General features: G+C 34.9%; 2 protein-coding genes across 5 annotated transcripts; one reads left to right on the top strand and one right to left on the bottom strand.

Moving 5' to 3' along the window:
• Window positions 1-50,814: 50,814 nt before the first annotated feature.
• LOC142233843 (low density lipoprotein receptor adapter protein 1) lies at window positions 50,815-111,570 on the top strand. Of its 4 annotated transcripts, none has more exons than XM_075304907.1 (3): window positions 50,815-50,875; window positions 106,173-106,400; window positions 106,799-111,570. In XM_075304907.1, the coding sequence occupies exons 2-3, from the start codon at window positions 106,338-106,340 to the stop codon at window positions 107,300-107,302; spliced, it is 567 nt and encodes a 188-aa protein (XP_075161022.1). In that variant the 5' UTR covers window positions 50,815-50,875; window positions 106,173-106,337; the 3' UTR covers window positions 107,303-111,570. The 4 variants fall into 4 exon arrangements, with proteins under 4 accessions (XP_075161022.1, XP_075161024.1, XP_075161021.1 ...); XM_075304909.1 differs by lacking the exon at window positions 50,815-50,875 and adding an exon at window positions 56,276-56,523; XM_075304906.1 differs by lacking the exon at window positions 50,815-50,875 and adding an exon at window positions 91,601-91,764.
• An 8,805-nt stretch (window positions 111,571-120,375) lies between these two features.
• Window positions 120,376-141,115, bottom strand: LOC142236012 (uncharacterized). Its single transcript, XM_075307262.1, has 3 exons — window positions 140,709-141,115; window positions 124,016-124,351; window positions 120,376-123,954 (listed from the first exon to the last, which is right to left on the bottom strand). The coding sequence occupies exons 1-3, from the start codon at window positions 140,778-140,780 to the stop codon at window positions 120,922-120,924; spliced, it is 3,441 nt and encodes a 1,146-aa protein (XP_075163377.1). The 5' UTR covers window positions 140,781-141,115; the 3' UTR covers window positions 120,376-120,921.
• Between the last annotated feature and the right edge of the window lie 3,064 nt (window positions 141,116-144,179).

Here is a 144,179-nt window from a genome sequence, read left to right as displayed (position 1 = left end):
TGCCGCAAATAAGCTGGGTGTATCGTCTACAACCGTGCACCGAGCCAAAAAACAAGCCGGACTATCGACTTACAAGAAGGTAGTGACTCCAAATCGCGATGATAAACAAAATACGATGGCCAAAGCGCGATCCCGGAGGCTGTACACGATGATGCTGACGAAGTTTGACTGCGTGGTAATGGACGACGAAACCTACGTCAAAGCCGACTACAAGCAGCTTCCGGGACAGGAGTTTTATACGGCAAAAGGAAGGGGAAAGGTAGCAGATATTTTCAAGCACATAAAACTGTCAAAGTTCGCAAAGAAATATCTGGTTTGGCAAGCCATCTGTACCTGTGGCTTGAAAAGCAGCATTTTCATAGCTTCCGGGACTGTCAACCAAGAAATTTACATGAAAGAGTGTTTGAATAAACGACTGCTGCCTTTCCTGAAGAAACTCGGTTGTTCCGAACTGTTTTGGCCGGATTTGGCATCTTGCCATTACGGTAAAAAGGCCATGGAGTGGTACGCCGCCAACAACGTGCAGGTGGTTCCCAAGGACAAGAACCCTCCCAACACGCCATAGCTCCGCCCAATTGAGAAATACTGGGCTATTGTCAAGCGGAACTTAACGAAGACCAAAAAAACTGCTAAGGACGAGCAGCAGTTCAAGGCAAACTGGCTTTCTGCGGCGAAGAAGGTGGACAAGATGGCTGTACAAAATCTGATGGCAGGTGTCAAGCGTGAGGCCCGGCAATTCGGATTTGGAAAAGCGAAAGCCTAACTGAATATTTTTCCTGAATTTTATACTAATTGAACTTGAAAAAGAAATTTAATTTGATTTTTTAAATAAACGATTTCACCGACTTACACGCGTTTTCCCTTGACCAAATTTTGACCGTATCACCCTTTACTATTGCAACCTTTTGGATCAATTAAATGTACAAATTCGAGAAAAACGTCCTGGCTTACAACACACAAAAATAATTTTTCATCAAGACAACGCACCAGCGCACAAGAGTGTTTTAACAATGGCTAAAATCAACGAATTAAAGTACGAGTTTCTTGACCACCCAACTTATTCTCCTGATTTAGCTCCCAGTGACTTTTACTTGTTCCCAAATCTAAAAAATGCGTTTTACCTCAAATGAAGATGCAATTACAGTTGTAAACCACTATTTTGAAGACCTTGAGGAAAACTATTTTAATCAAGGGATAGAATTGCTAGAAAAGCGTTGGACTAAGAGGATTGAAGTTTCAGGAGATTATATTGAAAAATAAAAATATTTTTGAAAAACTAACTATTCTCTTTCATTGATAGGTTAAGAAGTTTCCGAACCACCCTCGTACATACCATATTTTTTAACAAAAATGTTTACGTGTTTTTTTTTTAATAATGGTTGTATCTTAAAAAATACATTGCGCATTAGCCCTTTCACTACCGATGTCCACTTAGAAGGATATTCTAAAAAGACACCAAATTCTTTTCCCACTTAGTTTCGATTTATTACTCGATGTTATTTTAAAGTAGAGGCTTTAATATAAATAAGCTACAAATATTGTCCATATTAGTGAGGTCTAAAATATATTTTTTTTAAACTTCTTTAACAATAAAAGAAAAATACAAAAATTTGAAACAATTTTTGTACTGTATGTTTCTAGTAAATGGACATTTATACAAAAACTATAGCTGATAAATACTTTTACGGGTTCAGTTTTGTATTGTTTTTCATATTTTGAGAGATATTATAGGCCAAATAGTGCTTAGTTTCGTAAAGCCATTTGGTCACAATTCAAGAATCAAATTTTCAGAACAAGCTCATATAGCTCTTGAAGAAATTGAGGTAGGTTTTCAAAATGACATGTTTTGTTCTACATGCTATTAGTACAAGTAAAAACAGAAGAAAAACAAGTATAAACGGCCGTAAGTTCGGCCAGCCCGAATCTTATGTACCTTCCACCATGGATTGCGTAGAAACTTCTACGAAAGACTGCTATACACAATCGAATTACTTGGGTTGTGCTATCTTAAATCGTTTTCTAAATTGTGAGTTAGTCTACACGTGGTACATATTAGACAAAAAGTATGTAAGTCTACAAATAATTACGAATCGATATGGACTTTTGCACGGTACGTAGGAAGCCAGAATTGAAATAGGGGGTCGCTTATATGGGGGCTATATACAATTATGAACTTGATATGGACCAATTTTTGTGTGATTGGGGATCGATTTATCTGAGGGCTATATATAACTATAGACCGATGTGTACCTAGTTAGGCATGGTTGTTAACGGCCATATACTAGCACAATGTACCAAATTTCAACTGACTCGGATGAAATTTGCTCCTCCAAGAGGCTCCAAAACCAAATCTCGGGATCGGTTTATATGGGGGCTATCTATGATTATGGACTGATATGGACCACTTTTGGCATGGTTGTTAAATATCATATACCACCACCACGTACCAAAGTTCAACCAGATCGGATGAACTTTGCTTCTCCACAAGGCACCGGAGGTCAAATGTGGGGATCGGTTTATATGGGGGCTATATATAATTATGGACTGATATGAACCAATTCATGCATGGTTGTTGGATACCATATACTAACATCACTTACCAAATTTCAACCGAATCCGATGAATTTTGCTCTTCCAAGGGGCTCCGGAGGTCAAATCTGGGGATCGGTTTATATGGGGGCTATACCTAATTATGGACCTATTTCGACCAATTTTTGCATGGGTGTTTGAGCCCATTATTAACACCACGTACCAAATATCAACTGAATCAGATGAATCTTGGTCTTCCAAGAGGCTCCGGAGGTCAAATCTGGCGATCGGTTTATATGGAGCCAACTTTTGCATGGTCATTAGAGATCATATACTAACATCATGTACCAAATTTCAGCCGGATAGGATGAAATTTGCTTCTCTTAGAGGCTCCGCAAGCCAAATCTGGGGAGCGGTTTATATGAGGGCTATATATAATTATGGACCGATATGGACTAATTTTTGCATGGTTGTTAAAGACTATATACTAACACAATGTACCAAATTTCAGCCGGATCGGATGAAATTTGCTTCTCTTAGAGGCTCCTCAAGCCTAATCGGGGGATCGGTTTATATGGGGGCTATATATAATTATGGACCGATGTGAACCAAGTTTTGCATGGTTGTTAGAGACCATATACCAATACTATGTACCAAATTTCAGCCGGATCGGATGAACTTTGCTTCTCTTAGAGGCTCCGCAAGCCAAATCGGGGGATCGGTTTGTATGGGGGCTATATATAATTATGGACCGATGTGGACCAATTTTTGCATGGTTGTTAGAGACCATATACTAACACCATGTACCAAATTTCAGCCGGATCGGATGAAATTTGCTTCTCTTAGAGCAATCGCAAGCCAAATTTGGGGGTCCGTTTATATGGGGGCTATACGTAAAAGTGGACCGATATGGACCAATTTTTGCACGGTTGTTAGAGACCATATACTAGCACCATGTACCAAATTTCAGCCGGCTAAGATGAAATTCGCTTCTCTTAGAGGCTCCGCAAGCCAAATCGGGGGATCGGTTTATATGGGGGCTATATATAATTATGGACCGATGTGGACCAATTTTTGCATGGTTGTTAGAGACGATATACTAACACCATGTACCAAATTTCAGCCGATTCGGATGAAATTTGCTTCTCTTAGAGCAATCGCAAGCCAAATTTGGGGGTCCGTTTATATGGGGGCTATACGTAAAAGTGGACCGATATGGACCAATTTTTGCATGGTTGTTAGATACCATATACTAACACCATGTACCAAATTTCAGCCGGATCGGATGAAATTTGCTTCTCTTAGAGCAATCGCAAGCCAAATTTGGGGGTCCGTTTATATGGTGGCTATACGTAAAAGTGGACCGATATGGACCAATTTTTGCATGGTCGTTAGAGACCATATATTAACACCATGTACCAAATTTCAGCCGGATCGGATGAAATTTGCTTCTCTTCGAGCAATCTCAAGCCAAATTTGGGGGTCCGTTTATATGGGGGCTATACGTAAAAGTGGACCGATATGGCCCATTTGCAATACCATCTGACCTACATCAATAACAACTACTTGTGCCAAGTTTCAAGTCGATAGCTTGTTTCGTTCGGAAGTTAGCGTGATTTCAACAGACGGACGGACGGTCGGACATGCTCAGATCGACTCAGAATTTCACCACGACCCAGAATATATATACTTTATGGGGTCTTAGAGCAATATTTCGATGTGTTACAAACGGAATGACAAAGTTAATATACCCCCATCCTATGGTGGAGGGTATAATAAAAGTTTTTATCATTACGTTTGGGAGCCACCAGGGTTGGCCTGTCACAAACTGTGACTTTTGCGACATACATTTGCGACGGTATAATACGTATGTCGCAAAAGTCGTAAATCCACTGTAGAAAATCTAATTTTGCATAGAAGAAATTCTGAAATTTTTTAATTTAGTTTGATGGCATTCGCTGGGAGTTTCTGCAGAAAGTTGTGAAAGTTTTCTCAGGGTCAAGCCTATTTTCTTAGGTGGTATCGAAATGCCCATTGGTGAGCGTGCAAAATACCTTGGAGTTATATTGGACAGGAGCCTGAACTTAAAGCTAAGATAGGACGAGAAAAGCCACAGTTACCCTGTACTCTTGCAAAAGGCAATAGGGAAAATGTGGGGACTAAAGCCGAAAATTGTGAACATTCATAAAAATTGAAACGTCTGCGCATATACCATCGTCTTGGATATCATCAAATCTGCTGCCTAGCTGACGTGACTAAAGTATTTTGAGTTTGCGACTTTTGTTACTTTTTCTACATTTACGGCGCGTATGTGACGTTTACAACTTTGCGACAGTCGCAAACCTAAAAAAGTTTGATACAGACCATCTCTGGGAGCCACCGTGGTGCAATGGTTAGCATGCCATTGAGCTTAACATGGCATTGAGCTTAACATGGAATCGGGCAGCACTCAGTGATAAGAGAGAAGTTCACCAATGTAGTATCACAATGGACTGAATAGTCTAAGTGAGCCTTATACATCGGGCTGCCACCTAACCTAACCATCATTATGTTTATTTCGGTAGTGAAGGGGTTAAGCTAAGTTTCTAAAGGGTGATTTGTTAAGAGCTTGATAAATTTTTTAAAAAAAAAACGCATAAAATTTGCAAAATCTCATCGGTTCTTTATTTGAAACGTTAGATTGGTCCATGACATTTACTTTTTGAAGATAATTTCATTTAAATGTTGACCGCGGCTGCGTCTTAGGTGGTCCATTCGGAAAGTCCAATTTTGGGCAACTTTTTCGAGCATTTCGGCCGGAATAGCCCGAATTTCTTCGGAAATGTTGTCTTCCAAAGCTGGAATAGTTGCTGGCTTATTTCTGTAGACTTTAGACTTGACGTAGCCCCACAAAAAACAGTCTAAAGGCGTCAAATCGCATGATCTTGGTGGCCAACTTACCGGTCCATTTCTTGAGATGAATTGTTCTCCGAAGTTTTCCCTCAAAATGGCCATAGAATCGCGAGCTGTGTGGCATGTAGCGCCATCTTGTTGAAACCACATGTCAACCAAGTTCAGTTCTTCCATTTTTGGCAACAAAAAGTTTGTTAGCATCGAACGATAGCGATCGCCATTCACCGTAACGTTGCGTCCAACAGCATCTTTGAAAAAATACGGTCCAATGATTCCACCAGCGTACAAACCACACCAAACAGTGCATTTTTCGGGATGCATGGGCAGTTCTTGAACGGCTTCTGGTTGCTCTTCACTCCAAATGCGGCAATTTTGCTTATTTACGTAGCCATTCAACCAGAAATGAGCCTCATCGCTGAACAAAATTTGTCGATAAAAAAGCGTATTTTCTGCCAACTTTTCTAGGGCCCATTCACTGAAAATTCGACGTTGTGGCAGATCGTTCGGCTTCAGTTCTTGCACGAGCTGTATTTTATACGGTTTTACACCAAGATCTTTGCGTAAAATCTTCCATGTGGTCGAATAACACAAACCCAATTGCTGCGAACGGCGACGAATCGACATTTCACGGTCTTCAGCAACACTCTCAGAAACAGACGCAATATTCTCTTCTGTACGCACTGTACGCATTCGTGTGGTTGGTTTAATGTCCAATAAAGTAAACTGAGTGCGAAACTTGGTCACAATCGCATTAATTGTTTGCTCACTTGGTCGATTATGTAGACCATAAATCGGACGTAAAGCGCGAAACACATTTCGAACCGAACACTGATTTTGGTAATAAAATTCAATGATTTGCAAGCGTTGCTCGTTAGTAAGTCTATTCATGATGAAATGTCAAAGCATACTGAGCATCTTTCTCTTTGACACCATGTCTGAAATCCCACGTGATCTGTCAAATACTAATGCATGAAAATCCTAACCTCAAAAGAATCACCCTTTACTTACAAACAAACAATTCTATTTTAGTAGAGAATAAATATATATTTACACTACACACACCCAGAGAAGGAATATGATCACCTCAAACATGTTTTAAGAGCATCATGTTATTTTTGGGTGGTGACCATGTAACATGGTTTTCGCAATCATGTTATTTTCTCGGAAATCATGTATCTGATTTCGGCAAGCAGGTTATATTTGACGAGAAAATAACATTTTAGTGACAAACATGGTACATGGTCACCATACAAAAATAACATTTTGCTCTCGAAACATGTTTGAGGGGATCATATTCCTTCTCTGCGTGCAGTTTTTTACCAACATTACTTTCATCTCTGGTAAACTTTTTTGTTTTTTTTTTGATTTTTTTTTTGTCAAAATTAGATTTTCAATTTTGACTGCAGTTTAGTCAGAAGTACTCCAAACTGTCCGGAAAGAAATATTTTTAAAAATAGCATTATGATGGTTTAAATGCATCAAACTTAATTTCATAGAATTCCGTCAACATCTGAAGAAAATACATTGTGCATTTAAGAGTCAATCTCTAGAAGAACTCTTTTTGGTTGAACATCAAATGCAATGACCTAGAGAGGACTTACAATTTTTTTGCTGGGAAACGTATGTGCAAACCAATAACAAGAATACGTCTGAGAAGATGTCCTTAAATTGCAAGATAATTGAGAATTTGGTTGTGCAGAATCGAAACGAACACAGGTGGTTACATTCATCCATCTTAAAGATACAATGGGCCAAGTAATAACTTCTCTTCAAAAGCAAGTGTAACTATGCCTTTGGGTACTTGGTATGCAGCAAGGCTTTTATTATGAATGTAATGTACGGCCACTGGTCACATTTGTATCATTTGGTATGTATTTAATTGAATATGTAGCCATTTTGCCTTCGTCCGTACTCATAATGAGGGGAAATTGTGTTTGTTTTCAATGTGGGCGATAGACATGGTACTAGATTCATATTTCAAACGTTCGACTTCTCACACTCTGCAAATACTAATGATGCAAGAAGGCAAAAGGATGGGAAATTAATATTCCTCATGTATCGAATATAGTCCATTATAAGTGAAATGAAATTAATTATCTATGCATGGTTGATGAAATATGGGACAAATCAGTTTAAGAAGATGACTTGATTATGGATCACAAAGACTCATTGCAATTATGAACCAAGGTATCCATGAGCTCTGCGAGATGCATATGGCAGAAAATGATGGTTTTCAGTTAGCGCTGCATTTTCTTTGTGTTTAGACGTACATTATGTCAAGTCCATCGAGTACTCTTTGCGGAAAGTGCTTTAAATCGGCAAAGACGAATTCTATTTCATGTCATATTTGCAAAACTAAATATCACTTTTTATGTGTGAAATTGGATATTGAAGAAATTGGAGATATTATCACTGAAAACGAGAATATTGTTTTCAATTGCGATTGCCTCATGGTCTCTGGTGGAATGCTGTCTTTACTCTCTTCTTTAACTCAAGAGTTGAGAGAGCTTAAGCAGAAAATGATGATTAAGTTGAGTGATGATGTTCATGAGCTGAAACTTCAAGTCGATCAACTATCAAATAGCCTTGAAAAGTCAAATTTGTCAACTACTGGTACATTGATTCACGAGCAGAGAATTGGTCGCATACGTTCTGAAGTGCCTGCTGATGTAGGTGGATTGGTGGCTGCTAGTCAAAATAATGATGATCGTATTGAGTGTGATGCTGCATCTTCAATATCACAACCAACTGCTGTGTCTGAGGTTCGTTCGAATTTGCATGTTGCTGAATGGCGAGATGTGCATAAGAAAAAACGCAAAAATCGTGTAATTGCTGTCGGCGAAAACGAGGATACAGATCTTGGTGTGGTGGTAAAGAAGAAATTTATTCATATTTCGTCATTTCAAACATGTGTGACGTCGAAACAGATTATCGAGCATATTATAAAGCATACTGAAATTCCTAAAGAACATTTAGAATGCACACAGCTGGTGAAGAAAAATGTTGATGTCAAGACACTAAAGCATGTTAATTTCATCGTTGGTGTGTCCCCGAGATTTTATGCGAACTTGATTAAATCTACACTGTGGCCTAAAGATGTAAACATTAGGCCTTTCACTTTTTTGAAAAGAGCCCAAATATCGAAAAGATGTTTCTAAGATAAAAATGTATTTTCGAAATGTAAGTGCGATGCATTCTAAATGCAAATCAAGGATGAAAATCATGAAAACTGTATAAACCCGAATAAAAAAAGTATACGTTTTTGGCTCAAATTCTACCAAATTTCACAAGTAACGGATTAGAATAATTAATATGAACATATTTGGTCAACTACCTAATAATATTAGGGATTGGAATAAGGCGATTCTTGACCTACACATATTCAATAGTGGAAATTTTTGTCTTATTAATTGAGTATTTTTTGTTTTTCATTTGAAAACATCTCCATCAAGAGTTGTCCAGGATCTGTCCGAAGTTTCGATATGACCTCAGTATAAAGACTAAGTTGAATGGAAATACTTAATAATATCGTACACATACCTTTTTATACCCTCCATCATAGGATGGGGGTATATTAACTTTGTCATTCCGTTTGTAACACATCGAAATATTGCTCTAAGACCCCATAAAGTATATATATTCTGGGTCGTGGTGAAATTCTGAGTCGATCTAAGCATGTCCGTCCGTCCGTCCGTCCGTCCGTCTGTTGAAATCACGCTAACTTCCGAACGAAACAAGCTATCGACTTGAAACTTGGCACAAGTAGTTGTTATCGATGTAGGTCGGATGGTATTGAAAATGGGCCATATCGGTCCACTTTTACGTATAGCCCCCATATAAAGGGACCCTCAGATTTGGCTTGTGGAGCCTCTAACAGAAGCATATTTCATCCGATCCGGCTGAAATTTGGTATATGGTGTTGGTATATGGTCTCTAACAACCGTGCAAAAATTTGTCCACATCGGTCCATAATTATATATAGCCCCCATATAAACCGATCTCCAGATTTGGCTTGCGGAGCCTAAAATAGAAGCAAATTTCATCCGATCTGGCTGAAATTTGGTACATGATGTTGGTATATGTTCTCTAATGACCATGCAAAAATTGGTCCATATCGGTCCATAATTATATATAGCCCCCATATAAACCGATCCCCAGATTTGGCTTGCGGAGCCTCAAAGAGAAGCAAATTTCATCCGATCCGGCTGAAATTTGATACATGGTGTGGGTATATGGTCTCTAACAACCATGCAAAAATTGGTCCATATCGGTCCATAATTATATATAGACCCCATATAAACCGATCTCCAGATTTGCCTTGCGAAGCCTCAAAGAGGGACAAATTGCATCCGATCCGGCTGAAATTTGGTACATGCTATTGGTATATGGTCTCTAACAACCGTGCAAAAATTGGTCTACATCGGTCCTTAATTATATATGGCGTCCATATAAACCGATCCCCAGATTTAGGTTGCGGAGCCTCAAATAGAAGCAAATTTCATCCGATCCGCCTGAAGTTTGGTACATGATATTGGTATGTGGTCTCTAACAACCATGCAAAAATTGGTCCACATCGGTTCATAATTATATATAGCCCCCATATAAACCGATCCCCAGATTTGGCTTGCGAAGTCTCCAAGAGAAGCAAATTTCATCCAATCCGGTTGTAATTTGGAACATGGTGTTAGTATATGATCTTTAACAACCGTGCCAGAATTGGTCCATATCGGTCCCTAATTATATATAGCCCCCATATAAAATATTCTCCAGATTTGACTTCCGGAGCCTCTTGGAGGAGCACAATTCATCCAATCCGGTTCAAATTAGGCATGTGGTGTTAGTATATGGTCGCTAACAACCATACCAAAATTGGTCCAATCACACAAAAATTGGTCCATATCGGTTCATTTCTATAGAAAATTTTGTTAAAATTTTATTTCTGTAGAAAATTTTGTCAAAATTTTATGTCCACTTTGTTAAACTGAATTATATACGTATTGGATCGATCTTTTTTGATTTAATATATACCACGTATGGACTTACATACAATTTAGAAGATGGTGTTAGGAGGTTTTAAGATACCTTTCCATCCGCAAGCGTTACCGCAACTTAAGTAATTCGATTGTGGATGACAGTGTTTAGATGAAGTTTCTACGCAATCCATGATGGAGGGTACATAAGCTTCGGCCTGGCCGAACTTACGGCCGTATATACTTGTTTTTTTAGATGGTCAATATGAGCCAATTTGGGCATATACACTGAAATCTAGATTTTAAATGGACTATTTTTATCAGTTGACTGTAATATAGTCAGTACCAATAAGATGACAGGATGACCGATATAACAGGTAGAATTCTACCGAAAATGGTAGATTTTTTAGTGTTTGGTAAATTGGTAGAATCCTTGATATTTTGGTACATTTTGCAAAATATTCCTCCTTCACAAATTTCCTCTAGAAATAAAATGTTGGCAAAATTTTCTATGGAAACAAAATGTTGTTTAGAAATAAAATTCTGAAAAAAATTTCTATAGAAATGAAATTTTGACCAAAATTTTCTTAGAAATAAATTTTCACAAAATTTTTTGTAGAAAAGAAATTTTTTATAGGAAAACAATTTTAGCAAATTTGTCTATAAAAATAAAATTTTTTACTAAATTTTGTATACAGTTATCTTTAAAATTATCTTTAAAATTTTTAATTTTGGTTTTAGGCCATACTATCAGTCTCCCTTTTCTAGAAGTAGTAACTTTCTCTTGTTGATGCAAATTTAAAATATTTAAAACTCCGACACATTTACAATTCAAGGGTTATTTATATACTCAAATAAAATGACGATATTAGAAGTGATCAAAAAATGATAAATAAATCTATATTGAAGATTTTTTTTTGTCATAAGAACCACATATATTTGTTTTGATATAAAAATTGCCGACTTTAGGTAAAGAATCTGTGAAAAGTTTTCCGGCAGACACAACAGTTGTAATGAAAATTCATACAAAGTTATACTATGTTTTATTGAAAACATTTAGAACAAAATTACCATAGTTTTATATTTTTGTTTTATTTCTTCCTAATTTAATATTTTAATTTCTGAAGACCAACAGTACCAGCAAAGGAAAGCGAAGTGAAACAACAACACTCAAAAAACAGTGAACCCTCCAAAAAGGAAAGGAAGGAGGTTAATTTTAGAAAATTATAACATAACTGTATTACAAACGCATATTTCACATGGATTTTACAAAAATAAGTAATTATTAAAAAAAAAATAAAAACGGAACAGATACATAACCACAATTAGTAATGGAAGTTGGACAAATTGGAATTTGTTTATACGTGAATAGCTTTATTAGTATATCACAAATATATGAGAATGCAAATTCGATAAATGAGATCTGTATCCTAATTTTATTGATCCTAGATTAGATAGACTAGATGCTAAAAAATTATTGGGTCGGAATCAATACCAAAATCCTTAAAGTTAATATTATAATATTATTAGACTTAATTATTTTGAACTAATACAGAATTTCATGTAAGTATGTTCAACCCATTTTATTTGAACAATAAATAAGTTTTGGTTCCATCCGCTATCGTTTCATTTGTTGGCTAGTATTGCAATTCAACAATTCTATTCTGAATAGTGTATTTTATATAGTGGCATCCATGTCTTTCTCTTTGCATTTTTGCAATACCTCCATCATGGTGTCGAATTCAGTTTTTCTGAGCTCTAGTTGGATTTTGCAATAGACTCGCAACTTCCGGATATTTTTCCTCTCTCAACACTATATTCAGCAATCCATATTTATGTCAAATAGGCTTCATTTTCTACTTTAAAAATTATTGCCGTTGAACAATGGAATGCGCCCATTAAATGTCGTCATGATTCACCAAATTTGGATATTCACAGCTGTCCGACCAATTAGAAATTTCAGCCTTTCAATTGCTGTCCCAGATTAGTCTTCCTTGCTTTATTATTATTCTTCGTTTCTCAATATTCACCTTTCGAATTCTGGGCCCATAACCAATTGAAAGACAATTTGTATGCATTGTTAATTTAACATATATATTTTTATACCCTGCGCCACACTGTGGGTATTATAAGTTAGTGCATATATTTGCAACACCCAGAATGAAACGAGATAGACATATGGTGTCTAGCCATGTCCGTCTGTCTGTGAACACATTTTTGTGATCAAAGTCTAGGTCGCTTTAAATTTTGCACAAGGAGTGCAATTAATAGCGTCGTAAAGAGCGCAGAATTTGGTTGAAATCGGTTCAGATTAGATATAGCTCCTATATATATCTTTCGCCCGATATACATTTATATGGCCCCAGAAGACAGAGTTTTATCCTGATATGCTTTAAATTTTGTGCAAGGAGTAGATTTACCGTTCTCGATTTAAATACAACTCCCATATATATATTTCGTATTATTAACATTATTGCTATGCATGCCAAATTTGGTTGAAATTGGTTCACATTTAGATATAGCTCCCATATATATCTTTCTCCCGATATGGCCCCATTAGCCAGAATTTTGCCCTGATTTGCTTTAAATTTTTGTACAGGGAATATTATTAACGTTCTGGATACGCATGTCAATTTTGGTTGAAATCAGTTCAGATTTAGATATAGCTCCCATATATATACTTCGCCCGATTTACACTAATATGACCTCAGAGGTCCAATTTGTAATCCGGTTTACGTGAAGTCTTGCACAGGGAATAGAATTAACATTTATTTTGTACATGCCGAATTTGGTTGAAATCGGGTCATATGGCTCTCATGTATATGTTTTCCTAATTTCAGCAAAATTGGCCAAAATACCCACATTTTCTTTGTAAAAACGCTACTGCTAAGTCGAAAATTTGTACAAATGACTACAATTCTCCTATAATTCTAATACAAATCTATCGACCGATAAATCATTAATAAACCTTTGCACAGTTGCCTAAAAATTGTTTCAGATTTAAATATTTCTCATATTTACTAACATTTTGTCCACCCCAGGGCATTACAGACTTAAATAGAAGTCTAACAAATTTTGTCCAGATCGAGTAAGATTTAAATATATGTATATGGGAACATAAACCTTTATATGTAGCACCCAACACATTTGACGGATTTGATATGGTAACAAAAAATTTTGGTCTACATTGTGGTGCAGAGTATAATATAGTCGGCTCCGCCCGACTTTAGACTTTCCTTACTTGTTATACCCTCCACCATAGGATGGGGGTATATTAACTTTGTCATTCCGTTTGTAACACATCAAAATATTGCTCTAAGACCCCATAAAGTATATATATTCTGGGTCGTGGTGAAATTCTGAGTCGATCTGAGCATGTCCGTCCGTTCGTCTGTTGAAATCACGCTAACTTCCGAATAAACAAGCTATCGACTTGAAACTTAGTACAAGTAGTTGTTATTGATGTAGGTCGGATGGTATTGCAAATGGGCCATATCGGTCCACTTTTACGTATAGCCCCCATATAAACGGACCCCCAAATTTGGCTTGCGATTGTTCTAAGAGAAGCAAATTTCATCCGATCCGGCTGAAATTTGGTACATGGTGTTAGTATATGGTCTCTAACAACCATGCACAAATTGGTCCATATCGGTCCACTTTTACGTATAGCCCCCATATAAACGGACCCCCAACTTTGGCTTGCGATCGCTTTAAGAGAAGCAAATTTCATCTGATCCGGCTGAAATTTGATACATGGTGTTAGTATATAGTCTCTAATATCCATGCAAAAATTGGTCCATATCGGTCCACTTTTACATATAGCCCCCATATATACACGGACCCCCAAATTAGGCTTGCGATCGCTCTAAGAGAAGTAAATTTCATCCGATCTCTCTGAAATTTGGTACATGGTGTTAGTATATGGTCTCTAACAACCATGCAAAAATTGGTCCATATCGGTCCATAATTACATATAGCCCCCATATAAACCGATCTCCCGATTTGGCTTGCGGAGCCTCTAAGAGAACCAAATTTCATCCGATCCGGCTGAAATTTGGTACATGGTGTTGTATATGGTCTCTAACAACCAGGCAAAAATTGGTCCACATCGGTCCATAATTATATATAGCCCCCATATAAACCGATCCCCCGATTTGGCTTGCGGAGCCTCTATGAAACGAAAATTTCATCCGATCCGGCTGAAATTTGGTACATGGTGTTGGTATATGTTCTCTAATGACCATGCAAAAATTGGTCCATATCGGTCCATAATTATATATAGCCCCCATATAAACCGTTCCCCAGATTTGTCCTCCGGAGCCTCTTGGAGGAGCAAGCCGATCCGATTGAAATTTGGAACATGGTGTTAGAATGTCGTCTCTAACAAACACGCAAGAATTGGTCCATATCGGCACCCTCAAAAAAAATCGCTTCTTTAACATATGTTCCAAACATATTTTGCAGGAAGCACATATATTATTGGATACTGCCGAAACATTAATATGTTTGTTTTATGTGAACATATGATATGTTTGGAAGCATTTTGAGCCCAAAAATATTATATGCTTGGAAGAATTTTTCCCAAAGATGATTGTGCTCATTCCCTAACATTATCGTAATTTTCACTTCCACGAAATTTTTAGTTCTTGGCACCTTTTTCTGTAATACAAATAATGTTGAAGAAATTATTCACTTTTATAAATTTTTTTAAATTTTACCTTTCGCCTGCACGGAGAATCGAACCGAGGACCATACTGTTTGTAAACCAACACACTATCCACTGGGCTACGTAGCTGTTATGGTCACCAGCAGATAATTATCGTTATAAGTTACATTTATATAGCATAGTTTGCAGCGCCCACGAGCCCATGCAAACATAACATTATTTAACAGAAACATACATTTGTTTGCCACGTGGAGCAGTGGTTAGCATGTCTGCCTTGCATGCAAAGGGTCGTGGGTTCAATCCCTGGTCCGACCGAACAATTTTTTTTGTTTTTTTTTTTTTAATTTACACATTTATATTTATACTATATTAAATTTTTATTATGAAACTTCGAAATGTGGGTTATTAAAGATTTATAGTCAGTAACAGTGCTTGATATAAACGAAATTGGCTGATTTTTGGATAAAATATTATTTTTTTATTGCAAAAATAACAATTTTGTAACAAAAAACTGTTTTTGGTACAAAACTTTAAAATTTGGAAGGAATTCAAAAACTCTAACAAAAGAAGAACGTGGAGTCGAGTATAAACATACATAAATAATTTTATAATATAAACATAAATTTATTTAGGCGTGAACAGTTTTTTACTAGCATTTAATACCATCGCTCTAAAATGCCTTTTATTTTTCTTTAATAATTCATTTTAAAGAAAATAAACTTTTTAAATTGTTTTAGCTGCAAAACTCGAACTTAATGCCCGCTTTTATATTTGAAGGTGTCCGTCAACTCCTCGTGGACTACTTATTAATAAAGAGGAACTAAACTTTGTTTTTATACATTTTACTGCGTAATTTTTCACTATTTCCTCCTTATTTCATTTTACTGTCCCAACTCTAAAAAGAGTATAGTGCCCTTTTTGTTATTTTTATGAAGACCACTGATTTCTTTTAACGAACCAAGAAAAAAATTGTGCCCATAATGCCAAAATGATAAACAAAACACATGTCCACACATACATAAAATGCTGCTCTCAAGGCGAAAACGTATGCTGTTTGTTTTTCAAATGTCTATTCTCTTGGTTCGGAATGTCCATTCTCTTTATTCAAATTAAATAATATTTAGACTTAAGCATATCAAATTTTTGGCCTTATCATAAAACAGTTTTCCGAAACAACATGCAAGCGGTTTCACAGAAATTGTTCTCTTTTGATTCTTTCGGTGTGTTATGTTGATATCTTTCGTCAACTCTCCCGGTTTCCATCTCTATTTCTTTCTCTATACTCTCTCTCTGTCGCTTTGAATAAAATATCACAACATATGTATGTTTAGTCGAAATTTGTAAATTCATATATGTTGGCATTCACACATATGATTTTTATGAAACATTCATGCCCCAAACATAATATATTCTAACATATTAACATAGATGTCCCAAACATTTAGTGTTAGTTTAGGAACATTACATGTTTGCACTTAAATAAATTGTGCTTAAAAATTGTGCCCGAAACACATTTTGTTTATATCGGAACATATGAAAAACATATTTTTCTAAGAGTGGGTCCATAATTATATATAGCCCCCATATAAACCGTTCCCCAGATTTGATCTCCTTGGAGGAGCAAAATTCATCCGATCCGGTTGAAATTTGCAACGTGGTGTTAGTATAAGGCCGCTAATATCCATGCCAAAATTGGTCCATATCGGTCTATAGTTATATATAGCCGATCCCCAATCACACAAAAATTGGTCCATATCGGTTCAAATTCATGTTTGCCACTCGAGCCAAAAATAATCTACCAAAATTTTATTTTTATGGAAAACATTGTCAAAATGTTATTTCTATAGGAAATTTTGTCAAAATTTTATTTCTATAGAAAATTTTGTACAAATTTTATTTCTATATAAAATTTTGTCAAAATTTTATTTCTATAGAAAATTTTGTCAAAATTGTATTACTATAGAAATTTTTTCCCAAATTTTATTTCTATAGAAAATTTTTTCCAAATTTTACTTCTATAGAAAATGTTGGCAAAAGTTTATTTTATCAAAATTTTATTTCTATAGAATCTTTAAACTTAATTATATACGTATTTAATCGGCCTTTTTTAGTTTAATATATACTACGTATGGACTACCTTGTAATTTAGAAGACGATGTTAGGAAGTTTTAAGATACCTTGCCATCGGCAAGTGTTACCGCAAACCAAGTAATTCGATTGTGGATGACAGTCTTCAGTAGAAGTTTCTACGCAATCCATGGTGGAGGGTACATAAGCTTCGGCCTGGCCGAACTTACGGCCGTATATACTTGTTTTATTTGAATTCAGAATACAAAAGGTGAGTAAAAACAAGAAATATTTTTTCAGTACAACCAAATTCCTAGGTAACTTGAACAAATTACTTATGTTGAACTCATACACCCTCAAAAAAATCGCTTCTCTGACATATGTTCCAAACATATTTTGCAGGAAGCACATATACTATTGGATACTGCCGAAACATTAATATGTTTGTTTTATGTCAACATATTAAATGTTTGGAAGCGTAAATATTATATGCTTGGAATATTTTTCCCCAAAGAAGATTGTGATGATTTTCACTTCCACGAAACTTTTTAGTTCTTGGTACGTTTTCAATTTTATAAAATTTTTTTTAAATTTTACCTTTCGCCTGGACGGAGAATCGAACCGAGGACCATACAGTTTGTAAGCTAACACACTATCCACTGGGCTACGTAACAGGTTGGCTGATAAGTCCCCGGTCTAACAAAGAAAAACACATTTTTTTGTCAAAATTCGTTTTTATTATTCAACATAGTTCCCTTCGAAGCCCAATTCATGAATTTTTGCCATCGTTCTCAATGACTTGTGGCACGGTGCGTTGTCTTGGTGGAACAACACTTTTTATACCCTTCACCACTACTGTGGTACAGGGTATAATAAGTTTGTGCATTTGTATGTAACGCCAAGAAGGAAAAGTCTGAGACCCATCGTTTAGTATACCGATTGTCTTAGAATTAAATTCTGAGTCGATTTAGCGATGTCCGTGTGTCTGTCTGTCTGTCTGTCTGTCTGTCTGTCCGTCTGTCTGTCTGTTGATGTATTTTTGTGTGCAAAGTACAGCTCGCAGTTTTAGTCCGATTGTCCTAAAATTTGGTATGGAGTCCTGTTTCGGCTCAAAGACGATCCCTATTGATTTTGGAAAAAATCGGTTCAGATTTAGATATAGCTGCCATATATATTTTTCACCGATCTGGTCATAATTGGCGTGTATATCAACCGATCTTCCTCAAATTCCGTACATCCTAATATTTTATGAGTCTCGAAAAACTTGCAATATATCATCCAAATCGGTTCAGATTTAGATATAGCTCCCATATATAGCTTTCGCCCGATTTACACTCCTTTGTCCACAGAGGCCAATTTTTTGCTCCGATTTAGTTGAAATTTTGCACAGGGAGTAGAATTAGCATTATAGCTATGCGTGTCAAATTTGGTGGAAATCGGTTCAGATTTAGATATAGCTCCCATATATAGCTTTCGCCCGATTTACACTCATATGACCACAGAGGCCAATTTTTTACTCCGATTTAATTGAAATTTTGCACAGGGAGTAGAATGAGCATTGTAGCTATGCGTGTCAAATTTGGTTGAAATCGGTTCAGATTTAGATATAGCCCTCATATATAGCTTTCGCCCGATTTACACTCATATGACCACAGAGGCTAATTTTTATACCCTTCACCACTACTGTGGTACAGGGTATAATAAGTTTGTGCATTTGTATGTAACGCCAAGAAGGAGTAATCATAGACCAACCTTTTAGTATACCGATCGGCTTAGAATTAAATTCTGAGTCGATTTAGCGATGTCCGTCTGTCTGTGTGTGTCTGTCTGTCTGTCTGTCCGTCTGTCTGTCTGTCTGTTGATGTATTTTTGTGTGCAAAGTACAGCTCGCAGTTTTAGTCCTATTGTCCTAAAATTTGGTATAGGGTCCTGTTTCGGCTCAAAGACGATCCCTATTGATTTTGGAAAAAATCGGTTGAGATTTAGATATAGCTGCCATATATATTTTTCACCGATCTGGTCATAATTGGCGTGTATATCAACCGATCTTCCTCAAATTCCGTATATCCGAATATTTTATGGGTCTCGAAATACTTGCAAAATATCAGCCAAATCGGTTCAGATTTAGATATAGCTCCCATATATAGCTTTCGCCCGATTTACACTCATTTGCCCACAGAGTCCAATTTTTAACTCCGATTTAGTTGAAATTTTGCACAGGGAGTAGAATTAGCATTGTAGCTATGCGTGCCAAATTTGGTTGAAATCGGTTCAGATTTAGACATAACTCCCATATATATGTTTTTCTGATTTCGACAAAAATGGTCAAAATACCAACAATTTCCTTGTAAAATCGCAACTGCTTAGTCGAAAAGTTGTAAAAATGACTCTAATTTTCCTAAACTTCTAACAGATATATATCGAGCGATAAATCATAAATAAACTTTTGCAAAGTTTCCTTAAAATTGCTTCAGATTTAAATGTTTCCCATATTTTTTTACTAACATTTTGTTCCACCCTAGTGCATTAGCCGACTTAAATTTTGAGTCTATAGATTTTGTACAAGTCTATCTAATTCGGTCCAGATCGAGTGATATTTAAATGTATGTATTTGGGACAAACCTTTATATATAGCCTCCAACACATTTGACGGATGTGATATGGTATCGAAAATTTAGATCTACAAAGTGGTGCAGGGTATAATATAGTCGGCCCCGCCCGACTTTAGACTTTCCTTACTTGTTTCTTCTTCATATGGGGCCGTTTTGCCGCGATTTCGACCTTCAAACGCTCCAATAACGCCATATAATAGTCACTGCTGATGGGTTTTCCCTTCTCACGATAATCGATAAAAATTATTCCATGCGCATCCCAAAAAACAGAGGCCATTACTTTGCCAGCGGACTTTTGAGTCTTTCCACGCTTCGGAGACGGTTCACCGGTCGCTGTCCACTCAGCCGACTGTCGATTGGACTCAGGAGTGTAGTGATGGAGCCATGTTTCATCCATTGTCACATATCGACGGAAAAACTCGGGTGTAATACGAGTTAACAGCTGCAAACACCGCTCAGTATCATCAACACGTTGTTGTTTTTGGTCAAATGTGAGCTCGCGCGGCACCCATTTTGCACAGAGCTTCCGCATATCCAAATATTGATGAATGATATGACCAACACGTTCCTTTGATATCTTTAAGGTCTCTGTCTGTCTGTCTCGATCAACTTCATTTTACGGTCATTCAAAACCATTTTGTGGATTTTTTGATGTTTTCGTCGGTAACCACCTCTTTCGGGCGTCCACTGCGTTCACCGTCCTCCGTGCTCATTTCACCACGCTTGAATTTTGCATACCAATCAATTATTGTTTATTTCCCTGGTGCAGAGTCCGGAAACTGATTATCAAGCCAAGTTTTTGCTTCCACCTTATTTTTTCCCTGCAGAAAACAGTATTTTATAAAAACACGAAATTCCTTTTTTTCCATTTTTTTCACAATAACAAAAGTTGCTTCACAAAAGACGCTCTATCTCACAATCTAATTGACTTACAGACGTCAAATTTTGACACAAATCACTTGAAGGTTGGTACTATATAAAAATAATATGTATTTAATACTAGCGACGCCATCTATGTGTGAGACCGGGGACTTATCAGCCAACCTGTTAGCTGTTATAATCACCAGTAGAAAATTATCGTTATACGTTACATTTATATAGCATAGTTTGCAGCGCCCACGAGCCCATGCAAACATAATATTATTTAACAGAAACATACATTTGTTGGCCACGTAGAGCAGTGGTTAGCATGTCTGCCTTGCATGCAAAGGGTCGTGGGTTCAATCCCTGCTCCGACCGAACCACTTTTTTTTTTAATTTACACATTTATATTTATACTATATTAAATTTTTAAAATGAAACTTCGAAATGTGGGTTATTAAAGATTTACAGTCAGAAAAGAACAGAGCTTGATATAAACGAAATAGAAAGCTTTTGGATAAAATATTATTTTTTATTGCAAAAATAACAATTTTGTAACAAAAAACTATTTTTGGTATAAAAGTCTGAAATTTTGGAAGGAATTTAAAAACTCTAACAAAAGAAGAACGTTGAGTCGAGTATAAACATACATTAATAATTTTATAATATACACATACATTTAGTTAGGCGTGAACAGTTTTTTACTTGCATTAAACACCATTTTAAATGCATTAAGTTGGCATTCTCGCTCTAAAATTACACTGTTTTGCCTTTTACCTTTCTTTAATAATTCATTTTAAAGAAAATAAACAAAACTCGAACTTAATGCCCGCTTTTATATTTGAAGGTGTCCGTCAACTCCTCTTGGACTACTTATTAATAAAGAGGAACTAAACTTTGTTTTTATACAATTTACTGTTTAATTTTTCACTATTTCCTCCTTTTTCATTTTACTGTCCCAACTCTAAAAAGAGTATAGTGCCCTTTCGTTATTTTTATGAAGATCCCTTTGTAATTATTGTATATATTCCACCGTTTTTTAAGTTCCTTTGCCTGAATATTTTGACTTACTCCTCGTACATTCCGATTTCTTTTAACGAACCACGAAAAAATTGTGCTCATAATGCCAAAATGATAAACAAAACACATGTCCACACCTATATAAAATGCTGCTCTCAAGGCGAAAACACGTGCTGTGTTTTTTTTTTTTTTCAAATGTCTATTCTCTTGGTTTCGAATGTCTATTCTCTTCACTCCGAATATTCATTCTAATATTCAAATTAAATAATATTTAGACTTAAGCATATCAAATTTTTGGCCTTATCATAAAACAGTTTTCCGAAACAACATACAAGCGGTTTCACAGAAATTGCTCTCTTTTCATTCTCTCACTGTGTTATGTTGATATCTTTCGTCAACCCTCCCGGTTTCCATCTCTGTTTCTTTCTCTATACTTTCTCTCTGTCGCTCTCTGAATGAAATATCACAACATATATATGTTTACTCGAAATTTGTAAATTTATATATGTTTACATTCACTCATATTATTTGTATGAAACATTCATGCCCCAAACATAATATATTCTAACATATTAACATATGTGTCCCAAACATTTAGTGTTAGTTTAGGAACATTACATGTTTGCACTTAAATATATTGTGTTTAAAAATTGTGCCCGAAACACATTTTGTTTATATCGGAACATATGAAAAACATATTTTTCTAACAGTGTATGAATTATCAATCCACATGGAGTTTCAATTGTATCATAATTAAAAGCATTTCATATTCTTGTTTTGCAGAATTCAATAAAGAATGAATATGAATGATAAAAATGATTTTTGTATACTTGGATGAATTGTAAAAATAGAAATTCCCAAATTAATTGTATTCTTAATAAATTAAATAAAGTTCTTTATTTTATGCTTTGTTTCTGTATGTCGAGAGCTTTCGTATTTCAAACGGAAGAACATTGATTATGGTTCCTCTATGTCGAAAAGCAAGTCACTTCATTTTTTGTTGTCGAATACGAAACGAACGTATACAATATGTGACAAGAAAAAAAGTTTAAAGCATTGTACAAATTTGAATGAATTCTGAGTCCAAAAATTCGAAAATACTAATTTTTAATAATCAATCATATGTTATATTCTCATACAAACGAAACGAACTTCTACCGCCTGGGATATAATTTGAAAATTTTCAGGAAACGTAGAGGATAATCATGTGTGAAAATAGGGTACCTAATTTTTTGATATCTGTATAGGTAGATGGACCTCCACCTTGTCGACTTTTTGAAAATTGGACAAAATTTTTATGATTTAGTTGAAATTTCCAGGTAAGGTCAAATTTCCATGTAAGTCAGCCAAAGATCCACTATTTTATTTTTATACCCACCTCCATGGAATGGTGATGGGGTTATAATAAGCTTGTCATTTCCTTTGTAACACATCGAAATATCGATTTCCGACTATACAAAGTATATATTCTTTATCAGGGAGAAATTCTAAGACGATATATCCATATATCCGTTTGTCTGTTGTAACAGGTAGGCTGATAAGTCCCCGGTCTAACAGAGAAAAACACATGTTTTGTCAAAATTCGTTTTTTATTATTCAACATAGTCCCCTTCAAAAGCGATACAACGATTATAACGACCTTCCAATTTTTTGATACCATTTTGGTAGTACTCCTTCAGTTTTGCCTCAAAATAGGACTCAGTTTCGGCGAGCACCTCTTCATTGCAGCCAAATTGTTTTCCCTGCGAGCATCCTTTTGAGGTCTGAGAACAAGAAAAAGTCGCTGGGGCCAGATATGGAGAATACGGTAGGTGGGGAAGCAATTCGAAGCCCAATTCATGAATTTTTGCCATCGTTCTCAATGACTTGTGGCACTGTGCGTTCTCTTGGTGGAACAACACTTTTTATACTCTCCATCATAGGATGGGCGTATATTAACTTTGTCATTCCGTTTGTAACACATCGAAATATTGCTCTAAGACCCCATAAAGTATATATATTCTGGGTCGTGGTGAAATTCTGAGTCGATCTGAGCATGTCCGTCCGTCTGTTGAAATCACAATAACTTCCGAACGAAGCAAGCTATCAACTTGAAACTTGGCACAAGTAGTTGTTATTGATGTAGGTCGGATGGTATTGTAAATGGGCCATATCAGTCCACTTTTACGTATAGCCCCCATATAAACGGACCCCCCAAATTTGGCTTGCGAGGCCTCTAAGAGAAATATTGCTCTAAGACCCCATAAAATATATATATTTATTTTATTTTTTATTTTTATTGTGTATTTTAATAACCTGCACAACAAGAATTAATTATTATAATTACAGTACAGGCATTTAGTGCCAAACAATAACATCCTTATGTTATTAATTTAAAATTATTAAATTAAAATAAAATAATTTGAACATAAACAAGTATATACGGCCGTAAGTTCGGCCAGGCCGAAGCTTATGTACCCTCCATCATGGATTGCCTAGAAACTTCATCTAAACACTGCCATCCACAATCGAATTACTTAAGTTGAGGTAACGCTTGCCGATGGCAAGGTATCTTAAAACCTCCTCTTCTAAATTGTATGTAAGTCCATACGTGGCATATATTAAATCAAAAAAGATCGATCCAATACGTATATAATTCAGTTTGACAAAGTAGACGTAAAATTTTGACAAAATTTTCTACAGAAATAAAAATTTAACAAAAAATTTCTATAGAAATGAACCGATATGGACCAATTTTTGTGTGATTGGACCAATTTTGGTATGGTTGTTAGCGACCATATACTAACACCACGTGCCTAATTTGAACCGGATTGGATAAATTGTGCTCCTCCAAGAGGCTCCGGGGGTCAAATCTGGAGAATATTTTATATGGGGCTATATATAATTAGGGACCGATATGGACCAATTCTGGCACGGTTGTTAAAGATCATATACTAACACCATGTTCCAAATTACAACCGGATTGGATGAAATTTGCTTCTCTTGGAGACTTCGCAAGCCAAATCTGGGGATCGGTTTATATGGGGGCTATATATAATTATGAACCGATGTGGACCAATTTTTGCATGGTTGTTAGAGACCACATACCAATATCATGTACCAAACTTCAGGCGGATCGGATGAAATTTGCTTCTATTTGAGGCTCCGCAACCTAAATCTGGGGATCGGTTTATATGGACGCCATATATAATTAAGGACCGATGTAGACCAATTTTTGCATGGTTGTTAGAGACCATATACCAACATCATGTACCAAATTTCAGCCAGATCGGATGAAATTTGCTTCTATTTTAGGCTCCGCAAGCCAAATCTGGAGATCGGTTTATATGGGGGCTATATATAATTATGGACCGATGTGGACAAATTTTTGCACGGTTGTTAGAGACCATATACCAACACCATATACCAAATTTCAGCCGGATCGGATGAAATATGCTTCTGTTAGAGGCTCCACGAGCCAAATCTGAGGGTCCCTTTATATGGGGGCTATACGTAAAAGTGGACCGATATGGCCCATTTTCAATACCATACGACCTACATCGATAACAACTACTTGTGCCAAGTTTCAAGTCGATAGCTTGTTTCGTTCGGAAGTTAGCGTGATTTCAACAGACGGACGGACGGACGGACATGCTTAGATCGACTCAGAATTTCACCACGACCCAGAATATATATACTTTATGGGGTCTTAGAGCAATATTTCGATGTGTTACAAACGGAATGACAAAGTTAATATACCCCCATCCTATGATGGACGGTATAAAAAACAGAAATGAACTTAACTACGGGTCGTGGTGAAATTCCGAGTCGATCTGAGCATGTCCGTCCGTCCGTCTGTTGAAATCACGCTAACTTCCGAACGAAGCAAGCTATCGACTTGAAACTTGGCACAAGTAGTTGTTATTGATGTAGGTCGGATGGTATTGCAAATGGGCCGTATCGGTCCACTTTTTCGTATTGCCCCCATATAAACGGACCCCCAAATTTGGCTTGCGAGGCCTCTAAGAGAAGCGGATGAATTTTGCTTCTCCAAAAGGCACAAGAGGTCAAATCTGGGATCGGTTTATATGGGAGCTATATATAATTATGGACTGATAGGAACCAGTTCCTGCATGGTTGTGTGATACCCTATACTAACATCACGTACCAAATTTCAACCGAATGTAAAGAATTTTGGTCTTCCAAGAGGCTCCGGAGGTCAAATCTGGTGATCGGTTTATATGGGGGATATATATAATTATGGACCTATATGGACCAATTTTTGCATGGTTGTTAGAGACCATATACTAACATCGTGTACCAAATTTCAGCCGGGTCGGATGAAAATTGTTTCTCTTAGAGGCTCAGCAAGCCAAATCGGGGGATCGGTTTATATGGGGGATATATATAATTATGGACCTATATGAAATTAAATTAAATTTACTTCTCTGAGAGACTCTGCAAGCCAAATCGGGGGATCGGTTTATATGGGAACTATATATAATTATGGACCGATATGGACCAATTTTTGCATGGTTGTTAGAGACCATATACTAACACAATGTACCAAATTTCAACTGGATCGGATGAATTTTGCTCTTCCAAGAGGCTCCGGAGGTCAAATCTGGGGATCGGTTTATATGGGGGCTATATATAATTATGGACCGATATGGACCAATTTTTGCATGGTTGTTAAAAACCGTATACTAAGACCATGTACTAAATTTCAACCAGATTGGATGAATTTTGCTCCTCCAAGAGGCTCCGGTGGTCAAATCTGGGGATCGGTTTATATGGGAGCTATATATAATTATGGACCGATATGGATCAATTTTTGCATGGTAGTTAGAGGCCGTATACTAACATCAGGTACCAAATTTCAACCGGATCGGATGAATTTTGCCCCTCCAAATATCTCCGGAGGTCAAATCTGGGGATCGGTTTATATGGGGGCTATATATAATTATGGACCGATATGGACCAATTTTTGCATGGTTGTTAGAGACCATATACTTACATCAGGTACCAAATTTTAATGAAAATTGTTTCTCTTAGAGGCTCAGCAAGCCAAATCGGGGGATCGGTTTATATGGGGGATATATATAATTATGGACCTATATGAAATTAAATTAAATTTACTTCTCTGAGAGACTCTGCAAGCCAATCGGGGGATCGGTTTATATGGGAACTATATATAATTATGGACCGATATGGACCAATTTTTGCATGGTTGTTAGAGACCATATACTAACACAATGTACCAAATTTCAACTGGATCGGATGAATTTTGCCCCTCCAAGAGGCTCCGGAGGTCAAATCTGGGGATCGGTTTATATGGGGGCTATATATAATTATGGACCGATATGGACCAATTTTTGCATGGTTGTTAGAGACCGTATACTAAGACCACGTACCAAATTTCAACCGGATCGGATGAATTTTGCTGCTCCGGGAGGCTCCCCAAGCCAAATTTGGGGATCGGTTTATATGGGGACTATACGTAAACGTGGTCCGATATGGCCCATTTTCAATACCATCCGACCTACATCAATAACAACTACTTGTGCCAAGTTTCAAGTCGATAGCTTGTTTCGTTCGGAAGTTAGCGTGATTTCCACAGACGGACGGACGGACGGACAGCCGGACAGACGGACAGACGGACGGACAGACGGACGGACGGACAGACGGACAGACGGACGGATGGACGGACATGCTTAGATCGACTCAGAATTTCACCACGACCCAGAATATATATACTTTATGGGGTCTTAGAGCAATATTTCGATGTGTTACAAACGGAATGACAAAGTTAATATACCCCCATTCTATGGTGGAGGGTATAAAAATAGGTGTGCCGAGTATCGGTCCATGTTGTACTATAGCCCCCATATAGACCGATCCCCCGATTTTAGTTTTTGGGATTCTAGAAACCGGGATTTCAATTTGCCTGAAATTGAAAATCTTTATGTTTTTAGGGCCATAAATACACTGGTAGAAAAAGTTTCGTTATATTAACGAAATGTGTCATTAAAAGTGAGCCAATGAAACAAATTCGTTAATACAACGAAAAATTTCGTTATTATTACGAATTTTCTGTTAATCAACGTAACATTTCGTACTATTAACGAATATTTTCATTGTATTAATGAAAATGTTTCGTTATATCAATGAAAATTTGTCGTTGGCTCAATTTTAATGAAATTTTCTTTGTGTGTAGGTGTATGCGAATATATTGTGTATTGGTACAGTTTTTTATCCTCCGATTTAGGTCTAAATTCTAGAACTATAATTAGATATGCTGAATGTTGTGCACACAAAGAAAATTTCATTAAAAGTTAGCCAACGAAAAATTTTCGTTGATAAAACGAAATATTTTCATTAATATAAACCTTATAAACCTGTCCTCCGATTTAGGGTCTAAATTCTAGAACTATAATTAGATATGCTGAATGTTGTGCACACAAAGAAAATTTCATTTAAAGTCAGCCAACGAAAAATTTTCGTTGATAAAACGAAACATTTTCATTAATACAATGAAAATATTCGTTTATAGCACGAAACTTTACGTTTATTTGCAGAAAATTCGTTATATTAACGAAAACATTCGTTGTATTAATGAATTTGTTTCATTGGCTGACTTTTAACGACACATTTCGTTAATGTAGCGAACCTTTTTCTATTAGTGTGTGTATCCGTCAACGTCGGCCGATCTCCCGAATTAACTCCTTGGATTTATAGAAACCATAGGTTTTATCCGATTTGCCTTAAATTTTAGATATACTGGTATTTTAGACCAACAAAAACGTGTATCGGATTTAGTTTTTATCGTGGCAACTTGGTGTAGCCTAAGATTTCATATCCTGAGGGTATAGAAGGCCCACTGATCATGAAAATTGCTTGGAACTGAGTGTAATATTTTATACTTCTCACAATCATCTAAATAATATATACACACACAAAGAAAATTTCATTAAAAGTTAGCCAACGAAAAATTTTCATTGATATAACGAAACATTTTCATTAATACAATGAAAATATTCGTTAATAGTACGAAACGTTACGTCGATTGGCAGAAAATTCGTTATATTAACGGAAAAAATTATTGTATTAACAAAATTGTTTCATTGGCTAACTTTTAACGATACATTTCGTTAATATAACGAACCTTTTTCTATTAGTGCACGGACGAAAATGACTGTTTTTCGTATGTATGGGTGTAAAAATTATATGTTTGGAACCCAAATTTTTAAACACAATATTTTTAAGTGCAAGCATATGATGTTCATAAACTAGCATAACATGTTTGGGACATATATGTTAATATGTTAGAACATATTATGTTTGGGACATAAAATGTTTGTAAATATAATATGCTTAGATGCAAACTTATATTAATTTAGAAATAGCCTATAAACATATATGTTTTTAGAGAGTATGCTGCAAGTAAAATAATGGAAGTAACTAATTGGCGCTTTAAAAATATATCCACACAAAGAAAATTTCATTAAAATTTTTTCTACCAGTGTATGCCCTAAGGTGAAACATAATATGTTTGAATAATACAAACAATATTTTGTTTGAACCAATCCTGAAAATATATATGCTTGAAGCAAACTGTGTTTGGATATATTTTACATAAGCGATTTTTTTTGAGGGTGTATATTTAAAATTTGAAATCAAGGCGTTATTTCATAATTATCTTGCACATTTACACGAGATGTTAATGATTCGTCTAAGACTCAAACAAAAATGGTTCTTAAAAGTCCAGAATCTGATCTAGTCTTCATAAGTAAAATTTTTAAGTTTATCTTCGGGAAGCGTATTGGTTGAACTGAAGTACACGCACAGAAAAAACATGTTTGGACATGGTTGCCGCATTCATTTAATGCTTATCTACACGGATGAAAAAGACTGTTTTTCATATGTTTGGCTATAAACATTATATGTTTGGAACACAAATTTTTAAACACAATATTTTTGAGTGCAAGCATATAATGTTCATAAACTAGCATAACATGTTTGGGACATATATGTTAATATGTTAGAACATATTAAGTTTGGGACATAAAATGTTTTTAAATATAATATGCTTGGATGCAAACATATATTAATTTAGAAATAGCCTATAAACATATATGTGTTTAGTAGCTTGGAGCGCTATTTGTTGCTTGTTGTTGTTTTTGCTTGTTATTACAAAATTAACATTTTATTTTCTCTTGGGCAATTGATCAGCTACACGCAAAAAAATAATTCTTTCCTCCCAAACGAAATTTTAGACAAATAAAGTTCGTTTCTCATTTGCTTTTCGCTGTAAGGAAGTGTATTTGGAAGAAAAGTATATACTTTCTGTGATAAACGTTTATTCTTTTCCAGGATGTAAAAACAATTTCATAAAGACTAGCTCAAAAAAAAAAAACATTATTTTCTTGCTAATTGCATTGTCCCTCACATCTTTCTCACATCAACGAGGATTTTTAGTTATTAACACCTTTTCCTGTAATACCAACAATGTAGAAGAAATTATACGATTTTATAAATTTTTAAAATTTGTTTTACCTTTCGCCTGGACGGAGAATCGAACCGCGGACCATGCACATTGTAAACCAACACACTAACCACTGAGCTATGTACCTGTTATGGTCATCAATAGATAAATATCCATATAAGTTATATTTATATAGTATAGCTTGCGGCGCCCACGAACCGAATAAACAAAGTTTATTTAACAGAAACAAACATTTAGTTTGGCACCGTGGAGCAGTGGTAGCTACGTCCGACTCTCATGCCAAGGGTCGTGGGTTCGATCCCTGCTTCGGCCAAAGTTTTTTTTTGCTTTTGTTTTTTTTTTACATATATTCCAGATATATTCGGAAGATTCCGAAAAAATGTTCAACATTACATTGTACTATATTAAATTTTGAACTGTAAAATGTGTCTTATTAAAGACCTAAAGTCAGAAAAGAACAGTGTTTGATATAAACGAAATGGACTGTGTTTCGTAACAAACGAATTTTTTTGGTGATAAAAGTTTAAAATTTTCGAAGCAATTCAAAAAACTCTAACAAAAGAAAAACGTTTCGGTACACGTTTTCCAAACGTTTTTTTTTCTTTGCGTGTACTTCTTTGATCCTTACAAACTGTGTGGTCCGCTGTTCGAATCCCCGTCCGGCAAAAGGTAAAATTAAAATAAAACAAGTATATACGGCCGTAAGTTCGGCCAGGCCGAAGCTTATGTACCCTCCATCATGGATTGCGTAGAGACTTCATCTAAACACTGCCATCCACAATCGAATTACTTAAGTTGCGGTAACGCTTGTCAATGGCAAGGTATCTTAAAACCTCCTAACACCATCTTCTAAATTGTATGTAAGTCCATACGTGGTAAATATTAAATCAAAACAGATCGATCCAATACGTATATAATTCAGTTTGACAAAGTAGACATAAAATTTTGACAAAATTTTCTACAGAAATAAAATTTTAACAAAATTTTCTATAGAAATAAAATTTTCACAAATTTTTCTATAGAAATAAAAATTTTGACAAAATTTTCTATAGAAAGAAAATTTTGACAAAAATTTATACAGAAATAAAATTTTAACAAAATTTTCTCTAGAAATAAACTTTTGACAAAATTTTCTATAGAAATAAAATCTTGGTAGATTATTTTTGGCTCGAGTGGCAACCATGATTATGAACCGAATAAAATTTGAACAAAATTTTCTATAGAAATAAAATTTTCACAAAATTTTCTATAGAAATAAAATTTTGATAACGATGAAAATTTTATTATGAACCGAATAAAATTTTAACAAAATTTTCTCTAGAAATAAAATTTTGACAAAATTTTCTATAGAAATAAAATTTTGGTAGATTATTTTTGGCTCTAGTGGCAACCATGATTATGAACCGATATGGACCAATTTTTGTGTGATTGGACTAATTTTGGTATGGTTGTTAGCGACCATATACTAACACCATGTTCCAAATTACAACCGGATTGGATGAAATTTGCTTCTCTCGGAGACTTCGCAAGCCAAATCTGGGGATCGGTTTATATGGGGGCTATATATAATTATGAACCGATGTGGACCAATTTTTGCATGGTTTTTAGAGACCATATACCAATATCATGTACCAATTTTCAGGCGGATCGGATGAAATTTGCTTCTCTTTGAGGCTCCGCAACCCAAATCTGGGGATCGGTTTATATGGGCGCTATATATAATTATGGACCGATGTGAACCAATTTTTGCACGGTTGTTAGAGACCATATACTAATAGCATGTACCAAATTTCTGCCGGATCGGATGCAATTTGCTCCTCTTTGAGGCTTCACAAGCCAAATCTGGGGATCGGTTTATATGGGGTCTATATATAATTATGGACCGATGTGGACCAATTTTTGCATGGTTGTTAGAGACCATATACCAACATCATGTACCAAATTTCAGCCGGATCGGATGAAATTTTCTTCTCTTTGAGGCTCCGCAAGCCAAATCTGGGGATCGGTTTATATGGGGGCTATATATAATTATTGACCGATGTGAACCAATTTTTGCATGATTGTTATAGACCATATACCAACACCATGTACCAAATTTCAGCAGGATCGGATGAAATTTGCTTCTCTTTTAGGCTCCGCAAGCCAAATCTGGAGATCGGTTTATATGGGGGCTATATATAATTATGGACCGATGTGAACCAATTTTTGCATGGTTGTTAGAGACCATATACCAACACCATATACCAAATTTCAGCCGGATCGGATGAAATATGCTTCTGTTAGAGGCTCCACAAGCCAAATCTGAGGGTCCCTTTATATGGGGGCTATACGTAAAAGTGGACCGATATGGCCCATTTTCAATACCATCCGACCTACATCGATAACAACTACTTGTGCAAAGTTTCAATTCGATAGCATGTTTCGTTCGGAAGTTAGCGTGATTTCAACAGACGGACGGACGGACGGACGGACGGACATGCTTAGATCGACTCAGAATTTCACCACGACCCAGAATATATATACTTTATGGGGTCAATATTTCGATGTGTTACAAACGGAATGACAAAGTTAATATACCCCCATCCTATGATGGAGGGTATAAAAATCATAAAATTGAATAATTTCTTCTACAATGTTTGTATTACAGAAAAAGGTGCTAAGAACTAAAAAATCTCGTGGAAGTGAGAAAGATGTGAGGGAATATACAATTAGGCAGAAACAAAATTTTGAGCATTCAGGTCGAAAACCTATGTTGTTAGCACCTATATTACCTGTTTATTTTCATAATTCATTATGATTGTAAATATATAAATAAATAAATAAAATTTTGAGCACAATATTGTTTGGGAGAATTTTTTTAAGCATATAATATTTTTGGGTGCAAAATGCTTCCAAACATATTATATGTTCACATAATAACATATTGTTTTTTGGAAGACAACATTATTGAATTTGGATGCAAAAATACAAAATGTTTGGAACTTAGACTACCCAAACATATATTGTTTAGACCAATATGCTTTCAAACATATTATATATTGGAAGAGATCAAACATATAAATGTTTGGGCAATACCCAAAAATGTATATGCTTGAAGCAAAATATGTTTGGGAGTATATGTTACAGAAGCGATTTTTTGTGAGGGTGTATAGTATGTAATTGTCGCGAAAACCATGTATTTTGTCTTTGTAAAAATAATTTTCGAGCGGAGAAAAATATATGTTGGCAATTAGCATATTTAAATAATAGAATTTGAGACCATTACATGGTCAGGAAAATCATGTACCTGCACGGATGAAAAAGACTGTTTTTCATATGTTTGGCTATAAACATTATATGTTTGGAACACAAATTTTTAAACACAATATTTTTGAGTGCAAGCATATAATGTTCATTAACTAGCATAACATGTTTGGGACATATATGTTAATATGTTAGAACTTATTATGTTTGGGACATAAAATGTTTGTAAATATAATATGCTTGGATGCAAACATATATTAATTTAGAAATAGCCTATAAACATATATGTGTTTAGTAGCTTGGAGCGCTATTTAACAGGGAGCGATATTGAATTAAGTTGGTGGTTGTTGCTTGTTATTACAAAATTAACATTTTATTTTTCCTTGGGCAATTGATCAGCTACTTCTTTGATCCTTACAAACTGTGTGGTCCGCTGTTCGAATCCCCGTCCGGCAAAAGGTAAAATTAAAATAAAAAATCATACAATTGAATAATTTCTTCTACAATGTTTGTATTATAGAAAAAGGTGCTAAGAACTAAAAAATCTCGTGGAAGTGAGAAAGATGTGGGGGAATATACAATTGGGCAGAAACAAAATTTTGAGCATTCAGGTCGAAAACCTATGTTGTTAGCACCTATATTACCTGTTTATTTTCATAATTCATTATGATTGTAAATATATAAATAAATAAATAAAATTTTGAGCACAATATAGTTTGGGAGAATTTTTTTTAAGCATATAATATTTTTGGGTGCAAAATGCTTCCAAACATATTATATGTTCACATAATAACATATTGTTTTTTGGAAGACAACATTATTGAATTTGGATGCAAAAATACAAAATGTTTGGAACTTAGACTACCCAAATATATATTGTTTAGACCAATATGCTTTCAAACATATTATATATTGGAAGAGATCAAACATATAAATGTTTGGGCAATACCCAAAAATGTATATGCTTGAAGCAAAATATGTTTGGGAGTATATGTTACAGAAGCGATTTTTTGTGAGCGTGTGACCATTCAGTTTTTTTTACTTTTTTGTAGGGAAAAAAAGATTTTTTAGGGGTTACGTATAGACAAGTCTAGAACCATTACATGGCTATAAAGACACTTTGTTTTCGTGACCATTACATTTTTATTTTTTTTTGCAGCGAAAAGAATTTTATAAAAACATTGAGGTACTCACGATTTTCGTTTTGCGCGTCGGTCGTGTGTTGATTGTTTCTTGGAATGGACGGATAATACGGCTTTACTGTGTTTTGTGTTAATTTATTTATTCAGAAGTGGCACGTGGTTTTATGTGAACACAAAAAAAGGAAAGTGTAATTGAAAAAATGTACCTGTTTTTATACCCTTCACCACTACTGTGGTACAGGGTATAATAAGTTTGTGCATTTGTATGTAACGCCAAGAAGGAAAAGTCTGAGACCCATCGTTTAGTATACCGATCGTCTTAGAATTAAATTCTGAGTCGATTTAACGATGTCCGTCTGTCTGTCTGTCCGTCTGTCTGTCTGTCTGTTGATGTATTTTTGTGTGCAAAGTACAGCTCGCAGTTTTAGTACGATTGTCCTAAAATTTGGTATAGGGTCCTGTTTCGGCTCAAAGACGATCCCTATTGATTTTGGAAAAAATCGGTTCAGATTTAGATATAGCTGCCATATATATTTTTCACCGATCTGGTCATAATTGGCGTGTATATCAACCGATCTTCCTAAAATTCCGCACATCCGAATATTTTATGTGTCCCGAAAAACTTGCAAAATATCAGCCAAATCGGTTCAGATTTAGATATAGCTCCCATATATAGCTTTCGCCCGATTTACACTCATTTGCCCACAGAGGCCAATTTTTTGCTCCGATTTAGTTGACATTTTGCACAGGGAGTAGTATTAGCATTGTAGCTATGCGTGTCAAATTTGGTTGAAATCGGTTCAGATTTGGATATAGCTCCCGTATATATGTTTTTCTGATTTCGACAAAAATGGTCAAAATACCAGCATTTTCCATGTTAAATCGCCACTGCTTAGTCGAAAAGTTGTAAAAATTACTCTAATTTTCCTAAACTTCTAGTACATATATATCGAGAGATAAATCATAAATAAACTTTTGCGAAGTTTCCTTAAAATTGCTTCAGATTTAAATGTTTCCCATATTTTTATACCCTTCACCACTACTGTGGTACAGGGTATAATAAGTTTGTGCATTTGTATGTAACGCCAAGAAATAATTGTCATAGACCCATCTTTTAGTATACCGATCGGCTTAGAATTAAATTCTGAGTCGATTTAGCGATGTCCGTCTGTCTGTCTGTCCGTCCGTCTGTCTGTATATGTAATTTTGTGCACAAAGTACAGGTCGCAGTTTAAGTCCGATCTTCCTCAAATTTGACATAACGCCTTTCTTCGGGTAGAAGACAATCGCTATTGATTTTGGAAAAAATCGGTTCAGATTTAGATATAGCTGCCATATATAGTTATCACCGATTTGATCATAATTCACGTATTTATGAACCGACGTTCTTCACATTTTGTACATCTGAATGTTTTGTCAGTCCCGTAAAAACTACCAAATATCAGCTAAATCGGTTCAGATTTATATATAGCTCCCATATATATCTTTCGTCCGATTTTGACTTATATGGCTTCAAAAGCGAGAGTTTTGCCCTGATTTGCTTCAAATTTTGCACAACGAGTACGTTTAATAGTATCGTTAATTGTGCCAAATTTAGTTGAAATCGGTTCAGATTTAGATATAGCTCCCTTATATATTATTCGCCCGATTTGGACTAATATGCCCACAGAGGCAAAAGTGTTACGTGAAATTTTGCAGAGGGAGTAGAATTGAACTTGAAACTTTGTACAGGCAGAATTAAGGTTCTGCATATGCGTGTTTATTTTGGTTGAAATCGGTTCAGATTTTGATATAGCTCCCATATATATCTTTCGCCCGATTTTCCGTCATATGACCACAGAGGTCAAAGTTGTTATCCGATTTACGTGAAATTTTGCACAGAGAGTAGATTCAACATGGTAACTATGCATGTGAAATTTGATTGCAATCGGTTCAGATTTCGATATAGATTCCATATATATGTTTTTCCTATTTAGGCAAAACTGGCCGAAATACCTACATTTTCCTTGTCAAATCGCCACTGCTAAGTCGAAAACTTATCAAAATGACTCAAATTTTCCTATTACTCTATTACACATCTATCGACCGATAAATCATAAATACACTTTTGCGAAGTTGCCTCGAAATTGGTTCATATTTAAATGTTTCCTATATTTTTTTACTAACATTGTGTTCCACCTCAGCGCATTAGCCGACTTAAATGTAAAATCTATAAGTATTGCAGAACTCTGTACAGATCTGCTCAGATATACAGAATATATGTGTATCGATTCATATAGCATCCAACACATTGGGCGGATTTGATATGGTATCGAAAATGTGGACTTACAAATTGGTGAAGGGTATAATATAGTCGGCCCCGCCCGACTTTAGACTTTCCTTACTTGTTTGTTCTGTATTTTGCTTATATATATTATGTAATTTATTTGTATTTGCAGTTGCATGATGCCAGCGTTGGTACATTTGATGGGCACTAAGTAAATATGGAATGATTACTTATTGTTGAAGTTGAAGTGTAAGAATATGTGATGTTTGCTTGCACGACATTATAAATACAAATAAACAATGAATTAGTTTATAAATAAATAAAAACAAATAAATAAAGTTAATTTTGTGTTTTCTTTTCTCAAGTGGCGTCCTCTTTTCGACGACGAAAAAAGTTTTTTCATAAAGATCAAAACATTTTAGGTTGTGACCATGTTCTTTTAACTGGAAGAAAAACATTTTTGACGAATACCGTAACATTTTAGATCGTAGTCATTGTCTTTTAATTCAAACAAAATTCTTTTTATCAATATAATAACATTTTAAATGAGGACAATTATATTTTTCTTAGAACTATGTTCACTGAACCAACATGGTTGCCCGTGAAAATATTGAATGGTAGCCGCAAAAATAGCTCCTATCATATTATATTGCTCCTCGAATATTATCGTGACAATAATGTTTCTTCTTTGAGTGTGCAACAATAGAGAGGGGCACCTCCTCATTGCCCGATTTATACCCTCCATCATAGGATTTATACCCTTCACCCCATAACGTATATATATATTCTGGGTCGTGGTGAAATTCTGAGTCGATCTAGCTATGCCCGTCCGTCCGTCTGTGGAAATCACGATAACTTCCGAACGAAACAAGCTATCGACTTGAAACTTCGCACAAGTAGTTGCTATTGATGTAGGTCTGATGGTATTACAAATGGGCCATATCGGACGTATACGTATAGCACCCATATAATCCGACCCTTAGATTTGGCTTACGGATGCTCTAGGAGGAGCAAATTTCATCAGATCTGGTTGAAACTTGGTACGTAATGTCAGTATGTGACCTCTAACACCCATGCAAAAACTAGTTCATATCGGTCTATATTTTATATATAGGCCCCATATAAACCGATCCCAGATTTTGTTTGCGGATCCTCTTGAAGGAACAAATTTCATCCGATCCGATTAAAATTTGGTACGTGGTGTTAGTATATGGTCTCTAACAACCATGCTAGTCATAGGCCCATAATTATATATAGCCCCCATATAAACCGATCCCCAGATTTGACCTCCGGAGTCCTTTGGAGGAGCAAATTTTGTCCGATTCTTTTAAAATTGTGTACCTTATATTAGTATATGTTCTCTAACAACCATTCACAAAGTGGTCCCTATCGTTCCATAATTATTTATAGCCCCCATATAAACCGATCCCCAAATTTGGCTTGGGAGCCTCTTGGAGGAGCAAATTTCGGTTGAAATTTTCTATGTTGTGTAAGTATATGGGCATTAACAACCGTGTAAAAATGTATTCATATCGGTCCACAATTATACATAGCCCCCATAAAAACCGACCCATTGATTTGGCTTGCAGATGCTCTAGGAGGAGTAAATTTAATCAGATCTGGTTGAAATTGGGTACGTGGTGTTAGTATATGACCTCCAACACCTATGCAAAAATTGGTCCATATCGGTCCATAATTATATATAGCCCCCATATAAACCGATCCCCAGAGATTGTTTGCGGATCCTCTTGGAGGAGCAAATTTCATCCGATTTTGTACGTGGTGTTATGGTCTCTAATATTCGTGCTAAAATTAGTTCATATAGGTCCATAATTATATATAAAGGGTGATTCTTTTGAGGTTAGGATTTTCATGCATTAGTATTTGACAGATCACGTGGGATTTCAGACATGGTGTCAAAGAGAAAGATGCTCAGTATGCTTTGACATTTCATCATGAATAGCCGAACGATCTGCCACATCGTCGAATTTTCAGTGAATGGGCCCTAGAAAAGTTGGCAGAAAATCCGCTTTTTTATCGACAAATTTTGTTCAGCGATGAGGCTCATTTCTGGTTGAATGGCTACGTAAATAAGCAAAATTGCCGCATTTGGAGTGAAGAGCAACCAGAAGCCGTTCAAGAACTGCCCATGCATCCCGAAAAATGCACTGTTTGGTGTGGTTTGTACGCTGGTGGAATCATTGGACCGTATTTTTTCAAAGATGCTGTTGGACGCAACGTTACGGTGAATGGCGATCGCTATCGTTCGATGCTAACAAACTTTTTGTTGCCAAAAATGGAAGAACTGAACTTGGTTGACATGTGGTTTCAACAAGATGGCGCTACATGCCACACAGCTCGCGATTCTATGGCCATTTTGAGGGAAAACTTCGGAGAACAATTCATCTCAAGAAATGGACCGGTAAGTTGGCCACCAAGATCATGCGATTTGACGCCTTTAGACTATTTTTTTGTGGGGCTACGTCAAGTCTAAAGTCTACAGAAATAAGCCAGCAACTATTCCAGCTTTGGAAGACAACATTTCCGAAGAAATTCGGGCTATTCCGGCCGAAATGCTCGAAAAAGTTGCCCAAAATTGGACTTTCCGAATGGACCACCTAAGACGCAGCCGCGGTCAACATTTAAATGAAATTATCTTCAAAAAGTAAATGTCATGGACCAATCTAACGTTTCAAATAAAGAACCGATGAGATTTTGCAAATTTTATGCGTTTTTTTAAAATAAAAAGTTATCAAGCTCTTAACAAATCACCCTTTATATATATAGCCACATATAAATCGATCTCCAAATTTGACCTCGGGAGCCTCTTGGAGGAGCAAAATTCACCCGATTCGATTGAAATTTGGTACGTGGTGTTAGTATATAGTCTCTAATACTCATGCAAAAATTGATCCATAATTATGTATAGCCATATAAAACGATCCCCAGATTTGACCTCCTGAGCCTCTGGGAGAACCAAAATTCATACGATCAGGTTGATATTTGGTACGTCGTGTCCGTATATGGTCTCTAATAACCATGCAAAAATTTATCTATATCGATTCATAATTATATAACCCCATATAAACCGATCTCCATATTTCAACTCCGGAGCCTCTTGGAGGAGCAACTTTCATCCGATCCGGTTGAAATTTGGTACTTGGTGTAAGTATGTAGCTTCTAACAACCATGCTAAACTTGGTCCATATCGGCCTATAGTTATATATGGACCCCAGATAAACCGATCCTCAGTCATACAAAAAATGATCCATACGGTTTCATAATTGTATATAGCCCCCCACATAATGCGACCCCCATATTTCAATTCTAGCTCTCTAATTACCGCGCAAAAGTTCATATCGGTTCGTAATTATTTGTAGACTTCCCTATATATATACCGGTCAAGAACTGGATTATATACGGATTCATCTGCCATTTTTCGACTAATACATACCACGTATGTAACAACTTACAATTTAGAAGATGATGTTAAGAAGTTTTAAGATACCTTGTAAGTAATTCGATTGTTGATGACAGCTTTAGTAGAAGATTCTACGCAATCCATGGTGGAGGGTACGTAAGATTCGGTCTGGCCGAACTTACGGTCATATATATTTGTTTTGTTTGTTTGTTTTTAAATTGGAGGTTTTCCGATTTTCTTGAAAAGTGTAGGGAAGGTAGAAGAAGGTCCCTGTATGGGAACTAAGTGCCTAATTTTTTGATATTTGCACGGGAGGGGAAGATCCTTCTTGCCAAAATATTCTAAATAAAAACTTTAATTTACATTTATTGACAGACAACCATTAGCGTAGCTAGACAATTTTCCTAGGGGGGGGGGGCTACAGCCCCCTAGCTGAAAATTTATAGAATCAACTTATAGGTTCAATTAATGTTTTATTTCATAAAAATGAGTAACAATATATACATCAAAATAACTCGACAATTAATTTATAATAAAGCAACTAAAAGTAGTTCCACACTTTTCCCAGTAAAAAATTGGGAGTTGTTCTAAAGGCACAACTTTAAAAGCACTTCCAAAAATGTCCTCACAAAGAAGTTAATTATTTTAACTACACAGGAAGTTTTATTACTTCATTTTTTTCATATTTTAATGCGTAATTTTTTGTTTTCTTTTAAAAAAAAAAAGTAAGAATAAATAAAATGGTACAAATTATTCAAATTTTGCCACAAAAATGCTAAATTCATTATAGCAATTTTTATAGAATTTTTGAAAATATTCGAGGGAAAACGTTTCAAACAAGCGTTAGAATGCATTAAAAATCATAAAAAAATATAAAAATTAATTATTTGGGAAAATATAACAAAATTTTTTAATTCAAAACACTGAATTCGGATCACACCTTAAGAAGTGATGCAAATTCCTTGCAACGGCTGTTGAAACGGTGGACATTCGTTCTATGAAAATTTCATATTACATTCATCGCTTCTCCGTCAATTTTGCACCACTTCCGGACCCAAAAAGAACATTTTCACTTCTTTTTTGGCTACGCTTTTTTGCAGCATTATTAAGATATTAATTTATGAAAGAATAGTCGTAAATAGGTTTTCAAATTCTGGGGGGGGCTAAAATTTTTCTGGGGGGTCTAAGCCCCCTCCCCAGAGGCCTTCCTACGCTTATGCAGACAACATAGGTAAATGAAGCACCCGACATTTTAAAATATTTCATTTCTCTCATTTATTTGACAGGAACCAAAGAGTGTTATGATGCAGTTGAAATAGTATACTACCCCTAGGTTCCACACTGGAAAAAAGCCTGACCCTTTAAAGAATGGTTTTACGAACCCTCCATGTTTGGTCGTGTTTGGATAGTCTATATATAAAATCCGAGAATTATTTTGTATGTTCCGGGCAAGCTCGGAAACAGTTCAATCATTTTAAATAAATGTACAGCATTTGTCGATATCTGGTCAGAGATGTGGACTTCACCGTTGCTCGAATTTTTGTAACTTAAGTTCTCCGATTTGCTTGAAATATTCAGGGTCTCTTTGAATATGGCCGATTCAAAATTTCTTCCTTGGTCTGAGTTTATCTCGGTCGGCACACCGTAGCGACATATCTAGTTCTTGTCGACTACATCTACAATCGTCTTCGCCTCTTGGTTAGGGATGGCATAAACTTCTGGCCACTTGCTGAAGTAGTCCATGACCACAAGGACATATCGATTTCCAGAACCACTTACTGGGAAAGGCCCTGCAACGTCCATTGCTATTCTTTCAAAAGGCGCTTCTGGCCTATACTCTTGCATTAGACCTCTACTTTTTCGTCTTGGCCCTTTCGCGTTTATGCACTTCTCACAATTTGCCACCCATTCAGCAATTGATTTCTGGCATCTAACCCAGAAGAATCGTTGCTTCACTTTCTCGTCTGTTTTGGTTATTCCTAAGCGACCTCTACTAGGTCCATTGTGGAACTGCGTCAAAACATCCTTTACCTTGGGATCTGGCACGATTATAAAGTTGCGGCTATTCTTGCCATCTTCACTTTCACACTTACGTTGTAGGATTCCGTTGACCAGACATAGACTGTCCCATTGAGCCCAGTATGATTTCATAAATGGGCTTTCGGCTGCGATGCCTTTCTTACTGGGTTTCTTATCTTCTTCCTTCGCCGAAATAATTTTGCTCAAAATGAGATCTTTACGCTGTTCTGCTGGCCAGTCCACTCCAGATTCGACGTGCAACAGCCTGATATCCACGATTTCTTCCTTATGCTCAGCTTTCGAGCAGTGTTTGCACTCGACATTACAAGGTCGACGTGACAAGGCGTCCGCGTTGCCGTGTTTGCCACCTTTTCTATGCTCGATACTGAAATCATAGCTTTGGAGTCTTTCTACCCAACGTGCCAGCTGAGCTTCCGGATTCTTGAATTGAAGCAACCATCGTAGAGCTGAATGGTCAGTTCTTAGCAAGAAATTCTGTCCATACAAGTATTTGTGGTAATGCTTTACGCTTTCTATGACAGCAAACAGCTCTCTTCTTGTTACGCAATAGTTCTTTTCGGGCTTGGATAACGTTCGGCTAAAATATCCGATGACCTTTTCTTTACCGTCAATCTGTTGAGGTAGTACACCACCAATTCCGTACGCACTAGCATCTGTATCCAAAACAAATTTTTCGTCAGGAATTGGATACGCCAGAACAGGAGTTGAACATAAAAGTTCTTTTAGATGATGAAATGGCTGTTCCTGTTCTTCACTCCACTGGAACTTCGTACCTTTTTGCGTTAATTTATGGAGGCTTGCGGCGATGCTGGCGAAGTTTGGTACGAAACGCCTGTAGTATGTGCATAAACCAAGGAAGCTGCCCAGCACGTGGAGATTCCGTGGACGTGGCCAATCTTTTACTGCTTGAATTTTGTCTTCATCGGTGGATATGCCCTCTGCTGTAACATGATGACCCAGGTACTTCTCGCTGGAAAAGCGAGCACTTCTTAGCGTTAAGTCGTAGACCAGCGGCTGACAGTCGCTGAATAACATCCTTCAAGTTTTTAAGGTGCTCGTCAAATGTCTTGCCCATAACTATGATATCGTCTAGGTATATCAAGCAGGACTTCCAATGCAACCCCTTTAGTACCCGCTCCATCAATCGCTCGAACGTAGCCGGAGCATTGCAGAGCCCGAATGGCATTACATTGAACTGCCAAAGACCGCCATTAACGCCAAAAGCTGTCTTTTCTTTGTCTTTCTCGGCGATCTCTACTTGCCAGTATCCACTCATGTTGTTCCGGCTAATGTGTCCAACGTATCATCAATGCGTGGAAGTGGATAACTGTCTTTCTTGGTGACATCATTTAACTTTCTGTAGTCCACGCAAAATCGGGTGCATCCATCTTTCTTTTTGACTAGCACCAAGGACTTGATGATGGCTCGATCACACCACTTTCCGCCATTTCCTTTACGAGCTTATGTACCTCATCTCGTTTTGCCAGTGGAACACTTCGTGGGGCCTGTTTTATTGGTCTTTGCTCTGTAGTATTTATTTCATGCTTCACAACAGATGTTCTCCCATGATTTCTCTTCTCAAAAGCAAAGGCAGAAGCGTTTTTCGATAACAATTGATTGGCCTTATTTTTCTCGGTCGGTGATAGATGACGTGTCCAAGCTTCGACAAATCCTTCAAGATGTTTCTTCGCTGTGCCATGTGCCTTCGATGAGTTGCTTTCCAAATTGACTATTGCCTCGGCTGGTGTACATTTGCCAAAGTCAGAAAATTTTACAATATGCTCTTGATTGTCGGACAAGTTCAAAACACGAACTGGTATTAGTCTCTCTTTATTCGCTGTTACCAGGGCATTTGCTATCAAGATGTTGTTGTTTTTGTTTTCTGCTGGTTCAACAACCCACAATTGGCCGACTTCACAATCTCCATTCATAGAAACCCATATAATTGCTTCGGCATTAGGTGGTATAGATTCTGACTGGCTCGTTGTCAAATGTCTGACAGGTGTATTCTCGTCGTATCCCACGTTTATCGTTATTTCGGCATCGCACCATGTCATTACACGACGCTTCATATCCAGATTGAGACCAAAAGCAATCATGAAATCCGCTCCAATTATAACTTCGTCTACTATATCGACCACAATGAAATCATAAGTAACGGATTTGTTTGCAATAGTTAATTTTACGGCGACCTTTCCATATACGGTTGCGGGTTCCCCTGTAGCCGTGCGTAGCTTGACTCCAATCAGTGGTGTAACTTTTCCTTTTACTAAATCGGATCTAATGATAGACTTTGATGCACCAGTATCCAACGTCAAAGTACGCTTGTCGCCATTAATAACACCCGCAATAGTTAAATTGTTACTTTTTCTGTTGAACTATTGCTATGGAGATGGTGGGGCTATCGTCTGTGGGAGCCAGCTCTTGCCCCGCTGAACTAGCTCGATTTAGTTTAAAGGTGACTCACTTGACTGTGGGGTCACCTTCTTATGGCTATTGTTTAATGGAGATGGTGATGTGGATCTTGACCGTTTGCGTCGTGCTTTGCATTCTCGAGCTAGATGTCCCGGCTTATCACAGTTATAGCATTTGATTCGGGATTTAGTTGCATCCTGTTTCAATTCTTGCATTACCTGCTTCATTGCCTCTTTCATCGACTCAATAACGGACTTTGATTCGTCACACTCTGCCTTTTGTGACGCATATGTTGCACAGTTTATATCTGGGTCTCGAATTCCATTGACGAAGGTTTCAATCTTGATGCGGTCCACAAGAGGATGACTCTCACCTGGGTATGTCAAAAGCACTAGCCGCTCAACTTCTGTTGCGAAATCTTGTAGGGTTTCATTCGATTTCTGGATTCTTCCTCTCAATTCCATTCTGAAGATGTCCTGCTTGTACTCTCCATCATACTTGCGTTGAAGTGCCGCTATTACTTCATTATAGTTATTTCTAGAAGCAGCGGGAATGCTTTGTATCACATCAGCAGCATTGCCCTTTAATGCCAATAGAAGTTCAATTGCTTTATCATCGTCATTCCACAAATTTCTACAAGCAACCATTTCGAGTTGGAATTTGAAGACATCAAATGACGTTGAGCCATCGAAAACAGGAGTTTTGATTTTTGAGCCCACGATTACGCGCACTGGACCACCTTTAATTTCCAGCTCTGACATTTTTTTCTCGATGTGCAGAAACTTCTCATCATGAACCATAATTTTCTCATCCACGGAAAGAACTTTCTTATCCAATTCCACAATTTGATTTTCTATATGCTCCACACGTTTCTCCATGCCTTCAGAAATTTGTTGTAGTTTTTCGTTGAGAATTCTAGAATTTTAGTCGAATTTTTCTTCCAATTTTCTAGAACTTGCTTCCATTTTTCTAGAATTTGCTTCCATTTGTAGGGCATTTTCTTTCAGCAATTTTCTAGAATTTTCTTCCATTTTTCTAGAATTTTCTTCCATTTTTCTAGAATTTTCTTCCATTTTTCTAGAATTCTCATCCATGATTTTTCTAGAGTTTTCTTCCATCATTTTGCTCAAAACATTAAGCATTGATGTGTAATCCACAACACTCGAAGCCACAGACGGAGTTTCTACACTGCTGGTATTGACGAGTATTGATTCATCAATCTCTTCCTTAAAATCAAACTCATGCGTCGCAATGTCCATATTACGCCGTTCAAACTCTTCCAGGAGATGCTTTTGAAGCTGGGCCTTATTGCCTGTTGTCGGCAGGTTAAGTCTTCCACACGAAGCTCATTAAACTTCATTGTAGATTTTTTTCCGTTATTTCACTTCCAACACCACTTGTTACATTTTTATATTGAGGCGTATTTAATTACCCGATAATTAAAACACAGTTCTTTTCTATTAACGACAATGTACAATTTATTTGTTTAACTGATTGGTTTCACTTCTTTGCTCTACGATGTGTACTGTATAGCTTACGGCTGACTTGACTGCTCTCTCCGCTAGGGGTTTATATACCGAGATATGACGATTTCGAATGTTCTCGCTAATTGGCCTACAACCATCGAGATTAAGCTACTACCTTGCAGATGTCGCACGGGCGACATTGCACATATTTATCGACTTATGTCCATTGTCTCGGCTATATAGAACTTTCTAAGGGGCGTTATTGTACAGGTGATATGGCACACATACTTTTAGGCTTATTCTTATCTTGGCTAGTGTATTCTACCATCTGTGCGGGCTAAGGGATTATGGTCATATTACCGATAATTATAACAGTAAAACAAAAGGCGTTACTTTTACAATGAACGATTGGAAAACTAAGAACACAAAAGATGTTTAGGAAAGTACTAGAAACTAAAGAAATGACTCTAACAAGTTATGACGTAATTTTATCGTTACAATTTGAAATTTAAATTATCGGAAACTAATTTAAATAAACTTAAATCTAGAAATATCAAATTCGTAACAGTATGAAATAAAACTGTGGTTTAACTTATGAATTAAGCTCCTAAATTTATGTTTAGTTTAGTAACTATAGCTCTTTTATTATACTGTTTTGTCTGATTTTTAGTCGATTTACTACTAAAACAACGCTGCAAAAACGCGTCGCCAAACAAGGAATAAAAATGTTCTTTTTTGGTCCGGAAGTGGTGCAAAATTGGCGCAGAAGAGATGAATTTAACATGGGCATGTCATAGGACGGATGTCCGCCATTTCAACAGCCGTTGAACTGAATTTGCATCACTTCTTAAGGAGTGATCCGAATATCCAAATAAACATTTTTATACCCTAAAACACATAGTGGTCAGGGTATAATAACTTTGATCTGCCAAAAAATGTGCCTACCACAAATATTGATTTTAGACCCCATAAAATATATACCGATCGACTCAGAATCACCTCCTGAGCCGATCTAGCGCTTGGTGACCGTCCGTCCGTCCATGTATTTGTTGTTCGCAGGCTTCCGGTCGTAATTATTAACGTATATATATATATATATATATATATATATATATATATATATATATATATATATATATATATATATATATATATATATATATATATATATATATATATATATATATATATATATATATATATATATATATATATATATATATATATATATATATATATATATATATATATATATATATATATATATATATATATATATATATATATATATATATATATATATATATATAAATTTAAAAAAAATTGTCCAAATCGGTTCATATTTAAATATTTGTATATGGGAAAATGAACTTTATATAGTTCCTAACAAATATGAAGATGTTAAGATGTTGGTATATATAGCGGTCAAGGGTATAATATAGTCGGTCCCGTCCGACTTTAGGCTTTCCTTACTTGTTTTCCTGTGTATATTTGATGATAGATAACCTCCCAAGCAGATCGGTTCAAATGGTATGTTTCCCGAAGTTAAATTTAAAGTTTCCGGGACTCAGATACTGACTTTATAACAGGACTTTTTTTTTTTTTTTTTTTTTTAATGTAGAGAATTTTTATATATCGCGTCTAAGCATACAAGAAAATCCGATGAAAAACGACTATCATTTTGCGCCTAGGGTATATCGATTGTCTCAAGACGGCGCTTCGCTTCGTCGAAATGGATCAGAATAACGCACGTCCACATTCGTTCGGGGATCATAATTCGGGCCAGTGGTAAATCTAAGCTGATTCTTAAATTTTATGTTACTTCGAAATTCGTTGCAAAAACTATGTCTACCTTTGCGACTGACAGAAAAGCTTCTTTATACGAAGAAGGAGAAGACGTTCAAAATTATAAAACGAGATATGCAAATAATACCATCTATTAAGCAACCATTGGTTTTATATATATCTAAATTATCTGGAATGCGCCATCTTTTGTCGAATAGCACATACTTATATTGTAGCGCCAGTGTATACGAAATTACAAGAGACCGAAACTGTGAAGTGAAACTGCGTTAGTAGGTGGCAGTCATGAGGAAAGACAAAATAAAATTTTCTAATGTCAAGGAATTGGAAATTACAACTGCCGATGCTTCTATAATCAATTTAGAAGCATCCGATTTTTTCGGAGGTTTTTATAGCTGTCACGATATTTTTATTCTAACAACATTTTAAATTAAATTTATATAATTATGGTTTGAAATTGTATACGGTTTGGCAATTGCACCATAACTGAACTTCTAACTGAAAGTCAATACCAAATTCTATGGATTTTATATACCCACTAAAAAATATTAATAAAATTGCAAGCACCTAAATTATAGTGTCCATACGGTACAGATTTACTCGACTTCTCCCACGTTTCCTGTAAATTTAAAGTAAATCAGAGAAGTTTGATTTTGCTCAATTGCTTTCAAAAACGGACGTGTTTTCCACAATCAAATTAGTGGGAATCTGGAGATTTTTCTTGAATTTTCTAAATGTCGGGCAACTCCACTCTCTGGCCAAATACCGAAAAATTAAGTAGCGGATCGTTGTCTCGACACCACTTTTAACCTTCTCTCATAATTTCAAGCAAATTTTAGGAAAAGACAAAACCTACAAAAATGTTTCTTACATCTGACATCACTGTATAGTTAAAGACGCTTTATTTACATTCATGAGAGCCACCTACTGGCCAGTAGCACATACGAGTATGTCTGTGACAGATAGCAAATAACAAAACCGTTAAACACAGGGCGCTTCGTCGGCAGAGATATAACATAATAAAGGTAATGTTTGGGATCGCACACAAGAAATGAATTGTTTTTTTAAAGCTGTAGGAAATTAAAACAATTAAAAAACATAAATTTCAGAAAAATTCATGAAATCTTCAGTTGAATCGATAATGTTTGAAGACTTTTTCATGCAAATGTTGACAGCGACTGTGCCTCAAATGGTCCATCCGCTTAGTATTTTTAGTATTTATTAATTGTATAATTTCACATACAACAAGATTTTAATTCTTATAACTACTGCTTTTGATTTACAAAGTTAGGTATTGATAATGTCTCGATTATTAAATGATGACTATAGTAACACAAAATTAGTCCAATTTTGGCACACTCTTTGCACCATTTCGGCCGGAATCTTTCAATGTTTTTGTTGTCCAGTGTGCCAATTGTCTGTATAGACATTAGATTTAACATAGCCCCACAAAAATTAGTCTAAAAACTTTTATTCACACGATCTGGGCGGCCATGTGACCATTCCCGACTGTGAAATAAAATGTTCACCGAACTTCCCCCTACCTAACTCCATTGTTACGCGTGCTGGGTAGCATATGGCACCGTATGGCTTACGAAGCAAAATATTTGTTCACGCACGATACGTGTGGTAGCCAATTACACTCACGCACATTCACGGAAAGAAAACCACGCTCACGCAAAATTCACGAGACTCAAAGGAGTGAGGGAAGGTAACAAAATTCAAAAGTAAAGGGTGGTTAAATTGTAAGGGCCAATGTTGAATGTGAACCACACCTAAACGTCTAGTTTTTTCCGAATTTTATTTGACATTGGCAGAATGGTTCCAAGAAATGGCAACAGTGGATGATCAATTTTCGAAGAAAATCATCTTCAGTGATGAGGCACATTTTCACCTCAGTGGATTCGTCAATAAACAGAATTGCCGCATTTGGGCGAATGAGAATCCAAGAGTGCTTGTTTGGTGCGGTTTATGGGCTGGCGGCATCATCGGGCCGTATTTTTTCCAAAATAAGGCCGGTCAGGCAGTTACTGTGAATGGTGTTCGCTATCGTGAGATGATAACGAACTTTTTATGGCCCGAATTGGAAGATATGGATGTGGACGATATGTGGTTTCAGCAGGACGGTGCCACTTGCCACACAGCTAACGAAAAAATGGCTCTTTTGCGCAACAAATTCAATGGCCGTGTTATCTCACGTAATGGCGATGTCAATTGGCCGTCAAGATCATGTGATTTGATACCGTTGGACTTTTTTCTTTGGGGTTATTTGAAAGAAAAGGTATACGTCGATAAGCCAGCAACAATTCAAGAGCTAAAGGATGAGATAATTCGGCACATTAACGGCATAGAACCTCCATTATGACTCAGCGTCATCGAAAATTGGGACCATCGGATGAAGGTGTGCCACCGAGGTGGCGGCGCCCATTTGGCCGATATTTTGTTCCATACATAATTGAGTAATACCAATATATCATAATAAAATAAAATTACAATAATTTCCTAAATAGTTTGTGTTTTATTCAAAATCAACATCGGCCCTTGAAATTTTAACCACCCTAGAATGTGCTTCGAGAGCTAAATTAATTTCAGTTAACATACGGGTAAGAATTAAATCTTGATTTTTTTCGTGAGTGTCATTTTGCAGAAATTTTATTCACGCACATTCACAAACCGATTTTATTACCCACGCACGACATATTTCTTTTAGTCCAATTCACAAGGGTTGAATTGGAGTTTGTTCACGCGTAAATACTTCTCCTAAAAATATGCAACACTATACTTTTCTTTGGAATATCGATACTAGCTAATATATTTCTTTAGAAAACTTTTTTTGATTATAATGTCAGAAGCTTTTAAAATCGTCCGACCCGCAATGAACCGAAATCGCCAAGTATTATGAAGTCTGTAGCAACAATTGGCCATAACAAAGGCAGTCTCGTATTTGAACTGAAGTGAACAACTACGGGTAAAAGGTGTGAGTGTGTGTAATGGATTAATAACATAAGAGTGTTTATACAAATGAGAGATTTTCTATTTAGAGTTTTGGTGGTACTCAGATCGAATGATGATTATGTTGCACATGCAGTAGTCAAATAATGCAATGAAAACAGAGAGTAAAGAGTGCATCGAGTATTTAGTATAAGTGCAAAAGCAATATCTTTTGGCATATAAAAGCAAATAAAATAATAATCGCAGTATTTTTTTTTTGAAAGTTTGATAATTTTTATAACAATTTCGCAACAAAAAAAAAGCACCATAAATGTTGGTACAAGTACAAAAGTAATTAGAACAACAAATGATCCCCTACTTCTGACGTATATGACATACACTCAAAACAATTTAACGTATTCATTTGTTTCGTGTATTTTCGAAAAATGCTAAACACTGAAAAAAAAACAACAACAATAAAATAAAAATATATCCAATTAAAACTATAATAGAAATGGGGTCAATTAATTTTTAATTCACAAAACTAATTGAAAATTATCTTTAATGCCCTATTCGTGTAATTCGTTTTAGTTTCGTATTTTTTCTATTTTTGAAAGTTCGTTTCGTTTATATGAGAATAAAAATGGCATTAACTCAATTCGTGATTTAATCGAAAAAATTGTTTCCGTGAAAGTTATTTAAAATAAGCAGAAAATATCACTAAACTATTTCCAATTAAAGAATTTGAAAAGTTGAAACTTGAAATCACCATCACCATCATCCGCAATAAAATTAATTGGGTTGCGCGAATTTTTTTAAAGCGGTTTTCGGTTTATCCAGAAATAAAATTTTTTTTAAAACCTGTAATCGGTTTTTATTTTGCCCAAAACCGGTTAAACCGATAAATAAAATAACCAGTAAGGAAACTCTAAAGTCGGGCGGGGCCGACTATATTATACCCTGCACCACTTTGTAGATCCAAATTTTCGATACCATATCACATCCGTCAAATGTGTTGGGGGCTATATATAAAGGTTTGTCCCAAATACATACATTTAAATATCACTCGATCTGGAAGAATCTGATAGACTTCTACAAAATCTATAGACTCAAAATTTAAGTCGGCTAATGCACTAGGGGGGAACACAATGTTAGTAAAAAAATATGGGAAACGTTTAAATCTGAAGCAATTTTAAGGAAACTTCGAAAAAGTTTATTTATGATTTATCGCTCGATATATATGTATTAGAAGTTTAGGAAAATTAGAGTCATTTTTACAACTTTTGGACTACGCAGTGGCGATTTTACAAGGAAAATGTTGGTATTTTGACCATTTTTGTCGAAATCAGAAAAACATATAAATGGGAGCTATATCTAAATCTGAACCAATTTCAACCAAATTTGGCACGCATAGCTACAATGCTAATTCTACTCCCTGTGCAAAATTTCAACTAAATCGGAGTTAAAAATTGGCCTCTGTGGTCATATGAGTGTAAATCGGGCGAAAGCTATATATGGGAGATATATCCAAATCTGAACCGATTTCAAGCAAATTTGGCACGCATAGTTACAACGCTAATTCTACTCCCTATGCAAAATTTCAACTAAATCGGAGCAAAAAATTGGCCTCTGTGGGCAAATGAGTGTAAATCGGGCGAAAGCTATATATGGGAGCTATATCTAAATCTGAACCGATTTTGCTGATATTTTGCAAGTTTTTCGAGACTCATAAAATATTCGGATGTACGGAATTTGAGGAAGATCGGTTGATATACACGCCAATTATGACCAGATCGGTGAAAAATATATATGGCAGCTATATATAAATCTGAACCGATTTTTTCCAAAATCAATAGGGATCGTCTTTGAGCCGAAACAGGACCCTATACCAAATTTTAGGACAATCGGACTAAAACTGCGAGCTGTACTTTGCACACAAAAATACATCAACAGACAGACAGACAGACAGACGGACAGACAGACGGACAGACAGACAGACGGACATCGCTAAATCGACTCAGAATTTAATTCTAAGCCGATCCGTATACTAAAAGGTTGGTCTATGATTACTCCTTCTTGGCGTTACATACAAATGCACAAACTTATTATACCCTGTACCACAGTAGTGGTGAAGGGTATAAATATGGGAAACGTTTAAATCTGAAGCAATTTTAAGGAAACTTCGAAAAAGTTTATTTATGATTTATCGCTCGATATATATGTATTAGAAGTTTAGGAAAATTAGAGTCATTTTTACAACTTTTGGACTACGCAGTGGCGATTTTACAAGGAAAATGTTGGTATTTTGACCATTTTTGTCGAAATCAGAAAAACATATAAAGGGTGATTTGTTAAGAGCTTGATAACTTTTTTAAAAAAAAAACGCATAAAATTTGCAAAATCTCATCGGTTCTTTATTTGAAACGTTAGATTGGTCCATGACATTTACTTTTTGAAGATAATTTCATTTAAATGTTGACCGCGGCTGCGTCTTAGGTGGTCCATTCGGAAAGTCCAATTTTGGGCAACTTTTTCGAGCATTTCGGCCGGAATAGCCCGAATTTCTTCGGAAATGTTGTCTTCCAAAGCTGGAATAGTTGCTGGCTTATTTCTGTAGACTTTAGACTTGACGTAGCCCCACAAAAAATAGTCTAAAGGCGTCAAATCGCATGATCTTGGTGGCCAACTTACCGGTCCATTTCTTGAGATGAATTGTTCTCCGAAGTTTTCCCTCAAAATGGCCATAGAATCGCGAGCTGTGTGGCATGTAGCGCCATCTTGTTGAAACCACATGTCAACCAAGTTCAGTTCTTCCATTTTTGCGGCAACAAAAAGTTTGTTAGTATCGAACGATAGCGATCGCCATTCACCGTAACGTTGCGTCCAACAGCATCTTTGAAAAAATACGGTCCAATGATTCCACCAGCGTACAAACCACACCAAACAGTGCATTTTTCGGGATGCATGGGCAGTTCTTGAACGGCTTCTGGTTGCTCTTCACTCCAAATGCGGCAATTTTGCTTATTTACGTAGCCATTCAACCAGAAATGAGCCTCATCGCTGAACAAAATTTGTCGATAAAAAAGCGGATTTTCTGCCAACTTTTCTAGGGCCCATTCACTGAAAATTCGACGTTGTGGCTCGTTAGTAAGTCTATTCATGATGAAATGTCAAAGCATACTGAGCATCTTTCTCTTTGACACCATGTCTGAAATCCCACGTGATCTGTCAAATACTAATGCATGAAAATCCTAACCTCAAAAGAATCACCCTTTATATGGGAGCTATATCTAAATCTGAACCAATATCAACCAAATTTGGCACGCATAGCTACAATGCTAATTCTACTCCCTGTGCAAAATTTCAACTAAATCGGAGTTAAAAATTGGCCTCTGTGGTCATATGAGTGTAAATCGGGCGAAAGCTATATATGGGAGATATATCCAAATCTGAACCGATTTCAAGCAAATTTGGCACGCATAGTTACAACGCTAATTCTACTCCCTATGCAAAATTTCAACTAAATCGGAGCAAAAAATTGGCCTCTGTGGGCAAATGAGTGTAAATCGGGCGAAAGCTATATATGGGAGCTATATCTAAATCTGAACCGATTTTGCTGATATTTTGCAAGTTTTTCGAGACTCATAAAATATTCGGATGTACGGAATTTGAGGAAGATCGGTTGATATACACGCCAATTATGACCAGATCGGTGAAAAATATATATGGCAGCTATATATAAATCTGAACCGATTTTTTCCAAAATCAATAGGGATCGTCTTTGAGCCGAAACAGGACCCTATACCAAATTTTAGGACAATCGGACTAAAACTGCGAGCTGTACTTTGCACACAAAAATACATCAACAGACAGACAGACAGACAGACGGACAGACAGACGGACAGACAGACAGACGGACATCGCTAAATCGACTCAGAATTTAATTCTAAGCCGATCCGTATACTAAAAGGTTGGTCTATGATTACTCCTTCTTGGCGTTACATACAAATGCACAAACTTATTATACCCTGTACCACAGTAGTGGTGAAGGGTATAAAAATCAGTGAAAATGAGTTTTAAACATTTATGTTGTTGTAAAAAAAAACACATTAAAAATTGACTAGAGAATAATTCTTACTGTACTTTAAGTGTGATATAATTTTTAATGTTGTGTTTTCTTTGAAATAATAACGAGATTTTGTATATACTTTTATGAAATTCTATACTCAGGCTATTTTCTTTTAGCACTGGATACCCTAGGTAGTCACGGACTAAAATAAAAGAGTACTCGCTTATCCACGGCATCTCCAAAAAATATGCAACACTGTCATCAGCTGTTTAAAAACAATCACAGAAAACAAGTGAAATCTTGCAATGTATGAAATGCCCAAGTAGTAATAAATATTTAATGCTGCGGTTATTTATGACATTTTGAATTTCATATTATTCGATAAATTAGTCACAAGAAAATGCTATTGTGATTCGAAAAAGCGTCACTTCAAAATGCAATTTGGCTACGCCGACGCGACTTGCACTGATGAGATATTCTGGATAGAACACCAGCGCAACGATGTTCTGGATAGCCCATGCAAATGTTGAATCCAGTGCTATAAGAAAACATCCCTACTGAAGATATGTTATATGTCGGTCATCAGTGCATTGTAAATGACACATAATTTATCGGCCTTCTTTGCAGTTTTATCAAAGAGTAACCGGTTATCTGGAATACAGATCTACCATTTCAACAGCCGTTGCACTGAATTTGAATCCCTTCTTAAGGAGTGATCCGAATTCAGTGTTTTGGATGTGTACATTTGGAACATTTTTAATGTTTGTGAATTTTGCCAAATAAATAATTTTTATAATTTTGTCTAGAACGTTTGACCTCAAATATCTTCAAAAATTCGCATTTTTTTTTCAAAAAGGTATTTTTTTTTTGCCAAAATTTAAATAATTTGTACCGATTTTGTTTTTCTTAATTCCTACTCTGTTTTTAACCTACTTGAAACTAAAAAAGTTGAAATTACACATTAAATATATGAAAAAAACTGGGTTATAAAAGATTGCATTAAGTGATTTTAAGGTAGAATTTAGCGTGGTTTCAAAAGACGAACGGACGGACATCGCTAGATTGACTCAGAGGTGGGGTTTCAACTAAATAATTGGTCTCATAATATGTAAGGAGGTTTGTTATCAAAATTCTAGATGAATTTTAGAATTTAAAAAAAAAAAAATCATTTGCAAACATTTTTAACTATTAACTATAACCCGATTCTTTGGTCTGCAGGTTAACAAAATGTATCATACACTCATATGGCTGAAACAAATTTTGACCCTGGTACTGTAGAATGCTGCTTGATATACTTTAAAAAAATTGTTTCTGAAGTGCACGGGACTTCACATGTTATATTTATCAGAGTATTTCATACGCTGCTATAGTTGTTGTTGAATTTCAACTTTTGTATATTGCCCAATGATAAGATACTGTGTAACTTATATTGTTGGCATAATACTACCTACGATAAACGTTCGAGCTCACTATTTAAAAGAGGGCAGTGGAGAAGTGAAAGTGTGGAAATGTCAACAATAATGATCGTTAGAATTTCAAATATTACTGCTATCTAATTAACGCAATAAAAACTACGACAAATACAAACAAAAGAAATGGAGTAAATAAGATACACAAAAATTGTGGTAAGTACGGCCTGGCCGAAACTTATACACCCCCTTTCAGTCGGATCTTCTGACAAAAATGGGGTATAATATGATACCCTTCACCACTTTGTAGATCCACATTTTCGATACCATATCAAATCCGTCAAATGTGTTGCGTGCTATATAAATATAAAGGTTTTTGTCCCAAATACATACATTTAAATCTGACTCGATCTGAACGAAATTTGTTAGATTTCTATCAAATCTATAAACTTAAAATTTAAGTCGGCTAATGCCCTGGGGTGAAACACTATGTTAGTAAAAAAATATAGGAAACATCTAAATCTGAAGCAATTTTTAGGCAACAGTGTATTTATGATTTAAGAGGGCAGTTCGGAAACTTCTTAGCCTAGCACAAAAAGCGCGGTATAAACAGAAAAAAGTTAAGTGTATTGGAAACTTCCATCTCTGTTATGAACACATGTTAAATTTTGTTTCGATCTGGCAACTCCTTCATTATAGAAACAGGTGTTCAAAAAAGACGCATTCGCAATTTATTTACAATGGAAAAATTAGAAATGCGCGCTGTTATTAAATATTTACATAAAAAAGGTTTATCGGGACAAGAAATTCATAATGATATGGTGAATGTGTTAAGTGAAAGTGCTCCTTCATATGCAACAGTAAAAAATTGGGTTGCTGAATTTTAACGTGGTCGTACAAGCATTGAAGATGAACCACGTAGTGGACGACCAAAAACAGCAACAACAACAGAAATTGTAGCCAAAGTGATATGGTATTAAATGATCGATGAATAAAAGTGCGTGAAATTGCTAATATCATGGGCATCTCAAATGATCGAGTCCATTTAATTTTGCATGAAGAACTACAGATGAAAAAGCTTTCTGCAAAATGGGTGCCGCATTTGTTAACAGTCGATCAAGAATGAACATTTCTCAAGCTTGTTTGGATCGTTTTAAGCGAAATAAAATGATTTTTAGGCGTCGTTTCATAACTGTTGATGAGACATGGATCCACCACTATACTCCAGAGACAAAAGAACAATCCAAACAATGGACTGAAGCTGGAGGAATTGCCCCAAAGAAGGCAAAAACAATTCAATCGGCTGGTAAGGTTATGGCAACGGTTTTTTGGGACTTCAAAGGTATTTTATTGATTGACTATCTGCAAAAGGGTAAAACAATAAATTCAGAGTACTATTGCAACCTTTTGGATCAATTAAATGAACAAATTCGTGAAAAACGTCCTGGCTTACAATACAAAAAAATAATTTTTCATCAAGACAACGCACCAGCGCACAAGAGTGTTTTACAATGGCTAAAATCAACGAATTAAAGTACAAGTTGCTTGACCGCCCACCTTATTCTCCTGATTTAGCTCACAGTGACTTAATTGTTCCCAAATCTAAAAAAATTCCTTGCTGGCAAGATGCAATTACAGTTGTAAACCACTATTTTGAAGACCTTGAGGAAAACTATTTTAATCAAGGGATAGAATTGCTAGAAAAGCGTTGGACTAAGTGTATTGAAGTTTAAGGAGATTGAAAAATATTGAAAAATAAAAATATTTTTGAAAAACTAACTATTCTGTTTCATTGGTAGGATAAGAAGTTTCCGAACCGCCCTAGTATAGATCGATAGAGATGTATTAGAAATAAAGGAAAATTTAAGTCATTTTTGAAAGTTTTCGACTTAGCAGTTGGTATTTTGGCCATTTGTGCCGAAATAAGAAAAACAAATATATGGGAGATATATGTAAATCTGAACCGATGTATGGCATGTATAGTTACACTGTTAATTCTACTCACTGTGCAAAATTTCACGTAAATATCACTACAACTCTGGCCTCGGTGGTTATATGAGTGTAAATCGGGCGAAGAATATATATTGGAGTTATATCTAAATCTGAACCGATTTCAACCAAATTGTCATGTATATCCAGAACGTTAATTCTACTCCCTATACAAAATTTAAAGCAAATCAGGGCAAAACTCTGGCTTCTGGGGCCATATAAGTGCATATCGGGCGAAAGATATATATGGGAGCTATATCTAAATCTGAAACAAATTCGCCACACTTTACAACACTATCAATTACACTCCTTGTACAAAATTGAAAGCAAATCAGGCTGAAATTCTGGCTTTTGGGGCCATATTAGTTGATATCGGGCGAACGATATATATGGGAGCTATATCTAAAACTGAACCGATTTCTTCCAAAATCAATAGGGTTCTATTCTAACCCAAAACACATACTTCTGCCAAGTTTGAAGTCGATTGGATTTAAATTAAAAATGTGTTCACAGACAGACGGACGTAGCTAGATCGAGTCAGGGGCCTGCCCTGAGCAATATTGGCAAAGACATACCCCTCTCTAAAGAAAATCGGCTTGAGTGGTACGATTTCCGAGGTTTAATTTGGAATTTGTAACATAAGATTTTAGACTGGCAGGGATATTATTTATATAATTTCTAGGAGGAGGCTTAAATGTTTGTCTAAGCGTTCAAGAAAATAGCATGAAAATAGCACCTTTCATATGATTCTGTAAACTTAAACAGTGGATGGTTATTGCTCGAAATTAATAATTTTAATCAGTCAATATGAAGGCTATATCAAAATAAAAATCAAAATATTAATATATTTAGAGTCATTTATATTTCCAAAATAAATTGCGGACATGTAAGATATAAATAGTTGTATCTATTGATCTAAGAAGTCGACTCGGGAGATTTGTCTATAAAGGAGTCATGCCGAAACATTGACCGATATAAACTATTAAAAAAACGAGGCTTCGATGACCTCTAACTGGGAGATCGCCACGAACCAATATATATTAAATTTAGTATAGATCTCTACGACTATAAAATATCGGTCTATATGGGGAATTTATCCAAAAATACCTCTACATTTCAAATTTCACAGATTTCAAATTTAAGCAAATAGGATGAAAAGTGTGGCTTCCATACTCTCAAGAAATCAAATCGCGAGATTTGATTAAAACATGGGCCGATATATACCATACCGATATATATCAAATCATCTTTTTATGGAGTTAAAATACCTCTAGATTTCCAATTTCATGAAACTCGGATACAAATTGAGGCTTCTTTGACCTCAAGATATAAAATCGGGAGATCGGTCTATATGGGGGTTATATCAAAACATGGACCGATGTATACCAAATTTAGCACAGTTCTTTATAGAGCTAAAAGACCTCTAGTTTTCCAATTTCATGGAAATCAGATGAAAGTTGCGGCTTCCATGCTCTCAGGAAATTAAATAAGGAGATCGGTCTATATATGTTAGTGGCTATATCAAAATATGGACCTCAACATATACCAAATTTAGCACAGCTCTTTGTTTTGACGAAGGGGTTTCAATTCTTATTCGCACTCCCAAAAGTAAACTTCAACCGTAACATACGACTTAATGGTGAGTTACTAAAATATTCCTGAATTGACGACTTTTCGTGAGTAACGAAATTTTTCGTTAGGCAGGAGTTGAGTAGAGACATTTTGTGAGTCTTTAAAAGTTTTTCGTCCGTGAGTGTGCAAAAATATCGTGTGTGAGTAAAATTTTTCCGTCGTGAATGGACGTGAGTAAAATATTATTAACGTGCATTCTATACATCCGAAATTGAGGTTTTTAAACTCATAAAGAATTTCTAGAAAATATACCCCAAAAAATATCAATTAATTTTCTTGTCAATACAATTAAAATAATGTTTTGTTTGAGTGAACAACCTAATGAGTTAACAACGTAATTTGTAAATACAATTACTATTTTAGTAATATTTTGTCACATTAGCAACCAATTTTGTTATATCAACAAAACTTTTGTTGAACTTAAAAATTTTCTTTAACAACAATTTATTGTTAGTTCAAAAATTATAATATTATGTTGTATGTATAATTAAATAATTTGTGGCTTCGTATAGAGCACTTTGCTTGAAAGAGAGAAAGAATCAGATGTTGCCAACTGTTGTTGTTGGTTTTTGGCGAAAGAAGTTGTTTTATGATCTATGCGGGTCCACAATTAAGCTGTCAGAGTTGCGGACATGTACTGGTTCTGTTTCATCCAAAATATGCCAACCCTTTATCAAAAAGTTCTTGTAGTGTAAGGGTTATCAGGCACGCTGCCATACAAAGGGTCATGGGTTTGATTATGCCCTCTCCGTAATGCTGGTGGTATTTTTAACTTCGTCAAAGCTTCTCTAAGTGGTCTCACCGTAGGTTAGGTTAGGTTAAAGTGGCAGCCCGATTAAATTTCAGGCTCACTTAGACTATTCAGTCCATTGTGATCACCGTAATGTGAAACGCCGTGTGGACTCGGTTTTATATACACTGAAAAAAATATTTATGTGATATTAAAGATTATGCAACCTAAATTTTAGGATGCACATTTTACAAAATACCAAGAACAAATTTCTTTCAAATAATGACATTTTAATTAAAACAAAGTTTATAATCTATGTTTCTAATTTTTTTTTTTAATTAAATTTTCGACAAAAGTTTGTAAATTTGCGTCCCTCCATTAAAGTCGCGTGTCTTTGAACTAAGGAAATTTTTCTTTAAAATAAAGCAACACATTTTTTATTTAAAGAAATCGTCCTTAAATTAACTGAAATATTGAATCTTTAGATTTAAGATAAATAAGCCTTAGCCTATATTTGCTAAGGCTTATTTTGAGGATTTAGCATCTGTTTTCAATTAAGAAAACATTTTTTCTTTGTTCGTGAATAGCTTTATTAATATATCACGAAAAGAAAATTAGAATTCGATAAATGAGATCTGAATCCTAATTTTAATTATAATGATCCTAGATTTAAGGTCGCTAAAAAATTCCTTTATTTTAAAGAAGCCGCATCTTTGGCTCGGAATCAATACCAAAATCCTTAAGAGAAGGTCAAAATCTTTGGATCCAAGTAAACTTTTTTTTGGGTGTATGATGTCCCTTGTTCTTCAGCTAAACATAGAATAGGATAACATTCATTGCTAAGAGAGAGGCTCAACCGTCTTGTTATCACAATGGATTGACTGGCTACCATACCTAACCTAACCTAGATTTTCCTTAATTTTTTTTTTTAAATCTTAAAAGTAAAGAGAAATTTGGTCCAAAATTTCATTTTGGACGAAATAATTTTTTTTTTGTGTAACTCCGACTTCCATTGAATTTAATATATTTCAACTGGAGCACTATAAATTACAAATAAAATGAATTTTAATTGTATATCAAAAAATAAAAGCAACACTGACACAGTTAATACACTGAAAAAAATATTGTCGTGAGGTCAAAGATCTCACGTCTTTAAACTACGAATGCAAATTTTGCTTAGCATAGAAGACGCATTTCTCTAATATAAAGTTTTTCTCCTTGTCCAAAAGTCGATAAACTTTTCAATGAAGTCGTATTGTCCTTATAATTAAGTGATTTGACTAAAAAATGGGTATCATAACATGAAAGAAAATATTTTTGGGCTAAGGTCATCTTGACTTTAATAATTCAGGAAAATTCTTTAAAATTAATGAAATTGTCTTTAAATTTGTTGTGTTTTTGCATCTTGACTACAAAGCAAAAAATCGTTCAAATATAGGACACGTTTTTCAACACTTTATTTTAAAGACGATTTTTACTTAAAACATTGCATATCTTCTACTGGGAGTCGAGTCTGAATTTGGAAAATAAAGTCGTCGTTAACCCGTTTTTAAAGGACTTTGATGGCACATGAAGAAAACAAGCTGAAAAAACGAAAAATTAAAATTTGCTTCCTAGAAGCAAGTACACAAAACCCAACTTTAAAAGAGAATTGTGTCTTAAAAGTACCCTTATTTACTTGTATTCTCCGCTTCTTTGGCTCGGAATCAATACCAAAATTTTTAAAGTAAAGGCAAAATCTTTGGAACAGAGCATGCTTTTTTTCAGTGTATAAACTAAGCAAAAACAAGATAACATTTGAAAATAATGTGTGCGTGTGCGTGTCCACAAACTCAAATTTATATATAAAACAAGTAAGGAAAGTCTAAAGTCGGGCGGGGCCGACTATATTATACCCTGCACCACTTTGTAAATCTAAATTTTCGATACCATATCACATCCGTGTTGTACATTTAAATATCACGCGATTTGGACAGAATTTGATAGACTTTTACCAAATCCATAGACTCAAAGTTGAAGTTGGCTAATGCACTAGAGTGGAACACAATTTTAGTAAAAAACAAGTATATACGGCCGTAAGTTCGGCCAGGCCGAAGCTTATGTACCCTCCATCATGGATTGCGTAGAAACTTCTTCTAAACACTGTCATCCAGAATCGAATTACTTAAGTTGCGGTAACGCTTGCCGATGGCAAGGTATCTTAAAACCTCCTAACGCCATCTTCTAAATTGTATGTAAGTCCATACGTGGTATATATTAAATCAAAAAAGATCGATCCAATACGTATATAATTCAGTTTGACAAAGTAGACATACAATTTTGACAAAATATTCTACAGAAATAAAATTTTAACAAAATTTTCTATAGAAATAAACTTTTCACAAAATTTTCTATAGAAATAAAAATTTTGACAAAATTTGCTATAGAAAGAAAATTTTGACAAAAATTTCTACGGAAATAAAATTTTAACAAAATTTTCTATAGAAATAAACTTTTGACAAAATTTTCTATAGAAATAAAATCTTGGTAGATTATTTTTTGGCTCGAGTGGCAACCATGATTATGAACCGAATAAAATTTGAACGAAATTTTCTATAGAAATAAAATTTTGACAAAATTTTCTATAGAAATAAAATTTTGACAATGATGAAAATTTTATTATGATCCGAATAAAAATTTAACAAAATTTTATCTAGAATTAAAATTTTGACAAAATTTTCTATAGAAATAAAATTTTGGTAGATTATTTTTGGCTCTAGTGGCAACCATGATTATGAACCGATGTGGACCAATTTTTGTGTGATTGGACCAATTTTGATATGGTTGCTAGAGACCATATACTAACACCACGTTCCTAATTTGAACCGGATCGGATGAATTTTGCTCCTCCAAGAGGCTCCGGAGGTCAAATCTGGAGAACGTTTTATATGGGGGCTATATATAATTATGGACCGATATGGACCAATTCTGGCACGGTTGTTAAAGATCATATACTAACACCATGTTCCAAATTACAACCGGATTGGATGAAATTTGCTTCTCTTGGAGACTTCGCAAGCCAAATCTGGGGATCCGTTTATATGGGGGTTATACATAACTATGAACTGATGTGGACCAATTTTTGCATGGTTGTTAGAGACCATATACCAATATCATGTACCAAATTTCAGGCGGATCGGATGAAATTTGCTTCTCTTTGAGGCTTCGCAAGCCAAATCTGGAGATCGGTTTATATGGGGTCTATATATAGTTATGGACCGATGTGGACCAATTTTTGCATGGTTGTTAGAGACCATATACCAACATCATGTACCAAATTTCAGCCGGATCGGATGAAATTTGCTTCTCTTTGAGGCTCCTCAAGCCAAATCTGGGGATCGGTTTATATGGGGGCTATATATAATTATGGACCGATGTGAACCAATTTTTCCACGGTTGTTAGAGGCCATATACCAACACCATGTACCAAATTTCAGCCGGATCGGATGAAATTTGCTTCTCTTTGAGGCTTCGCAAGCCAAATCTGGAGATCGGTTTATATGGGGGCTATATATAATTATGGACCGATGTGGACCAATTTTCGCATGGTTGTTAGAGACCATATACCAACATCATGTACCAAATTTCAGCCGGATCGGATGAAATTTGCTTCTCTTTGAGGCTCCGCAAGCCAAATCTGGAGATCGGTTTATATGGGGTCTATATATAGTTATGGACCGATGTGGACCAATTTTTGCATGGTTGTTAAAACCATATACCAACATCATGTACCAAATTTCAGCCGGATCGGATGAAATTTGCTTCTCTTTGAGGCTCCTCAAGCCAAATCTGGGGATCGGTTTATATGGGGGCTATATATAAATATGGACCGATGTGGACCAATTTTTGCATGATTGTTAGAGACCATATACCTACATCATGTACCAAATTTCAGCAGGATCGGATGAAATTTTCTTCTCTTTGAGGCTCCGCAAGCCAAATCTGGGGATCGGTTTATATGGGGGCTATATATATTATGGACCGATGTGAACCAATTTTTGCACGGTTGTTAGGGGCCATATACCAACACCATGTACCAAATTTCAGCAGGATCGGATGACATTTGCTTCTCTTTTAGGCTCCGCAAGCCAAATCTGGGGATCGGTTTATATGGGGGCTGTATATAATTATGGACCGATGTGGACCAATTTTTGCATGGTTGTTAGAGACCATATAACAACACCATGTACCAAATTTCACCCGGATCGGATGAAATATGCTTCTGTTAGAAGCTCCACAAGCCAAATCTGAGGGTCCCTTTATATGGGGGCTATACGTAAAAGTGGACCGATATGGCCCATTTTCAATACCGTCCGACCTACATCGATAACAACTACTTGTGCCAAGTTTCAAGTCGATAGCTTGTTTCTTTCGGAAGTTAGCGTGATTTCAACAGACGGACGGACGGACGGACGGACGGACGGACATGCTTAGATCGACTCAGAATTTCACCACGACCCAGAATATATATACTTTATGGGGTCTTAGAGCAATATTTCGATGTGTTACAAACGGAATGACAAAGTTAATATACCCCCATCCTATGATGGAGGGTATAAAAAGATCGATCCAATGCGTATATAATTCAGTTTGACAAAGTAGACATAAAATTTTGACAAAATTTTCTACAGAAATAAAATTTTCACAAAATTTTCTATAGAAATAAAAATTTTGACAAAATTTTCTATAGAAAGAAAATTTTGACAACATTTTCTACAGAAATAAAATTTTAACAAAATTTTATATAGAAATAAAATCTTGGTAGATTATTTTTGGCTCGAGTGGCAACCATGATTATGAACCGAATAAAATTTGAACAGAATCTTCTATAGAAATAAAATTTTGACAAAATTTTCTATAGAAATAAAATTTTGACAATGATGAAAATTTTATTATGAACCGAATAAAATTTTAACAAAACTTTCTCCAGAAATACAATTTTGACAAAATTTTCTCTAGAAATAAAATTTTGGTAGATTATTTTTGGCTCTAGTGGCAACCATGATTATGAACCGATATGGACCAATTTTTGTGTGATTGGACCAATTTTGGTATGGTTGTTACCATACCATATACTAACATATACTAACACCGACCATATACTAACACCACGTTCCTAATTTGAACCGGATCGGATGAATTTTGCTCCTCCAAGAGGCTCCGGATGTCAAATCTGGAGAACGTTTTATATGGGGGCTATATATAATTATGGACCGATATGGACCAATTCTGCCACGGTTGTTAAAGATCATATACTAGCACCATGTTCCATATTACAACCGGATTGGATGAAATTTGCTTCTCTTGGAGACTTCGCAAGCCAAATCTGGGGATCGGTTTATATGGGGGCTATATATAATTATGAACCGATGTGGACCAATTTTTGCATGGTTGTTAGAGACCATATACCAATATCATGTACCAAATTTCAGGCGGATCGGATGAAATTTGCTTCTCTTTGAGGCTCCGCAACCCAAATCTGGTGATAGGTTTATATGGGCGCTATATATAATTATGGACCGATGTGAACCAATTTTTGCACGGTTTTTAGAGACCATATACCAACATCATGTACCAAATTTCAGCCGGATCGGATGAAATTTGCTTCTTTTAGAGGCTCCATAAGCCAAATCTGGGGATCGGTCTATATGGGGGCTATATATAATTAAGGACCGATATGGACCAATTTTTGCACGGTTGTTAGAAACCATATACCAACATCATGTACCAAATTTCAGCCGGATCGGATGAAATTTGCTTCTCTTTGAGGCTTCGCAAGCCAAATCTGGAGATCGGTTTATATGGGGTCTATATATAATTATGGACCGATGTGGACCAATTTCTGCATGATTGTTAGAGACCATATACCAACATCATGTACCAAATTTCAGCCGGATCGGATGAAATTTGCTTCTCTTTGAGGCTCCGCAAGCCAAATCTGGGGATCGGTTTATATGGGGGCTATATATAATTATGTACCGAAGTGGACCAATTTTTGCATGGTTGTTAGAAACCATATACCAACATCATGTACCAAATTTCAGCCGGATCGGATGAAATTTGCTTCTTTTAGAGGCTCCATAAGCCAAATCTGGGGATCGGTCTATATGGGGGCTATATATAATTAAGGACCGATATGGACCAATTTTTGCATGGTTGTTAGAGACCATATACCAACACCAGGTACCAAATTTCAGCCGGATCGGATGAAATTTGCTTCTCTTTTAGGCTCCGCAAGCCAAATCTGGGGATCGGTTTATATGGGGGCTATATATAATTATGAACCGATGTGGACCAATTTTTGCATGGTTGTTAGAGACCATATACCAACACCATATACCAAATTTCAGCCGGATCGGATGAAATATGCTTCTGTTAGAGGCTCCACAAGCCAAATCTGAGGGTCCCTTTATATGGGGGCTATACGTAAAAGTGGACCGATATGGCCCATTTTCAATACCATCCGACCTACATCGATAACAACTACTTGTGCCAAGTTTCAAGTCGATAGCTTGTTTCGTTCGGAAGTTAGCGTGATTTCAACAGACGGACGGACGGACGGACGGACGGACGGACGGACGGACGGACGGACGGACATGCTTAGATCGACTCAGAATTTCACCACGACCCAGAATATATATACTTTATGGGGTCTTAGAGCAATATTTCGATGTGTTACAAACGGAATGACAAAGTTAATATACCCCCATCCTATGATGGAGGGTATAACAAGTAAGGAAAGTCTAAAGTCGGGCGGGGCCGACTATATTATACCCTGCACCACTTTGTAGATCTAAATGTTCGATACCATATCACATCAGTCAAATGTGTTATGGGCTATATATAAAGGTTCGTCCCAAATACATACATTTAAATATCACTCGATCTGGACAGAATTTGATAGACTTCTCAAAATTTAAATCGGCTAATGCACTAGGGTGGAACACAATGTTAGTTAAAAAATATGGAAACATTTAAATCTGAAGCAATTTTAAGGAAACTTCGCAAAAGTTTATTTATGATTTATCGCTCGATACATATGTATTAGAAGTTAAGGAAAATTAGAGTCATTTTTACAACTTTCGACTAAGCAGTGGCGATTTTACAAGGAAAATGTTGGTATTTTGACCATTTTTGTCGAAATCAGAAAATCTATATCTAAATCTGAACCGATTTCAACCAAATTTGGCACGCATAGCTACAATGCTTAGTCTACTCCCTGTGCAAAATTTCAACTTCTGGGACCGTATTAGTCCATATCGGGCGAAATATATATATATATATATATATATATATATATATATATATATATATATATATATATATATATATATATATATATATATATATATATATATATATATATATATATATATATATATATATATATATGTATATATATATATATATATATATATATATATATATATATATATATATATATATATATATATATATATATATATATATATATATATATATATATATATATATATATATATATATATATGGGAGATATATCTAAATCTGAACCGATTTCAATAAAATTTGGCAGTCTAAATCGGACGAAAGATATATATGGGAGCTACATCTAAATCTGAACCGATTTGGCTGATATATTGCAAGATTTTCGAGATTCATAAAATATTTGGATGTACGGTATTTCAAGAAAATCGGTTGATAAACACGCTAACTATGACCACATCGGGGATAAATATATATGGCAGCTATATCTAAATATGAACCGATTTTTTCCAAAACCAATAGCGAATGTCTCTGTCCCAAGAAACGGCCCTATGCCAAATTTGACGACGATCGGACTTAAATTGCGAGCTGTACTTTGTGCACAAAATTACATATACAGACGGACGGACAGACAGACAGGCAGACAGACGGACATAGCTAAATCGACTCAGAATTTAATTCTACGCCGATCGGTATACTAAAAGATGGGTCTATGACCACTATTTCTTGCCGTTACATACAAATGCACAAACATATTATACCCTGTACCACAGTAGTGGTGAAGGGTATAAAAAATAGGGGAAACATTTAAATATGAACCAATTTTGAGGCAACTTCGCAAAAGTGTATTTATGATTTATCGGTCGATAGATGTGTAATAGAGAAATAGGAATTTGAGTCATTTTGATCGACTTAGCAGTGGCGATTTGACAAGGAAAATGTAGGTATTTCGGCCAGTTTACCCTAAATAGGAAAAACATATATATGGAATCTATATCGAAATCTGAAGCGATTGCAATAAAATTTCGCATGCATAGTTACTATGTTGAATCTACTCCCTGTGTAAAATTTCACGTAAATCGGATAACAACTTTGACCTCTGTGATCATATGAGGAAAAAACAACTTTGACCTCTGTGGTCATATGAGGAAAAAAAGGGCGAAAGATATATATGGGAGCTATATCAAAATCTGAACCGATTTCAACCAAAATAAACACGCATATGCAGAACCTTAATTCTACGCCCTGTGCAAAGTTTCAAGTTCAATTCTACTCCCTCTGCAAAATTTCACGTAAATCAGAGTAGCACTTTTGCCTCTGTGGGCATATTAGACCAAATCGGGCGAATGATATATATGGGAGCTATATCTAAATCTGAACCGACTTCAACTAAATTTTGCACAATTAACGATACTATAAAACGTACTCCTTGTGCAAAATTTCAAGCAACTCAGGGCAAAACTCTGGCTTTTGAGGCCATATAAATCCAAATCGGACGAAAGATATATAGGGGAGCTATATCTAAATCTGAACCGATTTCAACTAAATTTGGCACAATTAACGATACCATTAAACGTACTCGTTGTGCAAAATTTGAAGCAAATCAGGACAAAACTCTCGCTTTTGGGGCCATATAAGTCCAAATCGGACGAAAGATATATATGGGAGCTATATATAAATCTGAACCGACTTAGCTGATATTTGGTAGTTTTTACGGGACTGACAAAACATTCAGATGTACAAAATTTGAAGAACGTCGGTTCATAAACACGTGAATTATGATTAAATCGGTGATAACTATATATGGCAGCTATATCTAAATCTGAACCGATTTTTTCCAAAATCAATAGCGATTGTCTTCTACCCGAAGAAATACGTTATGTCAAATTTGATAACGATCGGACTTAAACTGCGACCTGTACTTTGTGCACAAAATTACATATACAGACAGACGGACGGACAGACAGACAGACGGACATCGCTAAATCGACTCAGAATTTAATTCTAAGCCGATCGGTATACTAAAAGATGGGTCTATGACAATTATTTCTTGGCGTTACATACAAATGCACAAACTTATTATACCCTGTACCACAGTAGTGGTGAAGGGTATAAATATGGGAAACATTTAAATCTGAAGCACTTTTAAGGAAACTTCGCAAAAGTTTATTTATGATATATCGCTCGATATATATGTATTAGAAGTTTAGGAAAATTAGAGTCATTTTTACAACTTTCCGACTAAGCAGTGGCGATTTAACAAGGAAAATGTTGGTATTTTGACCATTTTTGTCGAAATCAGAAAAACATATATATGGAAGCTATATCTAAATCTGAACCGATTTCAATCAAATTTGGCACACATGATTATATTGCTAATTGTACTCCTAGTGCAAAATTTCAATCAAATTGGGCCAAAACTCTGCCTTCTGGGGCCATATTGGGCGAAAAATATATATGGAAGCTATATCTTCTTTGTACTCCTTGTGCAAAATTTCAAGCTAATCCGGATAAAACTCTGGCTTCTGGGTCCATTTAAGGCATATCGGGCGAAAGATAGATATGGGAGCTATATCTAAATCTGAATCGATTTCAACCAAATTTGGCACGCATAGCTACAGTGCTAAATTTACTCCCTGTGCAAAATTTCATCCAAATTGGGCCAAAACTCTGGCTTTTAGGACCATATTAGTCCATATCGGGCGAAAGATATATATGGGAGCCATATCTAAATCTGAACCGATTTCAATCAAATTTTGCACACTTGACTATACTACTAATTGTACTCCTAGTGCAAAATTTCAACCAAATTCGGCCAAAAATCTGGCTTCTGGGGCCATATAAGTCCATATCGGGCGAGAGATATATATGGGACCTATATCTTAATCTGAATCGATTTCATTCAAATTTTGCACACTTGACTATACGACTAATTGTACAAAATTTCAAGCAAATCGGTATCAAACTCTGGCTGCTGGGTCCATATTAGTGCATATGGGAGCTATATCTAAATCTGAACCGATTTCTTCCAAAATCAATAGGGTTCTATTCTGACCCAAATTAGGAACATGTGCCAAATTTGAAGGCGATTGGACTTAAATTGCGACCTAGACTTTGATCACTAAAAGTGTTCACAGACAGACGGACAGACGGACATAGTTATATCGACTCAGGAACCCATCCTGAGCATTATTGCCAAAGACACCAAGTGTCTATCTCGTCTCCTTCTGGGTGTTACAAACATATGCACTAACTTATAATACCCTGTTCCACAGTGTGGCGCAGGGTATAATAAAATTGTGTACGTATCACCCAAGAATTCAAATCGACACATCAGTCTATAGAGGACTATAATTAATAACACACAAAAAAAAAATAAAATATGAATTTGTACATAAATTTGTACATTTTTATAAATTTATGGACTTTTTCATAAAAAATGTGTACACTTACATAATATATTGTTTTCATATATACTTGTTATGAAATTATGAATCATTTAATAATATATAGAGACGGTTTCATAAAATGAATGAAATTTTACTTAATATATCAAAAATACTGGGTTTCTCTTAGCGTGAGAGAGCCACAACATAGAGTTACTCTCATATGTATACAACACAAGCATACAATGCGAGACAACAAAAAACAAAACATAACGTTTTGAAGGTAACACGCGAGTTTGATGTATTTGAGTTTTTCAGTACAGTTTGAGTCGCCGTCGCGATTTGAAGATTTTTTATTGCTGTAAAAAAATGTACAAAAAAACAATATTAACTGGAGGCGTTGGTGCTCATGTTTATCAATAATATAAAATATTATAAAATTATGTTTTATGCTGGCTGGACTTTAATGCGGGTTTTAATAAATATGTTCACACATTTTGGTCAATTATGCAGGCATTAAGAATCAGGAGAAAAAATTAAAAGAAAAGTTGCATATAATGCATGACGTTTTTAGTACATATTATGTAAAGGTACATATTTTTTAATGACAAAAATATGTATACTTCATTTGTAATATTAAAATTTCCATTCATATTATGTACACATTCATAGTCAATGAAAACCTGTATTTTTGATTTTATGAATTGCTTTCATATAATTTATGAATCCCGTGTTTGGAAAATTTTTGTGAACACTATTCATAAAATAAATGTATTATTTTTTTGTGTGAATGAACAGAATTAGAAAAGATCGGTCTATATCTAATTATGGATTAATAACAATCACATTTTGTGTGATTCCAAAAGGGTGAATACCAATATCATGAACCCAATTTCGAATCTGGGGATCGAGATAATAATTATGTAACGATTTTATCACGGAGACACTAAATTTAACTTATTTTTATTGCAAAAAATATTTTGTTTGTAGTTATATTTTATTTTTTTCTCGAAATTTTCCACATCTAAATGAACATACTCATAAGTTTAATACACGCAGAGAAGAAACATGATTGTCACAATCATATTCGAAAAGCAAAATAATATTATAGGAGCTATTTTTGCGGCGACCATGTAACATGTTCACCTACAACAATGTTTGCTCAGTGAACATGGTTCTAAGAAAAATAAAATTGTACTCATCTAAAATGTTATTATATTGATAAAAAGAATTTTGTTTGAATCAAAATACAATGGCCACGATCTAAAATGTTATGGTATTCGTCAAAAATGTTTTTCTTGAGAACATGGTTACAACCTAAAATGTTTTGATCTTTACGAAAAAACTTTTTTTCGTCATCGAAAAAAGGACGTCACTTGAGATTATTATATTTATTTGTTTTAAGTATATTTATTTGTTTTTATTTATTTTTAAACTAATTCATTGTTTATTCGTATTTATAAAGTCGTGCAAGCAAACATCCCATATTTTTACACATTATATTTTGGTTTAATTTCAACAATAAATAATCATTCCATATTTACTTCGTGCTCATCAAATGTACAAACGCAGACATCATGTAACTGCAAATAAAAATAAATGATACCATATAACAAAATGCAGAACAAAAAAACAGGTAATTTTTTTCAATTGCACTTTCCTTTTTTGTGTTCACATAAAACCACGTGCCACTTCTGAATAAATAAATTAACACAAAACACAGTAAATCCGTATTCTCCGTCCATTCCAAGAAACAATCAACACACGACTGATGCGCAAAATGAAAATCGTGTGTACCAGCTCAATGTTTTATAAAATTATTTTCGCTGCAAAAAAATTAAATGGTCACGAAAATAATGTACATGGTCTTTATGGCCATGTAAAGGTTCTAGACATGTCTATACTTAACCTACAAAAATACTTTATTCCCTGTAAAAAGTCAAAAAATTGAATGGTCAGGTACATGATTTTCCCGACCATTTAATGGTCTCAAATTCTATCATTTAAATGATAGAACATGTTTGTAGTATTTGAGAACCATTCAAATGCTTATTGCCACCATACATTTTTCTCCGCTCGAAACCTATTTTTGCAAAGACAAAATACATGGTTGTCGCGTCAATTACATACTCTAGATAAGCATTAAATGAATGCGGCAACCATGTCCAAACATGGTTTTTCTGTTCATAGCTGGAGAATTAATCGAAGATGGCTTTAGTATTAGTACCAAAATACCACGAACATCAGTTTTTAAACTGCATTATGAACTATTTTTGTTAATAGCTGGCGAAGAGCCATTTGACTGTCTTCCATTATTAACTTTGGTGGGTATTATAGTCTTATTTGTCTCATATCGGCATATTGAAATTTTTGTTTTTGTAATCGTGATTCAACCTCTTTACTCAGCCATGGGTACCACTTTATTTTTATGCTTGCTCATAAAAAAATGTGCTACAAATTTGAGTTCCAAACATACATTTTTTACACCGAAATATATGAAAAACTGCGTTTTTCGTTCGTGTTTTAGTTAAAATTTCTCCTGTATGAGAAAGTTGACTTAAATAATTTTATATACATTAGTTAAAAGAACAACAAAAGGGGGAAATGATACACAAATGGAGTATAAATATTTACTAAATTCATATTTCCCACAAAATTGTTTCAAATCCATCATGAACTTCGTATGGTGCTAAAGGTATTATTGAAATGTTGAACTCCAATATTATTATTTAAACTACGAAATTTCCTTTAAGAAGTAACAAAAATTATTTAAGTTTTTGTGGACAAATATTTATCGGCGCTGTTTAGTTAAAATTTTAACTAATCTACATTTTCCTTTAGGTGGGTTCTCCGTTCTTTTTACTGTAAAATGTTAATTGCTACAACCGATTTCCAATCTATCGACTCTCTTTGTAAAGTTGCAAGATAAATATTTAAATGGTACTTTGATGATAAATTTAAAAGTCGACACACTGTGCAGTCGCCGTATGGTCATACGTCACCATTTACTGGTACCCCATATTTTCATATGACGGTTCATTGCAAATAACCAACAACCCCAGTGTTTACAACAACAACTACATTAACAGACAAAAACTGACACAAATACTACAGTTGGATAAAGCCCAACGAAAAGAGCAGCGACAATATGATTTTGATATCGTTTATTATTATTTCAATGTTTGTGGTCATTAACACGAATCGGTACTTTGTAGTAAACTGTTTTACCATAACATAAGGGGTGTTCAGTTTATGTTTCCTATTGGTATCTTATTTCTTGGATATAGATTCGGTGACTGTAGGTTGTTGACTTTGAGAAAAAATATCACAATATTTTCCCAAAAAAAATTTAATTCAATTTAAAAAGAAATAAAGTCGTTCGGGGTTGACTATATTATACGCTTCAATTTTTAATACCACCGAAAATCCTTCTAACTGTATAAAGGAGCTGATTTGGGAAACATTTTTACACTTCGACAAAATCTTGACTTATAATTTAAACCGGCTAATACCCTTAGACAGAGCAAACAACTTAACAATTTGGAAATAAATTTAAAGCCATTTTTATGCAATTGCACTAAAGAGCAAGATACATATGACTTATATGGACTAGATCTTGTCAAGTTAGGTGGTGACTTATTTCTAGAAGTTGGAGTCTTAGTTTAATCTCAACCGATTCTGAGGAAATTATGCAATTGCGATGTGTAGGATATTACTAACATATTGGTAAATCATCATTGAAATTGTGTGTAACATGTGGGAATTCTGTCCATATATTCCCAAATCGGAAGGTCATATGTATTAAATTCGAATGTAAACTCCACTCCCTCAAGCCAATTGGACTAAAATCTCGTTGAACCTCGGGGGTAAAATGTGGGTATTCGAGCCATATTTCCTACATTGAACAAAAATATATATGGAGGCTATATTTAAATCTGAACCGGTTCACACTTATTGCTACAATATTAATTGTTCTCCCTGTGCAAAATTTCAGAATTTTTGGAGTGAAACTTTGGAGTCCGTAGTCATATGTATCGAAAGCGGCCAAAATATATGTATGGAAGCTATATCTAAATCCCATAGTAAAAAAAACATGAACGGCGTGCACGTGTCAAAACGATTCGTTTATGAAAGTGAATCAATACATATATGGTGTCAACCAGAGAATTGACGGTGTCAATCTGACAACGATAATATGACACCTTGCGTTGTCAAAACCAAAACCAGGGTTCATGATCTGAAAACGTATTGGTATAAATTTATATATATATAAAAAAAAAAACAAGTATATACGGCCGTAAGTTCGGCCAGGCCGAATCTTATGTACCCTCCACCATGGATTGCGTAGAAACTTCTACGAAAGACTGTCATTCACAATCGAATTACTTGGGTTGCGGTATCTTAAAACTTCTTAACATCGTTTTCTAAATTGTGAGTTAGTCCATACGTGGTATATATTAGACAAAAAAGTTATCTATAGTTAAGTCTACAAATAATTACGAATCGATGTGGACTTTTTGCACGGTACGTAGAGAGCCAGAATTGAAATAAGGCGGTCGCTTATATGGGGGCTATATAGAATTATGCACTTGATATGGACCAATTTTTGTGTGATTGGGGATCGATTTATCTAAGGGCTATATATAACTATAGACCGATATGGACCTAGTTAGGCATGGTTGTTAACGGCCATATACTAGCACAATGTACCAAATTTCAACTCACTCGGATGAAATTTGCTCCTCCAAGAGACTGGGGGCTATATATGATTATGGACTGATATGGACCACTTTTGGCATGGTTGTTAAATATCATATACTACCACCACGTACCAAATTTCAACCAGATCGGATGAATTTTGCTTCTCTAAAGGCACCTAAGGTCAATTCTGGGGATCGGTTTATATGGGGGCTATATATAATTATGGACTGATATGAAACAATTCCTGCATGGTTGTTGGATACCATATACTAACATCACGTACCAAATTTCAACCGAATCGGATGAATTTTGCTCTTCCAAGGGGCTCCGGAGGTCAAATCTGGGGATCGGTTTATATGGGGGCTATATATAATTATGGGCCGATGTGGACCAATTTTTGCACGGTCATTAGAGAACATATACTAACACCATGTACCAAATTTCAAGCGGATCGGATGAAATTTGCTTCTCTTAGAGGCTCCGCAAGCCAAATCGGGGGATCGGTTTATATGGGGGCTATATATAATTATGGACCGATGTGGACCAATTTTTGCATGGTTGTTAGAGACCATATACTAACACCATGTAACAAATTTCAGCCGGATTGGATGAAATTTGGTTCTCTTAGAGGCTCCGCAAGCCAAATCAGGGGATCGATTTATATGGGGGCTATATGTAATTATGGACCGATATGGACCAATTTCTGCGTGGTTGTTAGAGACCATATACTAACACCATGTACCGAATTTCAGCCGGATCGAATGACATTTGCTTCTCTTAGAGCAATCGCAATCCAAATTTGGGGGTCCGTTTATATGGGGGCTATACGTAAAAGCTGACCGTTATGAACCAATTTTTGCATGGTTATTAGAGACCATATACTTACTCCATGTTCCAAATTTCAGCCGGATCGGATGAAATTTGCTTCTCTTAGAGCAATCGCAAACCAAATTTGGGGGTCCGTTTATATGGGGGCTATACGTAAAAGTGAACCGATATGGCCCATTTGCAATACCATCCGACCTACGTCAATAACAACTACTTGTGCCAAGTTTCAAGTCGATAGCTTGTTTCGTTCGGAAGTTAGCGTGGTTTTAACAGACGGACGGACGGGCGGACGACATGCTCAGATCGACTCAGAATTTCACCACGACCCAGAATATATATACTTTACAAACGGAATGACAATTATACCGTGACTCAAACCTAGATTGTCTGCTCCATACGCGTTAACAGTCGCCTTAGCATATTGCACCACCGACGGAGTTGCCATAAGAACGTATAACGAATATTTTACGACTTTTCATGACCTACGAAAAACTAACGCTGTTCATGAAATCGTGAACGCCCGTAGACGAAACCGTGAACATTCTGTTTCAATTTTTTGTGAACGTTTCCGTTTCATTTTGTTACCGTCCGCTCACGATTTCGAAACGTATTTTTTTTATTAGTGTAGCTAAAATGTTAATTCAAACAATTTTAGAACACTTCACGATACTATTAATTGCAGTCATTGTACAAAATCTGAAAACTCTGGGGTCTGGGGCAATATAAGTGCATATCAGGTGAAAGATATATATGGAAGCTGTTCCTAAATCTGAACCGACCAAACAAAACCAAATTTAGCATGCATAGTAAGAATATCAATTCTACTCCCTGTGAAAAGTGTCACGAAAATCGGAATAAAACTTTGGCTTTTGGGTCGTGTCTTCAATCCTGGTTGCGACCGCACACGAAAAAGGTTTTCAGCGGTGGATCCTCACAGTAATGCTGGTAACATTTCTGAGTGTTTCAAAGCTTCTCTGAGTGGTTTCACCGCAATGTGGAACACCGTTCGGACTCGGCTATAAAAAGTAGATCCTTTGTCATTGAGATAAACATGGAATCGGGCAGCACTTAATGATAAGAGAGAAGTCCACCATTGTGGAAGTGAGCCTTAGATAGTGACAGGCCGCTATACATAATCTAACCTAAGCGGAAACGACATATATGAAAAACTCAAGTAGTGGTAAGTCCGTCAGTTGACCTTACTAATAACACAGATGGAACGGCAACCCAAAATTTTAATTATATAAGCGAAACAACTTTTTGTATATAAAGGGTGATTTGTTAAGAGCTTGATAACTTTTTTTAAAAAAAAACGCATAAAATTTGCAAAATCTCATCGGTTCTTTATTTGAAACGTTAGATTGGTCCATGACATTTACTTTTTGAAGATAATTTCATTTAAATGTTGACCGCGGCTGCGTCTTAGGTGGTCCATTCGGAAAGTCCAATTTTGGGCAACTTTTTCGAGCATTTCGGCCGGAATAGCCCGAATTTCTTCGGAAATGTTGTCTTCCAAAGCTGGAATAGTTGCTGGTTTATTTCTGTAGACTTTAGACTTGACGTAGCCCCACAAAAAATAGTCTAAAGGCGTCAAATCGCATGATCTTGGTGGCCAACTTACCGGTCCATTTCTTGAGATGAATTGTTCTCCGAAGTTTTCCCTCAAAATGGCCATAGAATCGCGAGCTGTGTGGCATGTAGCGCCATCTTGTTGAAACCACATGTCAACCAAGTTCAGTTCTTCCATTTTTGGCAACAAAAAGTTTGTTAGCATCGAACGATAGCGATCGCCATTCACCGTAACGTTGCGTCCAACAGCATCTTTGAAAAAATACGGTCCAATGATTCCACCAGCGTACAAACCACACCAAACAGTGCATTTTTCGGGATGCATGGGCAGTTCTTGAACGGCTTCTGGTTGCTCTTCACTCCAAATGCGGCAATTTTGCTTATTTACGTAGCCATTCAACCAGAAATGAGCCTCATCGCTGAACAAAATTTGTCGATAAAAAAGCGGATTTTCTGCCAACTTTTCTAGGGCCCATTCACTGAAAATTCGACGTTGTGGCTCGTTAGTAAGTCTATTCATGATGAAATGTCAAAGCATACTGAGCATCTTTCTCTTTGACACCATGTCTGAAATCCCACGTGATCTGTCAAATACTAATGCATGAAAATCCTAACCTCAAAAGAATCACCCTTTAGTATACAACTATTTTTGTTGGAGTATTTGTTTTTACATGGCATATCTTTACATACGTGTATTTTGAACACCCCTAATGTTTATCAATTATTGTCTACGTATATCTTAAGTACCAAACAACCAACGTCACTACGTTGTGGTGTGGTGTGGTTTTACTGTCGTATATACGGCATAGCTATGTGACTCACTGACTCATTCAGCCAATTCTTCGTTTACTTCATTGTAGCATTCAGTTTCATATTGGTGTTGCGTTTGTTATACCCAACACCATAATAATTTTTCGTTCCGTTTGTAACACATCAAAACGTAGATTTCCGACTACAGTGAAACGTCTCAAACTTGGACCCTATGAAAAGCGGACACATCTCAAAAGTGGACATCTCCCAAAAGACAAAATTGAGGCGACCGTGGCTGTCCACCTCTACACGGAGGAAAAAGACTGTTTTTCATATGTTTGGGTGTAAAAATTATATGCTTGGAACTCAAATTTCTTAACACAATATTCGTTTTGTTTTGTTATACCCTCCACCGTAGGATGGGGGGTATATTAACTTTGTCATTCCATTTGTAACACATCGAAATATTGCTCTAAGACCGCATAAAGTATATATATTCTGGGTCGTGGTGAAATTCTGAGTCGATCTGAGCATGTCCGTCCGTCTGTTGAAATCACGCTAATTTCCAAACGAAACAAGCTATCGACTTGAAACTTGGCACAAGTAGTTGTTATTGGTGTAGGTCGGATGGTATTGCAAATGGGCCACATCGGTCCACTTTTACGTATAGCCCCCATATAAACGGACCCCCAAATTTGGCTTGCAGACCCTATAAGAGAAGCAAATTTCATCCGATCTGGCTGAAATTTGGTACATGGTGTCAGCATATGATCTCTAACAACCATACAAAAATTTGTCCACATCGGTTCATAATTATATATCGCCCTCATATAAACCGATCCCCCGATTTGGCTTGCGGAGCCTCTAAGAGAAGCAAATTTCTTCCGATCCGCCTGAAATTTGGTACATGGTGTTAGTATATGGTTTCTAATAACCTTGCAAAAATTGGTCCACATCGGTCTATAATTATATGTAGCCCCCATATAAACCGATCCCCCGATTTGGCTTGTGGAGACTCTAAGAGAAGCAAATTTCATCCGATCCGGCTGAAATTTGGTACATGGTGTTAGTATATGGTCTCTAACAACCATGCAAAAATTGGTCCATATCGGTCATTAATTATATATAGCCCCCATATAAACCGACCCCCAGATTTGACCTCCGGAGCCCCTTGATAGAGCAAAATTCATCCGATTCGGTTGAAATTTGGTACGTGATGTTATTATATGGTATCCAACAACCATGCAGGAATTGTTTCATATCAGTCCATAATTATATATAGGCCCCATATAAACCGATCCCCTGATTTGACCTCCGGTGCCTTTTAGAGAAGCAAAATTCATCCGATCTGGTTGAAATGTGGTACGTGGTGGTAGTATATGATATTTAACAACCATGCCAAAAGTGGTCCATATTAGTCCATAATCATATATAGCCCCCATATAAACCGATCCCGAGATTTGCTTTGGAGCCTCTTGGAGGAGCAAATTTCATCCGAGTGAGTTGAACTTTGGTACATTGTGCTAGTATATGGCCGTTAACAACCATGCCTAACTAGGTCCATATCGGTCTATAGTTATATATAGCCCTCAGATAAATCGATCCCCAATCACACAAAAATTGGTCCATATCAAGTGCATAATTCTATATAGCCCCCATATAAACGACCCCCGTATTTCAATTCTGGCTCTCTACGTGCCGTGCAAAAAGTCCATATCGATTCGTAATTATTTGTAGACTTAACTATAGATAACTTTTTTGTCTAATATATACCACGTATGGACTAACTCACAATTTAGAAAACGATGTTAAGAAGTTTTAAGATACCACAACCCAAGTAATTCGATTGTGAATGATAGTCTTTCGTAGAAGTTTCTACGCAATCCATGGTGGAGGGTACATAAGATTCGGCCTGGCCGAACTTACGGCCGTATATACTTGTTATTGTTGGTTTTGTTATTTAATCATTGTTGTTGTGTTTGATTTCAGCTTAAAACCATGCATTGACTCAACTGCAAGTGTAGCTTAACCAACAGAGGAAAATAATGTTTGTCAAATTTATTTGGGCAAAGACTGCAAGATGGTTGGATGGACGCACGTTTCGGAATTGCTGCAAGTAGAGGATGCTGATGAGGAATGTGGCAATTCCGAATCGTGCGTCCATCCAACCATCTTGCAGTCTACAGGGCTTTGCCCAAATAAATTTGACAAGCATTCTTTTCCTCTGTTGGTTAAGCTACACTTGCAGTTTAGTCAATGCATATGATTAAAATCGGGAGAGTTATTAAACTCTTAACATCCTAGGTATCACTTAAATTGTCAATGAATTAAACTCGCGAGGGTTTTATGTTCGTTAACGGGATAATTTTCGTGAGCGTATTTTTCCCGAAATTTGTTACTCACGCACACTCACGAAGATATTATTTTCGCGACTCACTCCCACTCACAGCATTTGGTTCGTTAATCACACTCACGCACACTCAAGTCGTTGCCATAACCGTGACTCACGCGAGAGTCACGAAAATTTCGTGTCACGTGCACACCTCTTCTCTAACCCTTTCACTACCGAAATAAACCTAATGTTAAATTTTTCTTCTGTTTTTACTTGTACTAACAGCATGTAGAACAAAAATTGCCATTTTGAATACCTACCTCGATTACTTCAAGAGTTATATGAGCTTGTCCTGAAAACTTGATTCTTGAATTGTGACCAAATGGACCTACAAAAATAAGCGCTATTTGACCTATGATATCCTTCAAAGTGTGAGAAAAAATACAAAAAAGAACCCGAAAAACTATCAGGTATAGTTTTTGTATGAATGTTCATTTACTAGAAACATACAGTCAAGGCCGTATTCAGGGGGGGGGGGATGAGGGGGATCAAACCCCCCCGAAATGAATGAATGTTTTTATATAAATAAATATATATTTTTAGCTGCATAGAAAAATCTTACCGAAGATGTTGAAGAAAAGCTGGAGGTTTTATTTTGAAAAACGCTTACCTATAAAACTTGGCCATAGCAACAACAACGAAACAGCCAAACACACAAGTGTAAATGAAATGGCGCAAAACCTGCGAAAAAACCTGCCTAATTCAGCGATGGAAGCAATAAAGAGATATTTCCAAACGTGCATATTCTTTTAAAAATTTTGGTCACTTTGCCAGTTACTCAGGGATGGAAAATACAATTTTTAAGAAAGTACAAAAAAGGTATTTTTTGAGCGGAAAGATTATTGTCGAGAGACTGAATTTAAAGAAAATAAAATTTTGACAAAATTTTCTATAGAAATAAAATTTTGCAAAAATTTCCTATAGAAATAAAATTTTTACAAAATTTTCAATTGAAATAAAATTTTGACAAAATTTTCAATTGAAATAAAATTTTGACAAAATTTTCTATAAAAATAAACTTTTGCAAAAATTCTATATAGAAATAAAATTTTGACAACATTTTCTACCGAAATAAAAAATCGATAATATAGAATCGCATTCTTTTTTCGACTAAAACTTTCTTGAAGTTCAATAAAATCCTGTTTTTGACTATGTCTTACAAAATCGAGATTTTCTTCCCACATTAACATGTCTGTTTTGCCATATTTGTAAAAGACTATTAGCAAATAAGGTTGATAAAGACTTTCTCAAAATATTAAAATATTTTGTCAAAGCTATTGTACCATAAATCTGATATCGACTCAAAAATGTCTACACAAAAGGTACTAAATCATTCACGGGGGTACTACGGTACTGACCGGGGTGCAAAAGGTTTGAAAAAAGTACTATGTATAGTACTGCATTTTCCATCCCTGCAGTTACTACGTGCTCATCCGAACGTTCATTTTCAACAATGAAGAGATTAAAGACGTATCTAAGAAATTCGAGTAGCGAGAGTAGACTCAAAGGATTGGCATTAATGTCGGTTCATCGCCGAATAAATGTGCCGACTGAAGAAGTCATTGATTTATTTGCTGCCCAAAAAGCCCGTCGGCTCAATTTAATATTATAACCAGTGAGTAAAGTAGAAAGTCGGACGGGGCCGACTATATCATACCCTAAACCACCCCTACTGAATTAGTAAACATAAGCATTTGTGGGGTATCATTGGTATAGGTTTTGGAGAACATAAAGGGGGGTACATGTTTATGGGTGTCGTGTCACAATCTGAGCAGAAATGTCTAATATTAGGAGCTATAGTTTATTTTGCACCAAAAGAGTTAGTATGCCACTAATATTGAGCCCATTATTAAAAAAGAGAAAATCGTTCAATTAGTGTGGGTAATAACTCCAAATTTGTAAAAATCGAGCAATATTCTTATGTAAGAGCTACAAGTACGTATAAATACGATCGGGTAGTACACCGAAATTTAAAATTTGAGTAACATTGGTTAATAAATAAGAGTACTATGGCCAAATTAGGGAAAATAGAGCGATGCATATATATGGAAGCTATATTTAAATCTGAACCAATTTGCATAATATTTTGCGGGTTTAATTAATATCACAAAAGGTTACCTTGTGCAAAATTTGAGAAAGATCAGTTAAGAAATGAGGGCTCTACGGTCAAAAATAAGGTTATTAGGGGCGAATTTTTCAAAATCGGGCGATACATATATGGGAGCTATATCTACATCTGAACCGATTTTGATGAAATTTTGCACATACCGTTAGTACTATAGTGGACTGGATCTAGCCAACTTTGAGTAAGATCGGTTAGTAAATAAGGGTTCTATGGCCAAATTTGGGAAAATCGGGCTATACATATATATGCGAGCTATATCTAAATCTGAACCGATTTCGATGATATTTCTCACATATAGTTAGTGGTATAGAAGATTACATTTAGCCAACTTTGAGTAAGATCGGTTGATAAATAAGGGTTTTATGGCCGAATTTAGAAAAATCGGGCGGTACATATATATGGGAGCTATAGCTAAATCTGAACCGATTTCGATGAGTTTTTACACATACAGTTAATGCTATGGAAGATTACATTTAGCTAACTTTGAGTAAGATCGGTTGATAAATTAGGGTTTTGTGGCCAAATTTGGGAAAATCGGGCGATACATATATATGAGAGCTATATCTAAATCTGAACCGATTTGGATGAAATTTTGAAGACTTGAAGGGCGATAAAAAAGATTACCTTTTGCCAAATTTGGTGACGATCCGTTTGAAAAAAGCACAACGTGACCCCATTTGTCGAAATCGGGCGATACATATATGGGAGCTATATCTAAATTTGATCCGATTTCTTCCAAATTCAATAGCGTTCGTCCTTGTGCCAAAAAACTCCCTGTACCAAATTTCATCAAAATCGGTTAATAATTGCGACCGGAATCCTGTGAACAACAAATACATGGACAGACGGACGGACACCAAGCGCTAGATCGACTCAGGAGGTGATTCTGACCCCATATAGACCCCATATTTTATGGGGTCTAAAATCAATATTTCTGGTAGGCACATTTTTTGGCAGATCAAACTTATTATACCCTAACCACTATGTGGTTTAGGGTATAATAACCTCTATGTAGTTTAGGTTATAAAAATATTGTATACATACCTATGCATAAATAAAATTTTCTACACATGAGATTATATGAATATTTTTTTTTTAAGTTGAACCCCCCCCCGAATTAAAATGCTGGCTACGGCCTTGCATACAGTGGAATATTTTTCTCAAATTTTCGTATTTTTCGTTTATTGCTAAAGAAGTTTATAAAAATGTATTTTAGACCTCACCAATATGGAAAATATTTATAGCTTATTTACATTAAAGCCTCTAATTTAAAATAACATCGAGAAATAAATGGAAACTAAGTGGGAAAATAGAATTTGGTGTCTTTTTCGAATGTCCTTCTAAATGGACATCGGTAGTGAAAGGGCTAATATGGACACATTAAAGGGTGATACGTTCAAAATTTGGTTATGCGAAAACGCGTGTAAATCGGTGAAATCGTTTATTTAAAAAATCAAATTAAATTTCTTTTTCAAGTTCAATTAGTACAAAATTCAGGAAAAATATTCAGTTAGGCTTTCGCTTTTCCAAATCCGAATTTCCGGGCCTCACGCTTGACACCTGCCATCAGATTTTGTACAGCCACCTTGTCCACCTTCTTCGCCGCAGAAAGCCAGTTTGCCTTGAAATGCTGCTCGTCCTTAGCAGTTTTTTTGGTGTTCTTTAGGTTCCGCTTGACAATAGCCCAGTATTTCTCAATTGGGCGGAGCTCTGGCGTGTTGGGAGGGTTCTTGTCCTTGGGAACCACCTCCACGTTGTTGGCGGCGTACCACTCCATGGCCTTTTTACCGTAATGGCAAGATGCCAAATCCGGCCAAAACAGTACGGAACAACCGTGTTTCTTCAGGAAAGGCAGCAGACGTTTATTCAAACACTCTTTCACGTAAATTTCTTGGTTGACAGTCCCGGAAGCTATGAAAATGCTGCTTTTCAAGCCACAGGTACAGATGGCTTGCCAAACCAGATATTTCTTTGCGAACTTTGACAGTTTTGAAAATAAATGTACCTTTCCCCTTCCTTTTGCCGTATAAAACTCCTGTCCCGGAAGCTGCTTGTAGTCGTCCATTACCACGCAGTCAAACATCGTCAGCATCGTCCTGTACAGCCTCCGGGATCGCGCTTTGGCCGTCGTATTTTGTTTATCATCGCGATTTGGAGTCACTACCTTCTTGTAAGTCGATAGTCCGGCTCGTTTTTTGGCTCGATGCACGGTTGTAGACGATACACCCAGCTTATTTGCGGTATCTCGGAGAGAGAGGTTAGGGTTTCGCTTGAAACTACCGGCAACTCTCTTTGTCGTCTCAGCGGCTTCCGCTTTTCGATTTCCCCCCGATCCAGACTTCCTGGCTGTCGACAAACGATCCCCAAACACTTTAATTACATTTGTAACGGTTGATTTGGCAACTTTTAGCGATTTTGCCAGCTTTGCGTGCGACTAGCTCGGATTTTCGCGATGCGCGAGCAAAATTTTGATACGCTGCTCTTCTTGCTTGGACGGCATTTTGACAACTGAAGAGTGAATTCCAAAATCAAAATAGGAGCAACATTCTACACACACACACCTTCAAAATGAGGGGTGTTCAGGTTTTTCAAATGCAAAATTGAAAGAAATACGTCAAGTTTATATTGTATTTGACCGTATCACCCTTTAATGCATGGTGCTAAGAGACCATAACTGACATCGTGTACTAAGTTTCAACCGGATCGGATGAAATTTTCTGTTCCAAGAGGCCCTGAAGTCAAATCTACGCATCGGTTCATATGGCGGGTTTACGGGTGACTGATATGTAATGCAACAATGTAAAGCGCTATATTTTTTTAAATTTTATTGTTCAAAAGCAAAAGACTTCGGCTATAACATAAAATTATCGAATCAGTTAGTGTTCGAATTGGCTACATTTGGCACGAATTATGGTGTTCAAATAGCCAAAAAGCCATCATACGCGGTACGAAAGTGGTATTTTGCGGTATTTTGGTCTATTCCTGGCAAAGCGCCGCATTGAGATGATCGTCATTTTGGTATGTTTTAGCGCTAAACATACTCTCCAAATGGCCTCAAAAGTCAAACGGATTGAGATCAGGTGATTTTGTTGGCTCTTTTGACGCGTACTGAGTGCATCTGTGGTCGAAATTTATCAAAAAAAAAAAATTGTTTTCGACATTTTGGTATGTTTTACCGTTAAACATATTCTCCAAAATGCCTCAAAAGTCAAACGGATTGAGATCAGGTGATTTTGTTGGCTATTTTGGCGCGTACTGAGTGGATCTGTGGTCGAAATTTATCAAAAAAAACTTTTGTTTTCGCAAAGTTTGAGTATAATTCACATTGGGTTTAGTGATTTATCCAAATTTATTCTAATTGTTTGAATTTCTCAAACATCACTTGTCCTATGTAAATATAATCAATTGTCACCAAAGCGAGCTAATACATTTTTGTTATCAATTCGATGTTAAATGTTGATATGTTTAGTGTTATCTAGAATTTAATGTATTTATAGTTGGTATTTGCTTGTGGATTAGAAGATAAGGGATTGTAAGAAGAGGCTAAGAAATATTTTGTAAGATAGCAAGTAAGAAAGAAAAATTGAAAAAAAAATGAGTGTGTTCATCAACCTCGACCAAAACGGATGCATTTTTATTCACTAATGCTTGGTTGATAGTTTCACTGCAAGTAGAAGATCCGAAACGATCGTCCATCTAACCATTTTGCAATCTAATACACGCAGAGAAAAAACATATTTGGACATGGTTGTCGCATCCATTTAATGCTTATCTAGAGTATGTAATTGTCGCGAAACTCATGTATTTTGTCTTTGTAAAAATAGTTTAAAAAATGTATGTATAAGCATTTAAACGGTTCTCAAATGCCGCAAACATGTTCTATTATTTAAATGATAGAATTTGAGACCATTACATGGTCGGGAAAATCATGTACCTGACCATTCAATTCTTTTACTTTTTTGCAGGGAAAAAAGTATTTTTATAGGTTACGTATAGACATGTCTAGAAACATTACATGGCCATAAAGATCATGTACATAGTTTTCGTGACCATTTACTTTTTTAATTTTTTTGCAGCAAAAAGAATTTTATAAAAACATTGAACAGGTACACACGATTTTCATTTTGCGCGTCAGTCGTGTGTTGATTGTTTCTTGGAATGGACGGAAAATACGGAATTACTGTGTTAATTTATTTATTCAGAAGTGGCACGTGGTTTTATGTGAACACAAAAAAGGGAAGTGTAATTGAAAAAATGTACCTGTTTTTTGTTCTGCATTTTGATATATGGTATAATTTATTTTTATTTGCAGTTACATGATGTTTGTGTTTGTACTTTTGATGGGCAAGAAGTAAATATGGAATGATTACTTATTGTTGAAATTGTACCAAAATAGAGTGTGTAAAAATATATGATGTTTGCTTGCACGACATTATAAATACAAATAAACAATGAATTAGTTTATAAATAAATAAAAACAAATAAATAAAGTTAATTTTGTGTTTTCTTTTCTCAAGTGGCGTCCTCTTTTCGACGACGAAAAACGTTTTTTCATAAAGATCAAATCATTTTAGGTTGTGACCATGTTCTTGTAACTGGAAGAAAAACATGTTTGACGAATACCGTAACATTTTAGATCGTGACCATTGTATTTTGATTCAAACAAAATTCTTTTTATCAATATAATAACATTTTAGATGAGGAAAATTTTATTTTTCTTAGAACCATGTTCACTGAGCCAACATGGTTGCAGGTGAAAATGTTACATGGTCGCCGCAAAAATAGCTCCTATCATATTATTTTGCTCTTCGAATATGATTGTGACAATCATGTTTCTTCTCTGCGTGTAGGCTTTACCCAAATCAATTTGACAGCATACTTTTCCTCTGTAGGTTAAGCTACTCTTGTACACAGAAAAAAATATCACCAAAATATTTCCAATTAAAAAGTTAATTGAAGTTGAAATTTTTTTCAATTAATAAATTAATTGATACAATTAACTTTTTAATCATGATAGAAACATTAAGTTAATTAAGTCAATGATTGAAAATTTTAAAATTTTTAATTAAAAAATTAATTGATACAATTAACTTTTTAATCAAATTCGAAAGACTAATTCAGTTAAAAAAAGTGCTGATTTTTTTTTAAATTTTTAATTAAAAATGTATTTCAAACAACCATTTGTTAATCCAAATAAAAACTCAAAGCCAATTCAGAAAGTAATTAAAAATAGTTACCTTTTTTAATTAATAAATTAATTAAGTTTTACAATCAACATCTATTAAAATTTTGATTGAATCAATTAAAAAATTAATTGAAATTTGCTGAAAAAAATCAATTAATTTTTTAATCAAGAATTTTTTCTATGCCCAATTAAAACTGTGATTGATACTATCATTTTCGTGATTGAAGACATTTCAATTAAAAATTTAATTGGATCAATTAATTTGGTGATTGAATCAGAAAAAAAATTTTTTGTGTGTAGTTTAGTCAACGCATGGTTTTAAGCTGAAATCAAAACAATAACGATTAAACAATAACAATTAATTATTTATTAAAGAATTGAAGCGAATCATTTAAGAACAACGCTAGGGGAGAATAATCATCTTATTCTTGGTTGGAAAATTGATAATCTAATTTCATCTATTGTTACTACCATGGGAATTTAGGATCTCTTTGAGCAACTGACACCATCACGAAAAACATGATTATTGGAATTGAACATAGAATATCATACGATGAATGCTAATCCAATATTGCGCCTGATTTATGGGAATTATCTACAACTCTTATCTATTGATAAAACATTTCTTTGTCTTAAAAATCAATAAATATTGTTCTATTGAACTACTTAATTGAATCATAGATAGTCTGCTGCGGATATACAGGTACACCCAAAGAAAAAATATTTTCTTTCGGAACGAAATTTTTGACAAAAGATACGCCCACTTCTTATTATGCTGATGGAATATTGGTCTCAGACCCCATATATATTTTTGGTCGTAGTGAAATTCTAACACGATCTAGCCATGTCTGTCTGTTCGCTACTTTAATGAAAATTTGCCTTACTCCAAAAACATACGAAGGTGAGCAAATTTTTCTGATTCAATCACGAAATTAATTGGTACAATTATGTTTTTGATGGTTGTAATCACAATGTTATTAGATATGACAAGTATACTCGTATACAGCCGTAAGTTCGGCCATGCCGAATCTTATGTAGCCTCCACCATGGATTGCATAGAAACTTGTACTAAAGACTGTCATCCACAATCGAATTACTTGGGTTGCGGTAACACTTGCCGTTGGCAAGGTATTAAAACTTCTTAACACCGTCTTTTCAATTGTAAGTTAGTCCATACTAAATACGTATATAATCAGTTTGACAAAATTTCTACAGAAATAAAATTTTGACAAAATTTTCTATAGAAATAAATTCTTGACAAAATTTTGTATAGTTATAAAATGTTGACAAAATTTTCTATAGTAATAACATTTTGACAAAATTTTCTATAGAAATTAAGTTTTGGTAGATTATTTTTGGGGATCGGCTATATAGCTATAGACCGATATGGACCAATTTTGGCATGGTTGTTAGCGGCCATATACTAGCGCAATGTACCAAATTTCACCACGTACCAAATTTCAAACGGATCGAATGAGCTTCGGAGGTCAAATCCGGGGATCGGTTTAAATTGGGGTTATATATAATTAAGACCGGTATGGACCAATTTTTCCATTGTTGTTAGAGACCATATACTAACACCACGTACCAAATTTCAACCGGATGGTGTGAATTTTGCTCCTCCAAGAGGCTCTGCAAGCCAAATCTGGGGGTCGGTTTATATGGGGGCTACATAATAATTATATAAATTTTAGTAGTATAGAAAATTTTGTCAAAATGTTATTACTATACAAAATGTTGTCAAGGTTTTATTTCTATTGAAAATTTTGTCAAAGTTTTATTTCTATAAAAATTTTTGTCAAAATTTTATTACTACTCGTATACAAAATTTTGTCAAGATTTTATTTCTATAGAAAATTTTGTCCAAATTTCATTTCTATAGAAAATTTTGTCAAATTTTATTGCTATAGAAAATTGTGTCAAATTTTATTGCTATCGAAAATTTTGTCAAAATTTTATTTCTATAGAAAATTTTGTCAAAATTTTATTTCTATAGAAACTTTTGTCTATAACTAACTTACGAGTACAATTTAGAAGACGATGTTAAAAAGTTTTAAGATATTTAAGATAAGATAGTTTAAGATACAATTTTGAACATTTGCAAGAAATTCAAAAAAAGCTCTAACAAACGAACAACTTTTGTCATATTAGTTTTCCTAACGTTCTTTTTTCTTTGCGTGTATGGTGGAGAGTATAGAAGCACACTTTTTCGTCCGTGTTGATAATATTAAATTCATAATCTCTAATATACATATACCACATATAAATTAAATCATTCTACACCACTGTGTGTCTCTACTGACCGAGTTCAGCCGTTCTTGGGCGTTCTTCATTTATATCTTATTTCGTTTTCGAGGTAATACTTTTCCCAGAGTATTGCTAAAGTTCTACATTATTTATTGTATGTCACAGTTTGACCGTCTCCCAAAGAGAGAGAGAGAGAGAGAGAGAAATACGTAATTATATACTCTACTGTATTGTTGGTTTTTGTTTTTAGTTTATTTTTCTATTACGATTTTATCTGATGTTTTTTTTGATGTGTTTTAGTTCCGACTGGAACTAAATAATTATCATTACAATGATCGCGCAGCAAAACGTAGTCGACGTCTACATCATCGTAGTCATTCACCAACATGGTTAGTGGCAATGATCACAGTTATAGAATGAATTGTGTGTTTTATCCGATGACTATGTTTGGATTTTAGTCTGAAAAGTGCAGTAGAGAAGGCAAGACATACATATGCCAAACAAAAAAAATATACATCCGAGTCAGTCCGAACTGCTAAACTAACCAACCAACTGAACAAAATGTGCGTTGCGGTAAGCTACTAGAGCACCAACAACCAAACAATACCATCGACAACAACAATAAATGTGAAGAGAAATGTATGTACCATACATTATTTCGTTATTTATTATATCTTTGGATATCTGTATCACACTGGCCGGTTCGTAATTGTGAATTAGCTCTTGTTATGATGATTCAGTCATTCGTCTCGGTCGTGTCTCGCCTTAGTGAAATAACCGAATTTAAAGACACCTTGAACGTGGCCCTGTTTTTACTCAAAGCCATCGAACTATAGGGGAGCTGCACATGCGCACAATAAGACTAAATTATCTCCGCGATTTCGATGCAAAACAGTGCGATTCAAAACAAACCCCAATTGAGAGAAACAATAACACAGCTGATGTTATGGTGTTTGTGATTTCGGATGGACCGAGTGAGTTTCTGGGGAATTGTTTACATTGTGTTGATGAGCTTGGTTTTGGCGATAAGCAAGTAAACAAAAACAAAACAGAAATTGTTTTAAACAATTTTGGGAATTTTTTCTTTGCTTTAATTAGCTGGAAATATAAGAATCAAAAATAATATATGTACTTGAAAGTGAACCAAACAACTTGCTAACAAACAATCGCAAAGGAGCTAAAATTTGTTACTTTTTCTAGTATAAAAATAATGGAATGTGTAACCGCGTTGAAACCATATGAGTAATTTTTTTGAAAGTTGTCAAGTAAAATGCAAAAACAAACATATATTTCTTCAGTGGGTTAAAATGCGCGCAAGTTTCTTATAAATAAGAAACTCCATTTACTCGACTGCAATAAAAGTGTGAATGATTGTAAAAGCAATAAATTTAATTTCCTATTCTCAGCGATACTTAAAAATTAAAGTGCAATAAAATAAATAAATCTATTAAATCTATCAGTTAAATTTCGGGTTATTCGTGAAAACTATCAAAAAAGGAGTATCTTATCCTGAGAAATATTCTGTGAAAAGTATGGCTTTTAGCAGTAGTCTCTGAATTAAAAAAAAAAACAAATGAGTAAAGCAGAAAGTCGGGCGGGGCCGATTATATAACCACCCTTACTGAATTAGTAAACATTGTTTGTGGGGTATCAATGGTATAGGTTTGGGGGAAACCCGCATTACCACATTTAAGAACATTAAGGGGTACATGAGAGTTTTATCACAATCTGAACAGAAATGTCTGATATTAGGAGCTATAGTTGATCCTGAACCTACTCGTACAGAGTTAGTATGCCACTAATATTGAGTCCATTATTTAAAAAGAGGAAATCGCTCAATTAATGTGGGTAATAAATACAAATTTCTAAACATTGGGCAAAAGATGTATGTAATAGATACATGTAAGTCTTAATACGATCTTAGAGTAAGATCGGGTACTAAATAAGGCTATTATGGTCAGAAATAAATTTGTAAGGGGTATTTTTTCAAAAACGGGCGATACATATATATGGGAGCTATATCTAAATCTGAACCGATTTGGATTATATTTCGCAGGATTTGTTGATATTACAGGAGATTACCTTGTGCTAAATTTGAGTAAAATCGGTTTATAAATGAGGCCACTACGGTAAAAAAATAAGGTAATAAGGGGCAAGTTTTTGCAAATTGGGCGCTACATATATATTGGAGCTATATCTATATCTGAACCGATTTAGATGATACATTGCACATATAGTCAGTACTATAGAAGATTATAGTAAGCCAAATTTGAGTAAGATCGGTTGATAAATAAGGGTTTATGGCCAAAAATCGGGCGATACATGTATGTATATGAGAGCTATAGTTAAATCTGAACCGATTGATTAGACATTGGGGAAAACACAATGTGTTTTTTTAGTATTTGTTTTCAAAAACGGCAAATGTCAAAATATATCTCTAGTATGTGTTGTAAAAGTAACAACAGTACTTTCGATCAATTTCATCCCGTATTACTACAAAGATGTTTGTAATGAACGTCAAATAAATGCAATTAAACGATCTTATTTATATTTAATTTTTTAGTTTTCTACACTGAAAAAAATATTGTCGTGAAGTCAAAGATTTCATGTCCTTAAAATAAGAATGCAAACTTTGCTTAACATGGAAGACGCATTTCTCTAAAATAAAGTTTTTTTCCTTGTCCAAAAGTCAATAAACTTTTGAATGAAGTTGTAATTGTCCTTATAATTAAGTGATTTTACTTAAAAATGTGTATCATAACATGAAAGATAAAATTTTTGAGGTAAGGTCAACGTGACTTTAATAATTAAGAAAAATTCTTTAAAATTAATAAAATTGTCTTTTAATTTGTTTCCTTTTTGCATCTTGCCTACAAAGCAAAAAATCGTTAAAAAATAAGACATGTTTTTCAACACTTTATTTTAAAGACGCTTTTTACTTGAAACATAGCATAATTTCTACTGGAAGTCGAGTCTTAATATGGAAAATAAAATTGTCGTTAACTCGTTTTTAAAGGATTTTGATAACAACTGACGAAAACATCTAAAAAAATGAAAAATTAACATTTGCATCCTAGAAGCAAGTACATAACCCCCAAATTTAAAAGATAATTGCGTCTTTAAAGTATCCTTACTTGTATTCTCCGCTTCTTTGGCTCGGAATTAATACCCAAACTGTTAAAGTAAAGACAAAATCTTTGGAACCGGACATGCTTTTTTTCAGAGTAAGGACATTCATATTTGCTTTACTATTGTACTATATCCTAGCATTCTCTTATTTCTGATATTAGTTCTCGAAAATTTAATTAAAATTATGGATAGTTTCAATTTTGGTTGAAAAATGTGCGCATATACATTTATTTTAATATTTTCTCACATTGAAAACTAATGACTTCATTTGTATTATTGCATGTTAACTACTTTTTTGAGAACGAACATTTCTTAAAAACGCTGTTCGAAAATGTATTTTTACAATAAAGGGGAAAAAAGCGAAATTAAGTAACACTAGATCTGAGTAAGAATATTCGTAGGTATACCACGGACTGATTTCGATGGAGGTTGTTGCAAACATAAACATACACACACACATTATAAATATAACAAAACCTCTTCTCTACGTCTGTTGCAAAACAAAAAAAAGAAACTTTCGGAGAGTAGTTACTTCTACTCTGTGTATAGACTTTCAATTCCAATCAGCGTTGCCGTTTTGGTCCGATCGGACCAAAATTGGTCCAAAAGATTTCTAATTTTTAAATTTGGTCCGATGGTCGGACCAAACAGAATTTGGTCCATTTTGGTCCATTTTCATAAATTTGGTTTCTATCACACATTAAATAGTACATGGTGCACCGCAAAGAATATTGTCGGGAGGCCAAATATTTCACATGCTTAAAATACGAATACGAATTTTGCTTAGAATACAAGACGTATTTCTCTGAAATAAAGTTTTTTCCTTGTCTAAAAGTCTCTAAACTTTTCAAATAAGGCTGTTTGTCCTTATAGCTAAGTGATTCGACATAAAAATGTGTATCCTAACATGAATGAAAATTTCGTTTTAATGAAGTCAAAATGGCTTTAATATTTCTGAAAAAATCTTCAAAATTAATAAAATGTTTCAACACATTGTTTTAAAGTCATTATACCCTAAACCACATAATGGTTAGTGTATAATAAGTTTGATCTGCCAAAAAATGTGCCTACCAGAAATATTAATTTTAGACCCCATAAAATATATACCGATCGACTCAGAATCACCTCCTGAGTCGATCTAGCGCTTGGTGTCCGTCCGTCTGTCCATGTATTTGTTGTTCACAGGATTCCGGTCGCAATTATTAATCGATTTCGATGAAATTTGCTACAGGGAGTTTTTTGGACGCAAGGACGAACGCTATTGAATTTGGAAGAAATAGGATCAAATTTAGATATAGCTCCCATATATATGAATCGCCCGATTTCGACAAATGGGGTCACGCTGTGCCCCCATAAAATAAAACTCAATTGAACAAATAATACAATGTTTGTACTATAATTTTCTCGAAGAGGAGCGGAGCGGAGCGATTTTTTTTTCTCGGAGCGGAGCGTGGAGCGGAGCGATTTATTTTTCTCCGGAGCGGGAGCGGAGCGGAGCGAAAAAAATGGACCGCTCCGGATCCCTGCCTGTAAGTGTACAAGAAAATTATAAAATAACGTCTTGATTTGAAATCTTAAATCTGTAGATTTTCACCCGAGAAGTAAAATTTGGAAATTTTACATTGAGTTTCAAGCAATTTTCATGATCAGTTGGCCTTCTACACCCTCAAGAAGTGAAGTCGGTCTATATGGAGGCATTACCAAATGGACCGATAAAAACTTAATTCGATACACGTTTTTGTGAGCCTCAAATACCAGAATATTTAGAATTTCAGACAAATCAGATAAAAACTACGGTTTCTAGAAACCCAAGGAGTTAAATCTGGAAATCGTTCTTATGGGGGCTATATTAAAATATGGACCGATACTCACCGTTTTCGGCACACCTCTTTATGGCCCGAAAATACCTCTAGATTTCCAATTTCAGGCAAATTGGATAAAAACTTTGGATTCTAGAAGCCCATTAAGTAAAATCGGGAAATCGGTTTATATGGGGGCTATACCAAAATATGGACCGATACTCATCATTTTCGCCACACCTATTTATGGTCCTAAAATACATCTAGATTTCCAATTTCAAGCAAATTGGATATAAACTACGGTTTCTATAAGCCCAAGACCCCAAATCGGGAGGTCGGTTTATATGGGCACCATACCAAAACATGGACCGATGCACACCATTTTTGGCACACCTCTTTACGGTTCTAAAGTACCTTTTGATTTCCAAATTCAGATAAATTGGATAAAAACTGCGGTTTCTATAAGCCCAAGAAGTAAAATCGGGACATCGGTCTATATGGGGGCTATACCAAAATATGGACCGATACTCACCATTTTTGGCACACCTCTTTATGGTCATAAAATACCTCTAGATTTCAAATTTCAGGCAAATTGGATAAAAACTACGATTTCTATAAGCCCAAGACCCCAAATCGGGAGGTCTGTTTATATGGGGACTATATCAAAACCTGGACCGATATAGCACATCTTCGAACTTGACCTGCCTGCAGACAAAAGACGAGTTTGTGCAAAATTTCAGCACGATTGCTTCATTATTGAAGACTGTAGCGTGATTACAACAGACAGACAGACAGACAGACAGACAGACAGACAGACGGACAGACGGACATCGTTATATCGTCTTAGAATTTCTCCCTGATCAAGAATATGTATACTTTATATAGACGGAAATCGATATTTCGATGTGTTACAAACGGAATGACAAACTTATTATACCCCGTCACCATTCTATGGTGGTGGGTATAAAAACAGATTAAATACGTATATAATTCAGTTCTTGACAGCAATATATAGGGAGGTCCATATATAATTATGAACGGATATGAACTTTTGCATGGTAATTAGAGAGCCAGAATTGAAATATGGTGATCGATTTATATGAGGGCTATATACAATTATGAACCGATATGGACCAATTTTTGTGTGATTGGGCATCGGTTTATCTGAGAGTTATATATAACTATAGGCCGATATGGACCTAGTTAGGTATGGTTGTTAGCGGCCATAAACTAGCACATTGTACCAAATCTCAACTGAATCGGATGAAATTTGCTCCTCCAAGAGGTTCCAAAACCAAATCTGGGGATCGGTTTATATGGGGGCTATATATAATACTGGACCGATATGGACCAATTTTTGTATGGTTCTTAGAGACGATATACTAACACCACGTACCAAATTTCAACCGGATCGGATGAAATTTGCTTCTCTAAAAGGCTGCCCAAGCCAAATCTGAGGGTCGGTTTATATGGGAGCTATACTCAAAAGAAGTCCCATATGATCCATTTGCAATACCATCCGATCTACATTAATAACAACTACTTATGCCAAGTTTCACGTCGATAGCTTGTTTAGTTCGGAATTAGTGTGATTTCAACAGACGGAGGGACGGACATGTTTAGATCGACTCAGAATTTCACCATGACCCAGAATATATATACTTTGTGGGGTCTTAGAGCACTATTTCGATGGGGTACAAACGGAATGGCAAAGGTAATATACCCACCATCGTGTGGTGGAGGGTATAAAAACTACAATAAATAAGTGAATAGCTCGATTAAAACAAGTAAGAGCAGAGTTAAGTTCGGCTCGGCGTTAAACCTTAAATATTCACCACCATGCAGAGAAATTCTATTAACATTGAGTTCTTTATAATTAAACAAGTATAAACGGCCGTAAGTTCGGCCAGGCCGAATCTTATGTACCCTCCACCATGGATTGCGTAGAAACTTCTACGAAAGACTGTTATACACAATCGAATTACTTGGGTTGTGGTATCTTAAATCGTTTTCTAAATTGTGAGTTAGTCCACACGTGGTATATATTAGACAAAAAGGTATGTATGTCTACAAATAATTACGAATCGATATGGACTTTTGCACGGTACGTATGGAGCCAGAATTGAAATATGGGGGTCGCTTATATGGGGGCTATATACAATTATGATCTTGATATGGACCAATTTTTGTGTGATTCGGGATCGATTTATCTGAGGGCTATATATAACTATACACCGATATGGACCTAGTTAGGCATGGTTGTTAACGGCCATATACTAGCACAATGTACCAAATTTCAACTGACTCGGAGGAAATTTACTCCTCCAAGAGGCTCCAAAACCAAATCTCGGGATCGGTTTATATGGGGGCTATATATAATTATGGACTGATATGAACCAATTCCTGCATGGTTGTTGGATATCATATACTAACATCACGTACCAAATTTCAACCGAATCCGATGAATTTTGCTCTTCCAAGGGGCTCCGGAGGTCAAAACTGGGGATCGGTTTATATGGGGGCTATACATAATTATGGACCGATTTCGACCAATTTTGCATGGGTGTTTGAGGCCATATATTAACACCACGTACCACGTACCAAATCTGGCGATCGGTTTATATGGAGCTATATATAATTATGCACCGATGTGGACCAATTTTTGCATGGTCATTAGAGACCATATACTAACACCATGTACCAAATTTCAGCCGGATAGGATGAAATTTGCTTCTCTTAGAGGCTCCGCAAGCCAAATCTGGGGATCGGTTTATATGGGGGCTATATATAATTATGGACCTATATGAACCAATTCTTGTATGGTTGTTAAAGACCATATACTAACACAATGTACCAAATTTCAGCCGGATCGGATGAAATTTGCTTCTCTTAGAGGCTCCGAATGCCAAATCGGGGGATCGGTTTATATGGGGGCTATATATAATTATGGACCGATGTGGACCAATTTTTGCATGGTTGTTAGAGACGATATACTAACACCATATACCAAATTTCAGCCGGATCGGATGAAATTTGCTTCTCTTAGAGGGTCTGCAAGCCAAATTTGGAGGTCCGTCTGTATGGGGGCTATACGTAAAAGTGGACCGATATGGCCCATTTGCAATACCATCTGACCTACATCAATAATAACTACTTGTGCCAAGAGTCGATAGCTCGTTTCGTTCGGAAGTTAGCGTGATTTCAACAGACGGACGGACGGACATGCTCAGATCGACTCAGAATTTCACCACGACCCAGAATATATATACTTTATGGGGTCTTAGAGCAATATCTCGATGTGTTACAAACGGAATGACAAAGTTAATATACCCCCCATCCTATGGTGGTGGGTATAAAAATTCCTCGATTTTTGTTTATATATACTCATAAACTTTTGGAAAATACTGTGTTTCATATTTATTAATATTGGAAATGATTTGAACACTATCATTTGTATAATCGTATGCAAATACCGTCATGGTAACTATGTATTATATATCACATTTTGCTTGTTGGTACTGCAAAATGTCCAATCGATGTTGGATTCTGGTCGCATTTATTAACCGATTTCGATGAAATTTAGTACAGAGTGTTTTTTTTTTGACACAAGGACGAACGCTATCGGATCAAATTTAGGTATAGCCCCCATATATATGTATCGCCAGTTTTCGACTAATGGGGTGACATTGCGCTTCTTTTCTAATCGATTGTCGTTAAATTTTGCACAAAGTAACATATAGCTTATCATTCTTTAAATGTGCAAAATTTCATTCGGTTCATATTTAGATATAGCTCACATATACACCCTCACAAAAAATCGCTTCTGTAACATATACTCCCAAACATATTTTGCTTCAAGCATATATATTTTTGGGTATTGCCCAAACATTTATATGTTTGATCTCTACCAATATATAATATGTTTGAAAGCATATTGGTCTAAACAATATATGTTTGGGTAGTCTAAGTTCCAAACATTTTGTATTTTTGCATCCAAATTCAATAATGTTGTCTTCCAAAAAACAATATGTTATTATGTGACCATATAATATGTTTGGAAGCATTTTGCACCCAAAAATATTATATGCTTAAAAAAAATTCTCCCAAACAATATTGTGCTCAAAATTATATTTATTTATTTATATATTTACAATCATAATGAATTATGAAAATAAACAGGTAATATAGATGCTAACAACATAGGTTTTCGACCTGAATGTTCAAAATTTTGTTTCTGCCCAATTGTATATTCCCCGACATCTTTCTCACTTCCACGAGAATTTTTAGTTCTTAGCACCTTTTTCTGTAATACAAACATTGTAGAAGAAATTATTAAATTTTATGATTTTTTTTTTTATTTTAATTTTACCTTTTGCCGGACGGGGATTCGAACAGCGGACCACACAGTTTGTAAGGATCAAAGAAGTAGCTGATCAATTACCCAAGGAAAAATAAAATGTTAATTTTGTAATAACAAGCAACAACCACCAACTTAATTCAATATCGCTCCCAGTTAAATAGCGCTCCAAACTACTAAACACATATATGTTTATAGGCTATTTCTAAATTAATATATGTTTGCATCCAAGCATATTATATTTACAAACATTTTATGTCCCAAACATAATATGTTCTAACATATTAACATATATGTCCCAAACATGTTATGCTAGTTTATGAACATTATATGCTTGCACTCAAAAATATTGTGTTTAAAAATTTGTGTTCCAAACATATAATGTTTATAGCCAAACATATGAAAAACAGTCTTTTTCATCCTTGTATACAGTGGCGTGCAGAAATGATTACATAATTATTTTTTTTTTCATTTCTAAACGAATAAAATAAGCAGTAATAAAGAAACTCAAATTAATTTTATTTTTCCCTTATTCCTTCTTCAATTAAAAAAAAGAACAAACAACTCAAAACAAGTAAAAAATTCATAGAGATAAATAAACATAAAGTACTTGGTCCACAACCCTTTTTTTAATACCATATTTATACGTTTGGGCATACTTTCAACCAACTCTTGTATAATTTTATCTGGTTTATTCTTCCACTCAAGCTGCACTCGTTCCCACATGACTTCTAATTTTGATGGAGCTGATTTGTACAATCCCAGCCGTCTTCCCACGATTGACCATAAATTCTCAATCGGGTTGAGTTCGGGGCTATGCGCTGGCCAATTCATCACTTGAAATTTTTGCTCACTTTTTTCACTAGTTTTGTACTATGCTTCGGATCACCATCTTGTTGAAATACGACTTCATCTTCAGGATAGGCGCTCTTGTCAACAAAATCGGGAAGATGAGTCTGCAAAATGGCGAGGTAGTCTTCCTTTTATTATACCATCAATTTTCTGCAATGGCCCAATGTGCCACGAAGTGAAGCAGCCCCAAACCATGATGCTTCCACCACCATGCTTCACAGTATACTTAACATGGTGGCGTTGAATGGTATCACCAGGACGACGCCAGCACTATTGTTTACCGTCCGATTGGAAACGGTTAAATTTTGATTCATCTGACCTGGAACATAACCAATGTTGTGGAGCACTCGTCTTGCTGTTCATTCACTAACTTGCTTAAGATACAATAGTATTTTTCGGCGTTACGGACTTGTTCTGCCTCATTTCTGCCATCATAAGGCGAGCGTCCGCTTCGGTCAATAGTTTTCGGCGGCCTCTGGTTTGCTTTTTGGGAGTAGTATTTCGTCTTTTTTGGACGCGAATGACCACAGACTGACTTATATTTAGTTCCTTGGCTATTTTCCGCGTCCTCCGCCCTATTGTCCTCCACATCGCGCGATAACTTTTTCATTTTAATTTTTACGTGATATTATTGCAGTACACTTCGAATAACTCTTACTAGCAAACACGTTTCTATTTTTGCAAACCATAACGTTCTGTGATATCAACCAAACCTGCCGAATGTCATCAAAATCGCTTCAGATTTAGATATAGCTCCCATATACATGTGTGGCTCGATTTTCAAAAATTTCCTCGTAATAACCTTATGTTTGCCCAAAATAGCCTTATTTATTATTCGATCTTAATCAAATTTGGCATCCAAATCGGTTCAGATTTAGCTATAGCTCCCATATATATATGAATCTCCCGATTTTCCCAAATTTTCCCAAATATAACTCTTATTTATCAACCGATCTTACTCAAAGTTGACATACTATAATATTCTGTAGTACTAACTATATGTGCAAGAAATAATGGAAATCGGTTCATATTTAGATATAACTCCTACATATATGTATCCCCCTTTTTTTCAAAAATTTGCCACTAATAACCTTACTGTTTACGATAGTGGCCTCATTTATTAACCGATCTTACTCAAATTCTGCACAAGGTAACCTTCTGTGGTATCAATCAAACTTGCAAGATACACACAAAGAAAATTTCATTAAAAGTCAACCAACGAAAAATTGTCATTGATATAACGAAACATTTTCATTAATACAATGAAAATATTCGTTAATAGTACGGAAAGTTACGTTGATTGACAGAAAATTCGTTATAATAACGTAAAATTTCGTTGTACTAACGAATTTGTTTCGTTGGCTGACTTTTAACGACACATTTCGTTAATATAACGAAACTTTTTCTATTTGTGTATTATTCAAATTGGTGCAGACTTCGATATAGCTCCCATATATCAATGTCTGCATTCCAAAGTGCGCTAAGTCTAAAAAGTGAATTTTACAGGAAACAAGTTCAAAGTTTTGTTTGTTGAAATTTCTCAAAACCCGTATAAGATAGAAATTCCCTTTTTTCGGTCTTAAAATCATTTTTTTTTATAATTTTCTTTTAGTATGTACGAACTCAAAATAGTGATAATAGAACATGGCTAAAAATAACTTAGACCACTTTAGACCGAACAAAGCTTTTTGCCCTTTTTGGATTGGACATTTTTTTTAAACATTTTTTAAAACATTAGTCACAGGCTAAGTACAATATTAACCATAACTTTTGATAGAATTGTCCAATAAATTGGAACTTTTGACAGCAATTCACATCAACCCCAATAAAAAACAGCGAACTCCATCAAAACATGCTAAGTCGACTTAGCGTACTCTGGAATGAGGGCATCGATGCATCGCTCGAGTTTGCCAAATTTGGCCATAATACTCTTATTTATTAACCAATGCTACTCAAATTTCAAATTTTGATGTACTAGCCGATCGTATTTAGACTTACATGTAGTTCTTACTTAACAATATTGCCCAATATTGCCCAATTTTTACAAATTTGGATTTATTACCCACACTAATTGAGCGATTTAAACATGCACCCTAGATAGGGTCACGGCCTAAAGGAAAAAAAATTGATGCGGTCACCCCCCAGTTTTGTAGCATATTCGAAGACAATTTTCGAACACCAAAACGTTTTTTCCGTGCACCCTACGACCCCCCGAAATATAATTTATTGTGCTGTGTCGTCATTTGAAGTCCGATCGAAAAGAAACGCATATCGTTGTTCGTGGTTAATCAGGGGCTATATTTCGTGCATTGGTCATTTTTGACTTCGACGTCAAATTTGATTTTTAATTTTTTTTTATTTCGCTTCGTATACCCCTATGATGCCCATTTCTGACAACCATTATAAAGATCTTAACAAAATATGAAACTTTTGCTTTTGAAGTATTTACTTATATTCATAAACAAAAAAGTTACAAGAGATTTTAAAAAGTCAATAGGTCACAAAAATATTTAGAATTTTGAAACAGCCTACTGTTTTAAAATTCTAACAATCACTTTCGCTACATGATTTTTTAAGTCTGTCCATATTTTTGTGACCTATTGACTTTTTAAAATCTCTGTAACTTTTTTGTTTATGAATATAAGTAAATACTTCAAAAGCAAAAGTTTCATATTTTGTTAAGATCTTTATAATGGTTATCAGAAATGGGCATCAATGGACATGGAAGCGAAATAAAACAAGTATATACGGCCGTAAGTTCGGCCAGGCCGAATCTTATGTACCCTCCACCATGGATTGCGTAGAAACTTCTACGAAAGACTGTCATCCACAAATTTCAACTCACATGGTTGTTATATATCATATACTACCACCACGTACCAAATTTCAACCAGATCGGATGAATTTTGCTTCTCCAAAAGGCACCGGAGGTCAAATCTGGGGATCGGTTTATATGGGAGCTATATATTATTATGGACTGATAGGAACCAATTCCTGCATGGTGTTTGGATACCCCATACTAACATCACGTACCAAATTTCAACCGAATAGGAAGAATTTTGCTCTTCCAAGGTGCTCCGGAGGTCAAATCTGGGGATCGGTTTATATGGGGCCTATATAGAATTATGGACCGATATCGACCACTTTTTGCATGGGTGTTTGAGGCCATATATTAACATCACATACCAAATTTCAACTGAATCAGATGAATTTTGGTCTTCCAAGAGGCTCCGGAGGTCAAATCTGGTGATCGGTTTATATGGGGGCTATATATAATTATGGACCGATATAGACAAATTTTTGCATGGTTGTTAGAGACCATATACTAACACCATGTACCAAATTTCTTTGCTTCTCTTAGAGGCTCCGCAAGCCAAATCGGGGGATCGGTTTATATGGGGGCTATATTTAATTATGGACCGATATGGACCAATATGGACCAATGCATGGTTGTTAGAGACCATATACTAACACCATGTACCAAATTTCAGCTGGATCGGATGAAAATTGTTGCTCTTAGAGGCTCTGCAAGCCAAATCGGGGGATCGGTTTATATGGGAGCTATATATAATTATGGACCGATGTGGACCAATTTTTGCATGGTTGTTACATCATATACTAACACCATGTACCAAATTTCAGCCGGATCGGATGAAATTTGCTTCTCTTAGAGGCCTCGCAATCCAATTTTGGGGGTCCTTTTATATGGGGGCTTTACGTAAAAGTGGACCGATATGGCCCATTTGCAATACCATCCGACCTACATCAATAACAACTTCTTATGCCAAGTTTCAAGTCGATAGCTTGTTTCGTTCGGAAGTTAGCGTGATTTCAACAGACGGACGGACGGACGGACGGACATGCTCAGATCGACTCAGAATTGAACCACGACCCAGAATATATATACTTTATGGGGTCTTAGAGCAATATTTCGATGTGTTACAAACGGAATGACAAAGTTAATATACCCCCCATCCTATGGTGGAGGGTATAAAAATCAAAAATCAAATTTGACGTCGGAGTCAAAAATGACCAATGCACGAAATATAGCCCCTGATCAACCACGAACAACGGTATGCGTTTCTTTTCGATCGGACTTCAAATGACGACACAGCACAATAAATTGTATTTCGGGGGGTCGTAGGGTGTACGAAAAAAAGTGTTGGTGTTCTGAAATTGTCTTCGAATATGCTACAAAACTGGGGGGTGACCGCATCAACTTCTTTTCGTGATCCTATCTAATGTACCACTAAGTGTTCTTAAATATGGAAATGCGGTTTATGTCTCAAAGCTTTACCAAAGATAGCCCACAAATGCTTATGTTTACCAATTCATTAGGGGTGGTTTAGGGTATGATATAGTCGGCCCCGCCTGACTTTCTACATTACTTACTTATTTTTTATTGTTACAAATTTAATACGAGCTTGTTGGACAGGAAGATTAAGGAATTGAAATTATTAAGTTAGTGAAAAGATACCAATCTCCACAAGCCTAACAAGACATATGTTTCTTTGCTGGTTAATGCAAGTTTCCATAGTGTTTCATTAGAGGAGATCTGGCGGGGTGAGATGATTGAATTTGGACATTACATACGAGAATTATTCTTCCCAAATTGAATCCATTTTCACCACCATCACTATAATATATAATAGTAATATAATTCTCTACTTTCGTTGACCTCTGTGGATTAACTTCAACAGGGAGGAAAGAAACTCTTAAAAATGTGAAAATTTTCTCAAAATTATCTATCTAAAAATAACTATACGAAACATAATTCTAATTTCAGCATGCTTCAATACCCAAATGGACATGGTCAATGAAAATATATTGTTCATATGGAATCTAAATCTCATAGCATGGAATTTCACAAACTACAGTTATTAAAATTAAAATTATTTTTATCATTTCAGCTCTATATACACCATCACAAAATAAACTTCGAACTCTGCTCCAATGTGTGGTGCACAAACCAGGCAATTTGAAAAACTAAGAGTGGAAAATTAAGCCGAACAAAAACAACAGCAAACCTTAACTACCATTATTCAGCAATAGTAAAACAAACAAAAAAGAGGAAAATGGCCACAAATACAGATCTAGATTCCCAGGTGGCTATTGAGGATCTGCCATTAACATTCAAGGTATCAAAACTACATATGCAGAACTGAGGTTCTGGTAATCATAAATTCATGACAAAAAAAAAAAGAACTGAATAAAAACTCTATATGCTGAGTAAATATTGTCATAGCCACCAACCATCCATTTTTACTAATGTGAAAATAATTTGGCCCATAGATGCGATGGTTGGTTATGCTTCGATACTCTCCTCCCATTGGACATTGCATTACAAACAAAAGGGAGTTTGAAAACACTATCGTTACATATTTTTCTTTTACATCCGTTTGCAAAGCGGATATACACAAGAGTAATATTCGGTGAATTTTTTATATTCTCTTCTGTTTAAGTTTTTACATAAATGTGACATTAATTGTGGCCATAATTGAAATTTAATAGTAATTCTCTTTCACTTGTTTTTCAGGTCAAATACATTGGCTCCGAAATTGCTCGAGGCCTTTGGGGCATTAAATATACACGCCGCCCTGTCGATCTCATGGTTGGTATTGCCAAAAATCTCCCGCCCAACAAAACCTTACCCCATTGCGAATTAAAAGTGTCGACGGATGGTGTAAGCATAGAAATCATATCTCCTAAATCTAGCTTAAATAGTTGGAGCTATGCCATCGATACAATATCTTACGGGGTTCAAGATCTGGTTTATACCCGTGTCTTTGCCATGATTGTTGTCAAGGATGACACTTGTGTCCATCCGTATGAGGTGCATGCTTTTGTCTGTGATAGTCGTGCTATGGCTAGAAAGCTAACGTACGCTTTAGCAGCTGCCTTCCAGGACTATTCTCGGCGTGTTAAGGAGACGGGGAGTGAAGAAACTGATAAAATTACACCTGCTAGGCAAAAATTTGCCATAGATTTACGATCACCTGAAGAGTTGGCTGAAGGCATTGAAGATGAAACAGAGGCATAGAAGCTATGTACTTAGATGTAGAAGTAGGAAATAATTTCTGTAATTAAAGTTGTAATTCATGCTTCAGCATGGAAAGTAGTAAATTAGATATAATATGGACTTACGTAATAGGAGAGCACATACACGCAAAAAAAAAAAATAATTATTTACTCCCAAACAAAATTTTAGACAAAGAAATATTTTTTACCATTAGCTTTTCGTTATAAGAAAGTTTGTGTGTAATGCAAAAAATGTAGTAGAAATTATTCGATTTTATAAATTTTCCAAACAAACAAACTTTCTTTAAACCTAGACAGTCATCCTGCGTCAAAATGACGACTGGGAAATAATAGTTATACTAATTTCTTTATGAATTTTTGTTTTAATTTATTAAAATTTAATTAATTAAAACAAATTGAATAAGAAAATAAACTCAACCACCACTTTAGTCGGTCCATTTCTAACAAACGATGTAGAAGCAGAGAAGGAATATGAGCATTCAAAACAGGTTCCAAGAGAAAAATTTTGTGTAGCAAATACATCTTTTGGAAACGGAAATAATGTAAATTATACACATTTTGGAAAAATCTTCGCAAGATTACAAAGTGTTGCCAGTATTGGGAATTTTCCCCCAATTTGGGGATAATTTTCCTTGGATGAGTAAGGAACTTTTGAGTTGCTGACTTAAGGAATTAGTGGGGAATTTTTATAAATTTGGGGAATTTCTTCGGAATTCGACCAGCTTACAATAATGAAAAATAAATAAAGCATTTGGACTAGAAACGGACACAGGATTTATTTATATATCCCATAAATATAGAAATGATAAAGATGGTTCACTTTCAATAAATCCATCCATCCAATTTTATTACTTAACATAAGTATTTATTTAGAAATAAATTTTCGTCCATAAATACTTTGTGACCGATTTCCCATTTTAATTTTTTGAACATTTGGAAGACAATCACCGGTCTACTGGTGCCGGGATTCTTGGTCTTATATCACCTTGCTAGCTGATATTACAATAAATATTATATATATTTTTTTATTTTTATACCCTTCACCACTACTGTGGTACAGGGTATAATAAGTTTTAGTATACGGATCGGCTTAGAATTAAATTCTGAGTCGATTTAGCGATGTCCGTCTGTCTGTCTGTCCGTCTGTCGGTCTGTTGGTGTATTTTTGTGTGAAAAGTACAGCTCGCAGTTTTATTCCGATTGTCCTAAAATTTGGTATAGGGTCCTGTTTCGGCTCAAGGACGATCCCTATTGATTTTCAGATTTAGATATAGCTGCCATATATATTTTTCACCGATCTGGTCATAATTGGCGTATATATCAACCGATCTTCCTAAAATTCCGTACATCCGAATATTTTATGAAAATATCAGCCAAATCGGTTCAGATTTAGATACAGCTCCCATATATAGCTTTCGCCCGATTTACACTCATTTGCCCACAGAGGCTAATTTTTTGATCCGATTTAGTTGAAATTTTGCATAGGCAGTAGAATTAGCATTGTAACTATGCGTGCCAAATTTGGTTGAAATCGGTTCAGATTTAGATATATCTCCCATATATAGCTTTTGCCCGATTTACACTCATTTGCCCACAGAGGCCAATTTTTTGCTCCGATTTAGTTGAAATTTTGCATAGGGAGTAGAATTAGCTTTGTTACTATGCGTGCCAAATTTGGTTGAAATCGGTTCAGATTTGGATATATCACCCATATATAGCTTTCGCCCGATTTACACTCATATGACCACAGAGGTAAATTTTCAACTCCGATTTAGTTGAAATTTTGCACAGAGAGTAGAATAGCATTGTTGCTATGCGCGCCATATTTGGTTGAAATCGGTTCAGATTTAGATATAGCTCCCATATATATGTTTTTCTGATTTCGACAAAAATTGTCAAAATACCAACATTTTCCTTGTAAAATCGCCACTGCTTAGTCGAAAAGTTGTAAAAATGACTCTAATTTTCCTAAACTTCTAATACATATATATCGAGCGATAAATCATAAATAAACTTTTGCGAAGTTTCCTTAAAATTGCTTCAGATTTAAATGTTTCCCATATTTTTTTACTAAAATTGTGTTCCACCCTAGTGCATTAGCCGACTTAAATTTTGAGTCTATAGATTTTGTAGAAGTCTATCAAATTCTTCCAGATCGAGTGATATTTAAATGTATGTATTTGGGACAAACCTTTATATATAGCCCCCAACACATTTGACGGATGTGATATGGTATCGAAAATTTAGATCTACAAAGTGGTGCAGGGTATAATATAGTCGGCCCCGCCCGATTTTAGACTTTCTTTACTTGTTTAATTTTAAATTATTACCGATATTCTACCGCAGAGCCTATTTCTTTATATTTTTTTTAATAAAAACTTCTCAGAAATGTATGGGGGTTTTGTGAGGAATTTTTATTTAAATCCTAATTTGGCGACAATTGTACACACAAAAAAAATTTTTTCTGATTCAATCACGAAATTAGTTGATCCAATTAATTTTTTAATTGAAATGTCTTCAATCACAGAAATGATAGTATCAATTAAAAAATTAATTGAAGGTCAATTAAAAAATTAATTGATCCAATTAAAAAATTAATTGATACTATTAATTTATGTGATTGATTTTTGTTTCAATTAAAAAATTTGTTGATTCAATTAAATTTTTAATTGAATATTTTTTAAAACTCAATTAAAATTTTAATTGGAAAATTTTTCGTGAATTTTTTTTCTGTGTATTATACTTCTACTACGAAACCTCAAACTGTGTCTTATTTATCAAACATCTATTGTTATTATTTATGTTATTTGTTTGTCTATTATTTCGTTCCAGAAGAATGTATCTTAAACCCTTTACCATGTTTTGCCTTTGTATGTTACGCCCAGAAACCATTCCGATAATCTTAGAATTATTATCTGAGTAGATTTAGCTATGGCCGTCTGTTTGTCTGTCTGTAGGTTTTTGTATTTTTCTGCTCAAAGTAGAAGTCACAGTCCTCAAATTTGGCTTTGGGTTTTACTATGTCTCAAAAATATTTCATATTGATTGTGGAAAAAAACTTGCAAAATATCGGATCAGATTCCTATTCTATTTAAGTGTGTTGAATTTGATCCACTTCGGTTTATATTTAGATAAATCACGCATATGTTCTTCCGATTTGCCGATATTGTAGTCATGTCCTACTCACTGTAATGACAGAATTTAGATAGGATCGATTAAGATTTAGATAAGACTTCTACTTCTTTAAGGGGGCCACTATTATTGTGGAAATCCGGTCTATGAAAATCTAAGTAGCTAAATTATGATGGGAAAATGTAACAAAGTTTTTGTTCTAAAATCAATTTAAATTTCAAAATTTTCTTTAAATTTCAAAATTCGTAATATTTTGTGCACATTTGAATCTTCCCTAGTACCTATTGCTAAAGTCCATTGTTATGAACATTTAACCTCATGTATTTAGTTTAAGTTTTAAATTTTTAAATATTTATTTTGGTTTTAATTGTGTAGTGATATTACTTGCCTGTAAACAATCTCTTGGTATCTATACTGAATGATATCATTTGGTGTTAAAATTTTGAAAGTATTTAAATATTGTGATTTCAGGTGGTTAAATTTTATACCTTTGTATATGGTTAATGTCTCAACAATATAGTTATAAGTTTCATATAAACAAAAATGTTTCAATTATAGACACAATAAAAAATTGTTTTTATAATATATTACAGAGAAAAAAATATAACTAAATCTCACCCATTTTCTTATATTTTCTACCAAAAATAAATTGCAGAAAATATTAAAACAAATTATTTATGTTTTGTAATATGTCTTTGTGTACAAAACGAATGTTAAGGAAAATAATATTTGTTCTTATTTATGGGTGTTGTTTAATATTAATTGAAAAAAAATTAAGTATTGTTATCACAGGTTTCCTTCAATAATTATAATTATTTTATTTCGTTATCAATTTTACAAGTTCGAAAAATTTATAGTTTACACAAAAAAAAATATCTTTAAATAGTTATAGTGAACTTAATGGAAAAACAAAAAAAAAACTTTAATACTTCAAATTTATTCAAAATAATTTTGCATGAACACTTTACAGAAGTCTTTCAAGTCAATTAGTTTTTTTTTTTTGTTGGAACAAAATTCTTAATTAAATTAGAGAACTAGCAAATAATGGAGTAATTAATTTTAGAACTGAAAGCAACCTACATTTATTTTTGTGTGTAAGTGAATGTACAATAAATGACTTTGTGCTAGTACATCAAACTTTTCTTTAAATTTCATTTTACATAGGTTCATTTGATCTGAATACAGCTAGAAATCCAAAGTTTAATAAAATGTTCATTTACAAAAAAATTGTTTTATTATTTATACCCATCACCATAGGATGGTGGGTCTGCATTATTAATGAATTATAAAATTAGGTTCAAACGAGTATACATAGCAGTAAGTTTGACCGAGCTGAATCTTGTACGCCTATAAACTAAAAAAACAGTGAACTCGCCAGTGCCCGAAACCAACATACCTTTGCTTGAGCTCATACAAATTATCATGTTTTAGTTAAAACTTTAACAATTTTTATACCCTCCACCGTAGGATGGGGGTATATTAACTTTGTCATTCCGTTTGTAACACATCGAAATATTGCTCTAAGACCCCATAAAGTATATATATTCTGGGTCGTGGTGAAATTCTGAGTCGATCTGAGCATGTCCGTCCGTCCGTCTGTTGAAATCACGCTAACTTCCTAACGAAACAAGCTATCGACGTGAAACTTGGCACAAGTAGTTGTTATTGATGTAGGTCCGACGGTATTGCAAATGGGCCATATCCGTCCACTTTTACGTATAGCCCCCATATAAACGGACCCCCAAATTTGGCTTGCGATTGCTCTAAGAGAAGCAAATTTCATCCGATCCGGCTGAAATTTGGTACATGGTGTAAGTATATGGTCTCTAACAACCATGCAAAAATTGGTCAATATCGGTCCATAATTACATATAGCCCCCATATAAACCGATCCCCCGATTTGGCTTACGTAGCCTCTAAAAGAACCAAATTTCATCCGATCCGGCTGAAATTTGGTACATGGTGTTAGTATATAGTCTCTAACAAACATGCAAAAATTGGTCCACATAGGCCCATAATTATATATAGCCCCCATATAAACCGATCCCCATATTCGACCTCCGGAGCCTCTTAGAGGAGCAAAAGTCAACCGATGCGATTGAAATTTGGTACGTGGTGTTAATATATTGTCTCTAACAACCATTCCAAAAGTGGTCCATATCGGTCCATAATTATATATAGCCCCCATATAAGCCGATCCCCAGATTTGACCTCCGGAGCATCTTAGAGGAGCAAAATTCATCCGATCCGGTTGAAATTTGGTACGTGGTGTTATTATATGGTGTCTAACAATCTTGCAAGAATTGTTCCATATAGGTCCATAATTATATATAGCCCCCATATAAATCGATCCCCAGATTTGTCCTCCGGAGCCTCTTGGAGAAGCTAAATTCATCCGATCCGGTTGAAATTTGGAACATGGTGTTAGAATGTGGTCTCTAACAAACACGCAAGAATTGGTCCATATCGGTCCATAATTATATATATCCCCCCATATAAACCGTTCCCCAGATTTGATCTCCGGAGCCTCTTGGAGGAGCAAAATTCATCCGATCCGGTTGAAATTTGCAACGTGGTGTTAGTATAAGGCCCCTTATAACCATGCTATAATTGGTCCATATCGGTCTATAGTTATATATAGCCGATCCCCAATCACACAAAAATTGGTCCATATCGGTTCATAATCATGGTTGCCACTCGAGACAAAAATAATCTACCAAAATTTTATTTTTATAGAAAACATTGTCAAAATGTTATTTATATAGAAAAATTTGTCAAAATTTTATTTCTATAGAAAATTTTGTCAAAATTTTATTTCTATAGAAATTTTTGTCAAAATTTTATTTCTATAGAAAATTTTGTCAAAATTTTATTTCTATAGAAAATTTTGTCAAAATTTTATTTCTATAGAAAATTTTGTCAAAATTTTATTTCTATAGAAAATTTTGTCAAAAATTTTTTTCTATAGAAATTTTTTTTTCAAATTTTATTTCTATAGAAATTTTTTTCCAAATTTTATTTCTATAGAAAATGTTGTCAAAATTTTATTTTGTCAACATTTTATTTCTATAGAAACTTTAAACTTAATTATATACGTATTTAATCGGCCTTTTTTAGTTTAATATATACCACGTATGGACTAAATATGTGGTATATATTAGGTTAGGTTAGGTTAGGTTTGATTAGGTGGCAGCCCGATGTATCAGGCTCACTTAGACTATTCAGTCCATTGTGATACCACATTGGTGAACTTCTCTCTTATCACTGAGTTTTGCCCGATTCCATGTTAAGCTCAATGACAAGGGACCTCCTTTTTATAGCCGAGTCCGAACGGCGTTCCACATTGCATTGAAACCACTTAGAGAAGCTTTGAAACACTCATAAATGTCACCATCATTACTGAGTTGGGATAATCCACCGCTGAAAAATTTTTGGTATTCGGTCGAAGCAGGAGTCGAACCCACGACCTTGTGATGCAAGGCGGGCATGCTAACCATTGCAGCACGGTCGCATATATTACGGTGTGAGGAAGTTTTAAGATACCTTGCCATCGGCAAGTGTTACCGCAACACAAGTAATTCGAATGTGGATGACAGTCTTCAGTAGAAGTTTCTACGCAATCCATGGTGGAGGGTACATAAGCTCCGGCCTGGCCGAACTTACGGCCGTATATACTTTTATATATATATATATATATATATATATATATATATATATATATATATATATATATATATATATATATATATATATATATATATATATATATATATATATATATATATATATATATATATATATATATATATATATATATATATATATATATATATATATATATATATATATATATATATATATATATATATATATATATATATATATATATATATATATATATATATATATATATATATATATATATATATATATATATATATATATATAATTTCAACCGGATGGGATGGAATTTACTCCTGCACGGGGTCGAATATAACCATCGGTTTATATGGGGGCTATATATAATTATGGACCGATATGGACCACCCCTCACTATCCGCAGAGAAACGTGATCGATATTTTTATACCCTCCATCATAGGATGGGGGTATATTAACTTTGTCATTCCGTTTGTAACACATCGAAATATTGCTCTAAGACCCCATAATGTATATATATATATATTCTGGGTCGTGGTGAAATTCTGAGTCGATCTAAGCATGTCCGTCCGTCCGTACGTCCGTCTGTTGAAATCACGCTAACTTCCGAACGAAACAAGCTATCGACTTGAAACTTGGCACAAGTAGTTGTTATCGATGTAGGTCGGATGGTATTGAAAATGGGCCATATCGGTCCACTTTTACGTATAGCCCCCATATAAAGGGACCCTCAGATTTGGCTTGTGGAGCCTCTAACAGAAGCATATTTCATCCGATCCGGCTGAAATTTGGTACATGGTGTTGGTATATGGTCTCTAACAACCATGCAAAAATTGGTCGATATCGGTCCATAATTATATATAGCCCCCATATATACCGATCCCCAGATTTGGCTTGTGGAGCCTCTAAGAGAAGCATATTTAATCCGATCCGGCTGAAATTTGGTACATTGTGTTAGTATATGGTCTCTAACAATCATGCAAAAATTGGTCGACATCGGTCCATAATTATATATAGCCCCCATATAAACCGATCCCCAGATTTGGCTTGCGGAGCCTCAAAGAGAAGCAAATTTCATCCGATCCGGCTGAAATTTGGTACATGATGTTGGTATATGGTCTCTAACAACCATGAAAAAAATGGTCCACATCGGTCCATAATTATATATAGCCCCCATATAAACCGATCCCCAGATTTGGTTTGTGGAGCCTCTAAGAGAAGCATATTTCATCCGATCCGGCTGAAATTTGGTACATGGTGTTGGTATATGGTCTCTAACAACCATGCAAAAATTGGTCCATATCGGTCCTTAATTATATATAGCCCCCATATAAACCGATCCCCAGATTTGGCTTGTGGAGCCTCTAAGAGAAGCATATTTCATCCGATCCGGCTGAAATTTGGTACATGGTGTTTGTATATGGTCTCTAACAATCATGCCAAAAATTGGTCCACATTGGTCCATAATTATATATAGCCCCCATATAAACCGATCTCCAGATTTGGCTTGCGAAGCCTCAAAGAGAAGCAAATTGCATCCGATCCGGCTGAAATTTGGTACATGGTATTGGTCTCTAGCAACCGTGCAAAAATTGGTCCACATCGGTCCATAATTATATATAGCGCACATATAAACCGATCCCCAGATTTGGGTTGCGGAGCCTCTAAGAGAAGCAAATTTCATCCGATCCGGCTCAAATTTGGTACATGGTATTGGTATATGGTCTCTAGCAACCGTTCAAAAATTGGTCCATATCGGTCCATAATTATATATAGCCCCCATATAAAACGTTCTCCAGATTTGACCTCCGGAGCCTCTTGGAGGAGCAAAATTCATCCGATCCGGTTCGAATTAGGAACGTGGTGTTAGTATATGGTCGCTAACAACCATACCAAAATTGGTCCAATAACACAAAAATTGGTCCATATCGGTTCATAATCATGGTTGCCACTAGAGCCAAAAAAAAAATCTACCAAAATTTTATTTCTATAGAAAATTTTGTCAAAATATTATTTCTAGAGAAAATTTTGTTAAAATTTTATTCGGTTCATAATAAAATTTTCATCATTGTCAAAATTTTATTTCTATAGAAAATTTTGTTCAAAAGTTTATTTATATAGAAAATGTTGTTAAAATTTTATTTCTGTAGACATTTTTGTCAAAATTTTCTTTCTATAGAAAATCGAGCCAAAAATAATCTACCAAGATGTTATTTCTATAGAAAATTTTGTCAAAAGTTTATTTCTATAGAAAATTTTGTTAAAATTTTATTTCTGTAGACATTTTTGTCAAAATTTTCTTTCTATAGAAAATTTTGTGAAAATTTTTATTTCTATAGAAAAGTTTGTGAAAATTTTATTTCTATAGAAAATTTTGTTAAAATTTTATTTCTGTAGAAAATTTTGTCAAAATTTTATGTCTACTTTGTCAAACTGAATTATATACGTATTGGATCGATCTTTTTTGATTTAATATATACCACGTATGGACTTACATACAATTTAGAAGATGGTGTTAGGAGGTTTTAAGATACCTTGCCATCGGAAAGCGTTACCGAAACTTAAGTAATTCGATTGTGGGTGGCAGTGTTTAGAAGAAGTTTCTACGCAATCCATGATGGAGGGTACATAACCTTCGGCCTGGCCGAACTTACGGCCGTATATACTTGTTTATATCTGATGTAGCTTTATTTAAGTTCATGAAAATTAGTTGATTTTAGTTAAGTTTTGCCAAATAAGTGAAAATTTTCCCTACTTGAATGACGTTAACTAAGTTGTGTATTCGTTGCAGGGTTTGTTAGAAACCATATCCTAACACCACGTACCAAATTTCAACCGGATCGGATGAATTTTGCTCCTCCAAGAGGCTCCGGAGGTCAACTCTAGGGATCGGTTTATATGGAAGCTATATATAATTATGGACCGATATGGTCCAATTTTTGGATGGTTATTAGATATCACATACTGACACCACGTACCAAATTTCAACTCGAGCGGATGAATTTTGCTCCTCAAAAGACTCCGGAGGTCAAATATTAGTATCGGTTTATATGGGGGCTATATAAAATTATTGACCGATACGAATCAATGTTTGCGTGGTTGTTAGACACCATATAGTTACACCACGTACCAAATTTCAACCGGATCGGAAGAATTTTGCTCCTCCAAGAGGCCCCGCAAGCCAAATCTAAGGGTCGGTTTATGTGGCGGCTATACGTAAAAGTGGTCCAATATGGCCCATTTGCAATACCATCCGACCTACATTAATAACATCTTCTTATGCCAAGTTTAAAGTCGATAGCTTGTTTCGTTCCGAAGCATGATTTCAACAGACGGACATGCTTAGATCGACTCAGAATTTCACCACAACCCAGAATATATATACTTTATGGGGTCTTAGAGCAATATTTCGATGGGTTACAAACGGAATGACAAAGTTAATGTACCCCCATCCTATGGTGGAGGGTATAAAAAAAATAAAAAATGTCCACCGGGATCTTATCACATACAGAAGATTAATATAATATTAAATTTACAACCTTAAATGTCATCAAATATGAGATCCAAGGTGGTGGATATTTAACATTCCACTAGGCCAAAGTTGCGGTAGTATATATTTGGTTTTGGCATGAACATCTAGAAAAGTCGAAATCTAATATTAATATAAAAATAATCGACACATTGATTTTATATTTTTAACTATATCTTAATTTTGACTGCCAAAAATCGACTTTAATGTTTTTTCACATTGATTGATTTCATTGGAATTAAAATGTACCTGATAAAGAATCATTAAATCACCGTACATGTTAAACATTTTATATTTAACATTTAAATACAAAATTTAAGTAAATTAAACAAATTAAAAACAAAAAATAAAATAAAACAAGTATATACGGCCGTAAGTTCGGCCAGGCCGAAGCTTATGTACCCTCCATCATGGATTGCGTAGAAACTTCTTCTAAACACTGCCACCCACAATCGAATTACTTAAGTTGCGGTAACGCTTGCCGATGGCAAGGTATCTTAAAACCTCCTAACACCATCTTCTAAATTGTATGTAAGTCCATACGTGGTATATATTAAATCAAAAAAGATCGATCCAATACGTATATAATTCAGTTTGACAAAGTAGACATAAAATTTTGACAAAATTTTCTACAGAAATAAAATTTTAACAAAATTTTCTATATTTTTTTCTATATTTTGACAAAAATGTCTACAGAAATAAAATTTTAACAACATTTTCTATATAAATAAACTTTTGAACAAAATTTTCTATAGAAATAAAATTTTGACAATGATGAAAATTTTATTATGAACCGAATAAAATTTTAACAAAATTTTCTCTAGAAATAATATTTTGACAAAATTTTCTATAGAAATAAAATTTTGGTAGATTATTTTTGGCTCTAGTGGCAACCATGATTATGAACCGATATGGACCAATTTTTGTGTGATTGGACCAATTTTGGTATGGTTGTTAGCGACCATATACTAACACCACGTTCCTAATTCGAACCTGATCGGATGAATTTTGCTCCTCCAAGAGGCTCCGAAGGTCAAATCTGGAGAACGTTTTATATGGGGGCTATATATAATTATGGACCGATATGAACCAATTTTTGAACGGTTGCTAGAGACCATATACCAATACCATGTACCAAATTTGAGCCGGATCGGATGAAATTTGCTTCTCTTAGAGGCTCCGCAACCCAAATCTGGGGATCGGTTTATATGTGCGCTATATATAATTATGGACCGATGTGGACCAATTTTTGCACGGTTGCTAGAGACCAATACCATGTACCAAATTTCAGCCGGATCGGATGCAATTTGCTTCTCTTTGAGGCTTCGCAAGCCAAATCTGGAGATCGGTTTATATGGGGGCTATATATAATTATGGACCGATGTGGACCAATTTTTGCATGATTATTAGAGACCATATACCAACACCATGTACCAAATTTCAGCCGGATCGGATGAAATATGCTTCTCTTAGAGGCTCCACAAGCCAAATCTGGGGATCGGTTTATATGGGGGCAATATATAATTAAGGACCGATATGGACCAATTTTTGCATGGTTGTTAGAGACCATATACCAACACCATGTACCAAATTTCAGCCGGATCGGATGAAATATGCTTCTCTTAGAGGCTCCACAAACCAAATCTGGGGATCGGTTTATATGGGGGCTATATATAATTATGAACCGATGTGGACCAATTTTTTCATGGTTGTTAGAGACCATATACCAACATCATGTACCAAATTTCAGCCGGATCGGATGAAATTTGCTTCTCTTTGAGGCTCCGCAAGCCAAATCTGGGGATCGGTTTATATGGGGGCTATATATAATTATGGACCGATGTCGACCAATTTTTGCATGATTGTTAGAGACCATATACTAACACCATGTACCAAATTTCAGCCGGATCGGATTAAATATGCTTCTCTTAGAGGCTCCACAAGCCAAATCTGGGGATCGGTTTATATGGGGGCTATATATAATTATGGACCGATATGGACCAATTTTTGCATGGTTATTAGAGACCATATACCAACACCATGTACTAAATTTCAGCCGGATCGGATGAAATATGCTTCTGTTAGAGGCTCCACAAGCCAAATCTGAGGGTCCCTTTATATGGGGGCTATACGTAAAAGTGGACCGATATGGCCCATTTTCAATACCATCCGACCTACATCGATAACAACTACTTGTGCCAAGTTTCAAGTCGATAGCTTGTTTCGTTCGGAAGTTAGCGTGATTTCAACAGACGGACGGACGGACGGACATGCTTAGATCGACTCAGAATTTCACCACGACCCAGAATATATATACTTTATGGGGTCTTAGAGCAATATTTCGATGTGTTACAAACGGAATGACAAAGTTAATATACCCCCATCCTATGATGGAGGGTATAAAAACATTTTAGGCCGGAACATTAAGTTGCGGCTGCAACACTAATGTTTGTAATCTTGATAACACTCGTAAAAAGACAAATATATTTAATAATCGAATATTTTGTATAATCATTATTTGTATGAAATTCGAGTATGAAAAATCGAATATACGAATTTCGATTAGTAAAAATAATCGGAAATTGATTTTTGATTAAAAGTCAATAATCGAAAAGTCGACAAATCGATTATTGGCTTGCACTATAGATCCCTAATTTGGTTTTAAAAATATTTTCTTTACAATCAAATTTAAATAAATCAGCCACAACATTCTCTACAAACCCCCAATTCCTGCCAAATTTCAAAAGTCCGATGATTGAGTTTTATATATATTTTTTATTAAAGTAATGATTCGACACAGTATTTAAAAATCATAGATCATAATTTCTTTAAATCGCAAAATAAATAACAAAACAAGAAAAATCGAAATAATTAAAGCCATTCTCTAAAGAACGTTTGGCTAGTGTTGATAAATTTGGTTAATTTCTAAAAAGAAATAAATCTAAAAAAAGGCAACAGCGTTTTCGCTGTAACACATTTTCATAAAACCTTTCTTTTTAAAGAAAAGCTACAGTCAAAGTATTTACCAATATAATAGATTAGGGATATTCTAAGAAGATATAGAGTCCAGTCAATATATTCCAAGTAAACACTTTCATATGGAAATCGAATTGAACTGAAAGTATTAACTTCGTGTATGTAATAATATGGGAATATATTACTAGGGTAGAAAGATTTTCAGAAGCTATAGATAGATAGAGAGAGAAGAAATCTAAAATAATAAGATTTTTGGGCGGGATAAATGGCGCAGTTTAAGGTTTCTACAATCTCTTTGAGACCACACAGGATTAGAGTTGGAGATTTAGCTTTCATCCGACCGGAATAGGAAACGACGTTTGCGAGGATCCAATTTGGCACTTAACATACTGCGAGATCTATAGGAACGATTTGATTTTTCCTGTGTGGAAGTTGGATCTACTACCAGCATTGCAGCTTCGGAGGCTACAGCTGAATCACCTTGGCTATCGGTTTGAACTTCAGCATCTACCTTCAAAGGTTCATTCATTCTATGATAAATAGGCATAACAATATCTTCTTGAGATTCTTGAACTTCAGGTTGTGATTGTTCATCGATAGTTTCTTGGGTTTTTGTAGCTTCGTTGGCTTCAGTAGGAATGGCTTCATTTAAAACCTGATCCAATTGCATAGGAGTTTCCATTTCATCTATGGGTTTTTGATCCAAGCGTTCCTTCACTAATTCCACAATATCATCTATGCTCAAGGGTTTATAGCCACCCGCGGTGAACATAGCAGAATTGTCCATTTCTTGTTGAGCTTCCACATTTCCGGATGGCATTTCAACAGGGGTACTATCACTCATTGGTTGTTGTTCTTCTGGTTGAATCATTTCTGGCATAGATTCATCACCAGATGTGGATATAACTTGAACGGGGATTTCATAGGTATCTTGCATAGGCATATGAGACATAATCATATCAGGAACAGAAACTGGTACCATGATGGGTTGCTGAGCATCTACATTGTTTTCAATCGATTTCAAAGAATTCATTTCATTGAGGGTTTCAGCCGAGTCCATTGTCTGAGTTTGGATCTCGTCTTGTGTTTTCATTGTATCCTCAGACATCTCTACGGTTTTATCTTCTTCACCTTCACCGGGTGTTTCAAATATGTTTGGTTGGGAATCCTCATTTTTAATGCCTTCCATTGATTCCTTTGCTTCTTCTCTTACAGTTTCTTCGCCATCTGGATTAATGGGCATTTGCATACCCAGCATTCCAGGTTTCTCATTGGTAAAATCATTTTTCCTGAGGGTGTTGATGAAATCTGCTATCAATTGTTCAGCTTCGGCTGCCATTACGGGGTCGACCGGCTTAAATCCCCCAATGGTTTGTTTTTTACTGTCATCTTCATTAGTTTCTTCGAGCATTTCTTGTACCATCGGATCCGGTTGGCTCATTTCATCGGTGGCTGGCATGGATTCTGGAGCTTCTGCTGGCTTTTCTGCTTCCATTTCTGCAATGGTTTGGATAGGTTCAACATTGGCTGCATCCAACATGGTTGGTTCGGAGTTAACAATGTTCGTTTGTTGTACTTCGGTTTCATCTACTGAAGGTAAATCCGATTTTGTTTCTTCTATTTCCTCAGCGGCAGTAGAGACATCAGTTGCTAATGTTTGAATATTTTCACCTGAAACACCTTCTTCTTCATTAGGAATAGTCATTTCGCTTTCATTCAATTTAGTTGACTCCTCTAGTTCTGTATCCAAATTTTGATTGCCGTCGACTTCTGACGTTGCTTCGCTTTCCACAACAGATTCAGAATCAATATTTTTGTCAGTATTCTCAATAGCAACTTCAGTTTGGATTTCATTCATGGTTACTTCAGGAGTTTCAACTTCACTGTCCTTCGTTTCCTCACTATTATGGACTTCTTCGGACATTTGTGATTCCTGTGCCATTTGGGATGTTTCATCAGCATTTTGATGTTGGCCTTCATTCATGTTTACATCAGGAGTTTCAACTTCACTGACTTTCATTTCATCACTATTATGGACTTCTTCGGACATTTGTGATTCTTGAGCCATTTGGGATGTTTCATCAGCATTTTGAATATCCTCGGCTTTCATAACCTCTTGCTGTGTCTGCATCTCTGTATTTGTATCCTGAGCAGAACTTGTTTGCAATTTCAGGGGCACTTCTTCCACCATTGGTTTCATATCTTCCGCCATTGGTTGCATATTTTCCCCCATTGGTTTCGTATCTTCCGCCATTGGTTGCATATCTTCTACTATTGAAGTTTTTTCAGCACTTTCATTGACAGATTCTTCCACTTTTTGAGATTCTAATTCAGTTTCTTCTTGCTTTTCATCTACAGTAGACTCTTGCACCATTAAATGTTCACTGCTTGATCGATTTTCATCAACATTGGCGTTTGCTCCCACTTTCTCCATATTCGATATTTCTTCTTCCATTACTGTTTGATCTTCAGGTTTCTTCTCTTCCGATTCTGGGATTTCCATAATTTCACTAATAACTGCAGGAATTTCTTCAAAAGCTTCTAAAACTTGAGGGCTCTTTTCATCCATGACACTTTCAGATTTCAATGGAGTTTCAACGGGCGTTTCTTCCTCCATTGCGTTGGGAGTTGCCTCTGGCTTTACGTAAACCTCTTGAGTTTGCGATGACTCAACTTCTGAGTCGGCCATTTGAGATACAGTGTTGCTGTTTGACACCTCAGATTCCATTTGGGAAAAATTCTGTTCAGGTGTCTTGATTTCTTGAGTTTCCGAGGTATTAGGTTCTTCGGTTTTCTTATCTGAATCTTCAGGCTTTCTATTGAACATTGTGGGACGCTTACGTTTCTGATTGAACAAATCAGAGCGTAATGAATTGACATCATTCTGTTGTAAATCTTGAACTTTAGTTTTAAAGCTATTTGGCATAACGGGAACAGGTCTTCTGTTAAACTTTTGAATGGCAGGTTTAATATCGTTCTCTTGCCCAACAGGCTTAAGTTTATCGACATTTGTTTCTACAATTTTTTGGTCTGCATGGATGCCATTCATTTCGGACTGTGATTGAGTATTCTTCCTCAATGGTTTATTTTGAGTTGCATAGGACACAGTTGGTTTCCGGCGATTGGGTTTTTGTACTTTGCTAGCATTCTCCAGGGGTTTTTCTGGAGCAGGTACAATGGGTGCCTCTACTTCGGGTTGGATAGCCACTGTTTCCTTTTCCGCTTCGACAGGGGCTTCATTAGTTTCTTTTTCAGTTTCCGAATCCACCATTCCAAAATTACGATTCAGTTCGTAATAACTTAAAGAATCCTCACAGGAGATTGTCATATCCTCCGGACGCATACATGTAAACGATTCCTTTGAAGAGAAACAATATGGGTATAAGAATTCAGTTCCATTAAAAACACCGGATATTTACCTGACTGAAAACTGTCTCCTCGGGGCAAATAAACGACCAACGGAATGTATTTTCCTTACCATCCGCATAAGTAACAGGCAAGCATACATGGAAGATCTGGCAATCATTATCCACATCGGCATAGTATCCATATGTCTTGTTGGCACAAGAAAAATTGTCTGTGATATCGGAACGTATGGAGGTAGCATTGCTGGGCAATGTCAATGAAGACATAATCATAATTTCAGCAGAACTCGGATCTTCAGCAGCAGCATTTCCTGAGCTTTCAGCCTGGGTGCTCTCCATAGTTGAAGCAGCATCATTATTTCGCTGTTGAAGACCAATAGGAATGTTTTTCTGAAATGAAAATTTAAATTAAATAAATTTGCTAGAAAGTATTCTAACTGCAAAACCGTAGATTTCTAGGTAAAGTCACATATGTTTTGGTTTTGCAAAATTTGGGGATCTCCTTTAAACCGAAAAAAACCCACATTCATAAAATCCGTTTTTATCGCTCTTAATACGGATATTTTACAACTTCGACGATACTGCTTCAATGAAAATTGTTCGCATTGCTTATGACACAATTTTAACCCTTAAATGCGCACTGTATCTTTTAAGAAACAATCAGAAAAAATTTGCTTCGTCTTAAAATTTTGACATAGTTCTACGAAATCGAGTTTGTTGCATTTAAAACATCATAATGCAGTTTTAAAAAATATGTTTCCCGGAAATCTTTAGTATTTCTGTGTAATCTGAAATCAAATTTTGCCCGAAAATTCAAAAACCTATAAATTAGAGAATAATTTACCAGAGATAAAACTAAGTGTAAAAATACCTCTATTCTTTTCAACAATCAAATTGTTTATTTGTTAGTTTAATGCACACTGCACCTTTTAAGATACAACCACTATTTTTGCAAAAAAAAAAAAAAAAAACAAGTATATACGGCCGTAAGTTCGGCCAGGCCGAAGCTTATGTACCCTCCATCATGGATTGCGTAGAAACTTCTTCTAAACACTGCCATCCACAATCGAATTACTTAAGTTGCGGTAACGCTTGCCAATGGCAAGGTAGTAGACATAAAGGTTAGGTTAGGTTAGGTTAAAGTGGCAGCCCGATTAAGATTCAGGCTCACTTAGACTATTCAGTCCATTGTGATACCACATTAACTAAAAGTACCTATTACATATGGGCACTTCTAGTTTTAACCGCTGAACCTTCTTGATTATTTTTCTTTGTTGAACCAACCAGATTGTTCCAAAAAACAGTAGCAGACTGCTTAAGTTAACGTTTTCCAGATCCGCCAGTAATCTGAAGCTATATGCTCCTAAAAGTTGCTTGCGCTTTACACAAAATGCAGGACACTCACACAAGAGGTGTTTAATTGATTCTTTTTCCTCCGCATCATGACAGCTCATACAATAGTCATTATACTTCGCGCCAATAGTTTTTGCAAAATCGCCTATCAGGCAGCGACCCGTTATAGCAGATATCAGGAGTGATATCTGACGTCTCGAGAACATTAGCATATCTAGTGTGCGGTTTAAGTTGAAATGGGGCCATATTTGCTTGGTGTCGTTACAACCCTTGCAATTCTCCCATCGAACATTTGCCATCATAACAGTAGTAGTAGACATAAAAGTTTGACAAAATTTTCTACATAAATAACATTTTAACAAAATTTTCTATAGAAATAAAATTTTCACAAAATTTTCTATAGAAATAAAAATGTTGACAAAATATTCTATAGAAAGAAAATTTTGACAAAAATTTCTACAGAAATAAAATTTTAACAAAATTTTCTATAGAAATAAACTTTTGACAAAATTTTCTATAGAAATAAAATCTTGGTAGATTATTTGTGGCTCGAGTGGCAACCATGATTATGAACCGAATAAAATTTGAACAAAATTTTCTATAGAAATAAAATTTTGACAAAATTTTCTATAGAAATAAAATTTTGAAAATGATGAAAATTTTATTATGAAACGAATAAAATTTTAACAACATTTTCTCTAGAAATAAAATTTTGACAAAATTTTCTATAGAAATAAAATTTTGACAAAATTTTCTATAGAAATAAAATTTTGACAAGTTTGGGACATATATGTTAGAACATATTATGTTTGGGACATAAAATGTTTGTAAATATAATATGCTTAGATGCAAACATATATTAATTTGGAAATAGCCTATAAACATATATGTGTTTAGAAAGAGAGACCTGGAAATTATGCTGCAAGTGAAATAATGGAAATAACCAATTGGCGCCTTAAAAATATATCAACACAAAAAAATCATTAAACTTTTTCACTACCAGTGTATGCCCTAAGGTGAAACATAATATGTTTGAACAATACAAACAATACTTAGTTTGCTCCAATCCTGAAAATATATATGCTTGAAGAAAGATGTGTTTGGGGTATATGTTACAGAAGCGATTTTTTTAGGGTGTAGGATCATCCATCAATTCCCTGCAAAAAAAATTGGAAGTATTTCTAAAACTTTAAAAGCACTTCCAAAAATTATCTCCAAAAAATGTAGGTAATTTTAATTTTTGTTGTTTCAAATAGGTTAAAAACATAGTAAGAAATAAAAAATGGTTCAAATTATTTAATTTTAGTCGAAAAAGTGCTAAATTCATTTCAAGAAAATTGCGAATTTTTGTCAAACTTTTCTGACAAACGTTAGAATGCGTTAAAAATCATAAAAATGTATAAAAATTATTTATTTGTCAAAATATGATAAAATTTTTAAATGCACATCCAAAACACGGAATTCGGATAACACACTGAAAAAGTATTGTCGTGAGGTCAAAGATTTCATGTCTTTAAAATACGAAGGCAAATTTTGCTTAGCATAGAAGACGCATTTCTCTAATATAAAGTTATTTTTCCTTGTCCAATAGCCGATAATCTTTTCAATGAATTCGTATTGTCCTTATAATTAAGTGATTTCACTTAAAAATGGGTATCATAACATGAAAGAAAAAATGTTTGGGCTAAGGTCAACTTGACTTTAATAATTCAGAAAAATTCTTTAAATTTAATGAAATTGTCTTTAAATTTGTTGTCTTTTTGCATTTTGACTACAAAACAAAAAATCGTTCAAATATAGGACATGTTTTTCCACACTTTATTTTAAAGACGTTTTTTACTTGAAACATAGCATAATTTCTACTGGAAGTCGAGTTTTAATTTGGAAAACAAAGTTGTCGTTAAATCGTTTTTAAACGACTTTGATAGCATATGAAGAAAAAAAGCGAAAATAAAATTAAAATTCGCTTCCTAGAAGTAAGTACACAAAACCCAACTTTAAAAGAGAATTGTGTCTTAAAATGATCCTGACATGTATTCTCCGCTTCTTTGGATCGGAATCAATACCAAAATTTTTAAAGTAAAGACAAAATCTTTGGAACCGGGCATGCTTTTTTTCAGTGCACTTTAAGAAGTGATGCAAATACAGTGCAAAGACTGAAATGGTGAACATCCGTCCTATGACAAGCCCATGTTATTCATCGATTCTGCGCCAACATTGCGACGCTTTATTTTGCTGAGTGAAGCTATTCACATAACAACAAATGTCAATTTAAAAAATCAAATTATATTAGATACTTCCAATTAGGAAATTTTTCTTAATTCCCCAAAAACTTAAACCATAGATACAAAACCCTCAAAATAACTCTTAGCCTCTATTTGGAGCATTTTTATCATAAATTCAATATTTCAGTTAAAACATAGATTAAAAATTTTTTATTAATTAAAATATTTTTATTATAAACAAATTTGTCCTTAATATTGTGTATGTTATGTTTCTCTAATTTTAGGTTATATAATCTTGAATATTATGTCAATATTTTTGTCAGTGTGAATTGAAAATATTCAGAAATGCAGATTACTTTCACACATTCGAATCAATTAAACCTTTTTTGAGATGAAGATATGATCCATTGAATTTGTAAAACTACGTGTCAACTGTCCTGTATATCCTCCATTCTATAGTGGATAAGGTTTATAATACAAACATCCTACCTCCCTATCATAGTATCGATTAATTTCATAAATTAAATGGTATATTGATTGTTATTTAATATGGTCCTTACAGTTACAAAACACCATTTGAAATTGCTCAATAATTAACCAATAAAGTTACTTAAAGTCACATGCAGTTGAAAGTCGAAGGTTGGGTAAAAATTGAATACCACGTATATATTATTTTCAGTGTACTTGTTATTGATGTAGGTCGGATGATATCACAAATCGGACCACTTTTAGCTATAGCCTCCATTTTAACCGGCCCCAGATTTGACTTTCGGAGTGTTTTGGAAGAACAGATTTCATCCTTTTGAAATTACCATGTGGTATCGGATGATATTTATAGACTCTATATAAACCGATGAAAATTTAAAATAGTCTATATAAGTATTTAATCTAATCTTCTTCTTTTCGACTTCCTATGAACTAACTTTTTAGTATACTTCGCCATCTGTAATTATTACCACAACCCAAATAATTGATAGTCTTTAGTCGAACTTTGTACGCAATTTATGGTGATGGGTACATAAGATTCGGCCTGACCTAACTTTCGGCCGAATATACAAAAATTACCATTTTCACTTTTTCATCCTAAAAACATGTAAGGAAAGTCTAAAGTCGGGAGGGGCCGACTATATTATACACTACACCACTTTGTAGATCTCAATTTTCGATACCATATCACATCCGTCAAATGTGTTGGGTGCTATATATAAAGGTTTGTCCCAAATACATACATTTAAATATCACTCGATCTGGACAGAATTTGATAGACTTCTACAAAATCTATAGACTCAAAATTTAAGTCGGCTAATGCACTAGGGGTGGAACACAATGTTAGTAAAAAACCCGATTTCAACCAAATTGGGCACGCATAGCTACAACGCTAATTCTACTCCCTGTGCAAAATTTCAACTAAATCGGAGTAAAAAATTGTCCTCTGTGGTCATATGAGTGTAAATCGGGCGAAAGTTATATATGGGAGCTATATATAAATCTGAACCAACTTCAATCAAATTTGGCACGCATAGCTATAATGCTAAATCTACTCCCTGTGCAAAATTTCAACCAAATTGGGCCAAAACTCTGGCTATTAGAACCATATTAGTCCATATCGGGCGAACGATATATATGGGAGCTATATCTAAATCTGAAGCGATTTCAATCAAATTTTGCACACTTGACTATATGACTAAGTGTTATGTTTGTACAAAATTTCAAGCAAATCGGTATAAAACTCTGGCTGCTGGGTCCATATTAGTTCATATCGGGCGAAAGATACATATGGGAGCTATATCTAAATCTGAACCGATTTCTTCCAAAATCAATAGGGTTCTATTCTGACCCAAATTAGGAACATGTGCCAAATTTGAAGGCGATTGGACTTAAATTGCGACCTAGACTTTAATCACAAGAATGTGTTCACAGACAGGCGGACGGACGGACAGACGGACATGGTTATATCGACTCAGGGACCCACCCTGAGCATTATTGCCAAAGACACAATGTGTCTATCCTTCTGGGTGTTACAAACATATGCACTAACTTATAATACGCTGTTCCACAGTGTGGCGCAGGGTATAATCATCACTTGATCGCAAAAATCAGCCCAAACTCATCGGAAATCCAAACCTACGTAAGACATAATTGGTACGCATGATAACCATTTCCTTGTGATTTGGGCCATGGCTAGAAAAATATCATGTTGGCATCCTTCATTGAAGACGACTGATCTCCTTGAGACAGATAATAACAGAACATAGGTCTAATAAGAAACACAATCGTTTCTTACTGCAATCATACGATACCTTAGGGTGCAAAATAAGCACAAACTAACAAAAATAAATTTCTCTTCTGTTCTAGTTACTATGAATTGAAGACGCATAAAGTGAAATTTCAATTTCAGTCGCTTCGCGATTGTGGCAATAGTAATGAATAATTTCGACGCTGGTTAGTATCAGTATCGATACAAAAATTGCTATGAAGCATTTCAAGTGCGTTTGCACAAAATGTAAATGTCTATGGCTTTCGCTTAGAAATTTTTGATGGTAATTGTGAGCGTGCTTGCTCGAAAATTCGTGTGGTCAGACATAATTCGATGAATCGTCATTGACATTACATTGACTATGCGTCTGCTCTGTTGCACCTGCGCATTTCCTATCTTAAACATTTGTAAGCCTTATTGACTGATTTCAGTCGTAGACCAGTAGACGGTGGTGTAATAAAATTGAACTTTTGCTGTTGTCATTTTTGGATAGCATGAAATATTATCACATACAATTTTGAAAGCCTAATTGAGACCACGTCGAAATGACTGTGTGTTAATATTGGTTCGTTGCATATTAATTAATTGTATTTTATCCATTGAAGATATTAGATTGTTAAATAATTTTATTGCTTCTTTGGATATTTTGGTGTTTCCATGATTAATACTTCCATGTAGTTTTATTTATATACATGCATATTATACATAAAAAATATGTATACAAATATTTTAATAGTAATATACGTTTCAATGTGATATGCAATGTTGTTTTTCTTGGAATTTTCCTTTTCCGGGATAGCGGATTTTTTTTTCAAATTTCCCGTAGAATCCCGCTCAAAGAAAGACTTTCTTTGATATGGTGTAAATTGTACATATTTGAACGAAATGAAAGTAGCCTAAGGAGCACTTTCGAAATATCTGTATACCGTTTTTGCAAAATACTCTTATCGTGATATAATATATCTAATATAAGCTAAAAACGTTTGCTGTTTTGCCTGTGTCAACGCATTCTTTTTCGATTTCTCTTAAATATTTGCCCAGTGTGAAGTCCTGGAAACCTAACTTGGAATTTTTTCTACCATCAACAAGTAAGGAAAGTCTAAAAACGGACGGGTCTGACTACACTATACCCTTCATCACTTTTTAAACCTACCCAGCAAAAAAATCGTCGCCAAAAAAGTAGTGAAAATGTTCTTTTTGGATCCGGAAGTGGTGCCAAATTGACGCAGAAGCGTTGAATTTAGCATGGGCTTGTCATAGGATGGATGTCCACCATTTCAACAGCCGGTGCACTGAATTTGCATCACTTCTTAAGGTGTGAGGCGAATTCAGTGTTTTGGATGTGAATTAGGAAATTTTGTGATATTATGACAAATAAATAATTTTTGAAAACTTTTTATGATTTTTTTATGCGTTATTTCGGGAACATCTGTCATCAAATATTTTCCAAAATTCGTAATTTTTCTAGAAAGAATTTAGCATTTTTTCGGCAAAATTCTAAAAATTTTGTACTATTTTATTTATTCTTAATCTGTTTTTAACCCATTAGAAACAACAAAAAAAAAATAAATTTCCCATTATAAATATGAAAAAAGCGAGTTATAAAAAAATTGATTCAAATGAACTTCCTGTGCAGTTAATATAAAGAACATCTTTGGGAGGGCATTTTTGGAAGTTTTTTTAAAGCTGTTCTTTGAAAAGAACTTCCAACTTTTTTTGCTGGGTACATCTTGAAATCCTTCATGTTTGTTGGAAGCTATATAATATATATATATAATTCACATATACATATATTTAAATCTGAACAAATTTGGACAAACTATTTTACACTTCTACAAAATCTCTCGACTTAAATATTTAAATCAGTTAACGCTCTGGGACGAAACACAATGTTAGAAAAAACTATATATGAAATATTACAAGCTAAAGCAATTTTTATTAAATTTCGTAAAAGTGCATTCACAGAAAAAAAGTTAGCGTCAGTTTAAATACGCACTTTATTTTTCTGTAACTTATTTTTATTGAAAAAAAAAATGTTTGTAGTTAAATTTTATTATTTTTTACGAAATTTTCCACAGCCCAAAGAAATTTTCGCTTTTTGTTTTCAAGTATATCACGAACATTTTATGAACTAAACATGGGTATAAAGTTCATGGACTGTACACATATATTCAATATGAACTAAAGCAAAAGGAAATTTTCATATGATTCCCAAAAATAGAAAGAATGAACTGCTTTATTGTTAAAATATGGTCATGAGTTAGCGCAAATGATTTCGTTATTTACTTTTAATTCATGTTTTCTTCTATGAGGGTGTAATTTCGTGAATTGCAGTTAAAAAGTAAAAGTAAATTTGCCTAACTTTGTCGAAACCTCAAAATGTTGAGTACAATTTAGTTCAATGAGGTAGTTCCGTCTTTCTATAAAACAGTTTACTTTTTGCGGTGTTTATGCTTTATCGGGCGATACATATATGTTATATATAAAGGGTGATTTGTTAAGAGCTTGATAACTTTTTTTTTTTAAAAACGCATAAAATTTGCAAAATCTCATCGGTTCTTTATTTGAAACGTTAGATTGGTCCATGACATTTACTTTTTGAAGATAATTTCATTTAAATGTTGACCGCGGCTGCGTCTTAGGTGGTCCATTCGGAAAGTCCAATTTTGGGCAACTTTTTCGAGCATTTCGGCCGGAATAGCCCGAATTTCTTCGGAAATGTTGTCTTCCAAAGCTGGAATAGTTGCTGGCTTATTTCTGTAGACTTTAGACTTGACGTAGCCCCACAAAAAATAGTCTAAAGGCGTCAAATCGCATGATCTTGGTGGCCGACTTACCGGTCCATTTCTTGAGATGAATTGTTCTCCGAAGTTTTCCCTCAAAATGGCCATAGAATCGCGAGCTGTGTGGCATGTAGCGCCATCTTGTTGAAACCACATGTCAACCGAGTTCAGTTCTTCCATTTTTGGCAACAAAAAGTTTGTTAGCATCGAACGATAGCGATCGCCATTCACCGTAACGTTGCGTCCAACAGCATCTTTGAAAAAATACGGTCCAATGATTCCACCAGCGTACAAACCACACCAAACAGTGCATTTTTCGGGATGCATGGGCAGTTCTTGAACGGCTTCTGGTTGCTCTTCACTCCAAATGCGGCAATTTTGCTTATTTACGTAGCCATACAACCAGAAATGAGCCTCATCGCTGAACAAAATTTGTCGATAAAAAAGCGGATTTTCTGCCAACTTTTCTAGGGCCCCTTCACTGAAAATTCGACGTTGTGGCAGATCGTTCGGCTTCAGTTCTTGCACGAGCTGTATTTTATACGGTTTTACACCAAGATCTTTGCGTAAAATCTTCCATGTGGTCGAATAACACAAACCCAATTGCTGCGAATGGCGACGAATCGACATTTCACGGTCTTCAGCAACACTCTCAGAAACAGACGCAATATTCTCTTCTGTACGTACTGTACGCATTCGTGTGGTTGGTTTAATGTCCAATAAAGTAAACTGAGTGCGAAACTTGGTCACAATCGCATTAATTGTTTGCTCACTTGGTCGATTATGTAGACCATAAATCGGACGTAAAGCGCGAAACACATTTCGAACCGAACACTGATTTTGGTAATAAAATTCAATGATTTGCAAGCGTTGCTCGTTAGTAAGTCTATTCATGATGAAATGTCAAAGCATACTGAGCATCTTTCTCTTTGACACCATGTCTGAAATCCCACGTGATCTGTCAAATACTAATGCATGAAACTCCTAACCTCAAAAGAATCACCCTTTATTACAAATTTAGATAAAATTGAGCCATTCAATTGATACTTAAAAGTGGCGATTTTACACAGATATAGGCTAGATCTCACCAAATCGGGAGAAATATACATAAGTTGGAGCCTTATCTAAATCTTAGCCGATTCTGTGGAAATTCTGTTATTACGGTGAGTACACTGAAAAAAGCGTGCCCGATTCCAAAGATTTTGTCTTTACTTCAAAAATTTTGGTATTGATTCCGAGCCAAAGAAGAGGAGAATACAAGTAAGGATACTTTTAAGACACAATTCTCTTTTAAATGTGTGGGTTTTGTGTATTTGACTCTATGAAGCAAATTTTAATTTTTCGCTTTTTCAGCTTTTTTCATATGCTATAAAAAGTCAGTTAAAAACAAGACTTCCAGTAGAAATTATGCTATGTTTCAAGTAAAAACGTCTTTAAAATAAAGTGTTGAAAAACATGTCCTATTTTTTTAACGATTTTTGCTTTGTACTCAAAATGCAAAAATGCAACAAATTTAAAGACAATTTCATTAATTTTAAAGAATTTTTCTGAATTATTAAAGTCAAGTTGACCTTAGCCCAAACATTTTTTCTTTCATGTTATGATACCCATTTTTAAGTGAAATCACTTAATTATAAGGACAATACGACTTCATTGAAAAGTTTATCGGCTTTTGAACAAGGAAAAAAAACTTTATATTAGAGAAATGCGTCATCTATGCTAAGCAAAATTTGCATTCATATTTTAAAGACATAAAAGACCTCACGTCAATATTTTTTTCAGTGTAGGATATGATTACAACGTGGTGAAATCATTACTGAAATTGTGTATAAAATGTGGGTATTCTGGCCATTTTTATCTACATCTACAATATCAAGTCAATTGGGATAAAATCCCGTTGAAATTGCAAAATTTCAAGTATTTTCGAATGAAGCTTTAGCCTCTGCACTAAAAATGCCCGGTTCCAAAGATTTTGTCTTTACACTAATGATTTTGGTATTGATTCCGAGTCAAAAAAGCGGAGAATTAAATTAAGGACGCATTTAAAACTCAATTCTCTTTTAAATTCGAGTTTTGCGTACTTGATTCTAGAAAACAAATTTTTATTTATTTATTTTTCCAGCTTTTTTCTTCATGTGCTATCAAAGTCCTTTAAAAACGTGGTAATGAAAACTTAAGTTTCTTAATTTAGATTCGACTAAAAGTAGAAATATGGCTATGATCCAAGTAAAAACGTCTTTAAAATAAAGCGTTAAAAAACAACTGCCATTTTTAAACGCTGTTTGCTTTGCAGCCAATATGCAAAAAATCAACAAATTTAAAGTCGATTTCATTAATTTTGAGATATTTGCAGAAGTATTAAAGCCAAGTTGACCTTAATAAAAGGAAAATTTTCTTCATGTTAGGATACCCAATTTTAAGTAAAATCTCTTAACTATAAGGACAAGATGACTTCATTGAAAAGTTTATCGACTTCTGGACAAGGAAAAAAACTTCATATCAGGAAATGCGTCTTCTATGCTAAGCAAAATTAGCATTCGTATTTTATTCGTATTTTAAATACATGATATCTTTGGCTTCAAGGCAATATTTTTTTCAATGTGGCCATATGAATATAAATCGAGACTGACAAAACATTCGGATGTACGAAATATGAACACGTGCGCAGCTTGTGTGACATGTGTGACAGTACACTAATAAAAATTCTGTCGTGAGGTCAAAGATTTCATTTTCTTAAAATACAAATGCGAATTTTACTTAGCATAGAATTAACCCTTCGCCTACCAATGTGTATTACAGAGGACATTTGGAAATGGAACCACAGTCTAATTTTGATTTGTCTTTCAATGTTAAGTAGGGACTGTTTCTTAAATATGTTACGCTATTAATATATTCTACATTGGTGGTTACTAAGATCATTTTTATGATAGTTTTTACAATCAATGAAAAATGGATAAGTTTGAGATCGTTTTTATGTTATACGTCTCTAGTAGGGGTTTCTTTTTCCCGGACTTTTTCCACTCCCGGGAAAAGCGGGAATTTTTTCGAATTTCCCTGGATCCCGGCCAAAGGGAAACCTGTTTCGATGTGGCATATATTTAGACATTTGAATAAAATTAGAAATCGCCTAAAGCTACGGTTATAAGGCGCTGCCTGGACATTTACCAATGTATATTATGTTAATCTCTTCCATCAGCCATAAATCATACTAACATAAGAAATATTTTCTAATACACAAAATGCAAAAAAAACTTTTACAATGGTTAGGTTAGGTATAGGGTCACTTAGACTATTCAGTCCATTGTGATACAACAGTGTTCTTCTTCTCTCTTATCACTGAGTGCTGCCTAGTCCGAACGTTTACAATGGTTGCAATGGAAAGTATCTTCCGGTGTAGTGGGAAGATAAACACAGTCACTATATTTCAATATATGCACGTATTCAGTCTATATTTCTAAAAAGAATACATCATCTAAATTTGAAATTAAAGTAACTGTCCAAAGTTTCCATTTTCAAATTTCACAAACACATCCCTTCAATAATTATGAAAATATTTTGAAATTATGCAATTATGCAAAAGTGTTTATATAACGCAAATGACCCATTCTGTATAAGGGTTTATTTAGTCTACCAGGCTATGAAATTTCGGTTTACAGAAATATGACGATAATAAATTTGGAAGAACAACCTTCTTTTAAACATTTTGGAGTCCGTTAGAATCTGGGCTAGAACCCACGACTATTTATATCGGACAAGGAGACTATTACTATAATCATATTTGAATATGGTACAAATAGGATAATTGACTCAAACTCTAATAAAATTGGATTTGAAATTCCTTATTTACAAAGAAAATGACAGTTGAAAAATATTTAAAGTTTATTTTGGAAGTGTAGTGGTGCTAAAAATAATATTTTTACAGAATTTATCACTCCACTTTATATAAGATACTGGATATTGGAATTCCTGCACTTAAGAAAAGCGGGAGCGACAAAATAGCGAATGACTTTAATATTTTTTGCACACGTTAATAAATTAATTTAAAAAATGAGGAAAAATTATACACAAATGAAGCATAATGATTAACTAAAATCGTGTCTCCCGCAAAGTAGTTAAGAATTTCTTAAATATTGTAAATTTTACCAACAATTCGCCCATCTTGAACTTCGCACGGCACTAAAGGCATTCTTGCAATTTTTAACTCCAATTTTTTCCTTCAAACTATAAAATTTTCTTTAACAAGTGAAAAAAATTAATTATGTCTAATAAATTTTCTTGAATTTTGTCGAAAAATATTTACTTATTTTTGTGATATCGGCGTGATGTCAGCGTTTGTAATACTGTTTAGTTAAAATTTTCTAAAAATAATCTAAATTTTCTAAAATTAAAGAACATTTTTCTTCCTGGTGGGTTCACTGTTTTTTCAGTGTAAGGAACTTGTACAAAGCTATTTTGTCCTTATAGAACGTTTAATAAAGTCAACGGATAGTATCATAATCAATTACAATAATTCAACTACAAAACAATTAACCATTTCTGACGTCAATCATAGCTGAGCACTATCACCAATATTTTTTTCAATTAAAATTTTAATTAAATTTGGAAACATATTTAATTAAAAATCAATCACAAAAATTAGTTAAATAAATTTTATATTTTGTTTTTTTTTTTTAATTTCGCACAATTTAATTTTTGTATTTGAAAATTTTCAATTAAAAATTAATTGTATCATTTTAGTTCGTTATTTAGGGCAAAACGTAATTTTTGTCGGTGTAATGGAACATTATACCACATGTGTGGCTTGTACTCATGTTTTAAGATTTAACAAAGAATCGGTATACATATTTCGTAGACATCACGTCAACTCTCATTGAATGTATTAACTTATCCCACCACGTTCGTATTCTCAATTCTTTTATATATTTTCTTTCTCTAACCATAAAATAGTACTTTAGTATTTATTTATATAAGTTTCCGTCAAAAAGAAATCTCGAAATCCTCGTACAATCATTTTGAACTTCCGAATTGAATTTGTCATACAATGTTGCCACTTACAATCTTGTAAATGATTCTTTTCGTCTGTTAAACCTTAAGCCAATGTTGAACGTGGCAATCAATCATCAGCTTGGGAAGACAATTGTAAGGAGTGTGTATGCAAATGTTCTTCTATTTGCAATGCAATATTTCTTCATTTAACCAACTTCACTAGACACTCAATGTAATGCACTACCATTATTCGACCATAGTTACCAAATAATGCAACCTTTTTTCTTGCAGTCCATAGAGCGACAAATAATAAAAATTCTCACGTATGGCCTTTTTTATTAGCGGGTCTCTAGATGTGTGCCTTGAATTTTAATTCACCCACTATGCCTACCACATGGACATATAACAAACGAATCCAACTAACGACGAAATAAGGAAAAGAAAGGAAATTTGGAAGAAAAGTGCCGGTAGAAAACCAAGTGTATAAACATTTTTAAGATTGGTGGAACTCTGTAACAAAATGAATGGCAAGAACAGTTTATAGGAATTACTTCCGTAGAAAAATATTTAGTGAGCATTGCACTGAAAAAAATATTGTCGTGAGGTCAAAGATTTCATGTCTTTAAAATACGAATACAAATTTTGCTTAGCATAGAAGACGCATTTCTCTAAAACAAAGTTATTTTCCTTGTCCAAAAGTCGATAAACTTTTCAATGAAGTCGTATTGTCCTTATAATTAAGTGATTTGACTTTAAAATGGGTATCTTAACATGAAAGAAAAAATTTATAGGCTAAGATCAACTTGACTTTAATAATTCAGAAAAATTCTTTAAATTTAATGAAATTGTCTTTAAATTTGTTGTCTTTTTGCATTTTGACTACAAAGCAAAAAATCGTTCAAATATAGGACATGTTTTTCAAAACTTTATTTTAAAGAAGTTTTTTACTTCAAACATAGCATAATTTCTACTGGAAGTCGAGTCCAAATTTGGAAAATAAAGTTGCCATTAGCTCGTTTTTAAAGGACTTTGATAGCATATGAAGAAAAAAAGCTGAGAAAGCGAAAAATTAAAATTTGCTTCCCAGATGCAAGTACACAAAACCTAAATTTAAAAGAGAATTGTGTCTTAAAAGTATCCTTACTTGTATTCTCCGCTTCTTTGGCTCGGAATCAATACCAAATTTTTTAAAGTAAAGACAAAATCTTTGGAACCGAGTATGCTTTTTTTCAGTGTGGATAGCAACCGGTTTATATCAGATGGCTGCGGCTTGCAATGATAAAAACGGATATCTAGATGGGTGAAAATTTTGCTGTAGAAAATCGTCTTAGTATCTCTTACCGATTCTAGTTAAAAATTTAAGTCTGACAGTTAGTGTTTGACAGATGCGTTCTGTCGGATTCTACACTAAAAAAGTTTACTTCGATCTAAAGTTTTTGACTGTCATAAAAACATTTTGCCATAGAGTGCAATCCTAAAACGCGGCATTGTTGAAAATAAAGACAGAATTTGAGCAGTACTTCTTTAAATTAATTTAATATAGATAAATAATTTAAAAATTTTTTAAATTTTAAAAATGTAACAAATAATAAATAGTAAATAAATAATAAAATATATGTTTTTTTTTATATTAAGGAACATTTGCCTTACTTCAAATACATACGACATTAACAAAGCGACACACAAGTGTATATAAACTCTCGGTCATATACACTTGTTGTAATATGCAGTATGAAAGTCTATGATCCTTACATTTTATCAAACACTTTTACTAGAGCCAAAACAAACACAAAAAACAAAAGACTTAAGAAGCAAACGTTTTTTTTTTTGGCATGAGTTAAAATTTACCAATCATTTCGTTTTCGGACCGTATATGTTTCAGTGTAAATATTAACCACACTGAACAAAATATTGAACATGATATTAAAGATTACGCAAACTAAATTTTACGATGTGGAATTTAAGGACAAATTTCTTTAAAATAATGAAATTTTAATTAAAATTAAGTTTATAATTTTAGATTCAAAAATTTTTTGTATTAAATTTAAGACACAAATCTGGATCAATTTTATTAATCAAAAAAAATTTCGTTGGTTCGGCATCAATATCAAAATCCTTAAGGGAAGGCCAAAATCTTTGGATCCAAGTAAACTTTTTTTGAGTGCAGAGACAAACTTATTTTTTGTATTTTTACCTTGGTGGCTGCGATGACTAAATTCATACATCTTGGTCTCGGAAAACCGAAAAGTTGAAAAGAGTTTCGAAAAGTCTGCCCATCCTCAACGAGTAGCTGTTTGATGCAGTCCTGAGAGGTCATTGGACCTTACAACCACATTGGTTATGTAAAATATCATGACATGGTTGATTTCTGATTTGATTTCTTTAGCTTTCTGAAAGCTTATTTTTCGTATCGGCTTCATGATGTACCTTTAGAACCTTCCCTCACAATCGGTTCTTACCAGAAATTTCCAGAAATATTTTCCCGTCACTATGTTAAGTTAATTTTATATATTGGCAAAAAAAACTATGTTCTATTTGATTTTAGTAGATATATCCGATATCTTAATTAATCTCGCCATTTTTGGAATTTTTCTTAGTGAAAATAAAATAAAATATGATACCTAGCAACTATGGCAAAGGAAATCCAATATATTAAATAATATATGCATAGTGAATAGGGCATGTGCCATATTAGATAGGTCTTGTCGAATATGCAAATCAAACTTAAGTAGTTGATTTTCCATCTGTCACAATCTACATCCACACAAAAGTGAATGAGGTGGTAATATATTGAATGTCATCCTTACGGTAGATATGGTTCTGTCGAACTTTTGCTTATATACACTTGTTTTCTGCCTATTTCTCTTTAATCCTTATAAGTCATGAAAATTTTTACTACAGTGAATTATATTAGACTCTTCCCATTGCATACGAAAAAACAAAAGACTTAAGAAACAAACGTTCACAAGACGTATATTCATGTTATTTTAGAGAAGAATACGTTGGGTTAAAGGTGTTAGAATTAACCAATCACTTCTCAGACCATCATTTCCAATAATTTCATTTTTTTTTCAACGAATAATGACATTAAAAATGTTGAGAGTACTGCTCAACTTAATGGTGTTTTTCATTTGAAATCTTACCTTTAAGCCCACTGGACCTGCAAGGCAATATCCACATATGCTCAGCAGCAATAAAATACTATATCTCCACATGGTTTTTGTTTTTCAGAAAATCAAATAAGTTCAGAGAAAGGGTTTAGATTTTGTTGTTTGGCACTTTAGCAATTGTATGTTTTGTAAAGGGTTTCTTTTTAAACTATGGTTTTATAATAATGCACACAATTTATTTGGTTTCTTTTTATTTGATCTATTTTTCTGTCACTATTTTTCATCACTTGTAATTGTTATCCGTGTAATCCTTATATGGTCTATTGATGCATTTTTTTGGATGGCTGGCTGTTTGTTTAATTGATTGAAATAATTTGGTGATATGGGATCAGTCCAAAGCTTGCACTCGCAACACCTGTGTGTGAGGCTCCGTTGGCTGAATAATGCTAACTGCGAACATTGAAGGCGTGTGGGCCCCCATTTATATTCTTTACTTTGATTTATTAAGAATTCAACTGAGGAAGAGGCTCTCGTACAAAAACAACTACATGTCAGGCACCGTAAGCGGGCACCTGGTCATGACGTCGATGTATGTAACAACACTACACACTTGCTGCCACAACGGTTTTATGAGACTGAAGACATTCAGCAAGCCACTCAAACATACGCACTATGCGTTGTAGCCACATACAAGAACAGCAGCGTCAGCAACAACACCATCGCCAATAATATTGGCCCAAGAGACAATCACCCTAGCCATGACAATTGATTAGAGAAAGAAACCAATAAAGAGTGGGAATGAACAAACCATTCGATAACTGTTGGCGCCTAATATTTTTCATTTACCGTTTTTACATATTTCTCTCATGTAAATAGAGAGACAGTTAACACTGAGAGAGTTACGAGTACATGTTTATCATTGGCAAATTTTAAACTGAATAACAAGAAGACAAATGTCGGTCGAGCATTATACCCCACGATCATTCATAATGCTAATCTACACAAAACGAAAAGGTACTTTCCTGTGGAATACAATATTAGACAAACAAAATCGCTCCTTATTGTAAAGTATTTTCTTAAAGAGCTAGTACATTTGAATTTATGACAACTCAGTAAACACGTTCTACCAACAAAGTGGTTTGGATCGCAAATTTTGTGATCTGGAACTAGTGCAAATTTTAGCAGTCTCCAATGAAGTTTTTTTTGTTTTTTTTTTTTTAACATATATTCCAGATATGTTCGGTAAAATTTTCAACATTACATTGTAGTATATTAAATTTTGAACTGTAAAATGTGTCTTATTCACGACCTAAAGTCAAAAAAGAACAGTGTTTGATATAAACGAAATGGACTGTGTCGTTGTTTCAAAAATAACTTTTTTTATTGAAAAAATAAAAATGTTGTAACAAACGAATTTTTTTGGTGATAAAACTTTAAAATTTTCGAAGCAATTCAAAAAACTCTAACAAAAGAAAAACGTTTTCGGTACACGTTTTCCAAACGGGTTTTTCTTTGCGTGTAGAAACTTCTACTAAAGACTATCGAATTACTTGGGTTGTGGTTATACTAGCCCATGGCAAGGTATCCTAAAACTTCTTAACTTCGTTTCCTAAATTGACAAAAAAAGTATATATAGGGATGTCTACAAACAATTACGAACCGATAATTAGAGAGCCGGATTTGAAATATGGGGGTAGCTTTATATGGACCTATATCAGGGTTGGCCTGTCGCAAACTGTGGCGACATACGTTTACGACGGTATAATACGTATGTTGTATGTTCGTTTATCCAATGTAATTTTAGATAAACGAAATTGTGAAGCAAAAATTCTTTTATATTGTATTTATTCAAAACTTTACATCTCTCATTATGGACCACGCAATTTGTTTCTGCAGAAATTTGTGAGAGGTTAATTATGAGTGAGTACCGACCATCACGTTTACTGCACCATCCAGTAGTTCATAGTAATTCAGTAGTTCATTGAACCTGGGTCTGTTGGCACTATAACAGAACGCCTTAGCACACTCAGCCACAAACGCCATTGAAAATGATGCATTCAAATCTTTGTGATATGAACCTAATACCACGGCATGACATTCTAACTACTTCCTGAGACGTTCTTTATTATTATGAATGAAAAAACAGAACGCTGGTTCAAATCTCACCAGCGGAAATTTTTCATTAAATATTTTTCTAAAAAAAATAATTTTTTTTATGTTATACGTCGTTTTTTTCGGCATATATTATTATTTTCCATTAAAAATCCACAAAAGAAATAAAAAATATCGTAATTTTTAAAACCTTCTCAAAAAAACTTCCCAGGATATGAAAAAGTCAAACGGGACGGGTTCAAATCCCAGTGGGGATGGTCCCGATAGGGACCAATTTTTACATGGTTGTTTGAGACACCACCTCCCAATTTCAACCGGATTGTATGAAATTTGCTTCACTAAGAGGCTCCGAAAGCGAAATCTGGGGGTCGGTTTATATGAGGCCAAACGTAAAAGTGGTCCGATATGGCCCATTTGCAATACCATCCGACCTACATCAATAACAACTACTTATGCCGAGTTTCAAGTCGATAACCCGTTTCGTTCGGAAGTTAGCGTGATTTCAACAGACGGACGAACGGACGGACATGCTTAGATCGAAAAGTATATATACCCAGCAAAAACTGGGTAAGCATTAGTGATTCTTCCAGTAATACCGGTAATCAAACACTTACTACTTGTAGTATTTCCTGGGATTTGAAAATAAGAACTTATTTGTGTAGACCAAAAGTGATCCCTTTTATGAATGCTAGTAGTTAAAATCATACCTTGAGGTCCGAGTTCGAATCCTGCCATTTTTAAAATAATTTTTTTATTCTTATTAAATTTTATTTATTAATAAAATATTTTTTTCTTGAAAATTTACCTTTTTCTTGACATTTTTTTAAATAGAACAACCTCTACAGCGATGGAGGGCACCGTTAATATTAGCAAAAAGTAATGCCAAATTACATTTCAGAAAAAAAATTGCAACATATTAATTGATAATGTCAATAAAATATACCCTTGTTTTCTAAAGTTGTATAGTACATAATTTATATTGCAACATTATATCAATGAATAAATCCATTCCGTGGAGTAGGTTATAGTGTGTTGGTTTAAAAAACAGCAGGTCTGAGTTCGATTTCTCCTGGCGTCATAGAGATATATAAAGTACAAATTGTGTACCATAAATATAAACAGAGGGAGAGAATGGGGTAGAAAAAGAAAGAGAATATGAGAGACGAAGAATACCGAGAATAAGAACGAGGAGGTACTTATTTTTTGACTGCTGGTATGCTTTCACCGAAGCACCTTCCTCCAATGTCATGCCCGTGTAAACTTATTACTGCTGATATATGTACGAAGAAGTTGTTACTTAATTTGACGCAGGCATACTTATACCTGGTAGTAGGAGTTTTTGCTGGGTAGGGAAGTCTACAAATAATTACGAACAGATATGAACTTTTGCGC

The sequence above is a fragment of the Haematobia irritans genome, chromosome 4 (genome assembly GCF_050003625.1).
Source record: "Haematobia irritans isolate KBUSLIRL chromosome 4, ASM5000362v1, whole genome shotgun sequence".
NCBI classification, from domain to species: domain Eukaryota; kingdom Metazoa; phylum Arthropoda; class Insecta; order Diptera; family Muscidae; genus Haematobia; species Haematobia irritans.
This window is presented reverse-complemented; position numbering and strand designations above follow the sequence as displayed.

Coding starts and splice junctions, on each gene's coding strand:
- LOC142236012 (XM_075307262.1), bottom strand. CDS start 140,780: ATGTGGAGATATAGTATTTTATTGCTGCTGAGCATATGTGGATATTGC. Junction 124,352..140,708: donor CAGGTCCAGTGGGCTTAAAG/GTAAGATTTCAA, acceptor TTTTCATTTCAG/AAAAACATTCCTATTGGTCT. Junction 123,955..124,015: donor AGGAGACAGTTTTCAGTCAG/GTAAATATCCGG, acceptor TTCTCTTCAAAG/GAATCGTTTACATGTATGCG.
- LOC142233843 (XM_075304907.1), top strand. CDS start 106,338: ATGGCCACAAATACAGATCTAGATTCCCAGGTGGCTATTGAGGATCTG. Junction 106,401..106,798: donor ATCTGCCATTAACATTCAAG/GTATCAAAACTA, acceptor CTTGTTTTTCAG/GTCAAATACATTGGCTCCGA.